The sequence below is a fragment of the Platichthys flesus genome, chromosome 22, assembly GCF_949316205.1.
Source record: "Platichthys flesus chromosome 22, fPlaFle2.1, whole genome shotgun sequence".
Lineage (NCBI taxonomy): Eukaryota > Metazoa > Chordata > Actinopteri > Pleuronectiformes > Pleuronectidae > Platichthys > Platichthys flesus.
This window is the reverse complement of record NC_084966.1, coordinates 7,820,275-7,961,248: the sequence shown is the minus strand read 5'-3', so window position 1 is coordinate 7,961,248 and position 140,974 is coordinate 7,820,275. Positions and strand designations below refer to the sequence as shown.

At 44.4% G+C, this 140,974-nt stretch overlaps 5 protein-coding genes and 18 non-coding genes across 28 annotated transcripts; 22 read left to right on the top strand and 1 right to left on the bottom strand.

Moving 5' to 3' along the window:
• Positions 1–45,466: 45,466 nt before the first annotated feature.
• Positions 45,467–47,838, top strand: LOC133933424 (uncharacterized). The gene is made up of 4 exons (XM_062380534.1): positions 45,467–45,763; positions 46,639–46,905; positions 46,988–47,140; positions 47,237–47,838. The coding sequence occupies exons 1-4, from the start codon at positions 45,493–45,495 to the stop codon at positions 47,395–47,397; spliced, it is 852 nt and encodes a 283-aa protein (XP_062236518.1). The 5' UTR covers positions 45,467–45,492; the 3' UTR covers positions 47,398–47,838.
• A 1,099-nt stretch (positions 47,839–48,937) lies between these two features.
• gart (phosphoribosylglycinamide formyltransferase) lies at positions 48,938–58,455 on the top strand. 3 transcript variants are annotated; one of them, XM_062380532.1, is made up of 23 exons: positions 48,938–49,070; positions 49,264–49,360; positions 50,873–51,022; positions 51,156–51,251; positions 51,543–51,717; positions 52,182–52,293; positions 52,866–52,934; positions 53,036–53,161; positions 53,282–53,369; positions 53,470–53,555; positions 53,639–53,807; positions 54,021–54,258; positions 54,615–54,709; positions 54,845–54,954; positions 55,425–55,623; positions 55,707–55,958; positions 56,040–56,192; positions 56,282–56,485; positions 56,939–57,097; positions 57,262–57,392; positions 57,481–57,622; positions 57,709–57,824; positions 57,902–58,455. In XM_062380532.1, the coding sequence occupies exons 3-23, from the start codon at positions 50,878–50,880 to the stop codon at positions 58,097–58,099; spliced, it is 3,063 nt and encodes a 1,020-aa protein (XP_062236516.1). In that variant the 5' UTR covers positions 48,938–49,070; positions 49,264–49,360; positions 50,873–50,877; the 3' UTR covers positions 58,100–58,455. The 3 variants fall into 3 exon arrangements, with proteins under 3 accessions (XP_062236516.1, XP_062236517.1, XP_062236515.1); XM_062380533.1 differs by having other exon boundaries at positions 49,250–49,360; positions 54,021–54,252; XM_062380531.1 differs by having other exon boundaries at positions 49,250–49,360.
• On the bottom strand, positions 58,239–59,927 carry n6amt1 (N-6 adenine-specific DNA methyltransferase 1). The gene is made up of 6 exons (XM_062380535.1): positions 59,508–59,927; positions 59,339–59,425; positions 59,168–59,258; positions 59,008–59,091; positions 58,775–58,916; positions 58,239–58,698 (listed from the first exon to the last, which is right to left on the bottom strand). The coding sequence occupies exons 1-6, from the start codon at positions 59,693–59,695 to the stop codon at positions 58,586–58,588; spliced, it is 705 nt and encodes a 234-aa protein (XP_062236519.1). The 5' UTR covers positions 59,696–59,927; the 3' UTR covers positions 58,239–58,585.
• Positions 59,928–63,011: 3,084 nt separating this feature from the next.
• On the top strand, positions 63,012–76,789 carry LOC133933785 (N-chimaerin-like). Of its 2 annotated transcripts, XM_062381006.1 has the most exons (15): positions 63,012–63,158; positions 63,513–63,632; positions 64,855–64,893; positions 65,019–65,074; positions 67,042–67,073; positions 67,239–67,352; positions 68,083–68,209; positions 68,614–68,775; positions 71,919–71,996; positions 72,556–72,640; positions 73,143–73,316; positions 73,844–73,921; positions 74,123–74,260; positions 74,387–74,492; positions 74,632–76,789. In XM_062381006.1, exons 2-15 carry the CDS (start codon positions 63,614–63,616, stop codon positions 74,801–74,803), a joined length of 1,380 nt encoding a protein of 459 aa, XP_062236990.1. In that variant the 5' UTR covers positions 63,012–63,158; positions 63,513–63,613; the 3' UTR covers positions 74,804–76,789. The 2 variants fall into 2 exon arrangements, with proteins under 2 accessions (XP_062236990.1, XP_062236991.1); XM_062381007.1 differs by lacking the exon at positions 63,012–63,158 and having other exon boundaries at positions 63,193–63,632.
• A 3,302-nt stretch (positions 76,790–80,091) lies between these two features.
• Positions 80,092–80,164, top strand: trnam-cau (transfer RNA methionine (anticodon CAU)). The gene has a single exon. It is a non-coding gene; the product is annotated as a tRNA-Met (tRNA).
• Positions 80,165–80,486: 322 nt separating this feature from the next.
• Positions 80,487–80,559, top strand: trnak-cuu (transfer RNA lysine (anticodon CUU)). The gene has a single exon. It is a non-coding gene; the product is annotated as a tRNA-Lys (tRNA).
• Positions 80,560–81,084: 525 nt separating this feature from the next.
• On the top strand, positions 81,085–81,155 carry trnag-gcc (transfer RNA glycine (anticodon GCC)). Its single transcript has one exon. It is a non-coding gene; the product is annotated as a tRNA-Gly (tRNA).
• A 1,260-nt stretch (positions 81,156–82,415) lies between these two features.
• trnak-cuu (transfer RNA lysine (anticodon CUU)) lies at positions 82,416–82,488 on the top strand. The gene has a single exon. It is a non-coding gene; the product is annotated as a tRNA-Lys (tRNA).
• Positions 82,489–83,046: 558 nt separating this feature from the next.
• trnad-guc (transfer RNA aspartic acid (anticodon GUC)) lies at positions 83,047–83,118 on the top strand. The gene has a single exon. It is a non-coding gene; the product is annotated as a tRNA-Asp (tRNA).
• Positions 83,119–83,463: 345 nt separating this feature from the next.
• trnag-gcc (transfer RNA glycine (anticodon GCC)) lies at positions 83,464–83,534 on the top strand. The gene has a single exon. It is a non-coding gene; the product is annotated as a tRNA-Gly (tRNA).
• A 1,304-nt stretch (positions 83,535–84,838) lies between these two features.
• Positions 84,839–84,909, top strand: trnag-gcc (transfer RNA glycine (anticodon GCC)). Its single transcript has one exon. It is a non-coding gene; the product is annotated as a tRNA-Gly (tRNA).
• A 1,844-nt stretch (positions 84,910–86,753) lies between these two features.
• trnag-gcc (transfer RNA glycine (anticodon GCC)) lies at positions 86,754–86,824 on the top strand. The gene has a single exon. It is a non-coding gene; the product is annotated as a tRNA-Gly (tRNA).
• A 398-nt stretch (positions 86,825–87,222) lies between these two features.
• Positions 87,223–87,293, top strand: trnag-gcc (transfer RNA glycine (anticodon GCC)). The gene has a single exon. It is a non-coding gene; the product is annotated as a tRNA-Gly (tRNA).
• A 396-nt stretch (positions 87,294–87,689) lies between these two features.
• trnag-gcc (transfer RNA glycine (anticodon GCC)) lies at positions 87,690–87,760 on the top strand. Its single transcript has one exon. It is a non-coding gene; the product is annotated as a tRNA-Gly (tRNA).
• Positions 87,761–88,281: 521 nt separating this feature from the next.
• On the top strand, positions 88,282–88,353 carry trnad-guc (transfer RNA aspartic acid (anticodon GUC)). The gene has a single exon. It is a non-coding gene; the product is annotated as a tRNA-Asp (tRNA).
• A 2,583-nt stretch (positions 88,354–90,936) lies between these two features.
• trnag-gcc (transfer RNA glycine (anticodon GCC)) lies at positions 90,937–91,007 on the top strand. Its single transcript has one exon. It is a non-coding gene; the product is annotated as a tRNA-Gly (tRNA).
• A 363-nt stretch (positions 91,008–91,370) lies between these two features.
• On the top strand, positions 91,371–91,442 carry trnad-guc (transfer RNA aspartic acid (anticodon GUC)). The gene has a single exon. It is a non-coding gene; the product is annotated as a tRNA-Asp (tRNA).
• A 383-nt stretch (positions 91,443–91,825) lies between these two features.
• Positions 91,826–91,897, top strand: trnad-guc (transfer RNA aspartic acid (anticodon GUC)). Its single transcript has one exon. It is a non-coding gene; the product is annotated as a tRNA-Asp (tRNA).
• Positions 91,898–95,997: 4,100 nt separating this feature from the next.
• On the top strand, positions 95,998–96,068 carry trnag-gcc (transfer RNA glycine (anticodon GCC)). Its single transcript has one exon. It is a non-coding gene; the product is annotated as a tRNA-Gly (tRNA).
• Positions 96,069–96,676: 608 nt separating this feature from the next.
• Positions 96,677–96,749, top strand: trnam-cau (transfer RNA methionine (anticodon CAU)). Its single transcript has one exon. It is a non-coding gene; the product is annotated as a tRNA-Met (tRNA).
• A 3,341-nt stretch (positions 96,750–100,090) lies between these two features.
• trnad-guc (transfer RNA aspartic acid (anticodon GUC)) lies at positions 100,091–100,162 on the top strand. Its single transcript has one exon. It is a non-coding gene; the product is annotated as a tRNA-Asp (tRNA).
• A 665-nt stretch (positions 100,163–100,827) lies between these two features.
• On the top strand, positions 100,828–100,900 carry trnam-cau (transfer RNA methionine (anticodon CAU)). Its single transcript has one exon. It is a non-coding gene; the product is annotated as a tRNA-Met (tRNA).
• Positions 100,901–104,767: 3,867 nt separating this feature from the next.
• Positions 104,768–125,938, top strand: zgc:65895 (uncharacterized protein LOC393546 homolog). 3 transcript variants are annotated; one of them, XM_062380775.1, is made up of 3 exons: positions 104,768–107,564; positions 122,378–122,429; positions 123,992–125,938. In XM_062380775.1, the coding sequence occupies exons 1-3, from the start codon at positions 105,526–105,528 to the stop codon at positions 124,253–124,255; spliced, it is 2,355 nt and encodes a 784-aa protein (XP_062236759.1). In that variant the 5' UTR covers positions 104,768–105,525; the 3' UTR covers positions 124,256–125,938. The 3 variants fall into 3 exon arrangements, with proteins under 3 accessions (XP_062236759.1, XP_062236761.1, XP_062236760.1); XM_062380777.1 differs by lacking the exon at positions 104,768–107,564 and adding an exon at positions 119,041–119,368; XM_062380776.1 differs by lacking the exon at positions 104,768–107,564 and adding an exon at positions 121,711–122,061.
• Positions 125,939–140,974: the final 15,036 nt, after the last annotated feature.

Below are 140,974 nucleotides of genomic sequence, written 5' to 3'. Positions count from 1 at the left end.
CACATCACTGGGTTTGCTTTTAAAAAAATGTATCGCTCGCATGATTCCCATGATTCCAGCGGGGCCCTCTTGCCACTGTTTTTCTCAGATCTGCTAATTGAGATTGCTGCAGATATGGACAATGTGGCGGGAGGGTAAGTGAGTTTATAAAGGCACTCCAACGCGCTCTGTGCTCACCGAGCTGCAGGAGGTCGCCGCCCTACGGAGTGAGTTCCTCTCCATTGTGAAGAAACCCTTTCACCTCGAGTACTTTGCTCAGACGCACAGTGTGAAGTTTTGAAATATGAACCGGCCTTTATTAATCTATAGATGGATTAGGCAAGTTAAACCTTACCCTTGTCGTCTGCAATTGAATAGCCTGATTTCTCCGGTGAGTAATCCTTCTGAATCACGGCCTGTAATTACAATAAACGCTAATTACTATTGCGGGGATCCCGCCATCAGATAATTGAATTGGGTCATGAGGTAAATAGAAATGTTCATGGTGTCATAAATAACCTGAGCATTTTGTGTCGCTACAACACTTTTGATCCCTTCAGAGATAATTGTCATGATGCGATATTTGATACTCAGCAGAGTCCATGTGCGGGTGAAGAGGGGATGGCTGGGTCTGCAGAAAATACGACTTTACCACAAGAGTGCTCTTCTGACGGCTGTTTCTTTTCTGTCCGTTTTTAAAGTAATATGTAAAAATATAAAAGTATTGCATAATTATATTATCCACCATAAGAGCATCGGGTCGGGAGATAGTGTTTCAAAAATGATTATATGCAATTTGGAGATAGCAAAGGTGTTATCTTGCCAATTAGGGCGTCAGATCCAAAAAGGTCTCAAAGCAGCTGACGAATGATTTGAAATTGATTCGGCGGCTTTGTATAACCACACATAGGAGCCATTAGACCATTTTGAAAATAACCACATTGGGACATTAAATAGCAGCCTAGGTAGCAGAACAATAACAAGGAATCCCCATAAGGCGGCTATCAGTAGTAGCATAAACCAAAGTGCAATTGCATACATGTCATAGTAGCATCTTATGGATAAGAACAGTAGCAACCTCTCTGGATTCATCACAGCTACGTTGAGGCTATTTAAATGCATGAGATAGATTAGTACCACTTATCGGCAATATGACCTTTTATTCTGCCAGATGTAGTTTAAGTTCCATAGATCGCACGACTTCCTCTTCTCTGTTCTATAGAAAGAGATCACATCATTGTCATAGTAAATGCGTCTGCACTTAGAAATGAATCCCTCTGTGAGTCTGAATGTGTGTTTGTGCCTAGAGTGGCTATTAAACGCCTTCTTTTACTCCTCTGAACATTACTTTTTATCGGTCAACTCCATAGAAAATCTATACGTCCAGCTGCTATTACAGACTGGGTTTTGACACAAGTGGGCTAAGTGCGTCCTCCGTGCACAGTCAAAACTCAAGTAGTGCTTCAGCCAACACAGGGGAATATAAAATGTTTACAAAAATGGATGTGTTTTGTGTAAATCAAGATGGGGTCAAAGTGATTTCCTCTTTTTAAGGTACGCACCGTTGCAAATTAGTGAAACAGCCAAAACAAAAGGAGCCGAATCCAGCCCCCTTCCTCCCCTGTGAAGATAAAAGACTAACATTACCATGTTCTCGGGTGCCGTTCTCCCGGGAGCTTGTTACTCACTCGCACCCTGGAAGATGGAGGTCAACAACCAGTTTTGGGAAGCGGAGCACCCTGCGGCGAGCTCGTTTCTTTTTGCCAAGGCTCCCCAACACGATTTCCTCTCTCGTCGCTCATATCTGTATAAACCAGCCTGCTCGGATAAACAAAACAAGTCTCACTGGGTAAAACAGATTCCCCATCACCAATCAGTTTGCAGCACTTTGCTGAGTCATTTGCATTAAGTTGGATGGCTAATTAATAGGATTTGACCAAACGGCACATAATAAGGCAGACGAGTGACCCATCATCTACACTGTATGAGTTCTGAGGTTGTGATGGTGAGTTCCAAGTGGAACTGAGGGAACGGAATTTTGAGGGAATAAAATTACAACATTGTATCTACTTGTATGTCTGTCATCCACGATACTCTAAAACTTTTGGAAACACTGCTTGTGTGGTACCGTGTGTGTGCATCAAAACTTAAGTTTGGCTGCATCAGTCATTTAGGAAGTAAAGTTAAGGCAGAGGTATATCTGGCTTAGTTTTCCATGTATTTTTTGCAGATTCTCATTAACAAGTCACCGAACAAAGCAGGTGGAGGCATTGTCGTCTTTCCTCTTGAAACCGTGTAACATCCAATATTTCGCAGGCAGCCGTCTGAGACACCGGTTGTTCTTCTGCCTCCACCTGCAGGCGCTTTTCTGCTGCCTGATACTTCTCAAACAGGATTATGGGACCCGGCTGTTGCCAGCATTAACCACAGGTGTCTCTCAACAAGCAGGGGCGTCATAAGATTCTGACTTTAAATGGCAGCTTACGGAATCTTTTTTTATTGCAGCGCCTCATTTCCTGTTTATGGGCTGAAGGATATTACCCGAGCAGCGATGGGAATGCAATGATTTCTCTCCGTCTGACTTGAGCTCCGCATGTGCATGAAGCTCTCTCCGCTCACAGTGGAGAGAATAGAGTTTATGGAATATATTGTCCTGTAGGAGGTTATGCTGAGAGTGCAGAACAGTTATTCACAGGAATTTATCTTAATATATGGATGTATATCATTGCTGTTGTAAATTTCATTTTATCAGCAAGTTAACATTTTTAAACGATCACAACTGAAAACCTTGTTAAAATTTAAATAGAACTCATTTTATTGCACTCTATTCTGACTGTCTACCTGTTGGTGATTTTACAGGTTTGTAATTCCAATTTGGAGGGTAAGACATGTTTTATCTTCTTATGTCGGATGTATTTAAAGATGGACTATGTATCTCCACTTTCTCCCACTGTAAAAAAAAAAGATGTTCCAGATATGGGTGCTGCCATCTTGTGATGTCATTTGGAGCCAGTCCGTGCAGTAGTGACTCTAAAGAGGAGCAGTGGGGTCAGGCTCTCAGCTGCCAATCATGTTTCGACCTGTTTTTATTGCATGATGTAGCTAATTGGAAGCGAGGAGACATTGTTTGTTTGTTCTGTTGTGGTCCTCATAAGATTGTGCTTTCTTTAACTGTTTGGCTGGAGATAACCAGGAGTACAGATGCAATTGGAGACCAAACTACTACATTTTGCTTGGTAAAGTTTGTGCTTTGCAGTACATGCTGTATGTATCACAAATACAGACATATGATACAAGTTGCCTAATTTCAACAAGCTCTTTACAGTTTTAACTCGAAATCAGTGCAGATAATTCAATGGTATTAAAACAACTCTTCACAAAATACAATAGATAGAATATTAAAAAACGGCTGTTTGGTGGCTGACAGTTTCTTTGCTTTGATAGTATGTGCTACAAGAGCAGTGAGGAGCAATTAAAAAATCTCCAACAATGACAGCCACCTACAGTTGTTCCTTTTGTGATGATAGAACAATTGTCCTGAGAGTGTGTGGTGACCCAGCCGAGCTTTGGAGAGTTTTCTGATGCATTACGCAGCAGTTAAATACCCTTTTTAATGCATTGAGGGAAAGTTCTGTACTTTATTGTGGAGGGCACTAGATTTTAAATAATTAACCTGTTAAGAGGCTCATGATATTAATGGAGCGGCCTCAAGATGCCGTCAAAGGTTAGCCTTGGTTGCCAGGTGACAGCGGCTCCTTAAAAAGATACAGCCGTGCTCGTTGATGAACAGACTAAAGGGCTTTTAAAGAGTTGCACTTCTCTTTTAAAGAGCCTCTCTTTCATCACTACCAGTCTGTACTTAATAGTGTACAGACTGGTTTCCCCCCGTCAGAAGTTTGGAATAACACAGCTCTAGCGGCTGGAAGCCTTTGCAGGATTCGGACGCATTGTTTGCGCCTACCGTTCTTTAAAGCAACGGGAAATGAATGGATTAGATGTGGCTAATGTAACTGTCAGCCTCATATTTCTCCTCCTGCACCCTCTACAGGTTTCATTAACACCCCCCACACCATATCACCACGGAGGCTGACGATACTTGCTGGGTCTGAACATTCATTAAGGCCGAATGCAAATGTTGCTTCTCTGAGAGATTGTCAGAACAGATGGTTACTATTCAGGGCCTTGGGAGAGGGAGCAGGCGACAGTGTTTATCTGCTTTGATAAATTACTCACTCAATAGAAATAATGTGATGCCTTGTAGTATAATTTTTTACTCTCCAGCTACGTATTTGCAGTTGCATCTCGATGAAAGAATGGAATGCAGTGGCTATAGCAACCCGAGCACACGTGTGACAGTTGGCTGACGTCGGATTTAACCTGGAGGAGCTTTCTCTAAAGAGCAAGCGGAGAGGGTAGAAGCCTGACGATCAGATCCTCATGAACACTGGATTCTGTCTGCCAACCTTCAAAAAAGGATGATTCAGTCAATAAAATCTGTTCAGATGGAATTGCCTCTGAAAAACATTCCCCCGCTGAAACAAATCATCTATTGACAAAATAAATTCGCGGAGCCTTTGAAGGCTTCTCTGTGAAATGCTCGCGGGATCGACTCGAGAGACCAAATTACGGGTTTTGCATCTCGGCATTCCTTGTAGATTCATTCGAAATAACTCGAGACTGCGCGAAAGTGTTTATTCTCAATATGTCAGACACACTAAGCTGATTGATTTCTGCGTCGGAGCGAGTGATGTTTAAGTCGTCAATAAAAAAGGGAGAAATCATTTGTACCACTTCCAGCCTTTTTCACTAAGTGCGTCTGTGTCGTGCATTTCAATGCGGACTCTCCATTATCTGCAAACGTGTATCATCAGTTTGCAAATGAGCCAATTAAACAACATGAAATACATGACGCCGTTGTACAAACAAATGCAGCGAAATCCTTCCCGTCGCTCTCTTTCCACTTCTCATTACGGCTCAGCAGGGATTTTTGTGGATTGGAAGCATTGCCCCATTTTGCGGTTCGCAGAAAACCCTGCGAACACGGCTAAAGGCAGCTACGCCTCCTCTTCCTCCAAGCATGTGTATGTATACGCAGTTTCCACTATATATATATTGCTTTTGTTCTTGTCGCCTTGGTGGGGATCTGGAGTGCGAGGCAGACCCAAGCCAGGGCTTAGCCTCTCTGTGTTCCATTACAGAAAATGGACGATCCTATTACATCGCCGGTAATCTCACCGGGGCCAGACAAGACGTAGGGGGATGTCCAGTCCACCCCTTCGTCTCCTCCGCCCGAGAGCACGAGCATTGCCCACTGACCTTCTGGAGTCCATTTCCCAACAGGAGATTCAATCCAGTAATTATTTCTTTGAGTCAAGGCGGTGCACGGCAAAGAGGCCGCGGTTGATATGATGGTGAGCGTTGGACATTCGCCTTCAATGTGATGAGCTGTGAATAAGGGATATGACACCGACAGAAAGGGGGGAAAAGAGAAAGTGCTGCAATTTCAATGAATACTTTCAGATCTTGGTTTTATATTAAAACATTAAACAAGCTTTCTTAACTTTCTATCCTTTTTGGGTTTGTGATCCCTCATTTAAAAAAAAGGAGTGTCCACTTTAGGCTTTTGGGGCCTTTTCAGATTGTTGTCAACAGTGACAGATTTCACCTCTAGACTTCTCAGATTGTTTCATTTAAAGAACTGCACCAGGTCAGAAGGGGACGAATTGTCTAATATTTCACAGCCGACACGAAGAGAAGAGCTGTGCCTCCCAGACGTTAGTGGAGGGCAGATCAAAATCATTGGTAAAATTGTTTATTTTTTTGTCGCAAAAACACGCGTGACATTCAGTTTTTCAGTTTCTGAAAAACTGAATATTCACACTTTTGTGTCACAACATTCAGGCATAACTCAGATATATCGAGTTCCAGCCTATAGTAAAGTATAAAAGTAAAACTACTCATTTTGCATAAAACTGACCCCCTGTGATTGACACTATTATTATGATTTAGTATAATCGTACATTTTTTATACGGAGTCATAACCATACGAGAAGTAAACCAAGTGTGGCTAGTCTTTCTAAACAGTTAGGTATAGTATAATCTAGTGCTTCCCCATCTTGGGGCTGGGCCGCTCGATAGGGTCAAGTGATAAAGCCAAGGAGAGATGATTACTTTTTCTTTTTTTTTGCTATATTGTGGAAAATGTGACTTATTTAGGCCTTGAGCAAATACTAAATATTGTGTTAACCTAAGGTTAATAGAAGTACAGGATTTGAGTAAATATACCTAGTTTTTTCCAACCACTGAGCTCAGGTGCTTCTTATTCCCTTGTCCTCTTGTCGGGGACATGTCTTTGCTTCGCTGCTCATTATTTCTCACTGCTTTTTTTTTCCGCGAATGGAAAACATGAACCAGTGTGTTGCGTTGCTATGACAACCAGCCACCACGAAGCCATAACCAGCAGCAGCGCCGGGTCTTTGTGAAGCATAATTGCATAACTTAAGTGTTCTCAATATTTTTATTTTGATGTTTTCTTTTCAAGCTTTATGTTTGGAAACATAATGAGAATAAGATTAGCTGGAAAACTGAAAAGCTTAACGCCCCCCCGACTCTCTGAATCTATCTCTGGCGGCCGAGTCCGTAGACCACTAGAAAACTGTATTAAGGTAGCTACAGTAGGAAAATATTCATATTTTTACATTGTTGCGTTTAACACTTCAATTTCTTATTGAAGTGTTAAGTGCCGTTATTCTCTCCTCTATATGCAGCAGGGTGCTATTCAAATGCTTGGATCGGCCTCCATACACTACCAGATGGCATGCTTAATTACATGTGAAACAGGAAAAATGAAATGTGAAGTTAATGATATCAACTCTGGCAGCTTCGGAATGTGAGCCGGTCGATGAGATTTGATAAATTCATATTGCTCTGAGTTGTAATTAATATATTGGTCCAAAAAAAGGTTGTGATTACACGCAGAAAAAATGAAAGTCTAATCAGATGCTGCGGCGTGTTTGCCACTTTGATGTGATCCTATTTATGAGTGCTCAGATTTTTGACGAATCATCCTCGTGGGCTGGAAAGAAAAGGCTTAAAAACAATCTTTAATCAAATATAATGGCTCTGGATGTTTCTCTTGAGGGAGCACAGTCTTATTTATCTATTTCAAACTCCACCGGCACCTATAGATTATAGATAGAAGATGCTTTGGTGTTGTGATTTAATTATTAGTGTTTTCATAATCATGCTAACGTAATCCGTATGCAAACTTGAAAGTCGCATTGGTGGTGTTTACTTCAGCGAGCCTCTCATCCTGCCTTTTATTACTTGTGCCTCAGTAATTCCTTATTGCCTTATCAGGCTGCCAGGCTCTGTTCATTCTGCCGGATTCTCTTCTGTAATTATTATCACATCTCATCCAGCAACATCTGTGTGTTGCACGTGGGGACTGGATTGTTTTGTTAGCAGTCGGCCTCGTCCGCCAGCCGCGTTGCTTTGGGATTACTCAGTGCATTTGCGTCTCGGGGGTTGCGGTATTAAATGACCTGATATCAAAGACAAAAATCAGCCGGCGAACGTAGATTTGAATCTGGCAATATAAATCCGACATGCAGCAAGGAAACTACGTCTCGGTGATTTTGTGATTGTTTCCTTTTGACTGCAAGAGGGAAAGGAACTCGTCCCTTCCTCGGTATCTCACATGTCATGCCAGTGTGCAGCACAGCTCCACTGGGAATCAATTAGAAAAAGTAGGGGAGAAGACTTTGATGCTAAACTAGGATGATTCTTTTCCGGATGTGAGGACTATTTCATCCTCTGTGGCGTTAACGTGGCATCAAAGGCTGCAGCTATTAGAACCTGCGAATTCCACCAACTGTTGAAGAGGAGGCACAGAAGTTTTTGGAAAAGATTCCCTGAGTACGAAACTGTTTGAATAATTCTTTAAATTTTGCCTCGGATCATGTTTGCTAATTTCTGCCGATTTGCGTTTCGCTGCCCGTCAATCGAAACCGAAACCTGGAAATGAACATCCCGCCTTCGATTTGCATTAAGTCCACTTACTTTTTCTCTGTGCTGTGATATTGCCTACAGTATATACCAGGTCTGCATTGAGGAGAAGTGACAGCTGCTGACAACACTCACTGTGAAATTGACAGCAACAGAAAACCTAACTGGCACACAGTGGTTTGGCCTCCCTCATGTAAGTCATATTATTAGCCAGTTCAATGGACTGGGTAATGACATGGTGGTCTATTACACTCATGTCTGTAAACAGAGCTGCGTGTTGCTGGTGCCAGGAATCTGCCCATCACAAGTTTGCCTTTATGACGGAAGTCGCCATGAAGGAGGAGAAGTGCGTTTCTAGACGTGACAGAAAAGCAAAACGCAGCTTTTCATAAAAACCTCCCACGCAAACGTCAGAGGACATGAATCAAAAACAAATATGTGAGTGCGTTTGTCACATCTGAAAGGCTGTCACTGCACTCTCTTGTTCACATTTGCATTTAGAGATACAGTGCTCCTACTGGGTCGATAGTTTCCATCATACATTTAGTTCTTTCTGTGTATTAGATGCCAAATAAAAAAATGTAATCCAGTTAATTGATTTAATGTTAATTGTGTACCATTGTGTGTATGATTGGTGCCAGTCAAAGTGTTGTACCAAATCATTTAAGACTAATGCACACAGAATATAAAAATAGCAATTAAAAATATACAACAGTACAGCCGGTGAAAACAAATGTAATAATATATGGGAAAACATGGGAAAAGATTACATAAAGCTCAATGACTAATTAAAATGATGGCTGTGCATTAATGGCCCTCAAAGTACTTAAACATTGGCTGTGAGTGTCACAATATAGTAATACAAAATTGAAATGGCATATCAGGGGGTACTGTTTATTTTTTAGCTATTTAAAGGACCAAAGTACTCCCAGATAACATAAAATCATTGTATGTATCATTGTCTCATAGTTTTTTAATTTAATTTAAACTGGTAAAACTACTGATAGGCTTGTATTGGATAATTCAAGCTGTTCATTTTATAATGCGTTTTCACTTTTACCTGCAATTTCTACTCGACGTTAACTGAACGATTTCGAAGGCAAGCTGCATTCATACCCTTGAACGAAAGGGCATGTTCACCCTTCTGTGCAACAAAAAAATTACTCTTTCAGGCAGATTTCCGACAAGCTCCCCCGAAGGATCACGATGCCCTGGAGCATTTCAGTGTAAATGCCTTTGTTAAGAATTTTCATGGCACTTTTGCCATGAAAAAAACTTTTGCTTCATCAGACAGTTCTTTGCAAGGGGGAAAAAAAGAGAGTAGCGTGCAGTAAGGTCCAGACTGGTTTCAAAGTCCTGAAAGTGCTTTGCATTGCAGCTGCATTCACCATCTGACTGACAGCACTGCCCATAAATTAACCACGTACGGATTTGTGTTATCTTTTACTATGTGTATGTTCCATACCGAGCGTTAGCCTCATGCAACATCCCATAAGTCAAATTAATAAGTTCTTAAACAGTCTTTCCAAAATGCTGACACCGCGTTCTGTCTCCCCAGCTGCTCTCAGTCCAAAGTGTGTTTTATTGTGGTTTGCCTGCCGTTTACAGTATGTAAGGCCATTTTAAAAACGGTATCCTTCAATATGGAGGTGATCTATCACCTCTGCCTCCATTTTTTAATCCCAGCTGACTGAAACATCTGTCAGGATGACTGAATGTCGATAGAGCGTTGCAGCAGGGAGAGGGGAAGAGGCAGGGGGGGGGTGCAGATGCAGGCGGGAGCGATGACTTTGAGACAACCACAATCTCATCTAGATATGATGAGTATCACTCAACAGCAAGCTTATGTGTGATAGTAGAAACTTCATTTAACACATAAATAGAAGCTCATTTTTCCACTTGATATACTCCCCCCCCCACCGGGATAAAATCATGGCTGCATGATTTAACGTCGAACCAACAGACCTCAGAGAGATGGTGGCTCTCTTTATCCGCTGATGTTGATGTGGTGTATGTGGGATCGACAGAGTGGTTATACTGGGAGATTTGTAACGTCTGCCAACAGCCCCCCTACTGTGTGTTTTGAAGGCAGCTGTACAAGAGACGCTCAAGAAAGTTTGCACCTCTAACAAACAAGATTATCAGGAATTCACGGAGCCTAATTAAAGAAGTAGAGACTGCGTTCAGTCCCACAGCTCAGTATGTAATCATGACACATAGACCTTATTCATTTTCACTTGATTGAAAAATGATTTCCGCTCTGTGGCTGTCGACTTAATCCGCTGCCCCCCCCCTCTGCCTCGGAGAACATGGCGATAGGTGTCGACGGTGCAACTTTTTCTTTGTCCAGTTCTACACAACCTGATTTTTCAGTGCAACTTTTTCTTTGTCCAGTTCTACACAACCTGATTTTTCACACATCTTTGAATGCAACTTAACTTGAGCTGTATGTCTATCCCTTCTGCTTTCCCAAAGTGGATTCTTGTCCGACCTTTTATTATTATGCCTCAGTGCTGGCGACACCTGGTGGCCCGGGGGCGTTATGTTTTTCGTGTTGTCCGATCGTCAGCCCCATGTTATTGAATGTGATGTTTCCAGAATTTCTTCAAATTTTCTCCACTTGGACTCGTACATTACCTGATAATTAGGCGATCAAAGGTCAGGGTCACTGTGGCGTCACAAAACATGTTGTGGCCTCTTGAACATGAAATATCAGGTCTGCCTTTAAGGACTGTCAAAGCATTTCGACCAGTTGTCACCTGAACTCAGATTAACTGTTTTGATTTCCACGATCAAAGGTCAAAGTTCACGGTGACTGCAAATGTGTCCAGAAGATATCCGATGTGAACTGCAAACCGCACTGGTTGGAGCAGGCATAGAAACACAGGGCAGTCATTGTAGTTAAGAATTGTATTTATAATGGGGCATGTAGTATTTTTATGAGGTGAAATATAACATAACACAATTAAATAATATGAAAAACTGAAAAGCTTGTAAACCGAATAACAAATGACCGTGAGCCTATTAGCATCATTGCAATGATAAATCACGGTTGTGACCGGGCTGTAAACCTCAGTTCCCCCCCCCCCCCCCCCCCCCCCCCGCTCCAACACAGACTGCGCCGCCCGCTTTTACATTTGTCACCACTTACATCTCGCACACCTGTGCCGTGTCTGACTCGTGCATCTCTCACACTGTAAATTCCTCTGGTCAAACCGCTCGGTGTAAATGTCACGAAACAAATTTGTCGGTGTGAAGAAACACTGTTAAAATTCCAATTACACTCCCCGACACCGCCGCAGCCGGCTCCATCTCCAGCTGCTCGCCTAATTGATTAATAGCTGTAATTGCTAATACATAATGGATAATAATGGTAAAATCATAATTCCTAATGAGAGGGCCTTCAGCAGGTTTCCCACTCGACTGTCAGAGCCTTGGATTTAACAGACGATGGATGCAAAGAACCTGTCGTGTCATTCAATGAGCAAAAATGACACTTTAAAAAGTGATTCTTATTAATCTTGCAAATAATCAATTGCATAAACCTCAGTTCAATAGATGGAAGTGACACAAATTTACAAGAGAATGCAGCACTGTTCGCGTGTTTATTAAAGCTTCTCCTCAAAGAAGAAAGGATAGAAAATCAATGTCATAAACATTTAACAGAAACTGCATGAACCCACATTCGCTGCACAAACGAGCCTCGCTGTCAATAACTTGTGGGAAAAAATAGAATCATTTATAAGGAGTACGCTTGGAGGGCAGTGTAGTCGTGGTCAAGGTTTGAAAAGACTGTGGCGTATTGAGGGTTAAAGTGTCAAGCAGAGATTCTGCAGTTTTGCTTTTAAGTCACCCTCCCTTAAAAGCCCCGGGGAACCGGAGCGGCAGTCTCATCCCGGCCTTATTAGGAAACCAAACAGACCGCTGCTCACTGCCCCGTGTACCTTCTAAAAGCTGTTGAAATCCCAATAAAGGTGAGAGGAAATGCCGCCTGGATGCTTAAGTGGCCGTCCTGCACAGCCACCTGCATCTATTCCTGTCGTCTGTGTCTTAATTAAGATACAGATGTCGGTTAATGAGAGCGGACGCCGCTAATGAGTGATGCTGAATCCAGCGGGTCACAGTTGGCTGTGCCACATGTGTTGCTTTTGATCATGCTGCCTAGTGTCTCCCTGCCTCTGGAATTACACAGGCATTATTCCGAGCCCAGGCTATTTACTTCATCATCATTTATTTATTCATTGTTTGTCTTGTTTCATTTTCCTCCCTGTGCTGTTTGTTTGTTAACTATAGAGTCACATTTCTGTCTGTTTGTGGCTTTAAATCACAGCTATTTTGCTATTTTTCAGATTTTAAGACCATTTAAAGTCATAATTTTTCCAACGACGACCTCTGCCGAAGAAGAGCAGCGGAGCAGCTTCGTATGACAGGATAGCAAAACTCATTTCACCTCTCACACACTACATTGCAATTGAACGACTTTTCCCTTTTTGAAGCTCAGCACAGCACTTCTGCTTCCCACTCTTTCCATCGCGTATAGCCTTTTTTTTTTTCATTTATTTTTTATGGAGAGCGGTAAAGTTGATGTCAGTATGACATTAAATTGCCTGTAAATATATGTGCGAATGCACGCAACCGATAACCCTGCAGAGTCTGAGGGGGATAAATGAGGAATTCATTTATGGGGCGGGGGCGGGGGGGCGTTGGAGAACAGGCCGTTAAGCCGCTCGTCTTTGCACACTTCCCTGGATTCAGCCTCACTGAACTAAACTGTGAGATGGCATCGTGATTCACATGGCATCCTCTGAATCGTGCACAAAACTCCCACTATGCTGGGGAGTTCTGGCTAATCCAAGACCTTCATAAAGCATGTGTTGGGCCTTAGCAACACATCTGTCATTCTGACGTCTGCTAGCATGGTCTGGACTGTCGGTTTCTAATCCATCTGTGCTCTGCAGAGACAGCCTGCTGCCAACTGGATCTTTGCTAAGCCTTTGGAGGAGCCGACTGAACAGCACATCCTGCCAACTTTTGGAAAGTTTTTATTTCTATCTTATCGTTCATTTGACCACTTACAGATTTTTTTCTCTCTCGCCGCTTCCTTTTTTTTTTTTTTTAACAGTTGCCTGGTTAAGTGAGTATGTTGACAAATGTTTTCTCTGATGAATCAGACGCTTGTGCTATTTGCTTTGATGTTGCTCGCAAATCAGGAGTCCATGGAACGAGGGTAACTTTAATCCTCAAGCACCACAGGCAAAATAAGGCCAATGGCTTTGATCTCCCTCATGCAAAAAAAAAAAATGTAATTTTCCACTGCAATGTCACTGTGCGGGTAATATTGGATTAAAAACTCCCTCTTTTCTTCCGCTGTCCACTCATGTGTGGCCGAAGGGTTGGATGAAGTCTGTCAGAGACGCTTCTGCAAACTGCACAATAGAGATAGAGGGTGAGAGAAAAAGAGGCAAGCGATTCTGACACATCTCCTCGAGTGCCACGGTGAGGCAATTCGGCACTGCAGGACGACATTTGCACATCAGCGTAAGAGCTCCATGGGCACCGTTTGTTGATGGAAAACCTGTTTGTGGTGTTTCACCTCTTGGTTGCATCAAGCCAAGTGCTGTTTGTTTATGGTTTCTATAATGTAAGGGCTAGCTAAAGATTAGTGTGTGCATGCGCCTAAGGGGGCAACCTCGCCTCGAGTTTGAGAGTGCTTCTTAAGGGCATTGCCTGGCGCTTTTCTCAAGGTACAAGAGGTCAGGGAGCTCATTCCCAATGTATTCCAATGAGAGAGCAGCGTCGATTATACAGCGGGGAAGTCACACAGCCACAGCAGTGTGAAGATCCGATAATGAGTCATCACCAGAAATTAACAGCCGTGGTGATGGGCCATCTAATAGCACATGATGGATCCGGTAATAGGTTTTCAACAAGTGTTCATATTGTCATAACCAGTTTCATTACCAAAAGTATCTCCGGCACTTCTAAACCTCAAAACGTGTCTCAAACCAGTCCCTTTTTGCAGAAGACTGAGTTTGAGGCTGATGGAGGGCAGAGGCCTTCATCCCTCCCAGATAATGAAATGACTTTGGGTAATAGGAAAGGTTTTGCTCATGAATTATCACCCAGACTCTGCTGTTACTGTGAGTTTTCCTTTTTAGCTTTATGTTTGTCAGCAGGATCGTGCAAAAACTGACTGAATTTCCAAGAACCTTAGTGGGAGGATGGGACATCAGCCAAGAAAGAAACCATAACCAAGTGCCACTTGCTGGAATTTAAGGGGTCTGTTTGGCCATGGCGAAGGTAATATCTCCTCTTTGTGCCATTCAAGTGTTTTTAACCTCTTTAGTGACACAAGTTTGTGCATCCTGCTTGTAATGACCTATTGATCTCGAACTGCAGAGCAACACAATTTAACACTTAAGTAACATGTGCAAAGCATGTAAGAACTACTTCATGGTCTTTTTGCTCTTTGCCTGTAATATCACAGTCTAGTGACCCCCCGCCCCCTCTAGAAATACTGCATTTGTCAAGAATCCTCTGGGTGAATGAAGGATTTCATTTCTTATTTGAATCATTTTCTTTAACATTGCTTTATAGTAGTAATTAATGGATCTTGATGTATACAAAATATAAAATCAGACTTATTTATGAGACTGAATACTAAGAGTATGTGTAATTTGGTGGTGCTTGATTGAATTTTAGGGGACTGTAAGGTATGTGCTCTACTTTGGGCCATTCTGTTATATTATTATTATTTTGGCGTCTTTCAGCTCACTATACTTTGGTTTTATAGATTTGTTGGTTTGCTACACTCCCTCTGCCCCATCGGCTTGTTTACAGAGGCAAATTCCATTATGTTTTCACCACACGTCCACTGTTTTGAATCCATTACGACACATCAACACTGTACTGGATCCCGCATTTAAAAAAGAAACATTTCAAATGTCCCTTTTCCTAGCGTATGTATTTGCCTTTGCATGCTTTTGATCATTTTCCCTCTGTCAACATATTTGCTTACACAGTTCCTCAAAGACTTGGAACCTTAGCGGCGGTTGGAGATATCTAAATGTGGCTTTTATCGTTATCTTACGTAAGGAAAAAGTGACAAGTCTTGATGCCAAAATCAGATGCTGGTATCAAACCATCAGAAAAGATGCACGGGATTTGACGGTCGCTCAGTGATTAGAGATCTACACAAGTCTGAGCTGCAGCAGATGGAGACCCAGCAGGAGACAGTGGCAGCAGAAGCACACATTTTAAGGCTTTATTTGGACATATTGTGTGGGTTGTTGAAATAATGCAATTTCAACATCATGTCGGAATGCCAAGCATATGGCTGTAAAAGTCTGTTATGGACCGTGGTGCTGCATCCGTCGGGCTTCGGAGATCTGCACGGAAAATGATAAAGATTGCAATTCAGAGAAGAGGAGAGCGAGAGGCTTAACCTCTGACCCGGTGCGGGGACAGAGAATGAGGTGTCTCTCTTCAGGGCGAGCGGCTTTCCTAGTCCGGGGCTGAGTAAGAGATTCTGGGCGAGACGTGGCGGCGGCGAGAGACGTAGAGGAAATTGGAGTGGCAGAGTTTGAGACGGCGAGGTGAGGGGTGTGACGGAGAGCGCAGCAGAGACCGAGATCAGGTCATATTTAATCACCGAGTGGACAGTGAAGAGGGGAGGACGCGTTGAAAGGCCGTCAGAGAGAGCGTGAAGGAGCATCATTCCAAAGCTCTTAACAGAGACTGTCACCGCTGGGACACCGCGCTGAGCTGTTCTCAAAAAAAGAACCTGAGGGAGGATGAACACAAACAGATGAATTATCTTGTACCTGTGTGTAATACCAGAGATGTCAAAAGATACCCTCAGACAACGATGTGTGTGTCTGTGTGTGTTTGCTGCTTTGAAATCTTAAATGCAAGATTCTTAATCATAAATATAGTGGATATTTTGTTCCATTAACCAGAATCCATATCCTTTTAGCAAAGTGTATGTTCAGCTTAATTCAAAGATTTGTGCTCTCAGATAACTGTAGATTACAGAAAATGTATTTTACAGTATAGACATACTATATGTATTTATTTCCTTAATTTAATTCCTACAGGGTGTGGAGTTCATGGTGAAATTGTAAAATCAAGCTTCAGTTACATTTCTTTATCATAAGGGGGTTAGATTAGAACATCTTAGGCATCATAAACAATTTATTGTTTTTACTCTCTAATATCAATATCTGCATCAGCCCCCAAAAATGATTGATTTATTCCGTGACTGAAGTATCAGAAGAGAACGAAATTCGAAACCGTACATCTAACAGCTAACGCTACAAGTTTTGTTATTGTTTGTCTGTGGACTTTTAAATCAAAGACCTAAAAAAGCTCAGGCCTCAAATGTTTCGCCGTCTGATTCGATAGCAACCAATCTCTCACCACAGTCCGGCAATCTTGAATGCTTCTGATCCCCTGCAACACCATATCTGCCCCCATCAATCACAGCGGATGGTTTGGTCCGGACCCCGCCTTTTTAAGATGGATGAATTCACTTTCATCCGATCCTCCGAGATATGGTACAATTTCTTCCCACGCGTAATGAAACGATCGATGAGGCACAGACACACACTTTATTCCTGACTCCTCGTGTGAACTGCAATCCCGTGCGTTGTGTATTTTTTTATGTGGGAGCTGTGACTTTATGTTTCGACTCGGCTGCCTTTCTTCTGCAGCGCAGCCGGATTGGCAAAGACGAGAGGCAATTTGTTGGCGAGCAGCAGGTGCCTGGGTTAATTGCCCACGGTGCTGGTTGGAGAGAGAGTGTCTTGCTGAGTGTGGAGTGCTTTCGGTACTGGCAAAGCTTGAGTCCGGATAAAAAACGGCTATAAGCATATTGTCATCTCCCACCTCGCCACCCTAATCAGTGCTGCTATGCACTCCCATTGTTCAACTCAACTGGCTCGCTTCCCAGAGGAATTCTCCCTTCCTCTCAATCCTTTTTTTCTCTTTCCCATTGCAACCCACCACCCACATTCTCATCCTCTTCCTTTCAATCCCTTTCATCTCCGAATTCACTTCCTTTCTCTATCTCTCTGTTCCAATTTCCGCTGAATCTCCCTCCCTCGTCTTCAGCATTGAATTCCCATTTCCCCGGATCCATCCTACCATCTTTTTCTCCGCATATTCCTCCTTCATCCGATCTTCCTGTCCCCAGTTATATCTCCCCCACTTTGCCCCAGCACTTTCCCTCTTTCTCTTCCCTCTTCCCTCTTCCCTCTTCCCTCTATCCTCTTTCTCTTCCCCCTTCTCCCTATCCTCTTTTTCCCTTTCTTTCTGCAGGAGCGGAATATTGAGGTAAACACACACAGAGCTCTGAGTGGTTCTTGAGCTGCTCTGAACGATCTGCAGGCCTCCCTCCATTGTCCCAGCAACTAGAGGAAGCGACTTGATTTCCAATAGGCTTATCCCACCAGTCCTCCCAGTGCCACGGCCATAAAACGATGGCGAGGGGTTTGATTATGTTGGCTGGACTGAGCATGCCCGGCTGTCATTGTCACGGCTCCACCGTGGTAATGGATCAAAGAGATGTGGGCGACGGTTGAGAGGCAGCGCTGTAATTGTGCATTTGAGACCACGTTGGCAAAAATAGAAGCCGAACTAAAAAGGGCCATAAAGCTAACGGAAGCGACACTGCCTCGCAAAATTTAATGAAATCAGATCAAAGTCTGAATGCTGATTATACACTGTTAATACGGGTAATGTGGAGGACTGTGCTCTTCCACCATGAAATGATGATGTGACCGAAGCATGAGGTGGAGAATATGGTAAACAGACAATGTCCTTTTCATAAAAACGGCAGCATTGGTTCTTCAAACCTTTAAACAACTCAGGTTTATGCCTTAGGACATATGTCTAGGTCGAGTGGAAGGAGTGCGTATACCACAAAGTCATCGCAGTCTAGTCTAGGACGTGACTACATTCACTTGACAGGGACATCAATAGGATGGAATAAATTTTGAGCCGATATACACCTTGTCCTTTCCCACATTGGCCTGATGTTGTCTTTTTCCATCAAGTCAAAGGGATTTTAATTCAGTGTGCAGATGCTGTACTTGCTTTTATCATCTTCAGTTAACATTAATCAAACTTAAAATACAGATTTGATCAACTCTAGAATGCCCTACTTGGACTATGATTTGTTTTTAATTGTTGTATCGTTCTTTTTGGACCTGTTATCTTGAACACAACATTTGCAACGACTAGGTACCTTGGGACAAAGTGCCCTCGTCTTGCATGATATAAGTTTTGAGCATGTTTCAGGACCATTTATATGACTATAGCAGTGTATGAATCACAGCTTTGGCTGCTGTGTAAATTAAGTTTATTTATACAGACTCCTGCTGCAGGTGCCAACCCGTTTGCTGCCAACCTGTTGGCAAGCATTTGAAATATTTCATAGAAATAGCCCATTTCCTTAAATCTTTGAATGTCCCTGTTTGTAACGGTGGTATTGAAGAAAGGCGGCATCATCATTAAAGAAACATTTAAAGAGAAAAACAACATCTTTGAAGTTATTTTTAAAGGTGCGTGAATGTGGAGGCAGGTGTATTTAGGTGACGGTTGGTTCGACATCGTCTAAATTGTTGTGGCTTTTAGCCAAAATTTTTGATTTCTCTAACCAGTAAACAACTTAAACTGTGCCTCCCACTCATTCTTTCCCTTCCTGTCTTTTCCCTCTCACCTCCTGCCACGTCGGTGTGTCGTCAAAAGACCAAGAAAGTTTGAAGCATGGTTATTTACAGCCTGACCATGTAATGTATTGGCTGTAAGTGTGCATGTACCTATGATGGGCACGCAGTACTCAGCAAGACAGGGAGACTGCAGCCTCACCTGTCACTTGGGCTCTCTTGAGCAAAGGAGAAATGCGTTTGTGCACTACCAAAGTTTCTGCGGGTTCGGTTTTGTATGGATTGTGTACTGGGCATATTAATCTGGGTACTAAATTTGCGCTTGCTGGTAAGCCGATTATTTATTCTCATGTTAACAAAGCCTTTGTTGTACACGTTACATGTCCCCTTGTTTTTCATCTGTGAACACTCCAGCTTTAAAGTCCAAACTGCACTTACAGTGGCATCTAGTGTTGAGGTTGCAAACTGCAGCGGACAGATGACTCCACCCCTTTTGGCCTTCAGGTAATGTCAAAACGGGAAAGGCCCTGTGTAGAGTCTAGTTTTGAATCTCTTCAATGGGCTCCTGTAGAAAATGGTGGTGAACTTGGTGGAGTATTAATATTTTTATTTCTGCAGAAGGTTTCTCCTAAATCCTTCACCTCAGATCCTCTAGCTCAAATTCCATAATGTATCAATAATCACCTGACTAACACTGTGATATTTAATTTATATGTTATGTGGTGAATCCAACCTATGTTGTTACTGCTGCACTATTGCATCACTCTTGTGCATTAGCTCAGATTCATCCTCTGTAATTCAAACAGACGAGCTTAGTATCTGTGGACACTCTGTGTTCTTGCCTGAATTTTAAACAAAGTTCTGTTGAGTTTCAATGAATTCCGAGTGTGCATCTGTAATGTTGCATTGACCAGGCGAGGTAGAGGAGGTGGGAGCCTGGGCATGGAAAGGTATGGCAAGCAGGTGTACTCTATATATAAATGTCAGATTGTATAAAATGAAAATGTATCTCATGGCTTGTCTAGACCGTGACATTTCTTTTCTCAGCAGACGTGTCTGTATCATTTTTTTTTTTTATTGAACACTTTGTCACTCTATTCCTCTGCTCAACCTTTCTCTTCAAAGTGTCATAAAAGGCACCCATCATGGCTGGCGATCAAAGAGCAACAACTAAAGAGCTCACTCTCTGCTGTGCCAGTGTCATTTTCATTTTCAACAACAAAACAACAGAGACCTTCAAAACTCCCGGCCATCCTTGATGAACACGTGCTAACTTCACACGCTCGACTCTGGAGAACGCAGCCTTGTGTCAGGTTTTTGCTTATAGTCTGGTGTTTTGATGCGTACATGTCACAACGTTGGCGTAGAACCGACTGATCCTGGAACAAGGATCACAGTCATTTATGAGCCCCTACTCAGTTTGATGGCAGGAATAAATTCCAGGCAGTCGTAAATAGCAGCTGAACAATGTTGTGGTTAATTGGTAAAATATATTTGCATTAGCTGTATAGGGCGGGGGGCCTTAAAGAGACAGGAGCTAAAATCCGGTCTTTCAGACAGAGACTGAACAGAGGAGCTGCAGCAATGGACAATATGAGGAAAGTGGTGCATTTTCGGAACATTGAAATGATGCACCTTAATAGCATGCATAATACATCATTTAAGATTCCAGTTTTTCCCTGGTTAGTCGTCCTGGTGTCCATCTAGAGCCGACTACATCTGTGGTCGGTGTTCAACAAAAAGATACAATTACTTTCAAGCTGGTAGAATTAGCAGATCAGTGTCTTAAAACAACTACAAATATTGACTCTGTTCTAAAACATCTACTTTTACAAGTTTAAAATAACCACATCTTGGACTCAATTTGCAGATATTAGGAAAAAGAAATCCTGCTGGTTTTGTAAAGGTCGATTTATAGAAGCTGGATTCAGGCATACATAATAAGCATGTCTAGAAATCGAAAATGTGTCGAATTTAGTCTTATTTGTAATTGATCGTCAAGAATAAGTATGGAGGTAGGAAAACTCATCCGGTGTGTTTACCGTGTATCCGCCGTGGTAATGCAGCACATTACTTATAGATCTCATGGTGTCAAGGCTGGCTGTCAGTGTCAGGGAGGATGTGGATTTTTGCGCCGGTGAACATGAATTGTCCATACAGCGAGGAGCCGGTCTGTCAGAGATGCATCAGAGAGGGGATTGTGTCTCTCTGATGGGGACACAGAGGATAGAGCCATGCTTGAAAGGTTGAGGTATTGAATTTTACTTCCTGACAGCTGAGTGACCTTTCGGCTCTCGAGGGGGGGGACGAGACATAGATGGATTTTGCAGTCGTCCGCCTCGCTCTCCGCTGCGCCTCCCACCGGGTTAAGAATTAATGCTCCCTTCCACCTCTCTGCTGAGCAAGGAGACTCGAGCTGAACCGCGGCGCCAGGCACCCGAGTGCAGTGAGGAGATACACGAGGAACCAAGCACCCTTACGAGTACAAGTGGTTGCTCTCTCGTGAACTTGAGCGGTCTAAGGAGAACGATGCTAATTAGCAGGAGATGTGAGCGAGTTCTCTAGCTCATTTGTATTGCAAGAGCCGAAGAGAGGATCCTGGCACCGCGGTGAACCTGGCAGCGTCTGGACAGTTCAAGAAGAGGGACAGCGCACCCACACAGTAGATTGCACCCTGTTCTCGTCGATGCCCTGTTTCCCTGTTCACACCTCGGAAGAACTGCTATTCATAAATATATTCAGCGTGACTGGGCCAAGTCCCATGATAATGCCCTGAATACCAATGAGACTCGTCCCGACTCTCAGGCTGCGAGGCTGCTCTCTTCTCTGGTGCCTCTGGGCAGAATTTACAATCCCACATCTCTTTTCAGTGGCTGTGAGGTGAAAGTTACAAATCACGGTTTCATCTGACGCCCCGGCTAAGTCTCCACAGGATCACCTGGTGTCTTTAGGAGATACGAGATAAGAATACACCTCAATGAGCGGACCTGCTTTATCTCTGGCTGTAACGCAGTTCATCCTTAAACCGACAAAATGAGCTCCGAGCAGCATTTTCTTTTCCCTTCAAAGTTCACTGACTCTCGGCTTTTCTAGTGCTGTCCTGCTCTGCTCCTGTGGAGTGGGCGAGGGCGATTTAGAGCTGCTTAGGCAGTGCAGTCACGTCCCGCTGGTCTTCCTGGCAAAGTGACCAAGCGCTGAGAATGATAGAGTTGAAATGACAGCAAGTGATTTCATTCTCCATCTATCTTTCAAGGCATCACACACAGCGGCCAGTGGCGTGGCGCCTGTCTATGCTCCATTACTCCATCCGGCCAATGAGCCATCTACATGAAGGGCCTCATTGATTCCTCCTTATGCATTCTTAGTGAAAATATACAGAGTCAGGGGGAAGTTAAATACTGATACATCAAGAGGCGGTTCACTGGACGAAGACAATAACCAGCTGCTGGGACGACAAAGCAGAAAACTGCAGCTCACGATGTGTCTGTACTTTTTCACGGGGGATTTAATTGGCAGATCAGTGGTAAAGATCCAGAGTCTTGCTCAGGGACACTCAAGCAGGAGGGATCCTCGCCAACACAAGGGGCTGAGCCCAGATCATCCAGCTGAAGGCAAAGTCTCAGCTCTCGCTGAGCCGCCACACTGCTGCAGTATTTACTATTCACAGTATTCAGACAATTCCCATAAATTCTTCATGAGCTTGTCAGAATATTGTTCTGAAAAATCACCTCTATATTTCATACCTTGTATGTGTTTGAAGATCTTGTCTCCCGCAGTGTCTGTTATGTATAAAATAGATTTCCACACTCGGATCTCAATTTAGGGAATAAAATAAAGGGAAGCTGCATAAATTCTTCTTGCACTGGAGTCACATTAATATCGTATTACGAGCAGCGGGACATCTTGTTGTCACAGCTTGGAAGCAAAGCAAGGCCACTGAAACGCCATTAAATATTTGTCCTGCTTTAAAATCAACTGCAGATGAAGAGCAACAGATGTTTTCACGAGTGCCATGCTGATATGCAAGTGGTGATCTTGTCTTTGTGGATCTGTTGAGTACCTGTTGACAATTAATTGCCCTGCTATTAAAATAAGAGACATCGTTTTCTCTAGTAAACCAGGAGGACTTGATTATTGTGTGGTCGCTGTTTCTCTCACTATTGAATGAGGAAATGCAAAAATATACAACATACCAAATAATTTTTAAAGCATCTCAAATATATTCTTTGCAAAAGAAGGATATACAAAAGCGGGTGGCACAAAAATAGCACCTCAGACTGAGATCTCGCCCTCGAAATAACCTACCATCTCCTCCGCGACCCATTCCTCCCCACAGCTCTGACGGCCACTTTACCCGCACCATGAAACATCCGATGAAAGGTTAAAAGGAGAGGGCAGCGAGATTGACGGCCTCGGCGGGGGGGGGGGGGGGGGGGGTAAAAAGGAGGAGGAAGTGGGAAAAAAACGCTTTTTTATTATGGTTGTGTGTGGGGTTCTGCGGTGGTCATCGGCCCGGAGGCAGCCTGCTGAGAGCCCTTGATTCCCACAGGTTCAGGGAGTCGGTGTCACGACCCCGTCTGTCTTCTGTCCTCCAGGGTTCAGGCTCAGGCGCGTTCGGTCACATCATATCATTCACTGCTTTTCTACCACCTGCGCTTCCCTGTCTGACACATGAACCAGGATTTTGATTTATTACGCAGCAGTCGGCTGTATCATTGTTGGACTATAGGTAACAGTCACGCCTAGAGATGAAGTCATGTACTACATCATTCAATCAATGATGTATGGCTAACAGCTCTTAAAGATTGAAGCCACAGTAAGGAGGACGTTTGTATATTTTATCATCCGTGCATTTGCTTTGTGCTGCTCACTGATCTATTCGGTTCTACAAAATGAATGAATCTAGATCAAAAGTGCATCATCAAAAGGCATACGTCAATATTAGCCGCACTGGAGTCTAAGAGTATCAAAGATTTATGTAGGTCTATTTAAACATAGACTAGCAGACTATTGCTATTAAAGAAACAAAAGTTGCATGCTCTATTTGTATCCATTTTCGATGTCAAATGTGATTTGAATTTGACACAATTTAAATGTTCAGTTGTCAAGTAAACTATGAAAAGTCAAAAACAAGATGGCAAAGCTTGTAAGTACAATAGATAACAATAAGGGTTAATAAATCCTCTACGGCCTCAAGTGGGAATTACAAGATGATAGTAAATGATGGTGTGAAAAGTCAAAGTCTAGTTTGTCAGCGACTCACTGCTGCTGTATCTAGCTGTAATTTTCCAACTAAGGTAAATTATATATTGTGTCGTCAACATTCCGTAGCTAATCTTTGTTGTTTTTCAAGTTGCATAGTCGCCCTTTAAATGCAGTGTACACCATGTTAGTGTTCCTGAGGCATTTAGGACCATTGACCGTCAATTTAAACTCTTGGCAACAACTTGAACTTGTTGTCAATTGATCTCTATCCATTTCTATTCATTCTATTATTCATTTTTTTATTTTTACTTTTCACAACCAAGTCAGTTGAGTTCTTAAGAACCTTCGCTTATTCTTTGGAAGCAGCACTTCACTTTACTCCAACTCAATACTAAGTTTGATTAAATCTCTTCAAACAGTATCAGCATTACAATCGTCTTGTCTTTTATCTTTTTGTGTTTAATGGTTGTGTTAGTATTTTCTTAAGTCTTCAAGAATGAAAAATCAAACGGAGACGGCTGTGAATCTTATGTAACTCCTTTCAAAAAGAATGACAAACACTGTTTGCTTGTGCCGGAGGTGAAACGCAATTTTTAAGAGAAAGCAGTTTATGTAAAAATCCCTTGATTTAATTTTTCTGACTGTTGTCTCACATGACAAATGGCGCTGTCTTTGTTTCTTTAACTCGCCTTTGTGACATTTTTTTTCCTCCCGAAAGCACTGAAATACCCGTAATTACATTTCCCCATCTGTCTCTGCACACAATCCCCAATACATCACCATCACACGATTCCATTAGCTCCCACTGTGTTAAATAAAGAGAGCGTGGAGGGGAAGTGGGGCGCATTCATAAACAAATAGAAGATGATGCCATTCCGTCGTTTGGAGGAAATGTTTGATGAGGTTAATCCTTTAAAGCCATTTGTCAGGAGATGTTTTGAAAGAGATGCTATCGTCCAAAGTAAAGAATGAGGGGCTGATCCCCCCCCCCCCACCACCACCGCACTCCTCTCCTCCTCCTCCGTCTGTGTCTCCATGCCCTTGGCTCCAGCGAAAATCCCCCACAAGATGTTTAAGCGAAAGGCGAAGACCGCATGGGAGGTAATTACGGCGGGCTTAAAGCACGGAAGTGTTCAAATGAGGAGGAAAGAATGAGTTGATTGAACGACAGTCAGTAATGACCAAATAGTTCCAGACACTAATGGGAATCTTTTGAGAAATCACCGTCAGGGTTTGTGAGCAGACACATTTAGTCACATGCAAGAGCACCATGCGCACAGTCAGCTCCCAGGTGGGTTAGACCTGAGAAGATGCCGCCATGTTTGTTTGCTCTCCGTGCAGGAATCCATATAAAACACACACTTGTTGAACAAGCTGAAATCCCAAAGCTTTCAGTAGAGGACAGTGACCTACCTTGTAGATTGACGTCATACTACTTGTTAATCAAATCCAAACGCAAACCATTCATCGAGTATTCGGGCCATTTTTATGAATTGGTGTTTTTGAGAAAAGGGTTGTAAAATCACAAGATTAAAGTTTTGATTTAATTAGAAAAAAATCCCATATCTTGAATCTCATTTCTTAAGAAGGTAAGAATCCCTTTCATGCAGATGTATCAACAATTGCCTTGTTGTCAAGTCAACCACTACTAAACCTTTCCTCCTCCACAAAAGAAGCAATTTCCGGCAAAGTCAAGATATTTGTGATTATTTATGAATATGTGCTGACGATGATTTTTTATTTTCTCATATATATATATATATGCACGCTCCACCTTCCTCATTTCAATGCAGGGTGGGTGCTATTCTCATAATATTGGAATTTTTTTATAAATCACAACTTAACAATTGGAATAATTAATATTTCTTAATATTAATTCATTTTTTCTTGCTTTTATTCTTGAATCCTCTTTTTTTCCACTTAAGCAACCCTTTAAAAAAAGCTTTATATTGTCCATCCATTCAGTTTGTCTCCTATGTTAAAGAAACATTTTGACACGAGAAAAAGCCAGAGAATGCTAATGACACTTTCATTGTTTTGTTGCATGTTAAATATAGACCTACAGAGTAGCTTACCAGAAAAAGAAAAGTGCTAACCTGACTGTCTAAAGTAAAGAACAAAAAAAAACACTCCTTCTCATTGTGCACTGCTGTAATGGACTTACCCTTAAATACCAGGTATAGGTACAAGGGTGTCACTTATGGATGAATAGGCCTCAATGCAGGCGCTAAGTGGGTTCAGTCAAGTAAAAGAAAAGATTCTCAGCAGGTATTTTGATTGACAGCAGAAATGAGAGTGTTACCTACAGCATCGAGAGACGAACGTAAGTGAGACTGAGCACGTTACCATTAAGACCTACTGTCACATGTCATAAAGTGACAGTAGGGCCCGTGTGTTCTACCCCAGCAGGTACAACAGAGCTGACAGACATGTGAAGGGGGTTTGAGGAGATTGCTGGATTCAACTAGATTCTGTATAAACATGGCTGGCGTGACGGCTCTTTAAGTGAAGTGTCTCGCGACTCGCACGCGATTGGTTGAGCATGTGCACTGGCGGCTCCTTGATTCTGCGGCTCCATCCCCTGATTGCAGATTGTGGCTCCATATGAAGTTGTCGATGCAAGACGGCCGCGTTTTTGTATTCGCACTGTATATTATTATAAACAGTCTATGGTCTATAGTCCACAGTGATATAAAAATAAACTACAATAAAAACTCTCCATTACTCCCTAATTACATATTAACATCCATGATGCCTTTTAACAAATCCATTCACACATATGCACCGCATTGAGCTCATAGCTGGATTTAGCCTCCCCCCGACCTTACACTGTGCGGCTCGTTCCATTCAGTCAGTCAAAATTTCCCCTCATGTCGAACACGGACAGAGCCGAAGAGTTCCTCTCTTGTTTTCGGGGCTCACTTCAATCAATAAATAAATCCTTGTCTTGTTTTTCTACGAGGGGGAAAAGTGTACACACAGTTTCGGTAGGCCTGGATGTCCCAGGGTGTGCACGGTAGATTCACCCTCGACAGGAAGAGCTGGAATGAATCCGCCTTTTAGATCATGTTAACAATATATAGTGAGAGGTGAGTGAACATGCAAAAAGGCCCCAGTGCTTAAACTGGCTGGTGCTTGAACATCAGAGCAGAATATTCTATGTTGATATTAACATAAACGTCTTAAGTTAAAATAAAGAGGTTGGAGTTGAGACATCTATAGCTTTCTGATCTCGATTGGTGATGTTTCTAAAGGAATAAAGCGTCTTCTGCTTTAGCCACATTTCCAGAGAAGAGGTAACGTGTAAGAAAATGTTAGATAAATGTTTCTTGCATTAAATTGAGGCCGTGAAGACTTTCTAAATTATGTGAGGGGTGAAAAAGTGTTAAAATACAACCGATCACACCTTCTCAGCCACCCACTGGCACAACTTGTAAGTTCCCTCTCAAGCACAGACAGTGAGTAAGGCCTTGAGATGGATAGTTGTTTTAATACAGTGTGCTTCAGACATGGAGGGATGGGGCACAAATTGGAGACAGATGTATAGTCGGAGCCAAAATCAATAATAGAGACTTTCATTTCGAAACAAGATGAGGAGCCGGGAGTTGATGTATAGACACGGAGCCGGTGTACGGATCTAGCCCCCTGCACGTTCTTTAGGGAGACAGGAAATCTGACCTGCCGCCGCCGCGTGACAAATGACTGACATGGCCAATGCGACATTAGCTCCGTATTGGTAATCAAATCGGAGCCGAGGGAGTAAACAAAAGATCCGGAGGAGACTAGCTCCACTTGTGTGCTGCGTTTCTGTACCCGTCAGGCCTGGAAGCACAAATTCACCTCCTCCTGTGCAGGATTCTTTTTATTTTGGAATACTTGAAAGAACGCTCTGCAAAAGAAACTCCTTAATCCAAGTACCTTTTACAATTTTCTTGGAAGAGCAGCACCTCCATGCACTGCCTTTTTAATTATGTGCGTTTCCGTGACTGAGCAGTGGAGTTGTTGCTCCAGCCTTTGAAAAGCGTTTGTATTTAATTATTTACCTTAATGACTTTACTGTATGCTTCTCAAAAGAGTTTTGGACGGCGGCTGCATCCATTACGGGAGTTAATCAAAAGCTTTTAAGTCATTTCATTATGTTTGTTCAGTTTGTTTTTTTAAAGCAAATGAAACAAGGTATCTAATGTAGCTTTAAAAACTCTGTGCTCCATTCAAAACAAATTAGGTTTAACAATTGACTGCTTCGTACACACACTGTTTTGCATGCACTTATTTTTAGTCACTTCAGACAAAAGCTAAATGAATGTAATGTGATGACTACACACAGATGCATTTCTCTATCCGTGCAGCAGTGCATATAGGTTCAAATCCTTTTCAGCTTTAACCTCGACTGTAGAGCTACTTTCTAGACTTTTTCTGAATGAAAAGTATAGAATGCCTCATTTATTTGATTTTAAATCCTTACTGTTGAGTCACATTTACATTTTAAATAACTAAATATAGAGTTGGTACAGATTGCACCGTTTAAATCATTACGCACACAAAAAAGTTTCAAACCAACATCAACAGTTTTTGACCTTTAACAACCACTCTTCTTATTTCATGTCTCACGCGGTGAGGCTTGAATGTTTACCAGCCTTCTGCAGCAAAGCAAAAAAACCACTTTACTGTAATTACAGTTACTTTGCCGCGGTTAGCCAAGTGCTGTCTGCGGCTCTTGAGTACCTACAATCATCGTAAAGAACATGGTAGAAAGTTGTTGCTTACTTTTATAATTTGACTGGATGGACATCTTTCTGAAACGCAGCTTTAGTAAATAAAAAAGAGCAGGAAAATAAAAAAGTTATAAGAAATCAGAAAAGTGACTAACTGCTGCAATTCTGCAAAAAAGATGAATATCATTAGGTCAAAACAACTCTTGATACTTATCTGTATTACTTCCAACTGAACCTGCTGGGAACTCAATAATTTACTGATACCGACTCATTATCTTTTCCTGAATTAGATTGTCGCCATTTTAGAAATTAACTTATTATATGTTAATACTGGTTTTAGGTGGATTCTTCTTTAACGGGGGGGGGGGGGGGGGAGTAATTTCTTCGACAAGGATCATGTGATTAAAATCCAAAGTTAGAAATGTAAGGTACCTGGGGCGAAGCGATAGCAAAGTAATTAAAGTATGGCAATTAAGCAGTTAGAATGACTGAGCTGTGTGAAGTAAATTGACCAAGCTACTTGTTTGCAGGATGTATGGAGCGTTTCAACAGACTTTGGGGGGGGGGGCCCAGGCAAAAGGACCCGGGGGAGGGGGCCCTACATTGTTCAAACCAATTCATATTTCTGTCGGTCCTGGTGTTGTGCTCATTGACGACTTTTTCCAGGCAGTTGGAGAATCTGTCGACCAATCACAATTCTCCAATCTTCAAACGTTCCTTTTAATATAGAAATGATATATGCAGGCATTTTTGAATTCTTTACCCTGTTGCAACACCCCTGTCTGTTAGTGTGCATTTGCCCCCCCCCCCCCCCCCCCCCCCCCCCCGCAGCCACTTAATACTATCGTTTAGACACCATGTCACTTCCATAATCCTCCCTCAGCCTCTGATCTCCGTTCAGCGCCCGGCGCCTCGATGCTTCTCTCCCTTTTCAATCGCACCCCCCGTAATAGAGTTCACTATCGCCCTCTCCCGATGGGGCAACTTTCTGCCTCCCAGCCAATCTCTTTAGCTGCATGTTTTCATACCGTCCCCGGATGCGAGTCACAGGTCAAGAATGAAACTGCGAGTACCACCCCACCACCTCCTTCTTCTCCTCCTCCCCCCCCCCCTCCGAGGCTGGCTATGAGACACCGGCGCCTCGCAGAGAGAGTGGGCTGCCCCCGTGTTGGATCGTCGGAGCGCTGCAGAGTCAACAACCTCTTCATGCCGGGGATGAATGATTTGGGGCATCCCAACTGAGATGCGTTTATCCGCGAATGCTTCACCACCACTGTAATGGAGTTGTTGTGCTATAAAAGAAGAACCTTTTCAAAACAAAATACACAAAGTTTCGTTATATTCACAGATATTAATTCCATCTATGGCTGACACAAAAAACATCCTTCCCATAAGAGATACTACCTGTGCTGTAAGGCTGTAAGGACAGACATAATCCAATGGGCTCTTGAAAAAGCATTTGTACCTTTTTTATCTAATTTTACCACAAATACCAAATTCATTCCCCCAAATGAACTGCAAAGATTAATCGAATGATCCCTAAACAAAATAATCAAATTTTGGGTACATATCTTTGGTTTTTGGACTGTTTGACAGAATAAAACAAGACCTTTAGCTTTTTCCAGTATTTACTATTGAATTGAAAAAATAACAGGCAATTTAATCTATAAAAATCATTAGTTTTCACCCTTAACTTTCTCCCTGTCTTAAGCAAACATGACATAAAGGCAAGGCAGTGGTTAATTTGTCTCTACCGTAGACTTTCATTGAAGCTCCCACTGCTCTGCACGCCGCTGTGTCTGCTTTTTAAGTCAGAAGTCGTAGAGGTTGTTAGAAGTCCTGGAGAAAATCAAACAGATATTAGTCGGTAGTATGAAAGTGTCACAGGCTGTCGTGTCGTCTTGGAAACTGCAGCTCGTGTCTGTCACGTTGATGTGCCTGGTGTTCTGTCGGAGCATCTCCTGATTGCAAAGCGTCTCCTGAGGAAGTCGAAGCAATCTCTGATTCACTGGTGAATCTGTTACCGTCACCTTGCAGAACAATCCCCCCATTTCCAAATCAAGCCGATCTGATTGGACCCTTTTCACAGGGGCGTGTCGGGTGTGAAAGCGGCAGAGCGGGCTGATTGAATAGACGTATTGTCGCTTTGCGGGGTTTGTTGATCATAACCATTGGCTGTGTTCGTTAATCAAACCCTGTCTGGTGACAGGCTGATGAAAAGAGGACTCATTGGTCGGATTGTAAGAACCTAGAAGAAAAACTCTACTGGGATAAATGGAGCTCGTATTTTACATTGTCCTCATTTAACACGTAGATCCGAACGTTGAAACCATCTTTACAGCAACAACTGTGGCACTTGTTAATAGGCACTTTAAGGAGTGCTGTTTCACTATGAAATGCAAATATAATCCCATCAGACTCCATATAAGGAACAATCCGTGTCCCATCAAGCAGCCATCCACCGATTCCCACTGCTGATTTCTGAGTTATATTATATATGATAATACAGCAGACATGTACTGTGAAGCCTGTTCTGCTCCGTCAAGGCTCTGTAGCCCTGTAGGTAGATATTAACACATCACTCTTTAAATCTAACCATAAAAGGAGGAATGCTTGTGTTTCTGCATTTAACTCTTGTCGCACCATTACCTCACACTGTAAAATGTTAAAATGTTAATAAAATATTATTGAACAAAAGTGATGTTAAAAAATAAATACATTTTCAATTTAGCCTTTTAGACAATGTGTCGAAATGTTTGAAAGGATTTGTCCACTCCATTCTCGAGAACACGATATCTTAACCCCTTTAGGGAATTTGAACTTCCCTCGGACTCGAGGATGAACGATTAGAATTTGGCGGCCAAAGGGTTTTTGTTCTTGTGATTGCAGCATCTCAGACACCTCGAGGATATTTCTCTGCCGGTCAAGGGTCAAGTTCACAGTGACCTTGCATGTTGTGACCTCAAGTGTGTCCATAGGGAATATCTTCAAATTCTGACCAGTTATCACTTACACTCAAAGATTTACTTTGTTCGATTTCAATGGTCAAAAGTCCTGCCCTCCTCATTTGCCTGGGGGAAAAAAGTGAATTAAGATTGTACTGGTTAGCGGAGGCGGACAACTGCAGTTTTTATATTCTCTCAATTTATATGAAAACTCACGAAGACAAAAAAAAACCTTCCCACAGAAATGTTCTCATTTCCTGCCGTATTTTTCTAACAAAAATTTTCACTATTATTAAGAGAAAAAGGCGTATAATCATTTCACAGAGGATAATGAGTCAATCGTGATTCGACAGCAGTTCTTGATCGAGATAAAAAATGCGTGTATAGTACAATTAAGTTATGAAGTCATTAGCTGGAACCGTATTGGCTTTAATGGAATTGCTTTGAATGAGCAAAGGCTCCCAGATTTCAATGAATTATTGTGTTGAACTGGAATCAGATGATTTAGCTTTGAGGGGAAATATTACTATGGTTTGTCCAGAAAAAGAGTCGCTTCGCTTTGGAACAAAACCCCCTCGAATGTCCCCCATGTGTTTCCTCACTTCAGTGCTCACAGCGAATAAGCCCCATTCTTCTCTCTCTCAGGAAGCCTCTCCACATATAAAGCACAGCACAGTCTCTTGGCAACTGGCACTTTATTCTATTCTATTAGCGGCTTCGGGATTAATAATAACGGTGTTTAATCTGAAGCATGGCCGACGTGTAGGGCCGGCTCCCACTGCGCTTCAACGCTGCAGTGCATTAAGGCCGCGAGCAGGCGGAGGATTCACCCGGGTCTCCGATGCAGCCTCATTTGACAGCGTGTCAAAAGAGAGGAAAAAACAACGAGGGAAGAGAAGGTTCTCGCTCAGACTCCAAATAAAACAATTTACACACAACTGGAGACCTTGACTCAAATCCTCCCGAGCTGGGAGTTAATTAAGAACGTGACCTCACACAAAGGGGATCATAAACAGTTTTTCTTCACATTGCTCTGCTCTGGTGCCGTTTCTCTCTCCGGCCGCCACTTTCCCTCTGCCCAAACACACACACACACACACACACACACACACACACACACTCCCTTCACAAGTCACAGAGGAGGCCGGCTGAGAAAATGGAATCACTGATCTCGCTCTGACAACTCGGCTAAGTAGCATACAGTAGCAACGATTGGACTCTTTAGGCTCCGGCTGCAGGGTTTCAATGTCCGGGCCCTGACTGATCGTTCACCTGTCATTATTGAGATACAGCCTCTAAATTTGCCTTTGGTTACAGGGAACATGCTTTCGAGTCTGTTGTCGCACTGGTTTTCCTTCCCGCTGGTTTCCCACTTTGAAGAAAATGAGTCGCCACAGCCGCCGCAGCATAAAAGTGGGTCAGTGGATACGACATTGACCGGCAGGAGAACTATTGGACTTTTCTCTTCCTGCATAATTCACACGGAGACTGATTATACTTTGTAAAAAAGCGGCTGACATTTGATGAATACCTCGAACAAACAAGTCGATTGAAGTGGATTCTTGTGCACGCAAGAGCGCTTTGGTGCGTCCTGCAGAGACCACGGGCTTTATCCTCCTTCTTTTTTTCTGGTACACACAAGTGTTGCGGTGAGGATATGCTGATGCTATTAAGTCCCAGTGAATAAATAAATTGAAGAATACACGGCCGTCAACTCTGAGGAGTGTTATTCAGATGTGTCACAGTATCCTGCCGGTTCTCATTTCTGCGCTTTAAATGTTTTTGCCTTTAAGATATGTAGCTGTCGGTTGGAGTGGCAGTGGGTGAGCGGGAGCCGGTTCATGAGTTGCTGAAGGACACTCGGAGAGGATAAATGGCTTTTGATGGAGCCACACTGGCTGTCGGCTGGTATAGAACCTGTGACCTTTCCGATAAGGGAAGGTGTCTATACTCACCAGGCCACCGGCCACCTCATTTCTTTTTTATAGACGAGAACCAAAGTCAAGAATAAGTGTGTGTGTGTGTGTGTGTGTGTGTGTTGCATTGGCAGTCTGTAAGTATGTCAAATGGAGGTGGTGCTGTGCTTCCTGTTTGTGCAGCATCCTTGCACAGATAGCAAGGGAAGATAATCATTACCAGCAGTGGAAAATAACTGATTCCAGTGATTGTCTTCACTTGAGTTGAGTGCTTGTGTCGTGCACTTGTATTTCTTACGCGTCTCTTTGATTCAGTGTTCTTAGTAGTGCTGTTGTGCAGCCGTAAGATCTGCTATTCAAATTCAGGTTCCTAATTTTGATTAGTGTTATTACTTGAAAAGCTTTTAAGGCTCTAATGTTTAAAAAACACATCAATTTCCTCAAACCTTCTTCCCGTGCCTTTATGACTTTAAAAGCCATCAAATGTGTGTTATTCAAATATGGGGGATGTGATGTTGTGTGACAATAAATATTGGCCTGCAAGGGGTTTCAGTACTTTGGACTTTTTATCTTTTAAGAACACCAATAATATAACACAATGGAAAAACTGAAAAAATTAGTTGTTTTATAATGAGGTTTATAGTTTAACCATCTCAATTACATTTCCTTGCCATTCCTAACGTGGCAATATATATTTTGTATTAATCTATTTACGTGCGGGATACATCAACTGATGTATTTTCTTTCTCTAGTTTCAATTGAAATGACTTCCACGTCCGGCCTGATGACAGAACTAAAGAAGAGAGAGTTGAGAAATGTCCGTAGGTGGGTTTTCCAGCAGACTCATCCCCCCCCCCCCCCCCCCCCCCCACCTGGTCCTGCTCCTCCGTAATGAGACACCTAGAGAGTAGAAAGGGACACAGCTGGGAGAGGGAGAGCCCCCAGCAATCTTCCACTGAGCCAAGGATCTCAGCAGCACCCTGAGAGGTTTCAGTCTTGTGATGCTCATTAAACCCTGAGAATGAAATGAGGTTAACAGCGCCGAGTGGTTCAGAAACCGCCATTAGCCATCGCTATGGCGTCATTTTTTGGGGGGTTTGTTCTTTGAGCCGTGGGTAGAGGAGACTCTGACGGGCAAAGTGATTGACAGCAGCAGATTTAAAAGATATACGGAGATGGTGAACGATCAAGTGGTGATTTTCCGTTTCCAACGTTTTTTTCATTCATTCTTTAATTTAAGAGTTTACCAGATAGTTGCTCTTGTGAGTGATAATGGTTCCACGCAATGAACTGTATTCAAACAATTGGATAAACCCTAACCACAAGGTCAATTTACTTTTTTGGGGCATTGAACTATATAAAAAGATCATGACTTTGCTCAATTGTCCATGTTCTTATCTGCTTTGTGGAGCTTCAGAATTAATTACTGACTTTGAAAACATCAGGTGCTCAAAGGCCAATTAGTGGCCGTTAAGGACCTTTCAGTCATGCCACATGATCATTGATTTTGCTCAGGTGTTCTTTTTCTCCGCCCTTTGAAAACTTCCTGGCTGCATAAGTGGAGCTTCAAAGATCGTGAAGAGCTGCTCTTGAGCCATTCAGTAGCTGCCCTGGAGCATTCGATCACATCATAGGATCTTCACTTATTGTTAAATCAATTTAGGATTTTCAACCTTTAAGTCAATGTGGACGAGAGGTCTTTTAAGTCCTCTGCACATTGGTAAAGCTGTATTTTTACTACAATCTTTGAATTCTTGGCAGTAAACTAATATCCTCAAAGTCACACTTTTTTTCTTTAAACAGGGAGCCAAAATATTATGAAGAAACTAAAGGAGCAGTCATGGTAAAACTGAGAAATAAAGACCCTCTAAAGGTTTTGCTTGTCAGTTTCCCAGAAACTGATTCTACTTGCAAATGAAGATGTATGGACTTGTGTTTTCTCCTCTACTGAATGTCCATGACATGTTTGCAGGGGTCGGGCATAACCCCCCAAAAGGAACACATTACATTTGAGCAGAAACGCGTGGATCTCTTCTTTAACTTGGCGAGAAAGGACATTTGTCTATTGGATTTCTGTCATTATGGCGAAAGAACAAGTACCCAAAGGTACAATGACAGTCTTAAGTCGTCAACCATACCCTATTAATGTCAAGTCAATCAAGGGGACAGGAAAATGAAGGACATGAATGGAGAGGCTTTTTTTCAAACTCAATATTAAGCCATTATAATTATCAGCTTTAACTAGCCAAACTTTAAGTGCATGTCAACTTGGCATTTTGTGCCTCTTTTCTAAAATAATGCAGAAAATGTATTGCGTGTTACGCTGCTTGGTAAATGCGTCACCTTGTATTTGAGTTTTTAATGTGCTTTTCATCCTCCTCTCTATAATTGTCTCCGTTAATCCAATCTACTCTCCATGGACAAGTCAGGGTTTTTATCTAAAATCCACATTCAAAGTGTCAGAGTACGTTTCACGCTTTATCTTTATGCTCTAATGCTTCTCTGTTATTTGTTTGGGTTTCTCAAAACATGACATTAAATGGGATTCCGCTCATCTGGGCGTGCCACTAACACTGCACAAATGTTTTCCACGGATCAGTATTTAGTCGCTGGTATGACTAGTTCTGTTAATTGACTTGTACGTGTGTTCTCATTTATATTTGTACTTATTTATGACAAAGTTTATGGTCAAACTGTAAAATATCACTTTTAAAAAAGTAATTTCATATGTCTTTACTCCCCATTCTCAGTATATGAATCAGTTGGGCCCAAATAGTTCATATTTGTGATATCAAAAAACATTTATGTGACAGATATTGCTCGTGGTGATTTCCACATGGAAGCTTCTACAGAGCCCGATATTTCCCTCACGAGCTGATGGAGGCCAAAACAGAACTTAAATGAGAGGAAATATTCAACCTTTATTCACGAGTGCTCGAAAACAAAACTCTAAAATGAATATAGCTCAATAGAAGTGCAAATAGGAAATTGTTTGCGCTGAGTCTGAGCTGTTTGTTGAGTCTTTGAACATGCTCCTGATCTTCTTTTTTTCTTTTTTTTTTTTTACAAGAGGAGAGCCCTCAAACAAATATGAGCCTCATTATGTTTAAAAGTAAAAGAAAGCAGGGTGTTAAAATAATTCCGGGCATAATGACTTGAGACCTGCCCCTCTTTAGGGAGGGCCGATTCATACCGGCAATAAAAACACTGGAACTGTGGATGAAGTTATTAAACATTAATTATGGATCCTGTCATCTTGGCGAAGGCGGAGGTGGTTTCGCCGGCTCAGGACAGAGTCGGTTTCATCCTGGAAAACGTTCAAGGGCCTCTCAGAAATCTTTCACAGACTGGAAGTAGCCCCTAAGCGGGACTTTGAGTACCACTGATCTACAGTACCATGTGTCAGTGAGACCATCTGAGCATGTAATTAACTGGAGGAGTTGGCGCCTCTCACTTGCGACGATGGCAAGAGTACAGAACTTTTCTCCGGTGCATGTTTGCATAGTGATAAGGAATACTTTATTGAAGGTGCGATGTGGCCTTTTTCCCCCTACAGAGGACCCAGAGGTAGTCTTTTTGCTAAAATCGGAATCACACATATAACGAATGCAGGGCAGCGCGTTGCCAGTGCTGCAGGCGAGGTTGGTTACGTTCCCTTCAGTGTCTGAACTCATCCAGGAACACATAAGTGAAATAGGGGTCATCCCACTTCTCTCTAGTCACACAAAGTTCCCACTGCGTGTGTGCGTGTGTGTGGTTGTGCGAGTGGGCATGTGAGAGCGGTGAAGGACGGCGAGTGAATGAAAATGCGAGGCTGCAAATCTCTTAGCAAATCCTTTGCCGTCTATTTATATATTCTTTTGAAAAAATCCTGGAGCTCCACTCTCTTCCACTTTCATGGTTGATATGGCCCAGAAGTGTAGCACCGATGCAATTCTGCTCTCTCGGCCGCTCTAACGCTATTTTTCAGACAACAACAATAGGTCAACAGCAGCAGCGCCACACGGGTTCGGCTCGGTGTCGCCCGTAGCGCCTGATTAAAGATGCTTCTTTGGAGAGAAACTACAAGGAGCCGTACAGTGATATTTGTTACCTGGATAATGCTGCGGGGGGGGCTCCCCTTGCAGTGAGCAAGAAATATGAGCGCCCAGGCCTCAGCCCTGTTGGCTCAGAGGAACATTTCCCTGCAGTCTCATGATCAGTTACCCAGCTTCCTCCTCCGAGGCGCGACTCTCCCCCCGCGACTGTTTGTCACGGTCGTGTAAAGTGTCGCCCGGCAGTAGATTCCGGCCGCGCTGAAATGCACGGCACACCGAGTTCGCCAGCTCAGGTAATATGAGCGCGTGCTTTGTTTTTTTCCTACGCGTCGACCCGCTCAGCTTCTTGGGTGTTTTCGACAACCTTAAGCCAACCCTGCCTGTCCACGGCGAACAATGGTAGCTTCTTCCATATCAGGTCATAGCATTTGCATAGAAATTGGTTCTAGATCTGGAGATGGGCCCTTGAAAACCCTCTCGCTCTCCTTCTTCCTCTGGCTCTCGCTCTCTCTCAATCACACACACACCCACACACACACAAGTGAACAGAGTGGAGTAGAGAGTGTGTGCTCCTTTTAAGGCCCAATCACTTCGGAACAATGAGCACTCCTCAAGGAAGAAAGAGCAGACGGAGTGATGAAACAGCTCTAAAGCGACGCTTCTAAAATCTCTTTTTAGAACATCAGTAATTCCCATGGCGAGTAAATAGAGGAGACTGACCGGGCAGAGAGGGGGGGAATCAGGAGACATCTGGCCTGAGTAGCAGCATCTTCAAAAACTCACTGACCTTAAATCAACCCACACAGGAATTTCTCCATATGTCATCCCACATCTGGATTATGCTTAAGCTGGTGCGGGCTGCTGGTTAACCGCATCTTTTGGCTCTTGTCTCCCAAGTCCACCCTCTGCCACTGACCTGATTGGCAAGCTCTCCCAGCCAAAGGCAGATAAAACAGGAGACTGATCCACCGTCCCCCATAAAAACCTTCCTCACACCGCCCTGAACTGTTACCACCTCTTCCCCGGATAGCGGCAAGGCATCTCGGATGAGCCGGGGGTTGAAGGGAAGCTGATAAATGTCAGAGGTTGATAGCTAAACTGCAGCCCCGAGCTGCGGGGGTCTGGAGGAACGGAGCGGGGGAAAGTGGCATTCTGTTGTGGAGACGCTCAGCAATCGTGACAGCTACCACAGCGGACATCACGGGGCTAACGCCAGGCTGCCTGATTCAGGTGTCTGAGCCTAAAGAGCACCTCTCAGTCACGTCTGACATATCGGTGTGTGAGGGGCCGTGTCAGGCCGGTAGCGGGGGGGCTGCGAGTCAAACAGATGGAAAGTTTTTCTGCTCGCTTTGTGAATGTCACATGTGTGATTCGGAGTGTCAGCGCTGACGTCTTTAGAAAAGAACGCGCCACCGTCTGTGTTGTGATATACGAGCAAGGAGCCGAAATTGTCCCGGTGTCAGAGAAACCTGACAAATGTCTCGCAGAGGGAGAAAATCAGCGGGGCTCGAGCAACTCCATGGAACATTATCTGCCAAGGACAGTTTGTTTTTGCGGCTGGGTGATGATGTATAGCGTTCCTCAGCCGGCGTGGACGTGCGTTCCTTGAGTCGTGAGCAGAGGCGGCAGCCGAATCCGATCCTGGTTTGACGTGATAATGAGCAATAATGTTTTTTCCAACATCACCCACACACGCGCTCAAAGAAGAGCTTCACATCGGACGTTATAAAACAGTAATAAAACACGTCGCAGCATCCAAAGTGAAAGACGCATTTCTGGAAGTTGTAGCTGAAAGTGATTGATTTATGATTAAAATAATTTATTCCCGTATGAGGCAATATAGAGGCTCGTAGATGCAGGATTTCTGAATATACTTCTGTGCTTGATCCGGACCTTTTTTTAGTCCGTACCAAAAACCCGGTTGTGAAAGGTGCCACCGATTCAAATTCAGTTTGGCCTTGAGAGGTGATCTGAACAATTTGCAGGAGCTTGAGACGTCAATAAACAACTTGGGGGATTGCTTGTGGTCGTCACCCCCGATGAGATAATGAACGAATGATAAGGACGTTCATTTTGCTGATGGTGATACGACATCAGGAAGTAACTGTGAACCAGTTAACACATTTTCTCTACTCAAACTGAAAGACTTTTTTTTTCTCTGCAAAAATATTTAGCGATACAATTGTAAACTGATTTCGACAATATGAAACCAAAAGTGACCAGATCAAATGGAAACAATGGAACAAACCCATGAATCTTGTTTGTACACCTCCCCGTTGGCTACATTAAATTGTATTATTGCGACGATACCATTCAAAACCGTTTTACCATTAAAGGACCATTTGTGCCATGTGGTATTCACTAGAGAGAATACGCCATTGATGGCTTTTTAAATAAAAAATTTAAAAAACTAGGTTTTAGTTTTTTACATCTGAGCTGTAGCATTGCATCTCGGGTTCCATTTATGTTTCACTCTGTAATTATAATTAGCGGCAGCAGACCGTGATATAACCCTGTAGGTGGCTTGGACACTTCCCGGAGTCCTAAAGCACAATACATGTTCAAAAAAAGACATAAACGCTGTTCTCGCTGAGACATAAATGGGTTGTGTGATTATGAATGCACTTAACCGTTGGAAGCGCTTGCCCAGCAGGGGATGGCGGACACTCGCTGGACAGGCTGGCGCTCTCCGCCTGTAATGGCCCACATAAAGGTGAGGTAACAGCAAGAAATGTTTGATAACCGGATGAAGTGAAGAAGTATAAATCTCCCAGACCTCACGGCTCTGCGAGGAACCCTTACATTTTACTGCATATGCAATAAGTGCCATGCATGTAGTGCATAAAATAAAGCAGGGCTCAGGTTGATTCTCATTCCAGCGCCGGAATAGAAATTGAACGGCGGCTCTTCTGGAAAAGAGCCAGGATGTTCACACTATTGACATTAGCAGTGTGGGCGTAGCAGGCAGTGGAGGGGACAGCCGAGTGTGTGCGCAGGTCCCTTCTGGCAGCGTTCAGCGTTTGTCTCCGTGACCCAGCGCTGCCTCCCTGACATACCCGCCGCCTCATTTCAATGCTAATGTGCTGTGATGGGTGTTTTCAAAAGCGTCGCCGCTGTTTATTATGATTCAGCTTACCTGAGAGGCGCCGGTTAATCCTGTCGATCCCTGCAGAGCTGCGGCGCACAGAGGTCATGGAGATAGTGTTTAAATAGACTCGGCTTCCCATATTATTCCAATGGGACGCCCACAGGCCTGCGCACATCTAACAGGGTTGTCTCCCCGTTTCCTGCCATGATGGTAAAGATCACAGGATTAACCAGGATGCTGTTTTACATAGAACACCTCCTCTTGATTGTCGTTTCCTCTTATGTTTTTTTTTTTTTACAAGAATGTTTATGACTTAACATCCACCGTGACCCGGAGGTTCGCTCGAAGACAGACAAATGAGATGTTTCTCGAGGAGAGGCGCCGTGCAATGGAGGGAAAAACAATCTCGAATGGCCTCCAGCTGTGCACTTCAACAGACGTAAAGATATTGGAAAACAGATCGGTATGTGCCGACAATGTTCGATGCATCCAGAGAATGACGACTGTAAAAAGTAAGAGCTTGGTTGGTGATTCAGAGGCGTCCGCCTCCGTTTCAGACCAAAGATCCACTGGAGGTGTCTCACAAGCAAAGTATCTGAAGCAGTCTGTTCCTCAGCAGCCGATATTTTCCTTTAGAAAAGGTCACTCCGACAAATTTCATTTTTTCCTCCATCAAATATCTTGTTTTATTCCCCTCAGAAAGCGTCGTAGCTGGAAAGCGGTGGGAACTCTTTCTGTCATGGTTGCTCATCTTTTATTTTGTATTTGTGTTAAACCTATGTTATTTGTCCCTCTACAGATGCTTTTACCTAGAGTGACTCACAACTGAGGGACAACATGAAAGCTTCGCTGCGGTACGAGAGCGTGAAGTAAGTACTAAGAGCTGAATGTGTTCAAAAAGAGGAGAATGCAAGGCATCATGGGTAAGGAGAGTGCACTGTTGTTGATGTGTTAGAGACTCAAGGATTCGAGGTTCCCGGACGCTCCTGCTGGACGTCCACCATCGGGAAACAGTTCCACAAGCCTCCGTTCTCGTAGATGGGTACAGATGTACTCGACTTTTAAGGAGTGGAGAGACGTTCTTATCTTCACTTCAGGGCTGAGGTGGGGGAACAACGTATCTGTTTTATTGAGAAAATATAAGAAAGAGGAGAACTAACACTTTTTCTAGCGAGGGACAGATTTCCTGCGTGTTCGTGAAGTCAGAGTCAATAACCACTGAAATGCCCCGTTAAATATTAATGCTGTGTCAATAGGTACAAGGTTCCGTACATTCACAAATGAATTTCATGCCTCAGAGACGTGGACAAATTGACCTGTTGAAAAAGGTATGGGAGCAGAGAGCCCCCCCCCCCCCCCCCCCCAAACACACCACCGTATCATGCTGCTTGTCTTTATTCCTCTATTTCTATTGTGATATTTTCTTGTCACGCCAACACAGCCTCGATCTCATTCGTGCAAAGAGCCGCTGATTCTTTCCTCCGCTCAGTTACCTTCAACTTATTTGCACATCTCCCTTTGCCTCAACACTCGTGTCCACAGTCTCCACATTAATCATTTCCCTCTCAGCAAACAGAGCGTCTGTTTTTTGAAACACAAAACATATTTGTTGACGGGTGTGATGACTAATCACCGAGCCTTTACAAAAAGAACACCGCGCTCCATCGCTTGCACTTCAGAAAAGGGGATGTTGAGGTGAAGGCTGCCTCTGAGACTCTGACGCAGCCTCCCTGACATGTGCAGACTCCCCCCCCTCCTCCTCCTCCTCCTCCTCCTCCTCCTCCTCGTTTGGCATGCTTCACGCAGGCCGCTGGATCGCGCCCGGAGAGCCCAGTCACTTCTAATCACTCTCCTCCTGCAGAACTTCCAGCAGCCGTCGCTCCACCGCAGCGGAGGAAGGGGGAGGTGAGATGAATACCAACCAGGATTGATGTTCCTGATCACGGATCAGTGCGGATAAGAGTTACTGTGGGGAGATCAAGGCCGAGCTTAGACTTTCTGAATTAAACCAAAACTCTTTAAATCTTTCATTCATTTGGTTCCTCTGTGGACTCTCGTGTCTCTTTTCGCACCTGCAGGTTTCATTGTGTAACGCCCTGACTTGCTTGGCCCTGTTCACATTATTAGGAACACCACATTAACACAGGGTGTATTCTACCTCTGCTCTCAACCACCCCTTGCCTGAATGTTCCGGATATTGTCCTGACCTCTCCTGCTGCATATGCATATGCTCCTTCTTATGCCAAAGGAAAACTCTGGATAGTCCGGATATCTTCTGGAGTTCATATCTGAAAATATCCTATTATAACATGCGGCAATCTCTGGCATTATAAGGCCAGAACCGGAGTCCAGATTCACCTCGGCAGACTTTGTTTTCCTGTCTTTTTACCGTCCAGTGTTTATGAGCTCGTGTTCACTCCAGCTACAGATTTCTGTTCTCGGCTGACAGCAGTGTAACCTGACTTCTTCTGTTGTAGCCCATCCGCCTCGAGCTTGGACGCGTCGTGCATCCTGAGAGGCTTTTCTGCTCAGGGCAGCTGTACGGACAAGTCTTTGTGTCAGCTCTAACCAGCCCTCCTCTGACCTCTTCTATCAACAAGGCGTTTCCAGCCACAGAGCCGCCGCTCACTGGATGTTTTTTGTCTTGTTTTTCTCGCCGTTCTGAGCAAAAACTAGAGCCTGTTTTGTGTGAATATCCCTGGAGATCAGCCATTTTTTTGGAAAACACTCAAACCAGCTCGTCTGGCAGCAGCAATCATATCCTGATCAAAGTCTCTGATATCACATCCCCCCCCCCCCCCCCCCCCCCCATTCTCATGTTTGATGTTTTACATTTCTGAAGATCTTGTCGCGTTCGGCTCCGCTGCCACATGATTGCCGAAGTGGACTGAACTGCTGGATGTCATTTGTGCCTCATGAAATCAAGTGTTGTTCCCAAGTGCCTGCTCTAAACTTCTGACCTCGTAAATGGAAACTGAAAATGGGGAAAGAGGACGAAAGCAGCATCCTGATTACAGCAACCCTGCTCCGACTTCTCCTGAGGAGCTGGTCTGCCTCCGGTGAAGAACAGAATCCGGGCTCCCTGCTCTCGCCAGTTTCAACGTCCACCTGTGATAACTGTGCAGGACACAAAGACACACTGCACCCCTCAGGCTGCCCCCCCCCCCCAGCATCAACCTCGGTGACACCACACTGTATCTGCTGTGTTGCCACATATGCTGCTCCTCTCACTGTGCTGTGCATTAGATGCAGCCACACTGACATCTCTTGGCTTGATGGGAAACTGGCAGTGTCAGTGTTGCTACATCGGAGTGCATCAGGGAGAAGAGCAGCATCTGTGGCGGTCTTTGGACTCCAAGCGTCTAAAAATAAGTGAAATGTAAAAGAAAAAATCTTTTCAACATGCCATTTATAATTTTTGGGAACAATTTGTGGTCATTTTAGTTAAAAAGAGACCAGTCGATTTCAAATTTTGTTACTAATCAGCTCTTTGATGACATTTATGAAATGTCATAATATTTCTAATAGGCATTTTTTAACTATAACCACAGTTATGCGGTGCTGGTCTCTGTTTCTTAGTAAGGAGGGGAGAGTTTGCTTCATATTGAAAGCACACAGTTGTCAATCTCTCTCTTGGACGACCTTCATATTTCCTAAAAGTCTATAAATATACCTTTTATAATTGATTTATTTTAAGGTAGAATCTGTCTTTTCAGGATATTCTGTCCATGCTCGTTGGTGTTTAAGGTCAAGTGGCACTCAGGGTCGTTTATTTGGTATTGATTTGTGTATTGGCCTAACGATTGTCGAAGTTTCTTCCCTGAGCTGTGTATCTGGTGTATCTGTAACACCCCGGGCCACCCGCCCGCCCTCCCTCCGCTGAGACGCTTTAGGTGCATTTTGTTCTGTGTCAAACTCGGCCTTGCACAAAAGCTCGACAAATCACACGTTGCTTGAAAGCGCTAAGACTCCTGATTGTATCTGTGCAGAGCGTTTAAGGATCCGTATCCCCGCGGCAGCTGTTGATGCAGTATCGGCTCGGGCTTCAGGATATGGCTCAAAAAGTGTTTTCCTTGACATTTTATATTGGAACGCAGAATATTGTACACATTTATGTTTGTGGCTCAATCTTTTATTCCGTCTTTTTGGATACCGTTGAAAGGAGGATGGGATTGTGAAGTTAATCTTTGTGAATTATCGCTTTATCGGCTCAAATGTGAAGCTGTCTGTCATGGTGTTAAACGTGTGGAGGGTTTTGCAATGTAGAAACTAAGGTAGAGCCTCTTGCATCCGTTCAGTATTTTTGTAGTTTTTGCATTTGTTTGTTTTTGCCTTAATAATGTGGATCAATCTGTGTGCATGACCTGTAGAATATGTACGCTGAATACCACACAACACAAATATACTTTATACCGCGAAGTACCTGTAGTTGTGAATGATGCACGTTGTGGTTCTGTCACCTCCAGTTGTGTGGCGCTTTTCTGCCTTCTGTCCTGGCTGGAGGCGGCCAGCAGGGGGCGCCAGTTGCCACTGCGTCTCCTTGTCCTACTCTCAAACAAATCCCCAGAAGATAGAACCACGTGTGGTGTACGCGTGCGCAGTGCATGTTATTGTTGCAGCCGGTTTCTGTTATGTAAGAAAACACACAAACACTGTTTATTCCTTTTGCTACAATCAAGGGATTAAGATGCATAGCCAGCAAGGTTATCAATCTCATTTATAATGAACTAAAGTGTGTTTAGACGGATATATACATTTTATTGTAAATCTATACTTTACTTCAGCAACATTATGTCCCTCTGGCTTAATTTTGCACATAGACTTAGTGCAACACGTGTTTTGAGATGCTCAGGAAACGGTGCATGTTTTAACTTGCTGTTGTGTTGAAGTGAAATCAATTCTAAAAGCCTGTTTTTCCAGGTGAGCCTCTCAGATGGAGTCAGTGTGTGAGCAGCTTCGTGGAGCTCATGATGATGGTGATGAGGAGGAGGGTGGTAGAGCCATGCTGTGGTCCCTCCAGGAGGCGCTGGAGAGGCAGACCCTGCAGATAGGAGCGTCGGCCTGCGGGGCCACGGCCGTGGTGGACGTGCTGAGGGCCCTCGGCGTGGACGTGGCCCCCGAGGAGGCCGATCGCTGTGTGCAGACTCGCCTGAGGAGGACCGAGTCACCGCTGCCCGACTACCTGCTGTCCCGGAGCGAAGCAGGTACATGTCCCGGATCATACACTGCTGCCAAAACTGCACCCGAGGGCCTCACTTACAAAAGATCATGTCCTCACCTGTGTGAGGTTAAACCTGCATGAACACGTTCAGCAAAGTGAGTTCAAAGGTATATATGGTGGCTCCATTGTTTTTTATTTGACTGAGAACCTCAAACTAAATTCAGAAGTAAATTGTGACGAGCAACAAAACGTCATGATGATTTCTCAATAACCCACATGTTCTCATCTGAAGCTCCAATTATATGTAAAGTCTTTATATAGAGCTGGGGAATTAGTTCATGTGCATGAATCACCCTTAAACATCTTGGTCCTGATGCAGTTAATTATCAAATCGCTTCATTTAGCAGGTAAGAACTTTATAATGCTGCTTTTATTGTTTTCACTACACTTGCAGATATTAAGCAATAAACACTTGTCTGGACCTCTAACTCCCTACAGGTTCTCCCGAGACGCATCAGGTAATAAATTATGAATACATAAAGGTTGACCCTGTACTGACGCATATTTTAACCGGGCTCCACGGGCAGATATATTTCAGGGTTCACAGATACCGGTTGGGACCTCAACCCGCAGCTGCCGAACGAGGCTGCGTCACCACTTGAACCCGTGGTCGCTGCTTCCTTCCTGCCACAGCCTGACAGCTGGTTGCACTGCCGAGCGGGCCGTTTCAGATACGACCCTCTCGAATGAGACAATGGGTTTATTTCCCCTCGGAGGAGAGAAGCTCTAATTAACTTTTCCAGCTCCACAGTTTCTTACACTTGACATTTGGGGTGTGTAACTCAAGCCCCTTTCCTGCACGTGGAAAAGAAGCATGTATATTCACTTATCATATTGAAGTCCTGTGTTTCCTTTCAGGTGCGACTCACGCTCAGCTTATCGCGGGAGCAGAGGAGGCCAGTAAAGGCGAGGTGATGGGTCGCTTCTTCCACCTTCACCCTCGCCGGCAGGTGAAGCTGATCCCGTGGCTCGCCCGCTGGATCCGAAGGGGCGCCGTCCCAGTGGCCACCATGAACCTGCAGCTGTCTGTGCCCGCGGGGGAGGAGGTGCCCGACGCCTGGCACCACCAGCTCATATTCGGGGTCGCGCCCAACGCCGTTTTCATGACGAATCCTTTAGATGTAGGTGAGTAACGGGAAGGAGGCAACTCTGGTCCCCCTGTCGTTGGTGCGGTCTCATCCATCCCGGTGTCACATCTTTCTTCCAGTAAGCGGGGACGAGGTGCACCAGCGACTCTGCAGTGAATCGGTGCTGCTGATTCGTCGAGAAGACGTCCTGCAGCGATTCAAGCCTGATTCCTGTATGTCAGGCTTCTCAGAGGGCCAGTCTGACCCGCGATGGAAAGACCTGGATGTTGAGGGTAAATCATTAATGAATGATTTCACTTTTGCGAAAATCATTTTTTGGGCTTGTACAAACATTCCCCTTATTTGTCTCCCTCTTTTCTTCCGATTAGGTCAGGTGAGTCAGATGGTCAGAGAAGAGGAGCAGGAGCGCCCCCTGTTGACGCACATCACGATCCCTGCAGCGTACAGCTCGGGAGTCACGCTCTTCACCCGGCGACAGTCTGCAGTCGGACAAGAACTCCTGAGCGCCCCCGAACTCCCTCTGTTGTGACTGCACCGGCACACGTGGACTCAAGACTTGAAACCGTAAAAGCTTTTTTAATGTGATATGAGAAATAAAACTGATACTGTGACATTTTGTGGAGCAGAAACTGACGAATAAGTAGTTTCACCGTCATCCATGTACATTTTCATCACTGTTATCTTTTTATTAAGGTGTAGAAACCTCTCGAGTTGCGTTAGGCAAAGTGTCCAGGATAAAAATCATTTATCTGATCTGTTTAGAAATCGCGTCCATCATTTCTCACAACAGCGATTCTGTGTAATTCAGAGTTGTTACTAAAATATCTAGTATCTGATTCACGTTGTTTATCTGCAGCTCACTGTGGTTGCCTCTTATCTCGGCCAAGACTCACTTCATGAAGATATTTTTAATCTCGGGGGCTTAAAAAAGCACAATGCTGAAAATAAAGCGATAAAGAGCCAAGCATCATCACTTGTTTTCTTTTTTTTTCTAGACTCATTCGAGAATCAGCTGCTATTAGACAAAGGTTAAAGGAATGAATAATCGGATTAGGATTAAACATGCTTGAATGTTGTCAGGACAAGGGATAATAAAAGCACCGGTGGAAAATAAGATTTACTCGAGCTTTGTAGTTAAGTGCAGTGTCGAGTTAACTGCACTTGACCTGAGTGTTCACATTTTATGCTCCAATAAATACTTTCAGATTGAAATATTGTAATATTTTACTCCACTTCAATTAATTTACTGCTATAGTTGCACTTTTTAGAATAAGATTAAAAACATCAGGAGCTTTCAAATAGACTAGCAAACGTACCTCTGTGTATTCCTACATATAGGATATATATATTTGCTCTTGACATGCTGTTGCGATACAATCATTTCCCAAATTGGGATCAATAAAGAACATTTATCTCTTATCTTATAAATAAGGAGAATAAAGTGTAGAGGTTATTTAGGAAATCAAAAGAACAAAAGGTTACATGGCTGTTATATAAAAATGAAACTTTATAAATAATAATGAGTAAGTATTTTTATTAGAGCCTGATCTAAATTAATTCTTGTTGGTGTCAGTACTGCATTGAGGGAGTGAAAGATTTTGATGCCGACACTTTTAAAACAGGTACCAATGACTCCAAAGATGTACTTCAAACAATCAAAACAATTTAAACATAGATGCATTGCATTTTTATTCTGTAAAATAAGTTTTCATAACAGCATCAACGTCACATTGCTGATAAATCTGTAGGGCTGACATTATTTACATTGTAGTTTTGATCAAATATCCGAGTAGCACCTCTGCAAATACCATCCTTATGTATTTATAAATTATTTAACACATTTCTATGGTGCTTAAAATGTCTGTTTACCATATGTAAATTTAATTTACACAAAGCAAATAAGTGGGCCCCTTTATTGCCTGCAAAACAAGATTGTTGTCTCTTTTTTTTTACATATAATTTAGAAGAAATTTGTAACATGTATATGAAAAATAGTTAGAACATGTTATTAACACGGATTTTAATTGGAGGAAAGTTACTTGATCATGTGTGTTTGTTTTCAGGAAAACGGGGGAAAGCTGCTTCTGAGGCAACACCCGATTGACTCCAACTCCCATGATCCTCTCTGTCAGTGCATCCAGAAGAGGAAGACGAAGAAGAAGAAGAATCTCCCCCAAAAAACCTCTACGGGGCAAAATAAAGGTGAGAAACCGAAAATCTACTTTGATCAGCAACTTATTTGATACTTATAACGACACTTTGCACTTGTTGCGTAACTTTGCGTTGCGATTCTCGAAGCGTTTACGTCGCACATCACTGAGATATTGAATCCACGTGGTGTGTGTGGCGTGTGTGTGTGCGTGTGTGTGTGTTTGACGTAGTGTGTGTCTGTCAGTCCCCAAGCTGCGAGCAGAGCACACACACTCCTGTCACTGTTATCCTGATCTGAGCTCCGGCTATTTCCTGCTTTCACGTACAGTCAACGCGCACAGGTGAGTGGCCATGTTCATGTGTTCGCTTGTTTCGGGTCGCACAGTGTTTTACAGTCACTTGATTTGCTTGCAGTGGAAACGCAGTGGTTTTAGTGGGAAATGATCTGGGGTAATGAAAGAGGCTGCATCAGGCATTAGACCCAGCCGGTCTGGTTCTATTGCAGAACAGTGCATGCAGGTTACAAGCACGTGCAGCCACATTATCAAACTTTCTTTTATGTAGATATCTTTCAGACAAATTGTAAGTTAACCACAGACAAGTCAGTTCAATCATCCATATGTTAGTTTCATCCTCAGTGCAGGGCAGTGATATGCAGCATGGTGGGAAAACATAATGTCAAAAGTACTTTAAAGTCATTTTAAAGACATTAATAATGACAAATTGTGCAACACTTTTGTATAAATGTGCAGTTTTCTCCCAGGGCTCCTTCAGACTCATGTGCTCTCTGACGCGTGAGTCACATGAGAGCCCGAGTGATTTCAATCAAAAGCGGTGATTGGGCTAATTGTGGATCGTGTGCGACCACTGTGCAACACTCTGCCCTTTGTGCTCTTATCTGATCCGTCCTCACAGGGAGCTATCAGACCCGTGTGACACTCGGAACCCTTTATTTCTTTTTCAACTTAAGAGTAAACCTCGCAGTTGCACAACCTTGGGAAATCAAGTCACAGGTTTCAGGTCAATGCAGATTGGGACGGTTTGAACTCTGACCCTGTTTGAGTTGCGGGGGGGGGCGGTTTAAAGCATGCACAGGAGTCACTGCGGATTCTTTTTTAAAACCACATTTAGGGGTAAAAATTAAGTCTGGGAAAGGCAGAACAGCACGTGAGCCTTATCCAAGTGATGGGATTACATTGATCCCCAACGTGTGTCATGAGGAACACTGTGAATTCACACTCTGTGCCGGTGCACATCATGTTTTACTTTTAAAATAAAAGAACCATTTTTTCATTTCTTGTGTTAAATCCTCTCCATATATAATCAATTATTAAATGACAAACATTGTCGCAGCCTGCAATAACCACGGCTTAATGAGAAAAGGCGTCCGCAAGTCACAAATGAAATATCGGCTTTGCAGAAAATTGATTTTAAGAGGCTCAGAGGAACCAAACTGCCGAGGCTCCGGCGGATGGTTTACTGTACCTCCACCTGATAATGGTTTTGTTTTTCCATGCAAATGAGCCGGCCGGGTTCAGCCCCTCAGTGCTCGGTGACCACGCCATTTAATTGTTGACTTGTGTTCTTGTTCCAGTTGATTGGATCCTTGTTAGTCGGGCGTTACAAGATAATATAAGACCCCGGGCCTCGGTAAAGGTCAGCGCTTCCCTCGCAGCTCGGCAAACTCCTTCTGTTATAGGTCAGGCCTTGCATGCAATTAAATGGCTGCTTTGCAAAAAAAACGCTTGGAGGCGGAGGAGAGGCGCCGGTCGCTCTGGAGGAAGTAACCGTGAAGGCGTGCTCGGTTTTAAGCCTAATGCCACGCGCCGGGGATCTCTTCATTTCTCACCCAGGTGCCATGGCGGAGCGGGTGCTGTTGGTTGGCAGCGGAGGACGGGAGCACGCGCTGGCCTGGAAGCTGGCCCAGTCGCCCCAGATCCAGCAGGTCCTGGTGGCCCCGGGGAACGCCGGCACCGCCAACTGTGGGAAGATCAGCAACTCTGGTAAAAAAAACAAACACTCGTAGAAAGCTTCTGCTCTTAATCCTGAAGCAGTGGTGGTAATAATTATAATGATAAAGAAAAAAAGTGCGAATGACCCGCAATCTCTTGCTTCCCGTTATTTCCCTCCATGCAGAGGTATCGGTGAGCAACCACTCCATCTTGGCTCAGTTCTGCAAGGATCATCATGTGGGGCTGGTGGTGGTCGGGCCTGAGGTGCCGCTGGCTGCAGGTAAGTGAGGTCCTTGGATATTAGCAGCCATGTTGATAAAAATTTCTCAGCCTTTCAAGAAGATAGAGAGATGAGGTAAAAACATTTGCTCACTTTTGGCTTTTATTTGAAAAAAACTATTGATAACCTATAAAGACGGCTAACTCACAGGGAACCCCTCCCGCTTCCTCGTCTTCAACCACGTCACTAACTGACCGAGCCTTGCTCCGCGGCAGAGCGGGAACATTGTCCGAGTCTGAATACATTTACACGTATCACATCGGGATTTAATCAGGCTAACGTCTCTTTCAGGTATCGTCGATGACCTGACGGCAGCCGGGGTGCCCTGTTTCGGCCCCTCTGGAAAAGCCGCTCAGTTGGAGGCGAGCAAGAGCTTCTCCAAGGCGTTCATGGAGCGACACGGCATCCCCACGGCCCGCTACGGCTCCTTCACCGACCCCCAGGCGGCCTGCAACTACATCCGCACGTCAGTACAGCAGACGAGTGTATCTAGAAGACATTTAAATAGACACGTGTCCTTTGTGTTAAATGCAAACTGTCAGACAGTTTTTTACTTCCTGCAGGAAGCTCATTTCGGAGCCATTGACCACAAGGGAAATTGTGATCTGATAGAAAATGAAATGTTGACCGACTTGTTTTACTCTCAAAGTTAATGATCTCAGAAGTGATGGCTGTTTTTTCGTAGCGCCCTTGAAGAAGAGACAGAAGAGACAGAGTTGTAACTTTTCACTGAAAGTCATCTCCTTGGTCATATAAACCATCTTGGGCAGAACAACAGCTGCCACGGTGTGCCCTGCAGATGCTCAACTGTCCACAGAAGACATTTGGGGGTTTTATATCGGCAATACAGCATCTGCTCCCGATGTGTTTCCCGTGGAAATGATTCCTTCTGCACGTTACTGAGCTGGTCTCGTGGTTTGCCGTCTCCAGAGCCGACTTTCCTGCGCTGGTGGTGAAGGCCAGCGGCCTGGCAGCCGGGAAGGGAGTCATCGTGGCCAGAGACCAGGAGGAGGCCTGTCAGGCTGTGATGGACATCATGAAGGTACCTGACCCCGACAGACAATATGTTGCTGAACCTCATACTGAAGGCTTAGAAATAATAATCTCATAAAGGCTTAATTTACGATGAGTTGGTGGCATATTCACATTTGACTGCTGCCTTTCGAACAGCCCTGCTTGAACAGTGATGAATAGAGTGGTCAGTGATTATTCCCTTGTATGTTTCTGTGCTTTTACTTTATTCAGAGTTGAGCTAGTTGGTAATGTACTTACTAATTGTGCCGCTAGTATTTTTTAAAATTTTTTTGACCTAGGCATCCGAGAATCTTAGGCAATTTTTCGACTAAGTAAAAGCACCTCTTTCGATTTGTTAATGCAAAAGTTGTGAACTTGGGCATGAAGTTTGTGTTGTGAAAAGCTCGGCACTCAACATCCAGCACACAAAAGATAAAGCGGAGAACTGTTTGAGAAGAGTTCATTGATGAAGTGGAATGATTCCGGAGCATTACCACAGGCCAACAGCACGACCCATACCAGACAGGCCGGTTTAGAGCAGACGCTCGTTTTATTGGAACAATGGATCACAGCAGCGTGTGAACGTTGTCTCTCTGACAGGACAAAGCCTTTGGAGCTGCAGGGGACACGGTGGTGGTGGAGGAGCTCCTGGAGGGAGAGGAAGTGTCTGTGAGTAAAAAAAAAAAAAACGATTAAACTGAAATTCACTACTTATTAACACCAGTTGGATCTGAAGGGGAATTTGACAGGAGGTTGCCCTGCTCCTCTAGTGTCTGTGTTTCAGCGACGGCTCCTCGGTGTCGCCGATGCCTCCAGCGCAGGATCACAAGCGGCTGCAGGACGGGGACCTGGGGCCAAACACCGGCGGCATGGGGGCCTACTGCCCCACCCCTCAGGTACGGTGCTGGCATTTTGACAGTGAGCGAGGTCGGACTCTGCCGCCAGATCTCTGTCCAAAACTAAACAGAACCAGAAAGAAGGTGATGCTAATGGGATGTGATCTGACTCCTGTGCAGGTGGGTCAGGAGCTGCTGCAGCAGATCAGAGAGACGGTCCTTCAGAGGACGGTGGACATGATGAAGGAGGAGGGAGCTCCTTACGTGGGTGAGTGCTCTGTCCCTGACCTGTGTTCTTGGCTTTGCAGCCGTGAGTTTCTAGTTTCAGGTGAATGACACACAGCGTCCATCTTGGATTGTGTTTCCAGGTGTGCTGTACGCGGGGCTGATGTTGACCAAGCAGGGCCCGAAGGTGCTCGAGTACAACTGTCGCTTCGGGGATCCTGAGTGTCAGGTACAAGTCGCCCCTAACCCATCGATGCACAAGAAACCCTATATTTTACTGCCAACTCATTATATATGTATTTTTTTTTTAAGGTGCTCATGCCCCTGCTGAAGAGCGACCTGTACGAAGTGATAATGAACACCATGAAAGGCACACTGGCTGCCAACCCCCCCGCGTGGCAGCAAGAGAGCTCTGCGGTCACAGTTGTCATGGCCAGCCCCGGTTACCCTGGCTCCTACAAGAAAGGAGTCGAGATCACAGGTTTGCACGACACTGCGGCAGCAAAGCCTGTGTGGGCTAAATGTCAGAGTATAGTGAGATATGACAAATATGACACTGTAGTAAGATGGCGTCAAAAAAGTGATAAACGCCACATTTATCAGTTTTTAGATGCATGGTGTCTGAAAACTGATAAACAAATAGAATATTAAAAAATAAATTCAACTATCATCTCTAATCGCTCTCGTCCTTTAGGCCTCTCCCAGGTTCAGGACAACGGGCTGCAGGTCTTCCACGCCGGCACCGCCCTGAAGGAAGGAGGCGTGGTCTCCAGCGGCGGGCGGGTCCTGACTGTCACGGCGGTCAGCTCCTCCCTGGAGGCGGCCTTGCGTTCCGCCAACCAGGGCGTGGCCGCCATCGGCTTCCCGGGGGCGGTTTACCGCCGCGACATCGGCCACCGGGCCATCGCTCACTTGAACCAATCCGGGTGTGTGTGAGTGCGGCGCACGCCAAAAATACACACTTCAACTGAAACATTCCCTTTTTTTATATTTTGTGTTTGTTATTCTCCATCTCCACACTGTAAATCCTCTAGAACCGATTGAATAATAAACATCAGTGTACATGCACTTGTGTCCTAGTTTTTATTTTTTAATCACCACATAAATAATTCTGTAAATTAGCTTCTATCCTTAATCATATTAATGTGTTTGCTATTCCCCACAACCAGAAATTCCCCTCTGATTTAAAAAAAAAAAAAAAAAAAAAGCTTTAAATCCTCTTCCAAGAGACCTATTTCAGATTTAGACCTGAATTCAGTGGGGATAATAAAAACTGTGTCTCTGACAGAGGTCTGACCTATAAGGAGAGCGGAGTGGACATCGCTGCCGGTAACAAGCTGGTGGAGCTGATCAAACCTCTGGCCAAAGCTACGTCTCGCTCTGGTAACTTCAGTGTCATGTTAAACAAAAAACACCTAACACTTACTGAAGATGTAAAAATCATTCATTACACATGGTACGATTCAGTTTGAATGTATGAGGCAGCGCAGTAACTGTGTAACTTGTGTTTGCCGTCAGGGTGTAATGCAGAACTGGGAGGCTTCGCTGGTCTCTTTGACCTGAAGGCTGCGGGGTTCGTGGACCCCATCCTGGTGTCTGGGACGGACGGCGTGGGCACCAAGCTCAAGGTGGGACAGGGGTTTGATGTCTCCACTGTCATTTCTCGATATGTGACTGTCGCCGGCTAAGACCTGGAACAAATGAGAATCTAATGAAAGTGCTGAAAAGCTCCGCTCGGTCCAAATTGGCTTTGGTAATTTCCACACGGGCTATAACGAGTAACCATTGAAAATAGGATCCAGATTTGGCTGCGTGGTAATGGAGCAGCGGGGGAGCCGAGCTTATCTGCAGACACATTCAAGGGCTTAGACTCTGGCTTCTTAAAAAAAAAAAAAAAGAACCTTGAAGAGAAATACAAATTCATTTAAAGTGTGAAAGATCCAGGATTATTTCATGGATGCTCGAAGCAGATTGAGCTCATTGTTGCCGAGCCCGGAGATTAAATTACAATCCTTAGTGGGTTGGATTTGTCGAGGTGTCAAAACTTAAAAAAAAAGTGGTGATTTTTAAAAAACGATTTTTTGTGGTTCTCCATCAGATTGCTCAGGCGTGCGGGCAGCATGGCGGCCTGGGTCAGGACCTGGTCGCCATGTGCGTGAACGATGTGCTCGCCCAGGGTGCCGAGCCGCTCTTCTTCCTTGACTACTTCTCCTGCGGCCGGCTGGACGTGGACGTGGCCGCCGCGGTGGTCGGCGGCGTGGCTAAGGCCTGCGAGATGGCGGGCTGCGCTTTGCTGGGTGAGACGAGTGACAGTGCAACGACTGAATGATGAATATTATCTATGCTTACGATGTCTGTTTGCAAAAATGTCCTTGTCCAGGGGGCGAGACGGCGGAGATGCCGGGCGTCTACGCTCCCGGCGAGTACGACCTGGCCGGGTTCTGCGTGGGAGCGGTGGAGCGCGGCGCCCTGCTGCCCAGGCTGGGGGACATCGCCGAGGGGGACATGCTGCTGGGAGTGGCGTCCTCCGGCGTCCACAGCAACGGTTTCAGCCTGGTCCGCAAAGTCCTGGAGCGGGCCCGCCTCGGCTACAGCTCCCCCGCCCCGTTCTGCCGCCCTGGGCAGACCGTCGGTACGTTTGCGTTTTCGTTTTCAACCCCAGATACAAACACTCGAGGCCCAACCCACCCCTGAACTGCTCTGTCGCCTCCAGGTGAGGTGCTGCTCACACCCACGAAGATCTACAGTCGCCTGCTGTTGCCCATCCTCCGCAGCGGCGCCGTGAAAGCCTACGCTCACATCACAGGGGGGGGGCTCCTGGAGAACATCCCTCGGGTGCTGCCCGAGGAGCTGGCCGTGGATTTAGGTACACGTCTCCTTTCAGTTCACTTCCCCTCAGGTCCCTCTCTGCTCCCCCATTAATATTCCCCTGTTGTCTCTCTGTGTGTGATTCAGACGCTTCTCAATGGAACATCCCCCCCGTGTTCTCCTGGCTGCACAGGGAGGGCGGCCTGAGCGGTGACGAGATGGGCCGCACCTTCAACTGCGGCCTGGGCGCCGTGCTGGTGGTCGCCCCGCTGGAGGCCCAGGGGGTCCTGCGGCAGCTGCAGGCCCACGAGGAGGCCTGGATCGTGGGCTCACTGGCTCACAAGCTGCCTGGTCAGCCACTGAAACCTGGAATTCAATACTATCTGCATGGTTGAAAAATGACTAGTTTACAGAGCAATTTAAATGAAATTCTCTCATAAAAAAAAAAAAAAAATGAAACTGAAGACACATTAAATTAATGTACACGTAATTAAGACACTGCATAAACTCGAAAAACCTTAAAAGTGAAGCATTGACATGAGTAAACGATATAATTGTTTTGTATTGTCTGTTAACTTTTAGATAAAGTGCAATTCAGCAAAATTACCTCCAATCGTTTCATAGATCCCAAATCATTTCGAAGAGCTCCAACTGTGTAGGTCCTACATTTGAGCAGCAGATGGCGCTGCACTCACTTCACCATTTACTTAGCTCCCAAAGACTTTTAAACTATGAATCCTCCAGGAATCATAAAAAGCAGACGTTGGTGAAAATGGACGTTTCGTTGTGTGTGTGTTGATGTAGGGGCAGAAGCTGTGGTGGTGCGTAACCTGAGCAACAGCCTGCTGAAGGCGGGGTCGGTCGCCGCCGGAGACTCCGGGGTCGAGCAGAATAATGGTTGTCACGGCAGCGACGGCACACCGCGCAAAAGGACGAGAGTGGCTGTTCTCATCTCTGGCACCGGTGAGTTCTTTATTCACTTGGCAGTAAGAGCTGCAGCTGGACTCTCATCTCTGAGTGAAAGGAATCAAAGGATTGGAGGAATGTGTGCTCTGGAGAGGGATTTAGTTCCCACTTGATATTTTCCTCACGATTTGTCTGAAAAAAAAATTTCCTCTGTGTCCCAGGCACCAACCTCCAGGCCCTGATCGAGCAGGCCAAGCGTCCGTCCAGCTCGGCAGAGATCGTGGTGGTCATCTCCAACAGGCCGGGCGTCCAGGGCCTGAAGAGGGCGTCGCTGGCCGGGATCCAGACACGAGTAACGCAGATATTCATGAGAATAATCAAAAACCAGGTTCAGCGACACGATGAGGATATTGAGTTTGTGTGTCTGACCTTAAAAACAGGTGGTGGACCACAAAATGTACGGGAGCCGGGCGGAGTTCGACGGCACCATCGACCGCGTGCTGGAGGAGTTCCGGGTGGAGCTGGTGTGTCTCGCTGGGTTCATGAGGATCCTCACGGGCAACTTTGTCAAGAAATGGAACGGTGTGAAGATGGCATCAGGTCGAAGGAGATTTTTTCTAGCATTTAATTCCGAAGCCGGGTTAAACAGCATTTTGTTTCTGTTGCAGGAAAACTGCTGAACATCCATCCATCCCTGCTGCCGTCATTCAAGGGCGTGAACGCCCAGAAGCAGGCGCTGCAGGCCGGGGTGCGGGTGACCGGCTGCACGGTTCACTTTGTGGCAGTAAGTGGAAACAATAACATCCCGAGAAGTCGTGTTCGTCTTTTGAATTCGATAAAACAGCTGTTTGTTCTCGACAGGAGGAGGTGGACGCGGGCGCCATCATCGCGCAGGAGGCCGTGCCCGTGCTGAGCTGCGACACCGAGGAGGCTCTGTGCGAGCGGATCCGGGAGGCCGAGCACCGCGCCTTCCCCGCCGCCCTGGAGCTGGTGGCCAGCGGCGCCGTCACCCTCGGCGAGGACGGCCACAGCGTGTGGAAGACGAGCGCCCAGAGTTAAAGACCCGACGTCAAACTCCACTTCGTCCATTCCTGTCATTGACTAACACAATTAAACAGCTTGCTTGTGTAAAACTAACACTTTATTGGACAAACAAGTGGGAAAGGAATAGAAAAGTTTACAGTATTAACTATTTTCCCCCCCCCTCTACTTCAAACTGTCCTTTGTTGAGATTTCAGTAGCATTTCAACTTCGAGTGTAAAGAAGCATCGTACTTGAAATGGAAATGACATTCCAATATCATCTTTTAAAAAATGTTACGATTGTAATAACGCCTGCACTGGAATCAGTTTGTACTGCTGTCGGTGTAATGAATTCTTGTCCGTCATTATTAAAGTGTCTGTTACAGTGTCAAATACAGATGTCAAGTCAGCATGTTTACAGCCGAGGCTCCTTCCACTCGGTCTGAATGTGGACGGTTGAATGGTCAAATCCCAGAGTCTCAATCCGTCCAGTGTCTTCTCTGACAGCTCAGGATCCCTCCTCTCACGTTTGTCTCCTGTGGAAGCGAAGCACTGACAGCCTCTCGTTTCCAGCTCTTGTGGACAAGCACGACTCTCCCTCCAAGCCCCGTGTCCCCAGGAGGCGGATGATGTCCTCTGTGGACAAAAGAGGGAGACGCGTCAAATCGGCTTAGTCGTAGTCAAAAATCGCTTCCGACGTTAAAACCCTCACCTGGCTCGTTCTCAGCGATGGTGATGAGGTAAAACAACCCTGTGGCGGACAGCAGCTCCGTCACCAGGGGGAGAAATCTGTCCGTCACTTCTCGTCCTCGCGTCCCACCCGCCCAGGCGGCCTCGATACCCCTGCTCCCCACCTGAGGAGGACACGGGAGAAAGCTTCCACTGTTAAAAAAAACGCTCCCCATCGTCCTCCTGTTGAGAAGCTGCTGGCCTGAGGAGCATCACCTCCTCTGATGGCGTCACCACGTAGGGAGGATTGAAGAGGAGGACGTCCACTTTGCCACTCAGCCGGGGAAGAAGACACTCCACCTGGAAGAGAGGGAGAACATTTCAATACGCGTTGTGGTTCATTTCAAATCTGCGCGTGTGCATGTGAAAGCCTCACCAGGTCTGTTATGACGGGTTGGAGTGAAACACTGTTGCAGGAGGCCGTCTTCTCTGTGCACTGCGCTGCTGCGGGATTCACATCAGTGCAACTGGGGGGGGCAAACACCGACGATCACACTGTGCCAATAATGCATGAGTGTATTTCACTGTAGATGGGATATTAGCTCACATGTGTACCGCTGAAGGTCCGACCACCGACGCCAGGAAGGCGGACACCGCTCCGGAGCCGCTGCCGACCTCCACACACACGGCCGGGCTGCAGACAGCGGAGAGACACGCACCCGGGGTGAGTGACGGGGCTCATTTCCGGTCGGGTTACAGCGGAACGTGAGTCTGACCTGATCGCCTGCAGCCGCCGCGCGTCTTTCTCCAGCGCGTCCATCAGAAGGAACGAGTCCTCCGCGGGCTCGTAGACATCCCGGAAGGGTCCCCGTCCGGCGTGGGAGTACACGGGAGTGTGGTAGCCGGCGCACATGTCTTCCATCCCGGCTGCAGCTTTGCTCGCGGTCCCGGGTCGCTCCACCATCCACTGCGTGAATAACTGCACGTAAATGTCAGCGGAGGTTCCGCACAGTGTTGTTGTTTAACGCTTACGCCCGTTTTGCGCACAAGACACCGCCAGAATTCTTCAAAAACGACGTAAGCTAACGTTGTGCTCGGCGCTTTCAGCTAACGTGTTGTCAATCCACTTCCTCATACGCACTACGTCACTATGACGTAGATTACCATCTTCTTCGCTGGTTTATTTAAGCAGTTGTTTCTATGTGGTTTATGAATAAAAATGTGTCTCCACAATAACTGTAATAATTAAAGTAGTGTTGGCAAAAAAGATTGTAGGTAAAATGTTTACAGTTCATATATAATGTTTATAATAGTCTTGTTAGGTTCAATAATATCTGCATGGTTGAAAAATAACTAGTTTACAGACAGAGCAAATTAAATGAAATTCTCTTTTTTTTTTTTTTTAATACAACTGAAGCAACATTAAATTAATGTGCACGTAATTAAGACCTAAGTCCTGGTGCATATGTCATTTTTGCTAAATTTCCAGAAAATTCCGGAAACTGTCCATGGGAAGTTAAGCTCGGGAATTTGGGGAATTTAAAGAATGCAAATTGAACGCTGAGCACTAAAAACATCATTCAATACTCTATTTTAAAGATGTATGAAATGCAGCACATGCTGCACGTTGAATTTTCAACCCTGCACTGTGCATTTCTCCATCACATGCACAGATCATTCCCAGCATCCTGCACACTACAGCAGGGCTATTGAGGCCTGCTGTGGTGTGCAGGACTAGTCAGGTAAGTTTTGATATTACTGGGGAAAATATATTAACATGCTGATTGAGGATTGTTCATCTGTTCATCTAGCCTATCAATTGTAAAATATTTTTACAGACGTTACCATTTCTTTGGCTAACTATATCTCTGGCATTGCATTAGTGTTTTTTTTACAAGCTTTTTTCTCATCTTATTCTACAGAACAATGCCACACAATCTCATGTGTTGAGACATTTCCATGTTAATGTAGAAGGAAAGGCTTTGTACATTTTCAAATACTGTGCAAAGACCTATGTTAAGAATGACACAAGATGGAGAAGCATATAGTCAAGTTTCCAAAGGGCTCAAATCAGCCTATGACAAAACAAAATGTTTATATTTATGTCTTTGTATGACAAGGTAAATACGGTAAGTATAAATTACCCACAACATTTCCAGTTTATTCCCGTATAAATCTCCAACTTTGAATATTCCCGTAATTTTGCAACCCTAATTGGGACGCAGCAGAAACTGTATAAACTCTAAAAACTTTAAAAGTGAAGTCTTGACATGAGTTAACAATATGATTGTGTTGTATTGTCTGTTAAATTAGTTGTAGTTTAGATAAAGTGCAATGCAGCAATTTTACCTCCAATCGATTGTTGTTCGATATTGTTGTTGTTTTTATATTGTTGTTTGTACAGTGCACAAACCACACCAAGGCAATTTCCTGTATGTGCAATATACATGGCAATAAAAAGAATTCTGATTCATAGATCACAAATCATTTCGAAGAGCTCCAACTGTGTAAGTCACACATTTGAGCAGCAGATGGCGCTGCACTCACTTCACCGTTTACTTAGCTCCCAAAGACTTGCCTTGTTGTCCGGCAGACACTTACCCGGGGAGGACTTTGAGTTATTGATAAGACAGGATACCGGTAGGACCAGGGCTGAAGAGATAAGGCTCACAGAGTGAACACGGAGTTCACCAAGACGGGAAACGGGCTGTTAGTTTCATGCATGCGCCCTGGCTAAAGGACAGCACCGTCTTCAAATGATCGTCTGCACGATATAGTAACGCTATTCTTCATTGTTTTGAGAGGTAGGAGAACAGACACTGGATTCATTTGAGATGATTTTTCAGTGCAGGAATAGCTGCAGATATTCATAGTTCATTTTATATTGTTTTTGTAGTATGTCGTTTATAAGAAGGAGGCATCAGGCAACTTAAAGCAGCTGAAGAATGAAAACACATATAACACAATGCATGTGTGTATTTCACATTTAAACAAAAACAAGCCCAAAACGATGTTTATTTGTTAAACTCTCATTATATGCCGTGTTAAATGTAGCAAATACTTCAGATAATAAGTTTTAATGTTGTAAATGCAGCCGTAATGTGAATATGCACATTTTTGTCACACTAGGGAGTTGCCATCAAATAGATTAATAAATGCATACAGCAGAAAAATGGATTGGAGTAGATATATTTGGAAATGTTCACTAGCTCCTGGAGAGTTCAGCCAAACTCCAAATGAAAGGCCTTGGGCTCAAATGCTGCATGTAGTTTAATATTAATGTCAGTGTCGATTATGGGCTGCTAAAGTCGAACGAGTAGTAATGAAACATGTCGATGTGTTCTCCAACACAATATACATGAACGTTTCAGATTTATATGCTTCTTAGTGAATTTATTCAAGATCCACTTGGTCAGTCCAAGCTGCCAATCATAATGTTAAACCCAGCTGTATCGCATCAAATAAAAAAATTTAACAAAAAATGAGCACTTGGGAATAAATCATACAATTCATCAATTCTTTCTAAACGTGTAATCTGACTTTTGGGTTTAGCCTGTGTGCCATCCTCTAACATGGAGGAGGTGGGTTTATGACCTTGACTGCAACTTAACCACCAGGAGGGAATTGGAGACATTTCGGCTTTACTTTTGGTGGAGCTGTCACGTCGTCCATCTTTATATACATTTAGTGGGTTAAAAAACCATTTCCACTGGTTTGACTGAGCATAAAATCTCTCACGCCTAAATTCCCAAATATGTAATACTATATTTAGAACTAGAAAAGTAAAAAAGACTTCTAACTAAATGGATGTAGTTCAGTAGAGGTTAACAGTATTTCATTCTGAGTAGAGATATCGCTCCCTAGTGCTGTCCATTGCGTTATTAGCACAACACTCTTCCGACTAAGCCAACGGAAGATTGTGTCCTGAAATATTTTAATTTATTCTTTTATATTAGACCAATAAGGGTGATTTTGATATTTAATCTAGCGACATAGTTTTTTTTTTCGTTAGCCACGAGTAAACACAATGTCAATGGACTGTATTCGACTAAATAAAACTTTTTTATATCAGGGCTGGGTGATAAAAGAATACAAATAATTACTGCATTATAAGTTTCATCAATATAACAACACTTTGATGTATATTGACATATTTCTTATCACAACCGTCACTCTGGGGCTAAAACCAGCCTTTCAATAAAAAATAAATAATAATGTGACTTTCAAACAACAAATCTATTTTTGTGTTACGGTGCTGTCCAAACAAAACGCGTTAACCTCATCATTGTTTATCGCGATAATTACCGACGTGCCTTTATGCTTATCTTTATTAAGTGCGTTGCCATAGCTACCCCGAGACAGAGCGAGGGCGAGACTGCTCACGTGACCCGGCAAGATGGCGACCACGGGGCAGAGCGGCTGTGAGAGTGAGTCCCCACGTCTTATTCTCATCTCCCCGTTACACGGACAAACCGCAGGCTCGTTTCAACCCCGCGTCGGTTCCTCGCGTGGCCGTGGGGAGCGTGCGTCCCCACGACACCCTTTCGTCTGCGTGTTTTTTTATTCCCGCGGGGATTTGTATTTGTTTTAAACGCCCGGTAACTGAAGTAGCGTCGCGCGGCTCCGCTAACGTTAGCTCGTGCCTGTGGTCATTTATTGTTTAAAAAAAGCGTTAGTCAGCTGTTTTTCTGCGCAGCCTCGTGCCCGCTGCCACCGCTGGATCAAACCACAACATCTGTTTATTCAGCGATATCCACATGTGTGTGTGTTTCTCTGTCTAGATCTCAACTGAGCAGGCTCCGGTGGTGTTTGTTTTTTGGATCTGCTGATTAATTGTTGTCCATCATCAGCATCATCGTCATCATCGCACCAGAGAATCAAGATGGCCCTGAATGTGTTTGGTAAGCATCAGCTCACCTGGTGACTCGCGTGTTCGTCCTTCCGATCAGCTCTCCTGTATTAGAATTCCTCCTGTTTACATGACAAGAGAACACAACGTGGATCCAGCATTTGAAAGTTCCGTTTCATGCAACTCTCTCAAATCTCTGCACTGGTTTACTTACTGGAAACTTTCCAATTGAAGGATTCCCATTACAAATCAAACAATCAGGTAATAAAATAGGATGCTTCTTATTATATTGAGCTTTTTTTGTTAGGGGTCATTAAAGAAGTAAGATTTCCTCAAAAAGCATTTACTGCTAAACCATTAAATCCCTTTATTTCCCCTTTATTCTGTATTTAACATCCATAGATGCATGTTGTGTTTCTATAGGGAGTGGGTTATGATTTATATTTTATTTCCTAAGTGTTATGCTGTGATTGTTGTCTCCTCGTGTGCAAACTGAGGCAAATTCCAAGCAGTCGAGGTGGGTGGCAATAAAGCATTGAATCTTTAGACAATGCTTCACTGATACCAAAATATTCATCAATATTAAACAAATAATGTCTCCCTCTGCCACATAGTGAGCAAGTTGTAATGCTCTGGGTACATTTAGCTGATAATCATTCTAATGTTACTGAACATTTTAAATAGAGAATGCCTACGTGTACTTGTATAATGTGGTGTAACTAGGATCTAACATCAGGTCTTCCATTCGTGATATTTACTGGGGTTGGTTAACTCAGCCCAGGTGAAAAAGTAGAGAATGTAAATGCTGTAAAAAGGGAAAAACATCCCATATTTACCGAAGTAGTAGCAGTAAAATTCAATAGTCTTTTGGGCTTAAAGCCGAAAATGCAGTGTAATGAGCTGTGTAATCATACGATTGAGATATTTATCAGTTCATTTACTGTTTATTTGGCTGAAGCTCCAAAATTATTCAAGAATTTATTTTTAAAAAGTAGCTTCTTCTTTTTCCATGGTTTTCTAACAGCTCTTCCGTCAAGCCAGTATTTGAGCAGGTTTGATAGAATGTGTAAAACAAATGGTTAAATAGCAGCTGTATATCATTGCATGCATTTAATATCGAAAGTAAAGAGATGAGTGAATACTGAACCCCTCCAATCAAATCAGCTCTGATCACCGTCACGTTTTCTCCACTTGGGGGCGCAGGAGCAGAGGCAATTGTGTTGGAATGAAGTTGCATCTGTTTAATCCATTGTTGTTCTTTTATCTGCTCTCAGATCATGACGAATACCGGCCACCAGTGTGGAAGTCTTACTGTAAGTTTCAGTGGAACTTTTTTGAGTTATTAGCCCGATTATAAACATTAACTTCCATTGTTATTTCCTTGTAAGTATCATGCGTTTGGGATATTCATGCCATCTTTCTGTGTTCCCTCCCTCAGTGTACCAGCTCCAGCAGGAGGCGCCGCACCCACGCAGACTCACCTGCACCTGTGAGGTAAGAGAACACACTCCCTCATTCCGGGTAGCCGAGTAGTATTGCACTGGTATTGTTTATTATTTTATAACTTTATTATTAGGTCAGATATCTGCTTAAAGAAGTGGCCTCCACCAGGTCGGGTTACTAAATGGTAAATGTCTTGTTGGCCACTCAGAGTTATTCCTTCTTACATACACGCATTCATACAGCACTTTTTCTGTCACACACCATCTACACACTGATGGGCAAATATGGGGGCTCGGTGTCTTGCTCACTGGCCCTTTGGCATTTGGACTGGAGGAGCCAGGAATCGAACCACCGAACTCTTAAGCCACAGCTGCCTAGTCTATCCTTAAATACAGATTGCCAAGCATCAAGTAAACATAATGGGTCCTTATCTAAAAAAAATGGATCGATCGATAGATAGACCTTCACATAGATTAATGAAATTCCAATCTCTGTGGATAAATACGATAACAACCTGAAAACGTAAGTAAAAAATACGGGTACGGATCAAATCCCAAGCAGACTGAACATTTATTGTGTGTCTCTGTGTATGTGTGTTGCTTGCTGTGTGAGTTAATGTGTGTTTCTGCCTCCCCTGAGACTATATTTGCTGATGTCGCCTTTTAGCAGGGGACTGATCATTTTTGCTGTAGTCCTGGAATCCGGGTCGAGCATCTGTTAAACCGTCCCTCTGGGGGGGGCAACCAATAGGGTTTAGAGATTGGGGGAATCTTGTGCGTCTTTTTTTGTGTGTGTATTAATCCCTAAAGACAGTCCTCTTAGGGCCTGGAGGGTGTGCGTGTGTGTGTGTGCGTGTGTGTGCGTGCGTGCGTGTGTGTGTGTGTGTGTGTACAGATGCTAAATGAACAGCTGTTGCGTTTCATGCCCCGGCCTGGTCAGGTAGTCGGTGCTGACCCAGTTAAAAAGCAGCAGACTGGCAGACAGACGGGAGTGTCAGTGCCCCTCAACCCCGCTCCCACCAGCCCCATGGTGTCTACTGGGAGTCCAGCCATATGTGAATTAATGCTGCACCAATAAGCACTTATCTGCGGCTGGTAGTTTGTAATTTGTGTCGTGTGGAGGTGAAGTCGTGGCTCTAATGAGTCCTTTAGCCGAGCGACCTGATGGTGCCGCTCCGTTACCAGAGCCACGCTCGCCGTTTCACCCCGGACCGATTCATGTCCTCATTCCGTACGAGATCCAGTTCGCAGTGGGAGCCTCAGAGTGCATTCTTCTCTCAAAGAGATATTTCCCTTTTGAGCTCGGCGGGATATCTGCTGAGTATTAGTGGCGTCTATTAGGCCTCAGTGGTTTTTGGGAGGTTTCCAGAGGTGCACATGCATGGGCGACGATTCAGGCACAGCATCCCTCCTCTCTGATCATAAACCAGCCGGACTGTCTTACATTTGTCTCTGACTTTCACCACCTTGACTTCATTTTGTCACGATTATTACTTGCTTAAAGTAAAGGCTGAAAAATGAGTGTGCAGAACTGGACCGCCCCCGTATTTCACACACAGCGCGTCCAAATTAAGATTCACCGCGGTTTGCCGGGTCTTTGTTGATTTATTGGCTCAGGAGAAATTTCGCCGAGAACAACTAGTCTCTGCGCCCACGCACTCACCAGCTGAGGACGCACGCTGGGCACCAAGCGAGGCTTACATGCGAGTGTTGAGAAGGTGCCACAGTCTAGGGGACATGTTCAGTAAGAACACACGCGTGTTCAGTCTGGGAGGCCGGGGCATTCCACATACTGCAGTGTTGTTATTTTTGGAATGCAAAGTAGTTTTACGGATGATCTGCCATTGCGTTAGGCTGTCATATTTTTGATTTTGTTTTTATGGCACTAAATACTTTAAACACCATGTAGAACAATACATTCTTACATATCCACTTGTCTATGACTTTTTCTCTTTACATATGAAGGTAAATGTGTTCTTATGAAGTTTTGCACATTGTTTATTCTTCTTCTCCCTGCAGGTGAACAACCGGCCTAAATACTACGGGAGAGAGTAAGTTCACTCTGTGTTAGTCGTTTGCATCAGTTGTCAGAGACAGTTCAGGCACTGATGAAGCCTTTTAACCAACACGCCACTTTTTTTGCCTTTTTTAATTCAACAACGTGTTTCCCACATGCAATTTAACAAATGTATTATTTGCCTCCTCTTTGCGTCCAGGTACCATGGGATGATCTCGAGAGAAGAGGCCGACCAGTCGCTGAGTCAGGCCGAAGGCAGCTACCTCATCAGAGAGAGTCAGAGACAGCCGGGCACATACACACTGGCTCTAAGGTGTGTTTGTGTTGGACTAGTTTAGAGAGACTGGGAACCCATGTAAGCTCAGTGGTGCCACATGTTTGTTTTAGGAGTCATTCAGTGTCTTACTCTGAGGCCCTTCACCCTGTTCCCTTGGCCTACTTACTTTACATCATTTCAAACCTCAGTTTAACTTGAATGGGAGCCCTCATTTCTCTCAGAGTAGGTGTCACACTTCTAAATGGGTGCCTGACTTCATTTGAATGTAGTTTTGGGTCAGTTTATTCTATTCATAGCCGTGTCACTCTTCCACCTGCGCGGGTTCCTCTCCCATTTCGATGCCTCCTCCAGCCCCGTGGTTATAATTACATTCCATAAATACTCCTTCATAAACTGGCGTCCCAGTCTGGGTTGGCAGAAAAGGAAAGGTTGTGGTTTTGGGTTAATGATCTAATGGTGCTGTTTAAGCTCGCGCTGGGTTTTCATTGTGATCCACGGAGGAGCAGATGATGCGGTGGCCCAGTTCAGGGTCGATCTGCCACAGAGTCTGAGCTGATTTTTTATATTTTAGTAAAATGCTGCAGTATTTCTTGTGTGACTGTAAAATATGATTCTAATTTAAATATGAGGTATAATACAAAAGCCCAAAGCATTCAGTCTTGTCGTGTTAATTATGTTTAATCAGAAAAGAATTGTTTAACGTTTGGGTCTAGGGATTGATGTTGCCTGTTTTTCACCAGTCTGTACTCCTTCCTCCCGACTCCAGGTTCGGGAACCAGACGAGAAACTTCCGTCTCTACCACGACGGGAAACACTTTGTCGGAGAGAAGAGGTTCGAGTCCATCCACGACCTGGTCACGGACGGCCTGATCACGCTCTACATTGAGACAAAGGTGTGCGCTTGTGTTTGCATTCACGTGTCCTTCCCTCACCTTCATCCTTACTAACAAACACACGGGCCACGTTCTACCTCAATAGCTAAAAATAACAGCATGGACCAGATGGACGCACGGATCAGGGCTGAAAAGTTGTAATTCTGCATTTAAAGCATTGTGCTTGCAGTTTGCCAGGTAAACGAAATCAGCTCGCTTCACTTACATTATAATCCATGCTCACCACTTGTTTTCTTAATTATATCGATCCCTGAAAGAAAAAAGGAAAAATAGAATAGTCCTTTTTTCCTGCACATTCTCTCCCATTAACTTCTTTTAAGACACAGAATCAGTAATGGTCCAAACCTGTGATTAGTAATATCTGTGTCGAAAAGCGTGTTCAAAGTTGCCCTCTCTTCTTCCAGGCAGCGGAGTACATCGCCAAGATGACCATCAACCCCATCTACGAACACGTGGGCTACACCACCCTGAACCAGGAGCCCACCCTGAAGAAACATCTGCCACTCAGCCCACAGGCCCCCGACGGGCCGGCTCCGGCCAAAGATGACTGCAATGCAGAGGAGAGGGTAAGGACAGGACACCTCTGAATGGACCGATCATCCTGCAAGTAGTTCTACCACTTTAAAGATTATAAATATATATATATTTTGGATAAGAAATAAGAGTTGTGTTCACACACTGTGTAATCCAGTCCTGGTATGAAACCAATGTCTGAAAATTGGCCTGAAATTAACCATTTGAAGAAAATATAGAATAATTCGTCAAGTTTCTTGCTACACTTTTTAGTTTAAAATTTTAAATCAACGAGAAATTAGTCAATCTTTAAAATGAGATCATACAAATGCAAACTAACAAGGAGAAGATGGATCCATCTGAATCCCAAGCAAGAAGATATAATGAAAATGTGTTTAAGTTTGTCACTGAGTTGAAGATGAGTTGACCCTGCATTAGTTAAAGTGACTTATCATAATGCAGAAAATGTCATTATACACGCTATCACAATATTTCCGGTTCTAAAAGTTTGGGTGAAGCTACGAGAAAGAAAGTTTCTGGATGCACAGAGCTGGGCTGGAGGGATGAGAGTTGAGGAACAGGGTGAAAGAAGGAACAGAACAGCGAGGAGGAGGAGGATGGATGCAGAGGAGCGATGGCCCCCAGCCAAGGGCTCTGCAGTAAAATTGCGTAACAGCAGTTTGCCTGCAGGAACCTGCTATCTCCCAAAAGCCTCGGACTGAGTACTCGTGAGCGTGGGTTTGTTGTTGGCTCGTTAGTTTCCTCTCCTCTGTGCATTTAGTTCCTATTCATTGACTTTTTCTGGGGGGTGGAGCTTTATCGCACAGGTTGAAAACAAAAGTGGCAAAAACAAAAGTGTGCCGATGTGAGGTTTCTGCACGACGCAGGAGCCGACTCTAATTATAAATCGCCGCGCTACGTTGAATGCAAATGTTCCGTTCTGCAGCTGCGTGTTTGCTCAGGCAGGTGCAAGAGGAACGAGGCAGAGGATGATGCAGGTCCTCCGGGAACGGTTACCAATTACAACAACAGGCTCAGGAGGAGGTGTTGTGTGCGACATGCAGTGCGTTTGTCCGCCACACCAGCTCCGAGCCTCCCCAGGCCTCGTATGACCTGCAGCGCATGACCACCAGTGCTGCACCTCATACATCACTGTCTGCACGCGTGTGTGTATAGCGGGGAGGGTCCTGTGTACGTGTGTGCTTTTCGTAATTGGGTTGGATTTGCAGACAAAGCAGTACGGCGGTGACATTGAGACCGGAGGTGGCTCTCTGCAGGGAAGTCATACATCCCGGAGATATACATATTTCATATGTTCACACGGCCGGTCGCCGTTTGTGGTGAGTTAAATGCGGCTTTATGGCCCCGCGGGGAAAACAAAGACATGGTCCCGCTGATGACCTTTTTAAAAATTCATTTTTAAGGCCTTGTTCTGGTGAGATTGATTTGAGTGGATGGTGGTGAGGAAATGGCAGGAATCTGGTTTCAACCCTGAATAAAGAGGAGATTTAAGGTGCCCGGATGATACCCTCCGTCCATTTCTTTCCTTTTCCATTTAAATTTCTACATCTGTCTGTAATGGAGGGGCTCTTTTGTCTGAAACCCACCACCTCTCAACCCTGCCATTTCCCTGCAATGAAAACATCATTAAATAACCATGACCAGTCATACATATTCACCGTGTTATGTATATGAGCTGAAGATTAGGGAATTTGAATCTGCCGTGGCTCCTTCGAAGGGATTTTGGCATCTGAAATTAAAATTTTCTTTGCTGATATCCTCTCAAGATGGCACAAAAACAATACTTTCATTAGTTGTGCGTGTCAAAGATCAAAACATCTCCCCCGCAGTAACAGGATTTAATTCCCTCCCACTGCTTGGTTGTTGACAGTCCAAATATCCCTTATACCAGAGCTGACTCAACCAGAAACCTGCATCATGCTTATTGAGCCCTCAACTGTTCTTATATAATGTCTCCACTATGATCCAAATGAATGGACATGGAGCAATGTAAGCATGTAGGATTGTGTATATTCTGTTGAGGATTTTTCAAGCATCATTGGACAGGTATTTGGGGGAAAGGGAAATATTAGAGGGTATTGCCGGGAGAATGGAGGGAAACAAAGAGGAACAAGAAGTGTGAAGAAATTAATTAAATAACAGCTTTTCCCTCCGTTCATACTCCCCCTTTCTCTTTCTCTCCCCGGACAATCAAGGGGGGCAGAATCGGTGGCGAACAACAAGAATCCCTGAATTCCGATTGGCTCCCCTCACTCTCAATGTAACCTGTTAAATTCGTCCGCCTCTGCTCCGTTGCTCAGCCTCCCCCCTCCTCTCCTTTGCTCTCGCCGCCTCTGTCCCTCCCTCCTCCACTTGTTCTGCCTGGTGAGTGTGTCTGTGTGTGTGTGTGTGTGTGTGTGTGTGTGTCTGTGTGTGTGGAGGAAAAGCGGATTAACGCACACACCGAGCCATGTGGGCTGAGGCGCTCACCTACACGAGACCGAGAGACGGCAGCGCTCATTCTGCCGCATCAGTCCTGTGTGATGGATTTTGCTTCCGGGGAGATTGGTCGATTTATATTGGCTGAACTTTCTCTGGGTATTTTTGGAGCAGGCAGATGTTTTATTAGACCGGCTGGCTTTTGTTTTTTGTTGTGAACTGGAATTGCAGCCCCGTCAGCTGCAGGGCTAATCTGATTGGCCGATCTTTGTGGTACTAAAACAGCAGGATAGGTCCTGGGTCTGCTGCGTTGGCTCCTTGGATGGGATGTTGTTGTGAAACGCAGTTTATTTCTAGTTTTAAAAGAATATTTCATTTTTTTTCATATTTCTTGGCTTTCTGATTATTTATAGTGTGGTTCCGATTTTGGTCTCTGAGGCAATTTTTGGATTTTAAATACAATTCCAAACCTTCACGTCCCACAATGCCGAGCCGCGAGTCGCACGTCATTAAGCGGGGTAAAAAGCAGTCACGCAGGCGAGCCGAGAAGGAAGCCACTCAGAAGGGCTCTTTGTTTACAGCCGCTCTCGGTTTAAATGTCAGCGCTGGTTCAATTCCCTCCCTGCCGGTCTCCGGGAGCCCGTCGGACCCAAGCACGGGCGCGGGGACCCATCTCAACCGGGTGCCAGCCCCCTCCAAACCCGCCTCCCCTGCTTCCACCTTCTGGCAACCAATCAGATCTTTTGCCCTTTCGCAGCTCACATCGCTGGTGCGGCGGGCGACCCTGAGGGAGAGCGACTTGGCGCCCAAGTACGAGAAGGTCCACAACTTCAAGGTGAGGGACTCCTTCGCTCTCTTAATCCTCTGCTCTGTGTGTGTGCGTCTATTTGTGTACACGTGTTAGTGTGTGTACTGAAAAATGCCAGAGTTGCTGATTCAGCACATGCGGTCTTATTCAAATTGACCTCAGAGAGCGCACCCACACACACACAAACACAAACACACACAAACACACACTACATTTACATTTCAAACCTCTGTTTAGTGCCTCGAACTCCCAGATTTCCATATTACATGCAGCCATTAGCAAAGAGCACAAAGGTCAGAGCCACAGTGTCCTGAGCTCAAGGGAAATGTGGATGTACCCACACTGACACACACACAAGAACCCCTGTGATGTGATGGAGGCCATTAGCATTTCATTATATAGAACCAATTAGCAATTAATGAGAAGATATTTCTTTATATTATTTTGCCATCCTTCCTTTGTCAGTGCCACTTATGGCTGCTGGGTCAAGTATTACCTTGACCGAGGCTTATATGAATATTTTCTCAATTCACTGTGTAACCTTTCCTGTTTAATTAACCTTTTCACCGTCTCTCTTTTATACCAGGTCCACACATTCAGGGGCCCCCACTGGTGCGAGTACTGTGCCAACTTCATGTGGGGTCTCATCGCTCAGGGAGTGAAGTGTGCAGGTAACCAACATGAACACACACACACACCATTGTATTCCACACTCACTTATCATTCAATCTCTGCTCCTATTTGTCGTGTTCCACAAGTCACACCTCCTCTCTCTCTCTCTCTCTCTCTCTCTCTCTCTCTCTCTCTCTCTCTCTCTCTCTCTCTCTCTCTCTCTCTCTCTCTCGAATCGTGACTCAAAAGTAGACAGTGGGCTAAAGTTAGTCACTGGTGCTGTTGACTCATCTGAAGCTCACAGATTTCAAAGGTTAAAAGATTCAGCTCAGTGCCAAAGAACAGAGTGGCAGTGTGAGTGTTACTGTGTGTGGGTGATGAACCGAGCCTCTGCAGCGCCTACATGAACTATGGAACTATTACCACCCAGGCTACTTACTGATATAATGTAAAATGACCTCCACTGTTCTGTAAACAGTTGAAAGCAGCATAACGGAGCCGGTCGGTCATTTTCTTCAGGGAGGTGATGTTAAACCCGTCTCTCGTCTTTCTCCCCGTCAGACTGCGGGTTGAATGTCCACAAGCAGTGCTCCAAAGTCGTGCCCAACGACTGTCAGCCGGACCTGCGGCACGTCAAGAAGGTGTACAGCTGCGACCTGACCACGCTGGTCAAGGCCCACAACGCCAAGAGACCCATGGTGGTGGATATGTGCATACAGGAGATCGAGGCCAGAGGTGAGAGCCCGTGCATGCGTACTGTTGGTGTGTGAGTCACTGTGTTTATATGAAAAATGGCTCATAAGTGTTGTTTGCCAACTGGCTGTATAGAAGATGTGTGTGTGTCCCAGTGGCGCTATGTGCACAAGCAGAATAAATGCTGCTGCAGATTTGATCGATTATGATTCAAGACCGGAGTGAAACTAATATGTGAAATCAATAGAGACAAACAACGTGAAGTGATTGAACTTCACTGGAGACCGGAGAGACGGCTGAACAAACACCCAACCCCCCTCCCCTCCCATCACTAAAAGCTGTTGAATATCATTGCCTTTCAATCTTTGTTACATTCCGCCCCTCATGCTCAGGAGTTCAAATATTCATATCTGAGAATAACCAGAGACTTCCGGCACATAAAGATTCTTAAATAATTAATCGTAAAGATTTTGGTCGATTAATAAAGCTCTAAATATTTAAAGAAATGATTCAGCCACACTTCAATTAAATTTCGATTAATATATCATATTAATCTCTTCTCTATTCAGGTCTGGAGTCAGAGGGGCTGTACAGAATATCAGGCTTCAGCGAGCTGATTGAAGATGTCAAGCTGGCCTTTGACAGAGGTGAGTGTCACCCCCTGTTGTTCCTTTTGCTTAAAATATGTGAAACGTCCACCGCTACCACTTTATCGTCAACACAATCCTCCAGAGATGCTTATTTCCCCTTGGACGACAACCTCGGAGTTTCCTTTTTCCACCGCAACCTCGGAGTTTCCTTTTTCCACCGCAAGTAACTCACCGGTTGTTTCCTGTTTTCCTCGACAGACGGAGAAAAGGCGGACATTTCCTCAAACACTTACGAGGACATCAACATCATCGCCGGAGCCCTCAAGCTCTACTTCAGAGAGCTGCCCATCCCCCTCATCACTTACGATGCTTACCCACACTTCATAGAAACAGCAAGTAAGGCTTCCTGCTCCCCTATGTATCCTCTATATGCATTTTGCCATTTTTAATCCAACATTAAAGTGTTCCCGTGAGACGTTGCCTTTTTCTCACTGTTGTATTCTATGTGTTTGCGTGTCACAGAGATTTCGGACCCAGAGAAACGGCTGGAGTCTCTCAACGAGGCCTTGAAGCTGCTGCCGCCTGCCCACTGCGAGTCCCTGCGATACCTCATGGGTCACCTCAAGAGGTCCGAACAAACTGGTTTCACTACCTCACATACCTCTGGCTGTTCAGTTGTGTTACACCCCTCGATCTGGATGTTTTCTAGTCGTTGTGGTCATTTGTTTCCCGCTTCACATACGTCCTCCCCCTCTCTCTCCATCCAGGGTGACCGAGTGCCAGAAGGAGAACCTCATGCCCAGCGAGAACCTGGGCATCGTCTTCGGCCCCACGCTCATGAGGGCCCCCGACCTGGACGCCATGACGGCGCTCAACGACATCCGATACCAGAGACTAGTGGTGGAAATGCTCATTACCAATGAAGACGTGCTGTTCTGAGAGGAAGGGAGGGAAAGGACAGAGAGAGCGGGACGATGCTCGAGCTGTTACGCGTCGTCAAAAGACAGAGGAAAAAAGTGACCTGCTGACCTTTGAGGTTAAAATGAAGGAGAAACGTCTGCGTGGATAAAAGGAGCAATGAAGGAGGAGGCTATTAGCAAAGAAGAAATAAAAATAAAGATGGAAGGATGCAGTGTTTCCCTTCATTTTTGATTCATAAACAAACTTGAAGCTTCCAAAAATTGCAACGCTATAACTGTACAAAAAGGACTTACTGGAACACTGAATGGGAAGGACAATCATTTCCCTCGTTAAGCTCATATCTTCTCTTCTTAAATGGATGCCTTGACGTTTTTTTTTTTTTTTTACCCTGCTTATTATAATTGTCTTGCTGTTCTGGGGGGGTGAAAGAAAATCAGCTTCATTCATAAGAAAACCTTGGGTTGGCATTGAAACCAAAGTGTTAGCCACGAGCGAACCAGAAGAAAGACAGCAGTCTGTGCTGTCAAGGTGTCTGTTCAGTCCTCGCTGAGCGTAGAAGAAGAAGCACTGACGTCAGGAGCGTAGGCAGCTGGATGAATGAAAGAATCACTCACTCATCATTCCCTCTCTATGGGGTTTAAGTGACTCGGACCTATTGTGTTTTGGATTTCCTTTCTCAAAGCTTTTTTGTTTGTCTTTCCAGCTCCTGCTTCCATTCACCGCTGTGTAATTATGCAGTAATCCTTCTCTAACATCGATTTTTATTTAAGTTGCTAAAATAGAAAATCAATGCCCACTTACCCCTTTTCTCATGTCACATTATAACCTTTTGTTTAAGACATTATTGCTGTGTTAAACACTCTGTGTTTGAGCTGTGAATCGAGTGATGGCATGTTTTTCCCACTATTTCCGAACAAATCCTGTGTCCTCCCTCCTCTCCGCCTGCCTGCTCTGCCTCTGATGGAGAATAACAACGCAGTCAATTTATAACAAGACGATCTGAGCCTCATGGCATATTTTCTTCCAGTTCGTAAACTAGAATCAACGCTAACTAACTAACAACGCTAACTATCTAACTCAACAACGACAACATTGCAGACACGGCATTAACCTGGCAGCTTGTTTTCATTTCATGTCTCATTTAAGACGGCTCTAGTTGTCGTACGTTAGCCCCGGTGACAGATCGTGAACAGAGGGACGCATCGTGCGTGACTTGAAATATGTGAAACGGTGCTTTACGTTGTTTTTTGCTTTCGTTGGTCGTTTTTGTTCATAAAGCAGTGTTGTACTGTAGCAGGGTTGGGCCAGGATATTTCCCTCTGTAAATCAGATGCCAACCAGAAGACAACAGGGTTAAGATCGGGTCCGTGGTCAAACATTGCATACGGAGAAGGTTCACTGAAATGTGTGGTCCCTGCTCTGATTTGTATAATCTGTAGGACGATGATGGAAATCGAATGTCTTATGACCGGAGTGTATTTGTTTTTTTCCTCTCTCTGTCTCTCTTTTATTGAAATTAGTGCCATTTGAAAGGGCGGAGGTGTAGATTGGCTGCCTTCTACACGGACCTCCACCTCAACTAACACGCTTCATTTATTTTAACCCCCATTTCTGTCGGGGGGGCACCGAACCTACTATTTCTGATTAGGACACATGTCTCAAAGCAAAGACGGAGTTATGGATGTAAAAATCAAGCGCGCCAGTGCAAGGTTGGGTGTTAAATAAGGTGGCAGGCAAGAGTTTAGAGTTCATTTTTTATTTTTTTATACTACTGTGTTGACTTTCTGTTGTTCATATGTTCCAGGGTGACCTAAAACCCTGTTGATTTAACGACGTACTAACTTCACACTAATCCGAGTACAGCTTGTGGGCCTTCAGTGAACTGTGACGCTTGCTTTTTTGGGGGAGGGCATCATGCATTTTTTTTTTTTATTGTCATTGCTGTAAAGGATTTTCTATATGGTTTATGCATGGTGAAATTAAATTATTAAATATGGCTTTCAATTCACAAATGACTGATTTTATCGCCTCCAGCCGGGAGGTTACCCTTTGCTTCTGACCCTTTGCTTGATTGCAAGTCTGTTTCCTTTATTGCTCAGACAATAATTTATGGATCTTGATGACAGATATTTGGTATATTGAGGGGACTGTTAATTATGCACAGATCCAATTTAAAATCCAGAATTAGTGACTTTAAATGTGGTTTCACAGGGGGGACTGCTGGGCCTGGGTAGAGGTTTGAGCTCTCCCCAGTATATGAATATTTCCTGCTTTATACACATGAGCGTATGTTTGAAACCTAGCTCATAACTTATATAGAAAAATATTTTCCTTCTTAAATGTATTGAAATGTTGCATTAGTACTCTAAATCCATGCCTTAATAGCCCTTAAAATTATGCAAAATCCATTTCACAGGTTGCATGTGTCATCAGTACAACCTGAGTGAGTTCTACTTGGCAAATTGTTCCACTTGAATCTTTTTTTTAAGGCACTTGAGGCAGTAAAACCAACTAAAGTTCCACAAGAAAGAAGCTATATTAGACTAAGATTGCAGCCAATAATAAATTCCATATGAATCAGAGATGTCATAGTTCATCTTGTGTCTGAAAATACTGAAAATACACAGAATGAAAGTGAATCTGTCTCAAAATATTGTCTGCTGATATAAACTACTGTGTTCCAGCCGGGAAACATAACGTGATGCAGCGTGTGTCGGTTTTACTAGAACGCACCAGCGTCTGTCCCACACCACGTGACCCCCACGAGCTGCCTCCATTGGCCAACGTTTAATTGCAGGTGCCTCTGGGTCTGGGTGGTGCGATCACGCAGGAGTGACGTGACCGTTACACGGCGGCGGCTGCTATCATTTCACTTCTAAAAGTTTAATATTGTCCAAGTTTGACGTCGAGAAGAAGCGAGCCTGGGATACACCGCTGACTGTGGCGATGAACGTCAGCCGCAGCATCTTCTAACCATGGCCATCTTCTGTGCCAATGGGCGAGTTAACATCAGGTTAACGTGACACACGTGACGTCCCCCTGCCAAAAGGTAAGTTAGCATCAGTTTAATGCCACAGCGTTTCACCAACATGTTGCCATTTTGTGCCGTGTCGTCTAAAAGCGAGTTAACCGAACCGACGTCACACGTTTTGCTGTAAGCTAACGAGCTAGTTTTCCTGTTGCTTTTCTACCATGTCGATGCGAGGGTGAGGGTGAACCCCATTTGTTTAAATTTGTAATCAAACGTTAAACGCGGAGCGATTGTTAAAATATAAGTTTAAACTCTTCTTGTTACGTAAATAAAATATTTTCACGTTACGATGGAAAGTGCGTTGATGAAACTTGAGGTCAGAATCGGAGGATTGAATCCGCAGATGCGACATTGGCCGCTTGGGCGAACGTTGCCACCATTTTTGAATTGGGCAAAAGTGACCCTGTTTCAATGACGAAACTTTTTATCAACCCCCTGTTATGTTTGAATACGCTGGGTGTACTGGTACAACAATGCATTACATATTACATCAGTAAATCATCGTATCTAAAGCCTATATGTGTATGAATATTTATGTGAGATATTATGTATTTTGTCGAATTTGTCCCAAATACCCACTAACATGGAGGAGGTGCGGTTAATGCTGCACCCAGTCACCAGGTGGCGTTCAAGACCCTTTAGGTACACGTTTGTCATCCGTCTTGATGGACAGTGTATAAGAGTGAGGCCATAATCACTGCTGCACTCAGGAATGTTCTAGACGTGAGAATATTTATTATGTTAATTTTTTTTAATTAATAACATTTGAAATGAATCTTAAGAAACAGTTTTCTATCATTTAAGAACAGATTGAGATATTGTTGAAGACAGACACTTGTAGACAACTTAAGACAAGGTATTAATGTAGAATAATTCACCGCAGCAGAATATCTACATGACAATGTGAATAGTATTTAAGCACAGCTGAAATAGTTTGGAATGTTATGAATGTCGCCCCTGAACGGACCGACCCCCTCCGAAGTGGTCTGGGAGTGGTCCAAGCAAGGAGGAGGCACTAGATCTGTACGGGCCAGCGTCCTCCTCTGGGCCTGGACGTGGCTCAAAGCAAGATCTCCTCAACAATGATTCTATAAGTGCATATTATATTAATGTGTGTGTGTGTGTGTGTGTGTGTGCAAGGGGAAGAGATTCCCTCCATGCTTGTCTCCTCGCAGAAAAGCAGGGCTCTCAGCTGGGGGACCGGGTGGTGGTGGCCCTTGCTCACCCCTCTGGTAACCCAGTCAGGCTTCGCACTTCACCATTGTAAAGATGCGTGTTGATTATTTTAATGGTCATTTTTTTATTACATATAATCATATTATAAGGTACACTATAATAATTATATGCAACGTTTTTGTGTACTTATTTGCAAACATTCACAAATATCTTAAATTGTCTATGGATGTTGCTCCTCAACGGACTGACCCCCTCCGAAGTGGTCTGGGAGTGGTCCAAGCAAGGATAAAGCAATAGATCTGTATGGGTCAGCGTCCTCCTCCGGGCCTGGGCGTGGCTCAAAGCAAGATCTCCCCCAAAATGCTATATATATATATATTGTGTGTGTGTGTGTGCGTGTGTGCAAGGGGGAGGGACTCCTGCCATGCCGGTCTCTGGCTGTTGTGCTGGCTGGGGTGGCCCTCGCTCGCTCTACCAGTCACCCGCTCTGGCATCACACCTCACCATTAAAGAGATATATGTTGATCATAATCATGGTCAATAATATATTACATATGAACAAAATTATAGGGTAAGCAATAATAGTTATATGGCATATAATATCGTTTTTGTTTAGTTATTTCTATGGTAATGTATATTGGAAAACACACCTCAATCTGGGTACACATACCAATGACTCCCCATCTGTCCAGTCTAGTGGCACGGTGAGGAGCTGTGGTTCCAGCATGGCAAAGTGTTTCTTCCTCTTTTAATAGAGGAAGAAAAAAAAGTAAAAAAAAAACACGTAACCAATAGATCCACAAAACTTTAAATTTTGTGGTCTGGGTGTGGTCCAAGCAAGGATTAGGCACTAGATCTGTATGGGCCAGCGTCCTCAGCTTGGCCTCAGCGTGGCTGAAAGCAAGATCCCCAGCAAAAATGAATAGATAAGTGTGTCTGCATTCCAAAACCCGCCTAGTGGACATTTCGGAGAAATGCAAGCAATGGAGTTTTTTCCCCCCAGTATTTCTTTTATTTGCACTCTGTGGTGAAATATTGTAGTTGCTGATAGTCAGGTTGTTGTACCTATATAAATGCAGCTTTTGGCCATGTGCTTCAGGCCTCGTTGGCGCAGTAGGCAGCGCGTCAGTCTCATAATCTGAAGGTCGTGAGTTCGAGCCTCACACGGGGCACGTTTTTTAATTCCCCCTTTGCATTATTTCAAGGTTAATGAAACAATTATGTTTTATTTCTAAGTGGTCTTTATGCTGCAATTCAGCAATATTGGTGATTGTTAATGTGTACTATCCTGGTGCCAGCAAAAGTACTAGTAAAGCAGAACCAGATTTATGCAGTACACCCTCAACCTGGCTAAGGTCTCCCTTAGTCTACCGTACTTTCGATATACTACCATAGGCGATGCATAGTTATTTGTTAAAAGCTGCAACGCAGTAAAACGTGCAGCATTCCTCTGCAGTATGAGTCATATACTCTTATTTTCCATAGGGATAAGCAGCCCGGCTAGCTCAGTCGGTAGAGCATGAGACTCTTAATCTCAGGGTCGTGGGTTCGAGCCCCACGTTGGGCGCACATCTTTTTTTCCTCTTATTGTGTGTGCTCCTTACACCAATCAGCACTTAAAATGAACTAGTTCAAGTTCAGAGGGTTAGTTAAGGTTATTTTTTGTTGGGATGATTTAGGGGCAGTAGTCCTGACTGTCAGCGTCACGTCTCGTGATGTACTGAGCACAATGAGCGAGCCGAGAGGAGAAGGAGGAAATAGAAACTCCAGCTCGGTACAAACCACCTGCAGCTTCTGCTCGTGACACCCCTAGTGTCTGTGTCACTCTGAGCGAGTGAATAGGGACGGAGCCCCGGGGCCTGTTTGTTTGTATGAACGGCGTTCATGCACAACACTGGCTGTTTGCTATAAGCCCGCTTAGCTAGCTACATTTAACGTATTGTATTTGATCTATGAGTGGTGTATAATGTCAATTATTTCACGAGGCATTGCAAATGAACCATGTAGAGAACCATGCACCCAAGGACTATGTCAAAACCCATTTCACGGGTTTTGGAATTTTTTCATCCAGGGTCATAGTTTGGACATGTAAGCATTGGTGGTTCAGTGGTAGAATTCTCGCCTGCCACGCGGGAGGCCCGGGTTCGATTCCCGGCCAATGCACATAACTTTTCTTTAGCTGCAAAACATAACTAAAATACTTTGTATATAAAGCCCCTTTTCCATTGGCCTAAAATCCACCAACTGCAACTGACATCTGGCTGTTTTCTAGATTCAACACACCCAAGGGAAATTAAAGTTAGCACAGGTCAGAGGAGGAGTGAAGAGGAGGTAGACTCCGACAGAGTTCTTTTAATGTGCGTCTGTCCTGAAGCAGAACTGTTAAAATATTAAGTTGTGGAAAAACGCTAAAACAATGAACATTGCAAAAAACATGACTTGTTAATATTCAGTCATCAATAGAGTCATCCACCTTGCTGCGTCAAAGTTCGGCAGTTGCCATGGGCCAACGTGCCCCCATCCCTCACCCCTCTCTATCCCTCTTTGTCTGTCTGCTTGTGTGCTTGTACTTTTTTATACTTACCGTATATGTTCACTCAGCCCAGCTGTTTATACAGAGAGTTTCCCTGTATTCTGGTTATATTCAATTTTTTAAATTGCTATAAAATAACATCATGGCTTTAAGGCTGTTCTTTTTTGTTGTATTAATTCCCGTGTTTGCATAGGCCTAATAGTGCGTGTCGAGGCTATGATCAACATTATATAACACATCCAGGTTCGGTGGGGGCTGCCAGTCTCTGGCACCGTTATTTTGGGTGTCGCGGGCTGAAAAGTTTGTGAACCCCTGCCTTAGAAGACCTCATAAACGTATGGTTATGATTTTTTTTACACCTCATTAATTAATCATGTCATTTTATTAATCTATATGCTAAAATGCCATCAGAATGCCTATATTATATTATATCAAAAACCTTTTCTCCCTCATTGTAGTTCTTCCTGTTTCCTACATTTATTCAGGAGATGAAAAATTATATAATTTAAGCATTTTTTAAGGCCTTACAGAGAAAGTGTTTGACGTGTAGCTGCAGACTCTGACTGCCCACAATGCTTCTACCCTCCAACACTCCCTGTGAATAAACCCCCCACCTTTGAAGTGCTGCTCCTCCACTGAAGTGATTAACGCCCTTCTGGAAGGGCCGTTCCAATTCGTAGGGGAAGTTTAAAACCACTACCCCTTTTGACTTCGTTTCAAGGGGCAAGATAACCATCGAAAACGAAGAAGGGTTAGGGCCAAGGGACGAAATTGGTTTGGGCCTAGGAACTGTGTCACAATAATTTCCCAAATTGGCCTTAATAAATTACATCTAGCTATCTATCTATCTATCTTTCAACAAAATCCATACCATTATTCTGGTGCTCACAGCCCGGCTAGCTCAGTCGGTAGAGCATGAGACTCTTAATCTCAGGGTCGTGGGTTCGAGCCCCACGTTGGGCGCTTGCATCTTTTTCCTCATTGTGCACCTTTCTATGTTCTAAATTAATCCATGACAAAATATTTTAGGCATTTTGCTCGGACGCCATGCCTTAATGAAGTATCTCAAGGTTGTTATCAGCTAAGTAGTGTTGTGCACAACATCAGGAGAGTATGCCCCCTTCTCACTCAGAATATGGCGCAGGATCTGGTCCAGGCCCTGGTCATCTCACACCTGGACTATTGTATGTCCCTTCTGGCAGGTCTACCTTCTCCTGCAATCCGACCTCTGCATCTCATCCAGAATGCAGCAGCTCATCCAGAATGCAGCAGCTTGACTGGTCTTTAACCACCTTTAATTCACTCACACTACTCGCTCTTCTGCTCCCTTCACTTGCTACCGGTGGCTGCCCGCATATGATTCAAAACAATAGTACTTGCATAAATACACACTCATTCGACTATACCTAGAATAAAGTCCCTCATCCTCACCTGCTGGGATCAGCAACCGACAATGTCTTATTGCGCATTGATGTGCCTTTACTGTTAAAAAATTATTTGTCATAAAGCTCTGACATCACGTCCTCGTTAGTATAGTGGTGAGTATCCCCGCCTGTCACGCGGGAGACCGGGGTTCAATTCCCCGACGGGGAGTGCACACATTTTGCTCTTGTGAGTTATATGTTCCATTTTTGGGCTAGTGAGTGAACATTTGCTAGCATTACGTAACACAAGGCAAAAACAACATGGGAAACAGTAAGTAAACAGTGGAGGTGGCACCAACTTTCAGCCATCTTCAATGCAGTTCCAAGTTTTCTCACTATAAAGCACCAGTAATCTATATATCTATCAAAAGTGTGTGAGTATTAAAATTTGGTGCTCAAACCTCAAGGGCACTCAGACTTCTCAAGATTCTCATGATTTGCCTCGTGATCGCTGCACGCAAGATTTAAACCGGCCTGGCCAAATTGAAAAAAAGGAACTAATACTGGCATGTGAGCATTGGTGGTTCAGTGGTAGAATTCTCGCCTGCCACGCGGGAGGCCCGGGTTCGATTCCCGGCCAATGCAACTACCTTTTGCACTTTCTCCACTGTAGTCCCATTTAGAGAGAGGAGGGCGTGTTCTTCTACCTGTCTCTTCTTCAAGTCCAGGGATTCCCAAAGTGGAACCCCCCCCCGTGTCGTGAGATGCGGTACATGAAACCATTTTCATGTAACAAAGTTTTATTGTATAAATATATACATAAATAAGAGTTGAAACTAGAATAAAACCATGCAATAAAAACATTCATCAGTTTTTTCCTTTTTCTTTGTTGACCCATGAGGAACACGTCAACTCAATATCAGTCTGGCTCTTGCGGGGAAATGTGCTGAGCCACCTGTATGGGCTGCGGGACGAGGTCAGCATATTTCTGATCGAGCATGGAACCCAGCTCGCTCATTATCTCACTCACCCTGTCTGGTTAACAAGGCTGGCGGACTAGTGCGAAAATACTTTCTCAGCCCTGACATACATTAAGAATAAATAAAGAGCGCAGCTAAACGTGAAGAATGATCTCTGAGTCGCTGTCTCCAAAATAAAGCTGAGAATGGATATCCTCTGTTCCATGCATATTGCCCACCTATCTCATTAGTGAGTTTAAGAAATTAAAGTCATGTTTAGGCTAAAATAAATAACCAAAACGTTTTTGCACATCAGGTGTCTGCTGCTCGTCATGCGCACAGACATCACCTGGGTACTTTTTTATACTTACAGTATATGCTCACTCAGCCCTACTGTTTATACAGGGAGTTTCCCTGTATTCTGGTTGTAGTCTATAGCTTAAATTGATATAAAATAATATCATGGCTGTAAGGTTGTTGTTCTTTTGTGTTGTATTAATGTCTGTGTTTACAAACGCCTAATAGTGCGTGTGCGTGGCTGAGCGCAACATTATATTACATCCAGGGTCGTGGGGGGGCGCCAGTCTCTGGCACCATTATTTTGAGGGTCTCGGGTTGAAATGTTAAGGACCCCGTGCTCTAGTCTGCGATCAGCTCTTCTGTTTTGCTGTCGTTGAGATGGATGTTGTTGTCCTGGCACCAAGCTGTCCGGGCCACGACCTCTCTGCAGTCCGTCTCATTGTCGCCGGTGATCAGGCCTTTGACAGTCATGTCACTAGAACATGTTATGATGGTGTTTGAGCTGTTGGTGGCCATGGCACGTAGTCTTGTGTGAACAGGGAGGACAGGAGAGGACGGGTATGTGTTTGGTTTATTGGGGTTTGGCACATGTATGACTGTCGTACTTTAAATGCAGGTGGATACTACTGCTTAGCTTAGTCAAAGGTCAAGGTCAACCTGTCGTCTCAAAATAGTTGACTAATCATGTGAGCATTGGTGGTTCAGTGGTAGAATTCTCGCCTGCCACGCGGGAGGCCCGGGTTCGATTCCCGGCCAATGCAACTCGTTTTTGGATCAAGCACAGCTGGTCAGAGCAGGATTTTAGGAGCCTATTCTGCCAGGACTTGATCTACCTGATCTCTTTTCTTACTCGGTTTGTTGTGTGGGACAATTTCAAGTAGGTCATGTGGTGGATGGCCTGTAGAAGTTGCATGGAATACTGGAATCCTGGAAAGCCATTTCATTTGATTTTCTCCTTAGAGGAAGGCAGCAGCAGAACTGAGACGTGATCTGATTTTCCAAATTGAGGGTGAGGGAGGGCCTTACATGCATCCTGGAAAGGGGTGTAGACATGATTGAGTGTGTTCTCACTAGGGATGGGCACACATTAAATTGTCTTAATCGATCGTCGGAGGAATTAATGACAAATTTTCGATTAATCATTAATATTTTTATATTCAAAAATTCACTATTTATAGGCTATATTAAAATGAAGTGTAAATAAAAAAAAACAAGCGTGTTTCCTCATTGAGATCTTTATTATAAGATGAACAAAATATGCGCTGCTGTAGTCTTAAGCAGCGGAGCCGACAGCTAGAAGCCGGTGCAAGTAAACACAACTGACCCTCGTTTTTTTGTTTTTTCTCCAAAATAAAATAATAATAGTTTAAAAAAAAATAATGTGAAACTATGACTTAACCACACATATATAAAACCTTGGTCTGACAGGTTTTGCCAAATGTAACTCAAAACTATCAAACAAGGCACCGAGTCGAGAAAGCTTCATAAGAATAACGAGTAACTTACATACAACTTCAGAACCAGCCTACTGGTTTTTGTTGAGAAAGATGAGCGTGTTAATATGCTCTGGGGTTAGACGCGAACGCAGCCGGGTGACCGTCAGTCCAGCCGCCGGAAAAACCCGCTGACGTCGCCGTGATACACAGGTAGCTACGTCCTAACTTGACTAGCCTGGGTAACCTTATTCCATTCACTTTCCACCAGTCTGTAGGGGTGCAATCCAGGGGTGGGGGAGCTTCCCTCAGAAAGTTATGAAGTTCTGCTTCGATGCCAGAATCACATTGAGTGGTATAGTGCTCCCCAAGGAGTTGTGTCATAGTAGAGACCTGGGACTGGGAGGCCGCGGCTCCGGTGTTTGCGCTCCCCTCGTCCGTGTCAGACAACGCAGACTCCTCGTCTCCCCCAGCTTCTGGGATAGCTTCGCAGTGTTGGCACTAAACCAAGTCATTTTTTAACTCAAAACGGTCCCACGCTACACTTCGCCGTGACCTCTTCATGTTTACTTTGGAAACGGAAATACATGGTAACTCGCAGGTAACTGAGTAGGCCTGTGGCGTTTTTTCCCCCTGTGGTCAAATGTGTAATTAGCAAATTTATCGATGAAAAAATTATTTCATCGACGATATTCTTAATGATCAATTAATCGATCATCGATTAATTATGCCCATCCATAGTTCTCACTATGCGTAGGACAGCTGATGTGTTAATAGGGTCTTGGCAAGACTTTCCTCAGCTAGGCCAACTTAATCTAAAGCTAGAGTTGAGGTTCATGGAAAGTAGTCTGGCATAGGCATGATGGTTTTCAAGATGAGACAGAGTCAGGAGGGTGGATATGGCGTTTGTGGACCAGTTGGTTCTTAAAACAAACTGTAAGGAGCCCAGATCTGTGGGGAGGCGGGCCTTGAATTGTGATGCCTAACCAGTTGCTCGAAACACTTCATGGCTTTTCGGAGTGAGAGCCACAGGAAGGAAGTCATTCAAGCAGACGGGGTCAGGTTTGTTATGCACAGACTGTTGTACTCTTAATGCACGTGGGTACTAATGCTTAGCTGAGCCAAAGGTCAAGGTCCATCTGACCTCTCAAAACAGGAAAATAGTCATGTGCGCATTGGTGGTTCAGTGGTAGAATTCTCGCCTGCCACGCGGGAGGCCCGGGTTCGATTCCCGGCCAATGCAACTAGCTTTTGGATCACGCACATCTGGTCAGCGGAGAATTTGAGAAGGCTATGCCGTCAGGACCATCCGCCTTGAATCTTTTTTTTATGCACAGGGATGACTGTCATGCCCTTAATGCAGTTGAGTACTATCCTTTGCTTAGTCAAAGGTCAATTTCAATTGCTAATCTGAAGACAAGTTATCAGTTAGGAGCCCATATCCGTGGGGAGGCGGGCCTTGAATTGTGATGCCTAAACAGTTGCTTAAAACACTTCATGGCTTTCATGTCATTCAAGCAGACGGGGTCAGGTTTGTTATGCACAGACTGTTGTACTCTTAATGCACGTGGGTACTAATGCTTAGCTGAGCCAAAGGTCAAGGTCCATCTGACCTCTCAAAACAGGAAAATAGTCATGTGAGCATTGGTGGTTCAGTGGTAGAATTCTCGCCTGCCACGCGGGAGGCCCGGGTTCGATTCCCGGCCAATGCAACTAGCTTTTGGATCACGCACAGCTGGTCAGCGCAGAATTTGAGAAGCCTATGCCGTCAGGACCATCCGCCTTGAATCTTTCTTATGCACAGGGATGACTGTCATACCCTTAATGCAGTTGGGTACTATCCTTTGCTTAGTCAAAGGTCAATTTCAATTGCTACTCTGAGGACAAGGTATCAGTTATGAGCCCAGATCTGTGGGGAGGCGGGCCTTGAATTGTGATGCATAAACAGTTGCTTGAAACACTTCATGGCTTTCATGTCATTCAAGCAGACGGGGTCAGGTTTGTTATGCACAGACTGTTGTACTCTTAATGCACGTGGGTACTAATGCTTAGCTAAGCCAAAGGTCAAGGTCCATCTGACCTCTCAAAACAGGAAATTAGTCATGTGGGCATTGGTGGTTCAGTGGTAGAATTCTCGCCTGCCACGCGGGAGGCCCGGGTTCGATTCCCGGCCAATGCAGTAAGTTTTTGCACTTCATCCAGTATAGTCCCGTTTAGAGAGAGGAGGGCGTGTTCTTCTTCTTGTCTCTTCCTGTAGTCACGATCTGCTCTTTTGTTTTGCTGACGTTGAGATGGAGGTTGTTGTCCTTGCACCAAGATGTCAGGGCTCTGACCTCTCTGCAGGCTTCAAGTATATTTTCACATACGGTAAATTCACTAGGTGTGGTTGGTGCATAGGACATAAAACACACCCTTACAAGAAAAAAAAGTATCAACCGTTAAATTGGCAAAAAAGCAAAATATAAAAAAAGACCAATGTAGGTAGCTGGTAATCAGTTCTGAAAGTCATGTCATTAGCACATGTTTTTATGGTCCTCCCAAAGTTCTTCTCCCAGAGTTGACTCAAAACAGATCCACTCCCAGAAAAAGATGGACATCCCCCATACTCACCTACATTGGATGTCAACTGACCATGACATATTGGACATTGTTGTCCAAGTTCATTTAGAATCTCATTTGTCATAGAAAGGTGACATCACCTCCTCGTTAGTATAGTGGTGAGTATCCCCGCCTGTCACGCGGGAGACCGGGGTTCAATTCCCCGACGGGGAGTGCAAAATGTTTTTGGGATGGGATATTTTAACTTAAATCCAAATGTTTGAAGCAGGGATGACACAATATGAAGTTCCGGTGCCGGGATTATTCAGATTATAGAAGGGAAAAGACACACAACAAGTAATATACAGCTAATAAATAGCCAATAATATAGCTAATGAACAAAAATATGTATTATTATCGACTCTATACAATTAGTTGTTGTAATGAAACATTTGGCCATTTAAAAATAATTTATGTAAACTATTGTATTTAGTTGCCTTATTGTGGAATGTCGGTCGGTGACTTTGTGTTTCCTGTCATAAGCAGTGTATCTGTTCGGGACTTTTATGATCAGAGCAGAAGCTGCAGGTGGTTTGTACCGAGCTGGAGTTTCTGTTTCCTCCTTCTCCTCTCGGCCCGCTCGTTGTGCTCAGTACAACACGAGACGTGACGCTCACAGTCAGGACTACTGACACCTAAATCATCCCAATAAAAAATAACCTTAACTAACCCTCTGAACTTGAACTAGTTCATTTTAAGTGTGAACTGGCTCAACGCTGCAAACAGCTACTGGACAGCAGTCAGCATTGAGAGGCAGAAGTAGTAGGGCTGGATCATTACACTCCTGTGACCAATCCTGCATGAGACTGCGGTTAGGCCCGCCTTTCTCATTAGCATAAGGCCACTGCAAATGAAAAGGAAATGTATCAGGGAATAAATAAATGTGCAAATATATTCAAGACATTTATTTTGACTCAGAGATCACGCGGGAGACCGGGGTTCAATTCCCCGACGGGGAGTCAATGCCTTTTTTTCCAATGGTTTGGTGTGTTTAAATACCTGTCTCAAACTCTAGAATGAACCAGACATAAATGATTCAAGAGTTTATTGTCATAAGCACAATAGTATGGAGGACCATACATGACTTAAGTAAAAATAAATAAATAAATGTATAAATAAATACAGAAATAAATAAATAAATAAAAAAGGAAATAAATAAATAAATAAATATGTTAATACCAAAAGAAATGTCTTAAAGGGGACATATTATGCCCATTTCACCACAGTTGATATGGTTCCTTGGGGTCTTAATGAAATGTCTGTAACATTTTTTGGTAAAAATACCACAAGGATAATTTAAAACAGCACCTTTTTACTCTGTCTAAAACAGCCCTCCTCAGATTGACCCGTTTTGAGGGCCCCGCACCCCTCTCACCCCGCCCCCATCTTACCCCACCCCCTTTTACCCCTCCCCCCTCTCATGGAGGTGTAGGATATAACGTTTTTACCTCCATTAATTAGCCTGTTTGAATGTGTTCTCACTACAGAATGCATTCAACATCTATAGGGCAGATTATTGGCCTTTATTTCTAAATGGAATAGAGCAGTAAGTTATTTTTTTTTTATGCATGAGATATCAGTCATTTCTGCAATAAAATTATGACTGAGGAATAAAATACATAAATTACTCTTCCCTCTGTATTACTTTGCTACACACACAGCGTGTGTGTGTAGCTCAGTTGACCAATCCTGCTCGAGACTGAGGTTAGGCCCGCCTTTCTCATTAGCATAAGGACACTGAAAATGAAAATTAAATATATCACAGAATAAATAAAAGTTGGAATAAAAGTGGAAATAAATAAATAAACGTGGAAATAAGTTTAAGACATTGATTCATTTAATTCTGCATTTATTTCCACATTTATTTCCACATTTATTCCAACTTTTATTTTTCGATTTCAGTGTCCTTATGCTAATGAGAAAGGTGGCTCTAACCTCATTCTCGAGCAGGATTGGTCAACTGAGCTATACACACACACACACAGCCCCTGCGCTGCGCCACACTCTCGCTCAGAGACACAGGCAGTGACTGAGACTTGAGCTCTTCACCGTGAAAGAGCCAGTTAGTGACTTTGTAGAACAGTGGAACACAGAGTTTCTCTGGTCACATCTGCTCAGAGATCAGCGGCTTCATGATCAGAGCAGAAGCTGCAGGTGGTTTGTACCGAGCTGGAGTTCTGTTTCCTCCTTCTCCTCTCGGCTCGCTCATTGTGCTCAGTAGAACACGAGACGTGACGCTTACAGTCAGGACTACTGACACCTAAATCATCCCAATAAAAAAAAAACTTAACCAACCCTCTGAACTTGAACTAGTTCATTTTAAGCGTGAACTGGCTCAGCGCTGAACAATCTCATAGCATATGAATACAGAAATATATAAATAAATATGGAAATATATATTTAAGATATTTATTTATACATTTCTGTATTTGTTTCCTTATTTATTTATGCATTTGTTTATTTGTTTATTAATTAATTTATACTTAAGTCATGTATGTTCTTCCACAGAGAACCGGCGTACGCACGTTTCAGGCTCTGTTTTGTGCTTATGCAACGGTTATAATGAGACCTCAGAGCTGTGGGGGAGCTTGAGACACTGCAGCCTTCCTCTGCGCCATCGTCAACCAACAGAATAAAGCTAGTGAAAATGATATGTAAGATAAATTGTGGACCCACATTTGATTGAATTTAGCCTTGTGAACACAGGCTTGAAATAAGTCCTTCAATTGGAGAAAAGGAAAAGGATGTATCAAGTGAGCATTGGTGGTTCAGTGGTAGAATTCTCGCCTGCCACGCGGGAGGCCCGGGTTCGATTCCCGGCCAATGCAACTAACTTTTACTTTTTTTTGATAAACATGCATTTTTGTGCAATAGGATCAGTTAAGATTATCCTTTTTTGTCCCACAGTGCGGAAATAAAGACATTCCTGTCAGCATTCGAGGCAAGGAAGAGGGTCTTAGGAGGGCTTAAGGATAGTAAGGTGGGGGAGGGGCAGTCGCCTGATCAAGGAAATTTCTTTTGTTTACGTTTGTTCCAGAGATGTAAAAAACAATAAAAACACCAAACATCCAAGGCTACTGGAACTAGAGTACAGAAATTCAACGCACATAACATGAATTTCATGCCTCAAACAGTTCTTTTATAGTTCCTGAACGAATAAATTTGGTATGGTCGGGGGTCTGTATATCTCCTCCTCGTTAGTATAGTGGTGAGTATCCCCGCCTGTCACGCGGGAGACCGGGGTTCAATTCCCCGACGGGGAGTGTACAACATTTTTGGATTAATGTTTATAATACATCTATGTATTATGTATTTGCAGTATAACACATTCAGGTCGTCAGCCAGCCAGTTGACAGTTCTCTTCAGCGTGGAGGGGTTTGTTCTATCTAGCTAGTAATGTCCTGCAGGCGCAGGGAAGTTGGTTGAAAACCTGTTTCACAATTTGTTCACTCTAGTTTCTCTTTGCTACTTTGACCTCCTCTAGCAGTGTGTTGCAGGCCTGGTTTTACAGGATCCTGTCCAATCTCCTGTAGTCCACCTCCTGACAAAGATCTGAGTTGTGCTGTGAACCAGGGATTGGTTGTATGTGCCTGTTTCTGTCAGCAAACTTCATTTATAAAAGCATTTACCAAGAGCTAGAAACATCTCCTCGTTAGTATAGTGGTGAGTATCCCCGCCTGTCACGCGGGAGACCGGGGTTCAATTCCCCGACGGGGAGAAGGTACTTTTTTTCAGTTGGTCATTTTTAAGCCATAAACATGTCTTTGAAGTGCAAAATTCATAGTATGGCATTTTCATACATACAGTCCTTAACTACAAAATGTTAACCTTGCCACCTGCTGCAAATACCGTGCTTTAACCATAAAAAATAAATACACAGTGTGTCTGATGGCAGTTGGATAAGAATGTTCCTTAGTCTGGATGTCCTGCATTTCACACTTCTAATAATGGAATTTTAGAAGTGTGAAATTTTAATGTTTAGCAGGCAATTGACAAGTGACTAGGGGGCAGCTGAACAGATGGATGAGTGCTTATGTAGAGCTGGTTGTCGCCGGATTTAGACCGCTAATTAAGGCTGAGGATGGGTGAAGTACTAAACAATGGAGCAGGCTCTGCTATGGACTCTGTAGCGTTAGATGTCCTGCAGAGAGGGTAGAGATGTCCTGCTGATCCTCTCAGCGGTCTTTACCAAACTCTGCAGGTGCTTTCAGTCCATTGCAGTGGTGCTTCCATACCACACGGTGATGCAGCCTGTCAAGATGATCTCAATCATGCAGCTGTAGAAGTTGCTGAGCATCTTTAGGGACATGCCGAATTTCCACAGCCTCCCCAGGAATTACAGCCGCTGTTGTGCTTTCTTGACCAGCTTGGGGGGGTTAGTGTCCAGGCGAGTTCATCACTGATGTTGTCTCGCAGAAATTTGAAGCTGCTCACTCTCCACCTCAAGCCCACGGATGAACAGTGAGTTCTCCTCTCCTTTCTTATGTGCACAATTATTTCCTTGCACTTGTCCGTGTTGAGGGTGAGTTTGTTCTCTTCACACCATGTCACCAGACTTGCCACCTCGCGCCTATATGGTGTGTCTCCACGCCCGCCAGTCAGGCAAGTGCACAGATAGACCCCTAGTGTTGCTCAAGCACTGGCCCTTTTGCCCTGGATGAGAAAAGTGCCCCTTCTGCTGGAGCCCAATTTTATCTACATTCATCAATATTTAGGGAATACAAATTACTCTCTCTGTCATAAATTCCCCCCAAATGTGTTTTGCCAAGCAGCTGCAGCCACTTCTTCTCTGACCAGCAGCATCAAACAAACAGGTAATGATGTTTTTTTTGCGCAATCCTCTGACGTTGTTTGCTGATAAATCAACCACAACATTAGCGCTGCTGAAAACATTACGTCGCAACTGGTCCGACGTTTCCTAAAAAATAAACAAACAAAAAACTCAAGAAATCCGTGATTTCAAAGCCTTGTCCAGCTGTTTACTGACCTTTGTTATGTTTAATGAAGAGTGAGAGAGGGAGCTAGATACAGGCAGACAGACAGACAGATAGACAGACAGGTAGACAGGTAGACAGGCAGGCAGGCAGCCATAGAACTTAAAGGCAGTTTTACTGTTCTACAAATTAGACAAGTTCACTAGTTGTCAATTATTTTTGAAGTGAAAAGTAGGTCTTAAGTTGAGCTACATGACAGTCTGGTGAGGTAAATAGATAGATAGATAGATACCTTTATTAATCCCGAGGGAAATTCAGATCATCCAGTAGCTTGTACACTTTAACACATCACTGACATATATACATAAATCACATACGGAGAGCATATATACAGATACAGGTATGGAATGCAATAATGTGATTGTGTCAGTGTCCAGTATCAACGTGATTTTGTGCTGCTGGAGTGGATAGTACAACAAAATATAAACTGTATTTATATTATAAAAACAGCAGAAATATATATATATATATAAATATATAGGAATATCAATCAATCAATCAAATTTTGCCTGTATAGCCCATATTCACAAGTTACAATTCTTCTAATGGGCTACAACAGGCTTGACACCCTCTGTCCTTAACCCTCAACAAGAGTAAGGAAAAACTACGAAAAAACCCTTTAACAGGGTAAAAATACAGAGAAACCTCAGAGAGAGCCACATGTGAGGGATCCCTCTCCCAGAACGGACAGAAGTGCAATAGGTATCACGAATATGGTCGACTTCTGTGTGGAGTTATGAAGCCGAATAGTCCTGGGGACAAAGGACCTCCTCAGCCTTTCCGATGAGCATGACAATGACAGGAGTCTGCCACTGAAAACGCTCCTGTGACCTATGAGAGTTTTGTGAAGTGGGTGGTGCTCATTGTCCAAGATAGACCGCAACCTACTCAGGGTCCTGCTCTCTGCCACTGTTTTTTAGGCAGTCCAGTTCAGAGCCAACGACAGCTCCCGCCTTCCTCACCAGCCTATCCAGTCGCCCTGCATCCCTCTTCTTTATACTGCCTCCCCAGCACACAACAGCATAAAACAGGACGCTGGCAACAACAGACTGGTAGAACATGCGCAGGAGTTTGTTGCAGCTGTTGAACTACCTCAACCTCCTCAGGAAGTAGAGCCGGCTCTGACCCTTCTTGTAGATTGCGTCCACATTTGCTGACCAGTCCAGTTTATTGTCCCTATGGTCTCCTAAATATTTGAAGGTATTGATCACCTCCACACTGACCCCCTCGATAGAGACGGGGAGCAGAGGAGGCTGAGACCTCCTAAAGTCTACCACCATCTCCTTGGTCTTAGTGGTGTTCAGCTGCAGGTTGTTAAGTGTACACCACTGCACAAAGTTATCCACCTGGCTTCTGTACTCCCCCTCCTGGCCATCTCTGATACATCCCACAATAGCAGAGCATTATGCGTTCTTCACATTAGCATATATCAGGTCGATTGTCCTGTTCTTCCTGGTGGGACAAGACACAAACAGGTGAAAAGCAGGCAAAGTTGAATCAAGAGTTACATGATTGAACTCCCCCGAAATTATAATGAAGGCCTCTGGATGTTTAGTATGTAGCCCAGAAATAACAGAATAAATTTTGTCACAGGAGATATCGGCCGTAGCTTTTGGAGGGATGTAAACACACATGACAATGGCGTGGGAGAATTCCCTGGGCATGTAATACGGACAGAGGCTAACAGCTAACACTTCGATGTCCGGACAACAGACAACAGTCACTTTTACAGTCACATGCCCAGGGTTACACCACCTAGTGTTAACATACAATACAAGCCCCCCTCCTTTTCGTTAGCAACTTAGCTTAAGGTCTCTGTCCACTCTCACAGTAGTGAAGCCAGGTAGCTCCACGTTGGTGTCCGGGATGTTGCTGGTTAGCCAGGTCTCCGTGAGGCACAGCAAGCTGCACTCTCTGTACAGCTTCACGTTCAGCACCAACGCTGCCAGTTCGTCTGTTTTGTTGGCCAGCGAGTTTACATTTCCCATCACACACGAAGGAATAGCCGGTTTGAACCTCCACCGCTTCTGCAGGCGCCTCGCCTTCACCAATGTGCCAGCTCTGCATCCCCGGTAGCGCCTCACCAGCTCCTCCGGTATGGGGTGAATTGCACCGGCATGATTCACTCTCCGCAGCGCCAGCAGCTGATCCCTCGTGTAAACCAAGTCCTGACTCACCTATTGCGGTCGATCCGTATGTGTATCCATAGGATATAAAGAGAGACAACAGAGCTACGTAGATAGGCGGCCACTCGCGTCTGCGCCATTTGATGACGTATTTTATTAGTGTAATGCTGATTATGCTTCAACTCTGTCAGGAAACAGAAAAACTAAAATGTGTGTGTACTGTGTTGTCAGCTTTAAAGAGATTATGTGAGTCACTCTTGATTATTATGCACAACATTATTTTATCTCATTTACAAAATTTGCAGCATAATGCCAAGAATAGAGAGACTCCAAAAGCAGAAGGACAGGAAACTCCAGCAAGCAGCTCAGGGTAGCAGCTCTCTTTTATCTTGTATAAGGCCATCAACTAGTAAAACCCTACCTGGTCCAGAGCAGCCATTATTTATTTATAATTATAAAATGTCTGTGCACGTGCCTGCCGCCAGTAATAAATCCAATGACTGTGGTGTCTTCAGGAAATTGCAGGATGACGTTGTCCTTGTGAGAGTAGACACAGTCGTATCTGAACAGTGTGTAGAGCATTGTGTCTCTGATTACAACAACATGAGAGTTCTGTCCACTCTGATCTGAAGCATTACAGACATGTATTGTAAAAAGTCCCAGTTCGTGAAAATCGGAGGAAAAAAAGGCAAGAATATGCATTGGTGGTTCAGTGGTAGAATTCTCGCCTGCCACGCGGGAGGCCCGGGTTCGATTCCCGGCCAATGCAACTTTCCCTTTTCTGGTACAAAACATAATTTTACAGGCTTCTGATATATATCTCCTTTTCCATTGGTATGAAAAAACAATGCCCTCTTACCTCTGGACATTGTCTGTAACAATAACTGACACAATCTGCAATCTACACCTGAATTTAAGGACTGCGCAGTAGACATGGGGTTTGATCGTCTCTGGCCTTTGATCTACTGTCTGGTCTCTGCACCCTAGATGTTGACGCTGCACTTTTCTTTATAGCGGATGAACTTCTGGGCGTTGGCACATAAATAGACTTATATACTTCTGTTTTTATTCTTATACTCTTATACTATACACTTCTGAAGATTTATTCTTTGTACTGTGTAATATTCAACGCTGTCAAAACAGTGAAGTGAGAGTTTTTGTCACGTAGAACAAAGTTGGCAAACGCAGCACAGATCATAGGTCCTAATAAATTGAGTGCAGGTCACTAAGAGAGATTAGGGAGGACATGTGGCAGGGCAACAAAATGATATGGTATAAGTATACTGAGCAGACAATGTATGACCGCCCCAAACCTAAAACAGTGGCGGTGGTAATTCTGCAGTGAATGAACAATTCGGAAACAGGTGCATTTCTAAGGCCTCGTTGGCGCAGTAGGCAGCGCGTCAGTCTCATAATCTGAAGGTCGTGAGTTCGAGCCTCACACGGGGCATGTGTTTTACACATACTGTTTACGTAGATGTATTTATCATCACTACTCAGGGCGTCTTGGAAGAGGTTGGTAAGAATCAGTAGGAAGTGACAATGTGGAATTATAGATTGCCAATGATGATTAGCACTCCTCAGCTCATATCCTTTCTGCTTAAACCCCTCTTTGGGAATAAAATTGAATCATGCTGAAGAGATGTTAAAAATAGACAGTCAAAAAAAGACATCAGTACATATTGTGTAAGTGCACCAGAGTTCTACTGTGGTTAAGCTTATTATACAGTGTTACTGCTGCAGGATGGAACGACCTTCGATACCTCTCTTTCAGACACTACTGGTGTCCACAATTATTAGGCAAGTGCGTATTTTGACCATCTCATAATTTGTAAGCATATTTTCCAACTCCAAGCTGTATAAACTTGAATGCCTATTGGATTTAAGCATATCAGGTGATGTGTATTTGTGTAATGAGGGAGGGTGTGGCTTAAGGAGATCAACACCCTGTATCAAGGTGTGCATCATTATTAAGCAGCTTCTTTTCCTGGAGCAAAATGGAGCAAAAAAGAGATTTAACTGATCCTGAAAAGTACAATATTGTAAAAAGTATTTCAGAGGGATGCAACACTCTTGAAATTGCTTAGATATTGGGGCGTGATCACAGAACCATCAAACGTTTTGTTGCAAGAAACGTGTTGACAAAAAAAATAAGAATCAAACGTGAAGCTACCAGGAACCCATTATCCTCCAGTGCTGTCAGATTCAAGAACTGCAACCTACATGGAGTGCCCAGAAGTACAAGGTGTTCACTGCTCAGAGACATGGCCAAGGTAAGGAAGGCTGAAACCCAACCACCGCTTAACAAGTCACATAAGTGGAAAGAATTATCTGAAGACAGATTTTTCAAAGGTTTTATGGACTGATGAGATGAGAGTGGGTACTGGTATGGGCTGGTATTATTAGGGTTGCAAAATTCCGGGAATATTCAAAGTTGGAAACTTTCAATGGGAATTAACTGGAGTAAACTGGAATGTTGTGGGTAATTTATACTAACTGTATTTATCTTGTCATATAAAGACATAAATATAAACATTTTGTTTTGTGATAGGCTGATTTGTGCCTTGAATAAACTTTGGGCACTTGACTATATGCTTCTGCGTCTTTGTGGAATTCTTAACATAGGTCTTTGCACAGTATTTGCAATTGTACACAGCCTTTCCTTCTACATTGGCTGGGGTGACATGTCTCAACACATGAGAAAGTGCACGTGGCATTGTTATGTAGAATAAGATGAGAAAAAAGCTTGTAAAAAACACTAATGCAAAGCCAGAGATACAAATAGTTTTATATTTTACAATTGATGGATGAATGAATAGAAATAGGCTAGATGAACAGATGAACTATCCTCAATCAGCATGCTTATATATTTCCCCCAGTAATATCATCGAAACTTACCTGACTCATCCTGTACACTACAGCAGGAATGAGGGAATTATCTGTGCATGTGATGGAGAAATGCACAGTGAAACTGTGAAATAAGTTTAAGACATTGATTTATTTAACTCTGCATTTATTTCCACATTTATTTATTTATTTCCACATTTATTCCAACTTTTATTTTTTGATTTCAGTGTCCTTATGCTAATGAGAAAGGCGGGCCTAACCTCAGTCTCGAGCAGGATTGGTCAACTGAGCTACACACACACACACAGCCCCTGCGCTCCGCCAGACAATCGCTCAGAGACACGGGCAGTGACTGAGACTTGAGCTCTTCACCGTGAAACAGCCAGTTAGTGACTCTGTGGAACAGTGGAAACAGTGAAAACACAGAGCTTCTCTGGTCACATCTGCTCAGAGATCAGCGGCTTCATGATCAGAGCACAGGCTGCAGGTGGTTTGTAACGAGCTGGAGTTTCTGTTTCCTCCTCCTCCTCTCGGCTCGCTCCTTGTGCTCATTACAACACGAGACGTGACGCTCACAGTCAAGACTACTGACACCTAAATCATCCCAATAAAAAAATAACCTTAACTAACCCTCTGAACTTGAACTAGTTCATTTTAAGTGTGAACTGGCTCAACGCTGCAAACTGCTACTGGACACCAGCATTGAAAGGCAGAAGTAGTAGGGCTGGAGCATTACACTCCTGTGACCAATCCTGCATGAGACTGCGGTTAGGCCCGCCTTTCTCATTAGCATAAGGACACTGCAAATGAAAAGGAAATGTATCAGGGAATAAATAAATGTGCAAATATATTTAAGACATTTATTTCGACATTTCTCTTGGTATTAACATATTTATTTATTTATTTCTGTATTTATTTATTTATTTCCATTTTTATTTATTCATTTATTTATTTCTGTATTTATTTATACATTTATTTATTTATTTATTTTTACTTAAGTCATGTATGGTCCTCCATAGTGCTGCATTCAATACATCTTTAAAATGGAGATTTGAATGATGTTTTTATTGCTCAGCGTTTAATTTGCGTAGTTTGTTTCTCTTCTCCAAAATTCCAGAGCTTAATTTCCCATGGAAAGTTTCTGGGAAATTTCCGGAAATTTTCCGCCCCTTTGCAACCCCTAGGTATTATTAAAGATGAGCTAGTTGGACCTTTTGGAGTTTAAGATGGACTCAAAATCTGAGAGCGCCGTTGTTGTTCAATATTAAAATGCATCCTCAAAAAAACAACTTGCCTAATAATTGTGCACACAGTGTAAGCGTGGGTCAGTGTGTCATTGAAGGAGCTGCCAATTGCTGTGATAGTTTCCTCCAGGGGGTGTCCATCAGAGATGACACCATCATCCTCCTCTGTCCCACCACCTCCACTAATTCAAGGGTTATCCCAGGTATCCCACTGCTGCTGCCCCACCTTAATATTCAAAAGAAGATGGCCAATGCCACAACAGAATCATAAAAGGTCTTCAGGAGCGCCTCCTGCCCTCCAAAGACCTCAGCCTTCTGAGCAGATACAGTTGGCTCTGGCCCTATTTATCCGTCCAGTACCATATATTGTTCAGATGAACACCCAGGTACTTATAAGAAGTCACTATCTCGAAGTTCACATGTGTTGGGGAGAAGTGGTTGAGCTTGCGGAAATCTACCACCAGTTTTTTAGATCTGGAGGCAGTCCTGTCCGCACCAGTCTACAAAGACCTGAGGCAGGCCAGCTGAAGACCCCCTTATGTCATATTAAATAAGTACACATAAATTATTGGCTATTGATACAGGTTCAATGCAAATTATACCCTGAATGTCATGTTTCTACCTCAGTAACTGAGTATGACAAATGCACATAGTTGTTTTTCCTCACATATATAGTCTTTAGTCTTGTGCGAGTGACAGCTCCTCGTTAGTATAGTGGTGAGTATCCCCGCCTGTCACGCGGGAGACCGGGGTTCAATTCCCCGACGGGGAGAGCAAACTTTTTTTTCTCTGGTAGTCTTTGTAGTTTACTAATTTTGTTGAACAATATATTCTCCCAGAAAATATTGTGATAAATGATATAATTGTGTTACTTTCAAAACATTTTTATACTACTTATATACTGCCATGCTGTTTTTGACATATGTGTTCCACCGACAGACAATTATTAAATGATAAGATTGATTACATATTCGTTGTTGTTCACACAATGTCCTAAATGTAACATCCATCCGAGGATATGGGCTATAAATGGCCCACATTCTGTATGTAAATTGTAAACAAACACACACAGTTCTGGGGCTGGCCCTGCCCCCACTCACTCATACAGGTAAAACGGACTGTGAAGCAGAGATCAGAGAAGAGAGCTTGTTAACGTGAACTAGGCAGTTAGCGTCAGAACGGTGGAAACAAAAAGTTTGAAGAAAGGGTTTCCACCACAGACTGCCAATGCTAAACGATTAGTGTTGCTGTTTCACTAATACTGACCTACACGTTACACTTAAACGACAGACACAAAAACTGATCACAAGTTAGACTGAAACATTACAGATGTTTACTGTGGCTTTGATCGATTCACTTGACAGTATATAAGACTACATTTATTTGTAAAGGAAAGATATTCTCCATTTTTTTTACAATATTTTTGACATATGTTGTGCCTCGTTGGCGCAGTAGGCAGCGCGTCAGTCTCATAATCTGAAGGTCGTGAGTTCGAGCCTCACACGGGGCATGTGTTTTACACACAGTTTATGTATATGTATTTATATGTCTACACCAGAGGGAAAGTAATTATCTTACTGCTTTTTCGATAAAATTGCAGTGTTTTCCATAAGTTGAATAGGCGACCTGTCTCTGAAGTTCAGCCATTTAATTTGTTAGGCTCAAATAGTGGCCGTGCTTTAATTGGGTTGCTATGCCAGGGCTTGTATACTGTGTGCAGAATTGTGTGGAAATCCGTAAGTTTTCACGTACACTTTAATGCTTGATTTCTAGGGCTGTAACGATTCATCCAATAAATCGATTAATCGATTTATATTCCTGCGATCCAACTGAATCGATCTGTGCTCAGCAAATCGGCATTCCGGACGACATATACCACTGCAGTCATCGGTACGCACCGGCAGCCACGCGAAACTCAGAACAACAACAAAACACAGCATGCCGGATGGCGGAGGAGACGGCGAGCAAGAAATTTACAAGCCAACTTATCGATCCAGTGTGTGGAAACATTTTGGCTTTTGCGTACACGGAGGTGTTCTAAATAAGTCGCTGTTGTAGACTATGGAGAAACCAAATAAAAAAACACAGAAACATGACGAATCTTTCCAGCCATCTACTAAGGCGCCATGGGATTAAACAAAACGCTGACAGTCCAGGCACCTCCAGCAGCATTACCGCTGCAGCAGCAGAAGGTAACTCCAGCTCTGCAGAAACCTCAGGCCTGAAAATGCCATGAAGTGGTGGAGATCACAGAAGAAAGAGCTACCACTACTTTCAACACTTGCTAAACGGTATTTAGTACTGCTGGGGATATAGTAAATGCACAGAGAAGTGTTCTGCGACCAGATCATGTGGATCTGGTCGCAGAACACTTCTCTGTGCGTTTTGAAAAAAATCTGTAGAGTCATTGAAGAGTAGTTGGTTACACCTGATCTTTTGTTAAATATTAGTGCACTGCTGTTAGTTTATTCAAATCAGATCAGTAGCAGGTTCAACCACTGCTCATTTAACCTGAAGAGTAGTTGGTTACACCTGATATTTTGTTAAATATTAGTGCACTGCTGTTTGTTTATTAAAATCAGAGTAGTAGCAGGTTCAACCACTGCTCATTTAACCTGAAAATAAGTTTGTTGCACATTTTTATTGTACTCTATGTTGAAAACCTCTGCAACAGCAGAAGTAGCAGGTAAACCCACTGTTAATTCAACCTGAAGAATGTTGGTGGCACTTTATTTTTGGTATTACTATTGTACTCTTTTTATGTTGAAAACAAGAGCAGAAGTAGCAGGTGGTTGCACTTAATTTAATGTTTACATTGAAAATGGTTGCACTTGATTCAAATAAAACGTTACTACATTTGCCATTAATTGTTGTTTGCTTGTTTATAATATCCATAATTAATTTAAACCTGATTTCCTTACAAGAAACAACAGGGATCTCAGAAACTTTGCCTGCACTGTCCAGTAAAGTTACTGAATCGATTTCAAGTCACTGAATTGAATCGTTCTAAATTAACCAAGATCGTCCTTGAATCGAATTGGCAACCATGAATCGTGATTCGAATCGAATCGTTGTTAAAATGAATCGTTACACCCCTATTGATTTCCAATGAGTACTTTTCAGCAATCCAAAACTAAAAAGTTAAAACCGGGCAAAACACATTGCGTATTATGGGAGACAAAAGTGAAGAAAAAATGTCTCTTTCAACTCAAGCCTACGGGGTTTGAGACTCGCTTCCGGGTGGACTGTCGGCTTAAGAGGTTGGAAGTCAGTGTTTCTCCACTTTCATTACTGTGGGTCTTAAATGTCATATTTCTGTTTCCATAATAAGGCTTCTGTTGATGTGTAGGTGGTAGGTGCTGCTAAGAGAAAGAGTTCGGAATGTCCCAACTGAGACATGAACCAGATGATCGTATTTTGGCTGCAGTCATAATTTTCTGTACAATGTCAGTACTGTTTTCTGCGAAGGGCAAATGGTTGAATGATTTTCTCATGTGTTACAGCAATCCAGATCCACAGAGGTAATGAAGCAGTGATGAGATGTAAATCTGTGACCCGAAGACAAGAAACCCTTGTGGGCGGGGCTACAGCCAAGAAGCACCAGGATATGGAAAAATATCCACCTTTGTTCTGCCCCTTCACAGGAGGAGGCCGAGGGACTTTCAGTGACCTCTTTGGACAGAGAGCCCAAGTGCAATGCGGAGCAAAACACACAATCCTAATTCTGTGTAAAAGTTCTGTTTAAACTAATGAAAGCATACTTGATTAAATGTACATCATATTTTGTGTTGGGTATAATAGAAAATGGCAATGACACAATGACTGTTAGAGATGTGTTATTTTATGCATTTTGTTACCCCCTTCCAAGGAGGCTATGATTTTGTCAGTGCTTGTTGGTCTGTTTCTTTGGCAGCATAACTCAAAAATACTGGATAGAGGAGTGTATGGTTAAGAGAAAACAAAGATTACATTTTGGTGTGGATCCAGAGTAGGTTACGGATCGAGGAATGTTCTTTCTTTCTTTCGTTCTCAATTGTCAAAACCCCACAAAAACATTGTGTTTATAATTGTTCTCCCTATTTATAAAAGTCCTGTGACTACATTAATTGGGGTCGATGCACTGTAACTGTCCCGCGTCCATGCAAGAGAAACACTGTTGACACAGAGACGGTCCACGAGCAGTGTTGAGGTTGAACGTTTACAGAAAGCATGGCTGAATACATCCCTCTGTTTACTTTCTGTCGTTTCAACATTACGCAACCTTTGGAATCAGACTTCAGAGTGGAACTTTCCTGTAACTCGCCCTCCCCTACAGACGCATGTGATGGGTTTATGAATAGCTATGAAGCTGACATGTCAGAAGTGCTCCGGCAGGCGTGTCTCAACTCTCTCCACATCGACTTCACCTTTCGCTCTGACAGCACATGCCTGCTATATATTACGTTTAACATGCCAGAAGGCAGGTACAAAAGAAAATGACAGGCAGATCAAACCCTAAGGGGTTCCGGCTGTGTGAGATCTATATGAGGGGTTTGTTTAGCAATTAGTATTGAGCCTCTAGCCTGTTCCTACATGAGGTGGTTCTACTTAATATTGTGTGTCAAAATGTTATTTGTATAGAGGGAATAATAATACTTTTCTATGATTTATGTTGTGATTTGTGTTGAGCGGCCGTGTACAGTAGCACTCGCCCAAACAGTGGAGACCAAGGAGAGAAAATAAACAACCCAGCGCCTCATGCTGCCTTCAGTTACTCAGTAAAAATTGTAAAATGGACATTCTCACTCGTGACATGTACTTTGTGAAAAAGTTGATTGTGTCACATATATATTATTTGATCATAGATATTATAGGCTTTTCTATTATATTAAGCAATTCACTGTGTATTGAATTACTTTGTTGTGTATTATTTTACTTGGCGAGTATGTACAGTTCTTAGCACATTGTGTTTATGTTTCTTACATTCCATTTCGTGTCATTTTTATTCCTCGTATCTGTTTTATTGCCACTTCGCTTTGTGAGAAATGTCCTTGACATGCTGCTGTAACACAATAATAATCAGTAAATATCCATAAATCTGTAATATGCTTTTCTTTAATGTTCAAAGTGAGAGAAGACAAAAACGTTACTGAACACCGGGGAAATCCATATGTTGCATGAGTCAGAAGGAGGTCGACCCGAGAATAATAGACCAAAAATGCTGAGTATGTAAATATATAATCAAATCATGACAATTATATATGTATACATAAAAGATATTTGCATGATCCGGCCGTCCACGACTACGCGGATCAGACAAATTCCGATTGGACAGTGAACGCCGCACCGGGCCGGAGGAGCAGGCCGCCTGGCGCATGAGCAGCGGGAGTGTTTGCATTCCTCCCTCCCTCCCCGGAGCCTGACAGCCCGTTAGCTGCTGCTGCTGCTCACCGGCAATGAGACAGCAAACACGGAGTCGCTGACACGACCCGAGATGGACTTAGCGAGCCCTTTCCCCCGCTGCACAGACGGACACTACCCGCGCACGGCTGCCCGCTAACCGGAGGGGACGCGTATCCATCCATCGCCAGGTTCGTCTTGGTTTTCGTGGAGACTCGACGTCCCAGGGAGAGGAATGGATGCCGCTTTTCCTGCGACATTCACCGGCCAGGGACGAGGACCACTCGCGTGCACGTCAACGAGTCGGGGACTCCGCCGATTTCTGTGCGCTTGATTGTTAACGTGAACATCCAGGAGACCGAGACCGCGATCCGTGGTAAAACAAAACGACACAGCAAGTTCAAGAGGAGCGTGGCCAATCGCTACTGGCAACCCAACACGAATTTAAGCTAACCCAAGGCTAGCTAGAATCCACCATTCTTTGTTTGTTTAATTTGAGTTATCCAATACGGTCTGGAGTTGGATGGATACTTGGGTTAAGAAGAAGGTGACCGCCCACACGTGATTCTGCCCTCAGCGGGTTTAGCTTGATTTTTAAAGGACATAAATCATCCGACTTCTCTAGGCTCGGTATGGCTCGGTAGTATCGCGGTACTGCAGCTGACCCAGCTAGCTAGCATCTGTTAGCTGGTAGGTAGCGCCAACAGCCGCCTGCCACTTCTTCTTTGGCTTTTACTAACTCCTCCACGGCTAAAGATGCAACACCAGGACTTTCCTGGAGACCCGCCCGCGGCCGGGAGCCGGAAAGCGGCCTTCCACTACAGGAGGGGGAGCAGCGGCGCGACTGCCCCCTCCGCCGCCGCCGGCAGCGGGGTCAACGCGGTGGACGATAACCCGACCCAGACTGGATCCTCCTCCCCGGGACTTCACCACCAGCCCCCGTCCCAAGTTTCCGGCGCTCAGGTGAAGAAGAAGAGTGGCTTCCAAATCACAAGTGTCACCTCGGCTCAGATCAACGTGAGCGGCAACAACAGTCTGGCAGATGACACCGAGAGCTACGATGATATGGACGAGTCGCACACCGAAGACCTCTCCTCCTCCGACATGCTCGACGTGTCCGTGTCCAGGGCCACGGATACAGGTGTGCCGGAGAGAAGCTCCTCCGATGAGACATTGAACAGTCTCCATGGGGTCGACACACCCGGGCTTGCTTCGCCCAACGAACCCCTTCACCCTCATTCCATCCCCCAGGGGTCTCAGCAGCAAACCTCTATCGTAAATGGGACCATGCATCATCAATATTATCCCCAGCAACACGGCCAGTCCCACCATCATCACTCTGACAGCCTGGGAGGAGGCGAGCTCCCAGCACTTCCTATTGCTCCTTTGGCTAGCTCCAGCCCATCCATGGCCTCCAAAGCTGGGCCTAGTATGTCCCAGAGGACACAGGGGCTGGATAACACAAAACCTGCAAGTGGGACAAGTCAACCATTAACCCCTATTGTTGGTGGGGCGGCCACTGATGCACATCTACTGGGCAGTGTAAACACATCTAATGTGACTGTTGCTACTCCCTCTGGGTCTGCAGGTTTTGACAACACTAGTGCAAGTGGGCAAGTTGCTTCTGCAGGAGGAGGAACCGGTCCGCCTGCTGCTGTCCCGAACACTCACAGCCAGCACGCCCAAACCCAGACAGCTACTGGCTCTCGTTTTAGGGTGGTCAAGCTGGACACTAACTCTGAGCCCTTCCGCAAGGGAAGATGGACATGCACCGAGTATTATGAAAAGGAGGTTCCTCCTCCAGCTATGTCTGAGGCTCCAAAAGTTGCAGAGTTGGCCGCAGATACCGAAGCAGCCACAGCTGGGATTAGTCCAGGTGTCCCCTCTGTGCAGCCACCTCACACACTGCAGCCCTATCAGCAGCCGAGCCTGGACTTCACTAGTCCTCAAGCCATGCAGAGCCCGCCACAGGGACTGGCCCAGACTACACCTCTGACCTATGTTTCACCCCAAGAGGTCATGGGTGGAGCTCACATTCCTAAACCCGTGGCACCTGTCACTCTCCCTACAGCAACATCACAACTAAGTGGAGGTCAGCATCTGCCTGTAATACCCCAGCAGTTGCCCTATGCTTTGGACCCCAACCAGGCTCAAACCCAGGGAGGTTACCCAGCACCTCAGCTCCATGCAGGGGTCGGGACCCAAGGAAGCGTCCGTCAGCCAGACTTCATCCAGCCCACCGCTCCCTTCCAGACTCAGGTCCAGCCTCCTCTGCCACATGGAACAGGAATCCCCATAACACCAGTTCAAGGCGTCCCTGCACAGCCAGCGGTCAGCATTACTCAGCAGGTGCCCCACCAAGGTCAGGTAGCCCCAGCTCCGGGATCTTATGCTACAGGACAGCCGCAGAACCTCCCATCTCAGCCCCTACCTCACCAACAGCCCCGATCCACTGCCCCATTCGCGCACACTCACGGGACCCACTACATGCCTCTGACCGCGCTGCAAGCTGACCTCCAGCCAATTCTCACCCCAGGCACGACCCTCACCCATGTCCCCGGAGGAGGGAGCTCCATAAGAACCTCCCACCTGGAGGACGCCCAGAGGATTCTGCTCCAGCACCAAGGCCTGCTGGGTCTCCCCAGGTTGGCGGTGGCAGCGGGTGACCGGGGCTTAGAGGCCAGCGGTGCTGCCGGAACGCTGGCCCACATGGGGATGTCGGCGGAGGCCAGTGCATTGATGGTCGCTGCTGCTGCGGGCCTCAGGGGTCAGCATGCTGAAGGAGAGGAGGACAGGTGAGGACGGACATCACTGCTGCCAAAGCTGTTTATTCTAATGCAAGCTGTTTCTCTGATGTAATTGAAATGACTGTTCTTTTTATTGTAGTTCAAGCTGCAGCTGAAATACATAATTTGTTCACATGTTGACTATAAAAGTGAAATGCACGTGTGTTTGCACCATCACACCACTGAAGCAGCCACACGTGATTTACCAGCTCAACCATTCTCGCTACCACAGTATCCATAGCTCTGCATGTAACTGCGTCCTGCCACTGGGTTTCTGTCAGTCAGATCTACATGTGCTTGATCCCCTGTCCCCTGAGGACGATCTGTCAGCCTCCAGGAGACAGCGGGAGACAAACGGCTCACTCGACATTGCCTTTGCATGAATATCAGTGACTGGAATGGCAGCAGTGGAGCCGCTGAGTCACAGAGGGTGACTGGTGACTCAGCAGATACACGGCTCTGGTCAACCCCCCTACCATTTCATATCTACCTCCTTTATCTAAGGACTGTTTTGTCAGGAGGGCTTCATTTTCTCCGTTGTACAGCCTCATGCTACCCCTCCTCTCGCCTTCTTTCATAACTCTACCCCTTTTCCTCTTCGCCCCTTAGGTTTATTCTTTTATCAGAGACTTGATCTGTTGGGTTTTTTTCCGCTCCAAAGGACGTGCAGAAAGGTTTATTTATGTGTGCAATTACTCAGTCCTATGCTCCCGTTTGATTTGCTGCTCAAAAGTGGTTGCTGCAGCTGCAGGTAGATTTAAATAAACATAAGGTTGGTGTGGGAAAAAATCCTCCTATATCCAACTGTGCTGTGATGAAGGGGTCGTGGTCGGCAGTTGAACTCCAGCTGCAGCGGTGCGGAGCAGGGTTGTGGCAGCTTGTGTTACTACAGCACTGTTCTTGTTAGGCAGGATATTCACGTTGTGAGCACAACAATGATGAGAGCAGGGTATCATGGGAGTTCAACTGGGCATGGTCAGCCTCACCCAAGAACCCAGAGCTAAAAATATACAACATCCTCTTGGATTGGGTTCAAATGCAAAACTGTTGAAACAGTGAAGCACCTTGCTGTGCATGAGAGCAAGTTGTGATTCTCTTATCATCACAATAAGTTGTTAATGAGTGTCTCGAGAGACAGGGTTCGATAACAGCTGGCTTTGTGTTGATGTGGTCTGAGTCATACGTGGCTGCAGACAGAGCCAGGCCCTATTCTGTGGGGAGGCTTTCGTGGCAGCCCATCATTGCTACATGTGTGTTTTGTGTGTGTGTGTGTGTGTGTGTTCTGCACGGCATCTCCTTGCCTTCTTTCTGTAAGAGCGTTTCTGTTAATCCGACCGTTTTCTCCCCGTGAATCGGCCTCTGTCCTGCGGCTGCAATCGTCTTAGCCTTCGTGTGTTTGTGTGTGTGTCTGCTTTGTTTATATTCATGGTCACGTCATGCTGCGCTCCGGCTCTGCGCTTCTGTTACTGTTTTCTTTCAGTCTCGTATTGTGTGTTTCTCCCTTTGTCACCCTCCATTTCTCCGTGGCGCCTCGACCCTTTTCTTCCAGGGAATAGTCTTCTCTTCTCTTTGCACCCTTAAATCATTTCCTCCTAAGCTTATCAGGCCGAGTCACATGCAGCTTTTTCCTCAAACCATCAGGCATGTGCACCCGCATTTGCTGATGACTGAAAAGAGCACTGTCTATGAATAAGTCAACAGCCGGGTTGTCCGGTAACAACACCTCTATCAATATTGACAGTTAAGCAATCCGCTGCAGAAGGACTGGTTTCTCTTCTTTTGAAACCAAACGAAACATCAGTTATAAACCAGGGTGATTAATTCACACAGTATTTGTCTTGTGTCTATATTAACTTTACTGGGATATTAGAGAGGAAACAGAAGTTGACATCAGATCATTTTGGAGATTTTATTTATTTAGCATTTAGTCAAAATAGTAGCTGATTTTTGCTCTTATGATTTGTTTAGTTGACTTATTAGTGTGGATCATGTGGATTATAACACATTTATGCAGGTCTTAATTACATTTTACCTTTTTCATTGCTACCAGATTAAAAAACATGGAAGATGCATAGTTTATGACTCAGAGTGTTCAAGTTGTTGCTCAATGATCCAGATAGTAGGATGGTATTTTATAAAAAAAACGACAATTTAATTAATGTGGAACTGATAACTACAGTCTGTGCTGTGGGAAAGACTATACAGACCTACTTCTCTGCCTTCATATTTGTTGTACTTGACATAGGTCTTAAATTGAACCTGTTGAAACCGGCAGAAACCCTGAATAAGAGGCCATGGGATGATTATTCAAAGTATTTCAAAGCTTCTTGATGCAGATGTCGGGACGATGAAAACCCTCATTCATGTGTGCACTTTGTGAAGCCCTGACGTGAGGGTGTGTCCGTCGTGTTTGTGTGTTTTCACCTGCTCGCTGTCAGTTTCTATGTGTCAGTGAGAGTACTCCCGGGCAGCGCTGTCATCGGGTCCTCCCCAGGTGGAATTTCAGCCCGCAGGCCTGTGCCAGTAGAAGTAGACATTATGATCGTTATGTGCAGTCGGAGAAAAAACCTCTCACAAAACACATAAACACTCTCATAAATGTGTCATACCTGCCATATGTAAATGTTCTGAGATCCAACTTCAAGAGAAATACGAATTTGCTCAAAGGCTGCAGAGAATTAATTTGCTGTTCGTAGCTTTACAAACAACAGCAGGCAAAGCAACACAGTAAAGCCTGCAGAGCAAATACTGACACGAGAACAGTGAGCGTCTTTCTTCCAGTGCAGCAATGAGCTTTACCCGGAATTATACCTTATGAATTCCTGGGTCCATGAATGTGTTTAGCACTCTGGTTTAAGACATTGTTCGCCCTCTCAAAATATTTTTCTGTGCTGAATTGTTGAGTTGTCACAATCCACTTCAGAAGCAAGAACATGTCAAAGACATGTCAGGTGTCATAGTACAGTACTGCTGTATTATATATGGCCGTTAATACGTATGACCTCATCCTTTGGAACCATTGAAGTTACAGATGCACGGTAGAGATAGTTTGCCCATAAAACTTTCAAACGCAGCTTCTTGACAGCTTTACACGAGCAGCTAATTTTGAGTTTCTGTATGTCGCTGGAGTATTTAATTAAACCCGACCAGCTGTCTTTGCAGTAAACCAAGCAGTCACAAGATTACAGGTTGAAGGCAAAGTTAAGGGATAACGATAAATCAATTAATGAATCATGACTTTCTTTTTGAAAACCACCCAGCAGAATCGGATGTAACAGGGACGACTCCGTTTGTTTTAGAGAAGGAGCTCAGTCGGAACTTAACTTGCAATACGTAAAGCTTATCTGTGTTTGAAAGCTCTGATTATATTATAACCCTCTATCCTCGGTCTCTCTCATCAGTAGATGATCAGGCGCAGATCAGAGCTCCCTTTACGTTGGTTTCTCTCGGCTGCAAGATAAGAGTATTTACAGCACCTACTGCAAATTTAGTTTACTGCTTTACTTGTCATATCAAGGCACTTTGAGCTCGGGCTGGACTACTAGATGGAAACAATGTAGAAATATCTTTTAATATGGATAATGATCAAGAGAAATATCACATTATTATTTCTTTCATAATTTCTGCTCCTCAGTGATGGTTGTGGTTAGGTCTGACTCAAAGATCTTACCCTGTTGAACCCTTTAAGGGTTTGTGTGAGATTGAAAGCTGCTTTAATCCAGTGCCTTCACTCACTTCACTCTGTCGATCATAAATTGTCTTTTGTGGTGATAAGCTGCCTGTCAGGCACTGTCGTCTCACCCGCTCTACCTTGTGATATATGTGTGTGTTGTTGTTACTGACAAGCCTGTTTTTAAAAGGCTCGCCATCCAAAATGCAGTCACCTGCGGCTAAAACGAACACGGACCAGTGCTCTGAGTGTCTGTCAAAGGGAGACACCCTGCGATGTGATTTGAAGAAAATCCTCTTTTAAAGGTTATAGATATGAGATTGTCAACATTGATTTTTCTATGCAAAGAGAGGAAATGAATCAACACTCCCGTTGTGTGTTTTGTAAGTTGAGCTCCTCTTTGTCCCGGGTGCACGTTAGTGTTAATGCTAATATTTGACTAAATGCTTAGATTGTGGGTAATACCTCATAAATGACCTCTAACTCTGTTGATGATATGAACGTTTAAAACTCAACTGGTGAGTCATACCAAACATTTGTGAACCATTGCTCATGTGAACACACCCTAAGATAAGTGTCAGATGCTTTATACCCACGGAAATGATTGAGCACAACAAAGATGAGAATAAACCGCTGCGTCAGTTAAAAGTTTAAGACATAATCTCCAGTGGATTATGTTGCATGTTAAATTTCTTTTTTTTTAAATGAATTTAGGGGGGAAATAAAGGTTTTAAGAGGTTGTGCATGGGGAGTTACACTTCAACTTTATCTTGTATATCACATAACAAACATTTTTCCCTTGCTTACTCATGTGACAGGTGAACGAAGCCTTGCTCCACTTGTCCGTTATCCCCCATTTCATTTTGAATCTCAGTATATGATGCCTCGGTTATTAAGGTTCTCTCAGTCTGTTCACACCATTTGAACGCCCAGAACTGAACTTGTAATGTGATTCAAGCAAAGCAGGTATTTGTAATATGGCTTCTTTATTTCCGTTTGACAGATCCTGACATTAGAAGTCAGACGGCAGCTTTGTGAAACAACATGTTGCGTCTTATTTCCTGGGCGGCATCTCCTGCCTGTCAGCAGCCATTAATCACAGCATAAGGTTCTCAGGGTTATTACTGTGGTAATGAGACGTGACATTAAATCATTCCCCAGCAGAGCCATTAACTTCACTGTCTTTCCCTCCTTTCATGTTGTTGATTGCTGTTTCACCACAAGGTGGCAGTCTTGGCTCATGAATCCCATGAACCAGGTCATCAGTGGTTTATATAATGTTCGCGTGCTTTGAGAATCACTGACCTAAAATGTGCCTTGCAGCCGAGTGGAAATGTCCTTCCTGCACGCGATTAATAAGCCACGTATTTCATATCTGCAGCTCTGTGTAGAAACCTACTTACTGGCGGCAGAAGACCAAAATCATATCATATCTCATTTGGCAGTTTGATAAATTAGTCAGATTATTACACCGGAAACCTCATTCTGGATTATTTACTGTATCATAGAAAGGAATTAATTTGTGTCAGACCTACAGGGTGTCCTTAAATGTTTGACATTGAATATTTAGACCTTAGAAAGTCGTAAATGTTCAAAATATTACGTATTAGTCTTATATATAGGAGGTATGTCAATGTTAAAGTAACATTCATTTTATGATACTTCAGTCGTGCTTTTAAATACGTTATTGCGATAGCGATGTGTCTCAAGGGTTATTATCAACTAGAATACTTCAACACGTCAATAATGGGTCTTAAATTTCATTGATTATTGTTTTAAATTTCTTTAAGTGAGTGATTTTGGATATAAGGTGTCATGTATGACTAAGATAAAGCCTTTGATTATCTATTTGAGCAGCTGGAACCCACATATTTGGAATTTAGCTTCAAAGAAATTATGAAATCGTTTGTCAATCATCAAAATAATAATAATAATAATTGCTTACTTGTTACACCTGTAGACTCAACTTATACCATCATTATGAGGCTGGTTGTGTTTTTGTTTTTTTAACTTCACTATCTTTGGAGACACAACACAAGTTGAGGGGGTGCACGTTGATTTGGACGGGTGTCACGTTTGTCTGCCTTGTGCCGAGCTGCAGGTTCTTGGAGGGAAGTCGCAGGCCCTAGAGGATGTGCTATGTGTTTGGGCATGTCTCTGTCAGTTTGCTCACGGGTCGTTTATGAGTTCATCTGTGCGGGTGGTTTACGACGTGTGTGATGTGTGTTTTTAATTATACAGAACTGCTTCTCTCCCCTGAAGGGAAAACCACCGGTAAAGAGGAGGCGAGGTTCGGTTTCTGCTTTCAACTGATTGTGGCTCGACCGCTCCTCCGGACGAATCTGCTGTTTATTTCTAACTCTCTGTCAATCAACATCTTTTGATTGAGTCCTCCCAGTAGATGTCCTCCCAGTCCCTGCCAGCACTCACACCCCACGACAGCAAAACAAATGTGACGATTTTTCACATCCTATAATTGACCCCCACCCCGTGCAGCTTTTGTTCACATGCAGCAGCAGGTGTCTTTAAGTCTCCAACTTCACTCACAATAGGGATATTTCATGGTGGACATTTTGACATGAGAAGCACAAGTTGTGACTGAGTTCCATTTAACTTTATTACTTCAGTTTCGGGGGCCTCCTGGTATTTTGCATGCGTGCTGGTCATATCTGACTAAGACACCTGATCTGAACGGAGCCATTGTTCATGTTATCAGTGACACTGTGTGCTTTTCCTATACACTTTATATTTGAATTACTTTCAGTGTCATTTCGTTTCGTTATTTCAACATAAAAAGTCTTTCTTTTAACCAGATAAAACCCGGAATGTAGAAATATTTATTTTATTGATGAATGTATCTGAAACCTTTCTTGAAGACCTGCCTATGAATGCAGTATCCTGAAAAAAAGGTTTTCACTAAGCTACTTGTGCTTCTTCAGTTCCACCAAAGTCTGTGGAAGTTTTGCCTTAAAGTAAACATCAGGGAGAACATGCACCAGAACAAATGAGTGACCTGTGTCTGCATGACGGTCCCAACGTGGCCCGACAACAGTAGAAAACATCAAGCTAGACCTAGCCTCTGTCATCTCCAGGCGTTTATGGTGCCAGATGGAGATTAGAGTAACGTGAGGCTTTGTTGAATGTTTCGCTTTCTCCACGTGAAGGTCAGAGGTCAGGTTCAGCGGTAGGACACCGAGCAGTCAGGGGTGGTGTCCCCCTCAACGACACAGAAGCTGTTTTCAGACATGACCTGTGGGTCAAACTCTGTCGGATCAGTCACGGAGTTTACCTGCAGTTTGCCTTTCACATATTTTTACAGACTTTCTTGTAGGAGGCCAGGCGGAGAAAGTCCGGAGAAACGGCAGTGCCTCTTTCTCGGACATTGGCGTCCACACATGCACCTGCTCCAGAGAAAATACAGCTTCCAGTGCTGCTATACAGTACTGGTTGTACCTGGACAAAAACTGGTCCACTGATCATTTTCTTAACTAATTGCAGATTTGCAGATAGTATTTCTCAGTGAATCCCTTATTATCATAACTCTAACTCTTGTTCATCTGTCCATAATATTGACCAGATACCCATCCTAGAAGTTCTTTCCCAGTTCCTTCATTCTGATTTGACTCACACGCAGTAACATGACTACTCTCCTACCCGTCAAAGACTAATATTTATCCTCCCCGACGGCGACTCTTCTCGTAAAAGAAATAATAATAATTCTGCGTAAAGCCTTTTTTCTGAACGTTTAGTGTCATGGTCGTGACCCCTCCGACTGTTCGAAGCACACTCGGGCTGCGGCTTCACGCGGCGACCCGGGTGAGTTTCTAACAGTCGGCAGGGAGCCTAAAGCAACATTTCTCAACCGCTGCTGTTAAAGAACCGACAGTATTTCACTGTGCAGGTCCATGTGACTGGGGGGGGGCTGTATCGTTACTCCCTGTGATGTTATCTGTAGTCACCGTGTCATGAGGTTGTATAATGTTTATTTTACAGCTTGGATTTAAGCTCGGGGAGGGAGTTGTTGGATTTTATGTGTGTCAATTGCCCACAAAGAGCCAGAAGTTATTTGAGTGAGCATACAAAGCTCCTGCAACTCCAAACACACGTACGGAGATGTTCTTTGCCAGTTTGTGAGTCATCCAGTCACACGCTGAAGCAGGAGGAGATGAGATATCTGTGTTTATTTTAGTCAAATTTCCTTTTTAATCTCTTCTGTTGGTGCCAAATTCCGAACCCGAGCATGCTGTCGCCCCGATCTCGATCCCCACGAAACTGTGGCTGCATACGTGCTAGAGCTGAAACGACAATATGATAATCAGTTGTCACAAAATTTTAATTGGCAACTATGTCAGTCACGGATTCATTGTTTTTTGAAGTCAGATTTGGATGATTATGGCTAAACATTCCCCAAATTTAGCTTCTATGTGGGACAGGAAACAATTTCTTTACTTCAGCTTTCAGAAATAGGGAGAGGCATTTTTATCTTTTCATTTAGAATATCTCCTGCACATGAACTGATGCAGACAAACGCTCTGAACTGCAGCATTGTTAATAAGCTTGACAGCATCTCCTCTCTATTTACATCATCATTTAGGTGTTTTTAAATGTATCGCACAATCCTCCCGTGCGTTCCGTCTAAAAAGTGTCCACCCCTCACCAGGGACAGGGAATGCGCGAGACCTTTGAAAGTTAATACCTCATCCATCAGAAGAATAAGGCCTGTCTGCACTGTTGCTCACCCAGCCAGAGACGTTGGATCTCAGTCCTTCCTCTCTTGCTCTTTCAGGGCCCATATGGTAAAGAGGTTGGTTATGTAAGTCGTTGCGTGCGCGGCAGAGACTGATGCACTAACGCCGCATGGAACCGCTGCCCTGGAGCTCTGTGATGCCATGAGAGCTGTTTGAATTGGGGGGGTGATCCTGTATCTGGTTTCGTCTGTTTAGGCAAAGTTCCAGGGAGATCGTCTCCAGTTACAAAACAAGCAGAAGGGAATTATTTTTTATTGCCACCTTGGTGCACTCTTAAATTATACCTTGAATACGCAGGAATGATTGCATGCTGCAGGTCCACATTCAATTATACTATCCAGCAAATCTTATTTGTATTTTCCTCCCAGTGCTCCCCATTCTCATGTTTTTGTTTTTCTAAATTTAGAAAGGGGAAAAGACATCTTCCTGTTCTCACTGGGGTGTTTGTGCCGCAGCGTGGATCTCGCTGTATGCTTGGCTTCTCCGCTGTGTAAATGCCGGCGTTAAAAGCCTCTCAAACCGGATCCTGCCAGTCTGCCTCCCCAGCCTCACACACGGGCACGCACTTGCACGCATACTGATGGATACAGGGAGACACAAAGAGAATGCACGGACACGCAGAGACACACGCAAGCTCTCGTCTCGAGGGATAGAAACCAATAGAAGCAGGAGCACTATATACAAGTGACTGCTTTTCTGACGTTCTATTTTGTCTCAAACCCGTCTGATTACAACCAGTTGTGTTGTGACTTTTTATGGCTGCAGTTTACATCCCTCCCTAGTATTTTCACACGATTTGCAGTTGTTTAGCGGGGCTGGTTCTCTTTCAGGACCTCACACTGCCGCCCGGCTCTGCTTTTCGCTCAGACCGCACAATAAAGTGAGACGGAAACATTACTTGCACTCAGCTTGACGCTTTTGTGAGAGCGAGCAGGGGATGAAAGGGAGGTAAAAGAGCAGGAGGAGGGATGGAGACCGTAGCTGCACAGCAAGCCCATGGGAAGGCATTGAGGTTTCTGTCGGTACTATTGGTTGTTTTTTCACTTTTCCAGAACATCTAGCCTCTTGAGCTCGTAGATACACCACTTCATACCTTGATTTAGCTCTCACAGTTTGTTTGGTATGGTTTGAAAACAATGGCAGGTTTTCCTGTGCAGCGTTTGTAACATACAAACCAAAAATCCAAACAGTGCAGAATTGAGCAGCTCTTTGACCTAGTTCCAAAAAGCTAGGTGCCTGAAACCAGCAGGAGCTCTTCTTAATGATAGGTACCACTTCTCTGAAATATAGCTCACGCCTTGTTCTGCTATGGAAAGCATCATATTTTTAACTGCATGGGCAATGCAAGCACCATCTGTTCGTTTGTGTTTTGCCTCCACATCCACATCGTGGACTTATATAATCTCCACAGGGTGTGGGGAAGACGTACACACCACCACCACCACTTTCTTTCCTGTGTAGATGTGTTTATGACCTTTTTTTATGAAGGTAGAGGATGAAGTCATTGGTATAAAATAGAGTTGAATAGAAAGAGTGTTGTGATTGTGAAGTGGTTGCACATCGTGTACACAGAGTTAAAGGCTTTTTAAGGAAGGGATTTAGGTTTATTTTATACATTGTTTTAAACTGTTGGACAGGAACCTCAACTACGTAAGATCGGTTGATTTGGTTTTCAAAGCCGTAATTCATCGCTAGTTTTCCTTCACGCACGTTTCTCATCACACCCTTCCAACTTCTTCAACGTGCAGTAAGCTTCGTGTAAATATACATGATGTGAGTTTGGTCATAAATGGGTCAGCCTTTTGTCACACAAACAAGCTTTGGATGGACGAGGATACATAATGAATGAGTGAATCCCATCTGGGCTATCTGTGATGCAGTGACGTCAAGGTCCCTGGCCATTGGCCGAGCCGGGTCGGCTGCGTCACTCGCGAATGGCTGCGAGCAAACTGTCTCCACATCAGCGAGCACTTCTTTTTCCAACCAGTTTCGACTCTTTGTTCTAAGGGAGCATGCGCACACTGCCCCCCCCCCGCCCCCACACCACCCCACCCCAGACCTTGCGAGTACACAATGTACAGAAATACTGAGCGACGAGTTGCGGCTTAAAGCGAGAAGCTTGTTTGTCACATAAATCGCTCGGCGCCTCGCTGCTCTCGTCTCAGGCTGTAGATTGTTTCTTGGATTAGTGGCACATAGTTGAGGGAAGAGAAGAAGTCGTGACCTTCGACTAATGAGGTTAATATTTCTCTGCATGCGTTGACCTGAAAACCCACCAAAAAAACTCGCCATGTGTTCCCCTTGCCGCCATTTTGTCCACCACAAGTACCCTTTAAGCAGGCTTGCCTCTCCCTCTTGTTGTCAACATCTTAAAATACAGTGTCGTTACACGTTTTTGGTTTATTTTTCTTATTTGTGTTGCTCACCATCAGCTCTTTGAGCCGCCGTCTAGCTAGCCATCTTGTTTTGCCTTTTGTTTCGCCCGTGTTAACGACTGTGTGCACGGCTGCGTTGGAGCCGCCATGGAGGTGCATGTGAGGCGTGCTCCACTGAAGACCCATACCGTGTGTGTGTGTGTCCAGTGAGCATCCACTGATGTGCAGTGACAGGGCCGTCTGAAGGCATGCCTTCGACAACATGCACATCCTCCTGGAGATAACTGGTCGTGTGAGGAAACGTGATGTGGGATGCAGGAGGTGGATGTTTGGTTGGATGTTCAGGCAATTTAAACGCATGTGCACCTTTTCACAATAAAGTGAAACGAGGAGATGTAGAGGAGGTTAGCACTCCTGTGTCCATCACCGTCACTGAGAGGGTGTTGCAGGAAATGGATGTAGGAGGGGCTTATCGGCAGGCCTAGAGCGTGCTGACGGTGTGTGGTCAAAAGTAGCTCATCCTATTGGGTGGATCACGCTAATCTCTGCTGACAGTTTACATAACAACAGAAGGGGAGGTGACCTATGCAGTGACATCACTACCTATCCTCCTATCGCCCGTCGCCAATGCGCCCGATCGTCTGAGAGCGTATCTGAGCGTTTCAGGCTTAGCAAGGGGGCAATCGGGAGGACTTAACACTCTAAGGCGCGCTCCCGCTGTACGCACACGCACTCCCATGCCTGTCGCCCCACACACAGCTCCATCCTGGTCTCCATTGTTGGTCAGGCTCCCCTATGTGAAGCTCCCAAGGCGGACGGGAGCAAGGGGTTGGGGCCAAAGGGCGCAGGTCAGGAGGACGGAGGAGGTGCGCTGGTTACCGTTGTGTTTGCTTTGGGGTGCTTTTCGGTGGGGTGGGCATCAATGAGAGAGAAGGGGCTGGCCGGGGCAGGAGGAGCGCAGGGCAGGGACACCACGGCCCTGAAGCTGCTCTTCTGGGACCTGGAGAAGCATTTGAAGAGGTAACGATAACTGTAGTGTTGTCATGTTGTCAGGGGGGGTGGAGTTGGTGTGGCGCTGGCCGGGGCTACTCCAAAGTGGCTTTTGTTTTGCTGTATCCGTGTGACAGTGGCGGTTGTTGTCGTGTCGTCGCCGCCGGCCGGTTAAGTGTCTTTACACCTACAGCGAGGTCAAACTGCACGGGAAAGCGGTTGTGTGCCTCTGCCTGCTGCAAGGCTCCAAGGCTCATCCCACCAGCCGGTTTAAACTCCCGCTCAGCTGTCCAGGGATGTTCTGGGACATGATGTTCTTGCTTCTGTACATGCCTAATGCTACACCCGACGCTGTGTGTGAATGAATGTGAAAGTGTGGTGGGCTACTTCTCATTCAGATTGAGACAGAGTCAGAAAAGTGATCTTGTTTGCTTTCAGTTTACACCCCCCCCCCCCCCCCCCGATATCAACTGCCTGATAAACATCATGTTCTAGTTCCTCAATTGATCCAGTCTGCCCATATTTACTTTCCTTTGCTCAGAAAGCAGGCCACAAATATACGTCATTCTCCAAGACCCACTTTACAAACTGTCAGACCTGCAAACACACTTCCCTACTGTGGACAATCTGTACGGTTTTTATTTTTAAACCAATGCCATATTTTTCTACCTTTTTGCTCCAACACTTTTTGCACAAGCATACGTGAATAATGCCTCTACAATACCGAAAATTAACAATATGATGGTAAAATCACTCAATCCCACCGTTTCCCTGTCCTGTGACAGCACAGCTAAAGTCAGTGACAGAGCTGGAGCTCCTGAAATACAAACACATGAGCAGCTTGAGGGGCTTTTCTCTTTGTCCCCTCAGCTCTCCAAAGTCCAACGCAGACGCACAGTCGGTCCAGTTCCTGCTGGTTGCAGCCAGAGACAGATGTAACACAGCTACAGTGTTTTAGAGCAGGACAGTCAGACATCGCCCCACTGCAGCTCCAAGTTTGAGACTGCTGATAAAGCTCTTATTGTGTGTGTCTGTGTGTCTGTTTGTGTGTGTGTGTGCATGTGTGTGGTCAGATGTCTACAAAGAAAACCACACCCTGCCTGTTGCAGGCGCAGCTCAACAGTTTTTTTGTGTCAGTCTCTGTTCATCTTGACCTCATGTGTTTCACACTTCCTTTTTTCTTTGTGTGCTGCTGCTCCCATGGTTACCATAGCGACCCCATCAGTCCACACTGACACATCTCAGACCGAATCACATCAGAGTTCATAAATCGATGAATAATTAAAGACAAATATTGATCGGATCAGCCGCTCCAAGTCATTTTCACCAAAAGAATCAAATCGGCCTTTTTGTACTTTTAGCTGCCCTTATAAAGGTTTCAATTGCATGTGTGCCATAAATAGATAACATCTCAGGTTGTGTGTAATCACAAGACTCCACAATTGTTTAAATTGTGGCTGCACCTAAATTTGTGTTTAGGATATTCTACGTGAGTCTTTATTTGCGAGGATAAACCCCTTGAGAGGAACCATGTAGTTTCTAAGACAAATTAAGTGTGAAAATCTTGTTTGGACATATTGATGTGGCTGCGAAGGTAGATCTTACTCGATTCATCAGTCGATTGATCCCTCAAACCACTGAGTCATTATCAGTATTGTAGTTTCTGTCAGTCTAAACACAGCAAACCAGAGACTGTGTAATGACGCCTTGTGATGAACAGAGAATAGAGGGGTGGTCCTGTTCTTCTGTAAAGCACAGTGTGTTCCCACTTCAGCCAAACTGATCTGAACTCAGCCTCCGGCGTTTTCGCGATCTGACACCCTCCTCCTATTGACCCTCCGGGGGTTATTTACCTTCCGGGTTGACGGCTAGCCGGTGCTGAGGTCAGCTCCTCCGCTCTGGTCAGGCAATTGATCATGTTCTCTGAAATGACATAATGCCTGTGTCAGTCCGTTTGGCATCCTGTGTTGCTTTTTAGAGATGGGCTTCAGCCAATAGGGGGAGACATTGCTTCACATGACAGCTTGTTATTGCTGAGGAAAGTTTTGCCATCACCTACACTCCACATTTCCCCCTGAACAACACATTTTAATCCCCAAACATGTGATCAAAGTGAAACGTGATTTGTTATTTCCTTTTTACTTCCTGCCTGCGCGTCGCTTTCCGTGCATTAGATTGTGTATTTCAGTCGGAAGCGGGCTTTTATAGAAATCGTTGCAGCAGGTAGAAGCGATGCTGCATGAATTATCCCCATCGGGCGCCTCTCCTCCAATCGGCGCCGCCGCAGCGCCGGTTTATGCCACGCATTATGCTAATGAGCTCCACCTCTCGGCCAATCAGGCGGTCGCTGGCGCTATTTTCCCCCCGCAGGGATCGGCCAGGGAGGGGAGCCGCTGTGTGCGGAGCCGCAGCACCGCCGCCTTCAGCCGCCTTCACTCTTTGTGTCCCCCGTCCTCCGGCTGCAAGCTCCGCGGTCGCTCCGGTTGAGCAGAGCCAGCAGCAGCCTGCCCCCCGACTCACGAGAATGCGCAGTTTTTCTACTTTTATACCGCCGGGCTCCCTCTCTGTGCCGCCGACCCGGGTTTTAATGGACGGGGTGGCATGAATCCCCAGTGTTACACGGTGGCGATGGACCTTGGCGTTTGTCAACTGAGGAATTTCTCGATTTCGTTTCTGTCCTCGGTGCTGGGGAAGGAGAGAGCGTCCGTCCGGCTCGACAATAGGTAAATGCTCGAGTCGGGAGGAGGCTTTGTTGCTCCCTGGATTCCAAATGGAGCATGTCATTGATTCTCCACCAGCAGGAAAAAAACAAAAAAAAAACCTGCAGCCTCCATCAGCTTGTCTTTGTTGCAGACAGTAATCCTGATGCTTTATTTTAGTGACACGATAGAGCTCACATCTCTGCGACTGGCAGTTTGCCCTTGATGGAGACATTTCCATCACACACTCACACTGCAGTGCTCATCTGATGTCACACTGAAATCATAAAAAAAACCCCGTTTATTTATATATTTATTTTCCCTTCTTCTTGTCCTTCAGCTCTTCGGGTGCAAGTGTGGTGGCAATCGACAACAAGATCGAACAAGCAATGGTAAGAGGCTGTTTTTCATTGTGTCTGTGTGTATATATTTAGAAGCCCGATCCCATTCTGTACATGTTTGTGCCAGTGTTATGTAACCCCGTGCACTGACTCCTACATCTTACCCAACCTGCTTTCAACATAAAGCGCCTGTCGTTGTTTGACAATAGGAATGCGTGTTTTGATTGTGAAGGTACTAAATACATGGAGCATAAAGCAGCTCTTGATCAATGAATGAATGAATGAATGGAGGCATGATGGTGCTCTTCTGTGTCCTGTACGTCTTTTAAAAAAAAGCAAAAAGAGAGGGGGGGGGGGGCCAAGACGCGTTGACAAAAACAAGTATGTTTTCCCGCACATACGTGTGCACCTGCTGGTATGCACAGAGGCAACAGGAGCTTCCTGCTCTGTCACGGTTTGGACCGATGACCTCCGGCTTGTTGGCAACTTGATGCGGGCCAGGCTAAGGTTCACACGCCATCCCTCACTCCCTCCTCCTCCTCCTCCTCCTCTCTCTCTCTCTCTCTCTCTCTCTCTCTCTCTCTCTCTCTCTCTCTCTCTCTCCCTCTCATAAGCATGTATCCTCCCTTGCCCTGTCTCCCTCCCCCTGTCCCGTGTTGCTAGGCAAGCAGCAGCCTCCCCTTGGCTCGGTATAAATAACTCGGCCTTCCATTGGCTCCTCCCACCCCGATGCAGGAACAATTTGTTCCCGGGACATGGGAGAGGGAGGAGGAGTGAGGAAGGAGGGGCGGGCCTGCTGAGGGAGGGGAGGGTGGGATTATTAAAAGCAAATCCCGCTTTCTGCAGCAGCCGCCCGGCAAAACACAACATCGTCACCGTCGTCACGAAGCCCTCTCGCATTTTCAAACCATATTTCTGAGGAGGTTTCATCCTCAAGAGCGTTCAATGATGATGATGCTGGTTCGACCTTTGCACTCTGCTGTCACACATTTATCTGTACCAGAGTGTTTTCAAGCCCTCCAGTCAACGTGGTTAATGTTTGTGCACTGGTCTCTAGATTTATAAACTGAGTAAATAAAGAAATTAGGATGATTTAGGAAGTTGTGAATCAAAAGTGATTACCTCTGCAACTAATAATCCATATGATTGAATAATTTGAATACCTTGTCCAATCAACAGCTCAAAACGCAGAATACCCAGAAAAATATGCTAATAAACATTAGAAAAAGAGCAAATTGTCACTTTTAAGAAACTGGAACAGGCCGATGTTTCAGCATCCTTGCTTGAAAAGTCCAACTCCAGACAAATTCTATTTAATATTTAACATTGAAGAAGTAGAAAGATTTGTTATTTTCCTTCAAATTATCAATTGTCCAATATTTTCAGATTATTAACATGACTGAGTGTTGTGGTGACTAAAGAAAAAGTTGAAAAAGCCTATTTTAGCGTGTGTTGGTTGTGTTGTGTAACAAGGAAACTGGTTTGAACCAGAAATGTAGTTTGAACAAGATGTTTTCTTTCCTCTCAGGGGAAACGTAGAAGTAGGAATCTGATAAATTATTTAGCTAACCATCTCACGCTCTTTGTCCCCCCCCCCTTCCCTTGGTTCTCAGGACTTGGTGAAGAGCCACCTCATGTATGCCGTGCGCGAGGAGGTGGAGGTGCTGAAGGAGCAGATCAAGGAGCTGATTGAGCGCAACACTCAACTGGAGCAGGAGAATAACCTGCTCAAGAACCTGGCCAGCCCCGAGCAGATGGCCCAGTTCCAGGCGCAGGTCCAGAACGACGGCTCCCCCACCGGCGGCGCTCAGCCCCCAGTCCCGGTCCCGGTCGGAACCGCACAAGTCCTCCCCTCCGCACAGAACTCGTCCGCGTAGCTCAGAACCTGCACACTGAAGAGCTCCCGAAGGGATGACAGATAGAGGGGACGGGAGGAAGAAGATGAGGAGGAGGAGGAGGAGGAAGATGGAGTCTTGCCATACTGTGAACTGACTCTAGCATCAGGACCGACTATGCCACCGTCTCAAGGACACTTCACCTTAACCTGGACGACGAAAACCAACCTTCCTTTGTTGCACATCTTTATTTAACTGAAAGACTCTGGAAGTTGCACCGGCTCCTGTTTTTATGTTTCTGCTTCGTCTCTGAATTTCGCTTCAGACAATCGTCATGCTGGTCGTCGCGGTGATGTCGAGGAGGACGGAGCTGACAGGAACCGACAGTTGTCTCGGGGCCACTGGAGGAAGGAGGAGCTATAGCGCATGGCCTCAGCCAATCAGTGGGAGCACGTCAAATTCCGTTCTTGTATGATTCCCCAAACCCCCGGTGTAAAGCGTGCCATCGCTCGCCCCACCTCAACACAACGCTGTTCATCTGCACACAATTTTTTACTCACCAGCTTCCTGTTTTATTTTCTCCTTCTCCCCCCCCCTTCTCCCGTTTGCACATTTTTCGGGCGATGCTGACAGGGGATGAAGATTTGTGCGTCCCATCTGGAATGGGGAGTCAAATAATGGCGCCGTGAATTTCTCCGGGTCTCAGCCCTCCCAGCATCTGAACACGACGAGAAGACGTTATTTTTCTGGGTTGAGTGGGAGGGGGTCGGTTATTCCGAGAGAGAAAAAAGATATTACCTGCGTCTCATTGTTCACTTGGAGAACTCTGTGTTCTTTCTGAGGTTCACGTCCCCGTCCCCACCCTAGAGCTCCTGCCCCTTCTCGGACGGAGCATTAAACATTTATGCAGGGAATCCTTGTATTTTCAGGGTGGGCTGTGAATGGATGAGAATATGTTTTTGTCTTGTTTATCTTTCTTTCTTTCTTTTTGCTCTTATCGGTGTAATAAGTGTCTGTAAAAATAAATAACAGCGAGGCGAATAATTAGGACGTGACTGTTGCTTGGTAGTGAACTCTGTATATATATGACAAATGTCCAATTAAACTCTGCCAAGTGCCTGGATTCTAACCATAGATACATATATAAAAGGTTTTTTAGTTGTCTTATTCATATATTTGTATATACATTTATAGATATATATATATATATATCTCTCTATATATATATATCTATGGTTTTGCCAGGTTTTGAAACTACCTGTGATGTCATTACTCAGGTAGGGACCAGAAGAGGATTATTTACCTCCGCACTATAAGATGCTGTCTCTCCTGAAGTGACACACGGCCTCAAACTGTACGTGACCTCTCCTCTGCCGTCGCTTCAAACTCCCTCGCTCAAATGATCAGGACTGTTTGACCGTTTGTGTGGACACATGTAGTTGTTTTTTAATGAACTATTCTTTTCTGTTGTTTTTTTTTCTGTTTTTCTTTCATGTCTTTTGTACAGCCGAGTGTTTTAAGTTGCTCCTAGTGCAACTGGAGCGCCGAACACAATAGTGAGACACTTGACAACACAAAAAAAGAAATGAGAGGGAGAGGAATTGGAAATGCCTAGCAGAATTGTCTATGTATTTGCGCATGTTCCTCAGCCCATCACAAATGTGACGTAAAAATTTGCACTAGACAGTTGCACCTCAAATAAAAATGAAAACTAAAGAGCAAAAAGCTGGATTGTTTGTTTTTCTTTCTTCACGTTGCTTCAGGGTAACTCCTCCGAGGAGGTAATGCTCTCAACTGCGTTTGTGTGTTTGTTAGCAGGATTACGCAAAAAACAACTGGACGGATTTCAACGAAACTCGCGGTATGGGGTTGAGGAAGAAGCAATTATAATTCAGGATTGCATCAGGTACGTTTTTTCCAATGTCTTTAACATTGTGAGCATTTATTTACATTTCAAATGATGGATCTTGATCTTTGAAAAAATCTTGCATTAGTGTTTGGTATAGATCCACTTCATATGTGGACTGTTGTGTGTCCTTGGTGTTTGTATGTACATCATTCCTGATGAACGTATCTGTATCAGAGTATTTCTCTAGAAACGTGCAGGTAACAGCTAAATGTCAGTCAAATATGAAATGGTTTTAAGTCTTTTCGTCCTTGAACCCCATAAAGTGTGAATTTCAATCATCCAAACCAGCTCCACAATATAAAAGCAAACACAGCTGGTGTTCACGTGTTCTAGTAAATTACCAGCCGCCCAGTTGACCCAGACTTCCCATTTACCATAGTGTCCTCCTCTCCTGACCTCATTACTTATGCGGCAAGGGGTGGGCCTCCATGGAAGTGTTTTTCTATGAGAGCCCTTCTCATTGGCTCTAGTAGAACGAGCCCCCTACAGCCGTCTCATGCTGGCTCCGCCCACTCCTCCCTCACGTGGACCCGCATGCGGTCCGACAGGAGCGCGCACCAGTACAGAGCGACGTCATGTGAGGAGACTGGAGCTGCAGCTGAACGTGACTATACACCACTTACATCTCTGCTAAACCATTTCACTATGGAATATATCAAATGATATTTTTAACATGAACGGTCAATAAAAGGTGCTATTTATATTTTCCATTAAAAATGTACTAATTAACAGCTATCTTACTCTTAAAATAGAACAGTAATAAATATAATTTGCACAACAACTCGTGTAAAAATGTGCTTCAAATGTGAAGCACAAGGTAATTCTTACGCAAAACCATATATGTCATTGTGTAATATACTTATACATATAAATACATGTTAATCTCTAGTTTGTCATGGATTATTGTCTATAAATCGCTTTGTAATCTCCCAACGGCCACAAATGCTACGCTATGTGATATATGTATATGCAGACCCAGAGTGTACGTTTACAATAAGAGAAACTAATTGATTGAATTGATTGAAAGGTCAGGAGGATACGTTTTGGGCAGTTTTTTAAATGTGTTGATGGAGGATGCGTTTCTAACGTATAGCGGGGGTTGGTTCCAAATCCTGGGTTAAAAGTCGCTAAAAGTCTCAAAAATGGCCGTAAAGTAGAATCAATGTCTTTCTACAGCAGCACAGACTCACAAGATTCTGTCTCTACTCTTCGATTTACCCGAGATTTATTCGATTCCCTTCCCGTGACTGTTGTTAGGAGATGTGGCAGAAAGCTCCTTGTGTCCAAAGGTCAATGAAGCTTCAGACGTAGAGACGAGCTCAGCGACTCGACGTTTGATTTCAAGGTCAAATTCTACACTCAAGGTTCGGCGAGTGGCTCTGATCGTCCCGTGATAATTTGAGCATCTTTTTCTCGGTGACACTTTTCCTCTGTCAAATTGTTTTATAGTTTAGGTGCAAAAATCTTGTGCAAATTCTTCTAAATCATTGTATTTCATCAGATGTTTACATGTATACCTATTTAGAGGAGCCTGCCCCCCCCCCCCCCCCCGCCCAGTCGGTTTGATCCCACTTGCTGACCTCAGAAAGAGAGAGAGGCCGGACTGGAGGGATCAGACGGCGTGTGGAGAGACAGCTACTGCTCTCGTGTCCAGATGGCACTTTCGCAAATCCCATTTCATTGACAAAAGGTGTTTTCTTCAAGCCCACCGCTCCGGGTACAGGATGTTCTCCGAGGCCGAGGGATCACACGCGGATTAACCTCGTCTATTTGTGCTGCCGGGCGTGTTTGGGGGCACATATCTTATATCATATCGAACATATCTAGTCAATATTTACATTGTGTGGCACCATTAACTGCATATGATGGCATATTTATGCACCCTATCTCTACACTGGAGTATTTTTATAGTAAACACAGCATTCTTTCATGGATTTTTTATTTCTGTAAAAGTTCAATTTAAGTTTTTATTCAAAAAGTATACTAAATACTGCATGCTTACACGTATTACCTCTACTTCTGATCGACTCAGGCAAACAAAGACCTTTCTGCCCGAGAACCCCCCCGTTCGTGGACCCCCCTCCGCTCTGTTGATGTCGTCCTCACCGCCGAGAAAGCAGGTGTCCTGCTGGTTAAACCCCTTACGTCCAGACAGTCAGTAAGTAAAGCTCCACCTCCTGGGGGACCCCCTGAGGTGCTGGGGGGGGGGGGGGGGGATTAGCCCGTGTCAGAAATACACTTTGTGTTTGCACACGCACTGAAAGAAAACCTGTTAACGGCACTCTCATCGAGACCAGATCCCTGATATCAATCAAACCACGGGGCCGCAACTTCAAAAAGACCTTTGCATCGAGATCATGTCTCCCATTTGAACTGGGATTGTAGAGACAAACATTGGAGACAGCGGTTTGCCCTAAATTTAATTATCGGCGCTAACTTTCAGCTCAAGTCAGCTGCCACCACCGGCCTCTGCTCCCATCTGAACATCCAATTACACACAAACCACAGACGAGTGGTGAGTCATTTGATGCACCTTGTGATGCCAACGGGAGGAGAAGGCTTGGAAATGTGTGTGTGTGTGTGTGTGTGTGTGTGTGTGTGGACATTCCGGAAATTACCAGCTCTACTACGCCGGCCTCGGTTAATTGGATGTCCAGCTGATTGAATGAAGAGACTCTATGTGGGTCAGGTCTGTTTGTGTTGGAGGCGGCTCGAGGGAGACGCGAGCACGTGGCAGTACTTAAATAGACACACGAGAAAAAAAGAGCCGCGCCGAACACGAGAGCTCCTTCACTAGCACTAGTGTCTTCTTGAAAGGGTTACAAATGTTGTCTTGTCTTCGATGGCTGGTGCATTCCAGGAGTGGACTTGTGACGTAAAGGCTTCACGCTAAGTGCTTATCAGAGAAGTTGTTGTTTTTTGGAGACACGGACAATTTAACTTCATCCGGTTGTGAAAGCGAGAGCCTCGTGTCATTCAGACAAGGGCGGCTTGTACGTTCATGTTCCTGACGGCTTCCTTCAGACAAGCCATAGTACTGCCGGCACGGCGGTAAAGTGGTAAACACTTGTCACCTCAAGACGATTCTGACTCAGACTGTTGATATAAAAGGTGCGCCCACAGACTGTAAACAAAGATGGAGGACATGACAGCACCCCAAAAGTAAAGACAAAGTGTGGTACCCTGGTGGACAGCTTAGACCTAGCCTTGATTGGTTTAGCCCAGAACAAAACAATGTCATCCCCGCAAAATGTTAGTGTTCTTATCAAGCAGTAGTAACCCCGCCTCTTGCTCAATGAAACTGGGATTGGCTCCGGCCCTACGTGACCTTTCAAAAGTATAAGTGGTTCAAATAATTAATGGATGGAGCCACGATAGATGAACACGTACATTATCTTGACTGCATATCAGACGTCCATGTTGAAAGTCACACGGAGATGTTACGAGATCGGACTTGAACGCGACCGTGGTGATTCAGACGAGAACATATCAGCCGTAGCAGAAATAGGCTTTAGTCTAACACTGTCTCACCATGGGGGCACCGAGATCCCGGGTTCCACTTGATTACTCTTAGTCACAGGGAAATATTTGGCTCATGTTGACATTCCTCTTCTTCCATGTGTGAATTATTTCTCAAAGTGATGGAGGAACGTGCCTGTAAAAACCTAACATGAGACGGGACTTTGTGATTGTTCTCTTCTGCAGCAGGTCTGCACTTCGGTGTGTGTCTGTCCTCATCTGTCCTCTGCCCCAAAGTCACATTTCCGAGAGGCACGTGTCGCGCCCTCTCGCCGAGAACCGTCGGAAAACTGCGACAACAAACCCCAGACCGAAGCACAAAGAGGGAGGCACAGAGCCCGTTAGCCCAACTGTGCAGAGAAGGGGATTATGGGGGATTACGGCCCTCTCTTGCCCTCCACTTTTTCCTCCCCAAAGCACCTTCCCTCGGTAGACAAAACCGGAAAAGTTCTCATCCTAAAATCTCCATCGCCTGTGATTCTAGATCCAGCCAATGACTTGCATGTATGCGTAATCATTTCTTTCTCCTCTGCGCTCTGTGTGACAAAGTTTGTTGTTATTTCAGTCTGGTTTGACTGGTTCCCTGCGTTAGTGTTTATTTTTGCAGTGTCGCTGTGAAAAAGCAGGAGCATTCCTGGTGAACATTAAGGCCTCTGCTGCATGGTGCATTATGAAAACAAAACCATAACCGCATCTAAGTGCACTTGAGGAGGCAAAACGGGGAGAGGGGACCGATTTTAGCATCAATCCCTCAATTCCCCTTCTCGATTTGGGGATATCATTTATCGCTGTCAAATCTGCACAAGAGAGAAAGTAGAGCAGTATCTGTAAGACACTTGGAATCTTCTTGGGTGCACTTCACTTCAGGTCTGTGTTTGTTTTGGCTGACGTGCCGGGAGTTTGCGTCTGCGTGTCAATGTGTGTGCGTCTTTGTTCCGTGCAGCCAGACAGCCATTACACTTCCCACTGTTGAGCTGACACAGCAGGAGAGACAACAACAGGCCCGACAACACCGCGTTCACTTAAAGAGCTTTCCTCTTAATCAGGTTGTTTATGGGCCAGACTGCTCCTCTTTATTAGAAGGACGCTTGAAGGACTTAATTTTTTAAGAGCCATACAGGGAAGTGTGTCTGGTGAGAAGGTGTTTAGTTTGTCCCACAGTAAGAGCGTAAAATTATATACAGTCTAAAATGGTTTTAAACAAATAGGCCTCAACATCTTAGTTGTGTCAGGACCAAATACACCCAAAACCAAGCCCTTCATTACCCCGGGAAAAGTTCAACTTAAAATATGAATCTGCGCACCTGTAGTCTTTACTTTCATCTCATGATCAAACACACGAGCAGGTTGTCCTCCATTTTGGAAAGGTTTAAGGGAATATGTATATTTAATTTGTCCTGAATGTTTCTGTCCTAATAGCAAAATCATGAGACGGGGATGAAACACACATTGTGTTTTTTGTCGGTGGGGCTAGGAGGAGCTTAGTTTGATTCTGGAAAAGTCCCAGCCAAAATCTGTACTTTTGTAAATGTCTCATAATCGACCACTGTTACTGCTGTTTATTGCACACATGCTGTGTGGGAATGAAAAGCTTTACAGAGGCAGGCGAGGCTCAGCAAACAGACACTCGTCACGCTGCAGCATCAATAGGAATTGATTTCCATCCCTCCACAGACTGACATCGACTGTTTCATGAAGTCATGTGAAAGACAGTCTGTTCCCGAGCTGACGATGTGCTGATCAGCAGCAATCAGAGGACACACAGGGCTGTCACAATGCCAGCATCAAACACGTCCTTCCTCTGGCCTCGCACGGACACCTCCACACAGCTCGACTGTTCAGAAGGAGAAAGGAGAAGTGGCGACCTTGCGAAACGGCAAATCTCAAAGATAGCTGGAACGCTCGGCGAAGCAGGCGTCTGCGATGCTTCTCGTCTGCCCCGACCATCAAAGTGACTACAGGTTGTTTTCCTAAATGCAAATTCACCACAGCGGGTGTGTTTGAGCAGGTGTGCACCAAATGGCCGACCAAGCCCGAGGCCTCTGCAAGTAGCCAGGGAGTAGATGGAAGCCGGCCCGGAAAGCGGAGGGTTTAAATAGATCCGCGAGGCTTCATCTGGCCGACATCTGCCCTTCTGTACTGACCTGTTTGCAGGAAAGTGCAAATCTCACTTCTTGTTTGTGGAGATGGAGGGTGGGCGTGCTCGGTGTGCAGATAATTAGACACAGCAAAGTTAAACAAACCCTGACTTTCCCGAAAAAGCATATTTGCTCTGAGGTCGTCTTTGCTCTCGGGTGCATCCACAGACGCAACAGAGCGTACTTTGCATCTCGAGGAGTAAATTTGAGTTTAAACCTCCCGCAGCTCAGCAGAGATGTGAACACATCGGGTCTAAACTCTCTCTCTTGGCGGCCGTCTTTCATTTTCAAAGCATCTGAAAGTCTATTTGTAGGCTTCCTCCATGTCCTTGAACCCTGATGTCTGGTACATGGTGTGTTCAACCCCAACGCGTGCAAAATGTACAAAGAACCGCAGTCTGAGGTCAGCTTCTAACACTGCAGTGTTTCCTGTTTGCTTCCTATTTTTGAGACAGGAAGAGAAATCGGCTGCCTTCGCTTTCTTCCACGTGTCGTCCTTCACTTGTCACCTCGCCGTCCTTCCCACTTCTCTGATCTTTTTTCCAGGGCGGACATGCAATTTCTTCTATTTGGCAGGCAGCTACCAAATCTACTGAAATAGACTGAGCTTTCTTCTGACTATCTAGATAAGACAGTCGTCCTAAACGTTTTTTTCCCCCTGCAGTCCAGGGATGATGTCTGAATGAGGCATTTCTGTTGATCCACTGCTGCATCACTGCGGCACCTGGCACACGAGATGCCGGAGTCGCACTCGCATGTGACTGAATTGAGACTATTTACTTATTCATGCCTGCATTTCGGGCATGTTGCACAGAACCTCGGCTTCTTCTGAGACACTGGAAAACATGTGACCTGCAGCTGGACACAACTCACTGTCGGCTGAGACCGATTTACCCTCGTCAGCTGATGAACAGCGAGCACAGGAAAAACAGTGATTGACATGATATTACATTATGTCATGTTAAACAAATTAAAAATTTCCCCCCTTTATGGCTCACTCTCAAATACCAGTGCCCTAAATGTGCCTGATCTTTCTCTATAATAATAATTCCTGGATCCGTGCCATCATTTAACGGGTTTGTTCTCGGCTCAGGTCCCATCTTTACAACTGGTTTTGCAAAGAACAATTTTTTTTACGTAATCCTCCTGACAAACAAAGGGAAAGGGGGGGGGGAAACACAACCTCCATGAATCCGTGATAATATCTCATTTAGCAGCGCGAGTCTATCATCCAACACTTTCAAATATAAATCAGCTTTTTAAGGTGACCCTTCAAACCTTACTCGACCTGTACAGAATATATGTTTTAGTCGTGTGTGCAGTATTATGTATTCACGACGTCACAATATTCTTTTCATCAAAAAACCACAGCAGAGGTAAAAAAAAAACTTAGACAAAGAGACAGTTTTTGAGTTACACCACATTAGATCGTAACGATATAATAGATAGTCCTGTACGCTGAGTTGATATTTAGGTCAATCCCACTGAGGACAACACGGTGGGGTTGACCCACCCCCCCTCGCTCTCTTTAGCTGGGGGGTGGGTGGGGGGGGGTGTTGAGGCTTTGAGGAGAACATGGTGTTCCAGCGCAGCCTCAGCATACAGGGTACAGAGCACATATGCACACACACACATATGCATGCGTGAGAATGTGTCTGGCTATAGGTCGGATGCACAGAGTACATTGTGTCCACATGAGACATCCTGCTGTGGGACAATTGTACCGGTGTAATAAACTGTGAGATTTAAGATTGTAAAATACAGATGAATAATTCTTAGTCCACTTTGACAGGGGAGATGTAGCTGTTTCATATTACCTCGACTGAGGAGGGTATGATAACATGTATTGTTCGTATGTAAGCAGGATAACGCCAAAAAAATAAAGGATTTCCATCAAATTTGGTGGAAGGATGGGACACGAGGCAAGACAGAACCCAGTACAGTTTTGTGTGGGTTTGGACAAAGGGACAGGTTTAACTTTGGCCCAGAGGGTAATTAATGAATAAATCCAATATATTTAGGGAAATTATATTTATGACTGTGTGGAATTTCCATGTGGCTTGATTGAATTGAAAGGGACAGTTTGTCCTTGGAAGAGGTTTGCACTGTACTGCGTGTGCCATTGTAGTTTTAAACACAAACATAATTGTTGACTGTGTGTATTTCAAATACATTATATGACATATTTTCAATGTAGTGGGTCAAATTTAATGAAGTGTTTCCATCATGTTGAGTTAGTGTGAATAATTATATAAATTGTGGGTTTAGTGTTTATATTTATAGATACCTTTAACATAATTTAATTAAATGACTCAAGAGGAAGAAGAAAAAGCTTCATGATTTTATCTTTATAATAGCAATAAATTATATAAAATGATACCTCCTGTTCTTTATCACTATTACATTTCATTCTGCACATAGTTAGATCAGTAGTTTCCCATCACTCCCGTCATTCCCATCATTCACAAACACACACACACAGGTGTTCACAGTCTTTTGTCTGAGAGTCCAGACTATAGTTCACGTCTCTTCAAGTCTCAGTTCTCAGACACAGATCTTGTTTCTCACAACCAAAACGTGGGAATCCGAGATGAGTCCAACTCACATAAAACAGGCTGTTATATGAAGAAAACCTCCGACCACAGGGGAAGCTTTATGAGGCGGCACACAAACGTGTATCACCTGCACTCACGATGCATAATCGCGTGGGCAGAAGGTGTGAAAACACTGAAGATCTCAAGTGCCTAGAACAGCAAGCCCGCTGTGTTTTCATCTTTTCAACCGCTCACCGTAGTCTAATGCGTGGTTTTTGTTGTCATTTGTCATTTTAAAACCACAAAGTGTTTAGGCTGACGTGACATAGCTGCTGTCAAGACTCACAAAGAGGCCCCGGGTAGGAAGCCGGCGACGGGACAGCAGAGCTTGTCATGCAACATGTTTTGAATAGTTCTCTTTTAAAGAGGCTCTCAGTGGGAGCCAAGTGATTGACACCAAGCAAAGCCCGGTGTAATGAGCGTGCTGGTCTGAAACGTGTCGGGCACACTGACACAATGGCAAAGACAAATTTAGGTGTATATTTTTGTCTTCTACAGGCAAATGAAAGAAGCTGAGTGGTTTGATGGGGCCTGCAGCCGCCCAGACCACAGCAGCATGACAAAAGGCAAATATTGACATCTAAACACACACACACACACACACTCATCTGAGAGGTAAACATGCAGTGTCTTCATAAGCAGGGGTGGGAAAGTGCTGCTGGGCGTGTTTGCATGTGTTTACTTCAGTGTGGAGCCTGTTTTTTTGTGCAGCCACACATCTAGTCCATGCATGTACTTTGTTCCCGTTTTCGTAGCCTGGAGCGTGAGTGTCGTAAAAAAGTCTGACACGAACATTTAACCGACATATCCAGCACATGAAAGGAGAAAAGTTTTGACATCATCGACAAGTTACTTTCACATCTAAATACCGAAGGAGAAATCTGACTAAAATATATTGATATTCACTATTCACTGACATTAATGATCACAGACAGCAAGTCAAGATGGGCGACGTGTTTCTACTTCTTCCCGCTGTATAAAAATGAAGCCAATTCACGGGTGTAAGTACTTTTCAGTCGCTAGTTGTCTCTCGTTCAAATCATTATCAAAAGACCTAATTTGATGACATTGTGAGGCGGCGTGGGATGTTGGGAGTCTTCACGGCCAGTGCCAATGGAAGTTTACCTGATTCAATGTGTTCAATTTGCATTCCATTGACTGGCTAACTGGCTAGCGGTGTGTTTTTCCTTCGTCGTATGCCATTTGCCTCGGATGTTATATCAGAGACGGACGAAGTGGTCGACCAAACGTCCCTTTATTTGGAATAAATTTGGGGATTTCTCTGAGTTATAGAACATTATTGGAAACATTTTGGTTAAAGTAAGCACCCAAGGCAACATAATATATAACACAAAGAAGTAGTGTTTACATATTTTAATGAAGAACTGCCACATATCCTCTCTTTAATGACGTCTTTGACGTTTAAGACTGACTGATTTATCTGTAAATGTAGTTTTCTGTGCATTTTTCATAACATGGCTGAGCCTAACCCAAGAAGAAATTGCATAAGGCTTTCTTTTCTTTTTTTCGTTCTCTGTCACATACATTGAAGAAAACGAGAAGAACAGAACTGGGCGAATAAAAGGGCGGATGTTTTTCATGTTTTCAGAGGCGACCTTCGATGCCCTGTGAAAAGAAAAATCTGTGCAGAGTGGTAAAACTGCAGCTGTGGTTTCTCTTGAATGTGCGAGGGGAAATAAATAGGGAACAGTATGTGCAGTACCGCATGTGCTTTTTCATGCCTATATGGGAGAGAGGGGGGGGGGGAGAGAGAAGGTCCCTGAATTTGAGTTCCGTCCCTCCACAGTTTCCCTCTGAATTTCATTCATAATTTACTGCCCCTACTGTTGTGTCTGCAATTAGGATACAGGGAGGAAACCAGCCAAGGCATTACCCCCCCTGCTATTCTTCCTGCTAGCACGAACACTTGTTATCAAAACGTCATGGACGACCAGGGTCTCCCTGCCGCCGTTTCTCGCTGCCCTACTTTACTGTCTTGTGCTGCAGTTTCAAGGGAGGCCTCAACTTTGCCGGCACAACCATCTCACATCCTGAACACTGTTTATTTACCAGACTATTTATAAGCAGCGGGCTTAAGGTGCGAGGGAACAAGACACGGCGTCTCACTTGCATTTGCAATCAAAACACAAACCAGGGGTATTCATTGAGAAAAATACACAAGATCCAACCGCTTTTAAATCTGGATCAATAATCTTCATCAGATTAAAACACAAGAGCTTAAGCTGTGGAAATGTCCTGATCAGAGGTTAAATTGTAGGTTTTTTGTTGATATTTTACACATTAATCATATAAACCGTCCACCTGAGACTTATCTGTTCACTTCAATGTAGGGAGGACAAGTGTAATTCTTAATGAATGTGATTGATGCAAACATCACAAACGACACATGTGATCTGAGATGGAAATGTAATGACGCCAGCTCCATCAATAAAATGTTATCAATGCACGAGTAACAATAATAAATAATAATCTTATAATTTAGACAACAAAACCTACAAATGTTTAGTATGCAGCATTTTGAAAGTTTGAACAAATTTTGGGAATCACATCACTTGACTGCACATGCTTTTAAATGATCTTGCCTTGATTGCTTGAATACACTTTACTCAGATTGTACTTTCTATTAATTAATGACCACATGGACCAGTGCTCGCCTCCCTCCACATGCTCCCTAGCAAATGATGTATTGATTTTCAAATGTTATCACTCACTTTAAAAGCCTCACATGGCCTTGCACCCAAAAGACCTTTCAGACTTATTGACCTGGTAAATACCCTCTTGACCTCTAAGATCTTTGACTGGAGCCCTGCTGGTCTTGCTTTGTAACAGCCCCCACATTATGCAATTTGTTCCCCATTGTACTTGGACTAGCTAAGTCTCTTGATTCTTTCAAATCCATTCTCAAAACGTTTCTTACTATGAAAGCTTATACAAACGATTGGCTCCTATTTACCCCGACTAATCCTATTTATTTATATAATTCTATCTATTGTAGTGTTCTTTTTTCTCTGCCTGCGTTCCGTTGTTTTACTCTTGTTGTTTCTTCCTTGTAAAACAATTTGTTAACATCATTGAGAAAAGTCCAACATAAATCAAGTTTATTATTCTTATTGTAGATTGTGCTTCTGCTACCTGTACTTAAGTAAACTGCCGGTACACCGTGTCCGTCCCGTGATTAGTGCCGGAGGATTTAAGATGCTGAGCAGCATTTACAAGAATGACTCACAGCCTGGTGGGTGGGTGTGCAGCTGACTGTGCACACCTCCAGATGTACATTTGGACTGTACATGCAGTGGGAGCAGATTATCTGGCTCTTACACAATATTGTGTAGTCTATATGTGTTTATGTCTGCATGTGCAACTTTGGACTTGTGACTCATTTGAGTACGAATAAGTCACTATATGCACTATTACTATGTGGAACATGTGCATCCTGCCCACATGTACTATATTAACATCCATCCTATCACACATTATCTAATCTGTCTTGAGCACCAGGACATTAAAGTATATGTCTTTGTTTACTTTGCTTAGGTACATGTCTGGGTGAGGCTCGGCTCTCGGCGTGTTTGTGGGATAAAGGTTTTCTTTATTGCATCTATTTCTGTCCCGGCCTACTTCCTGGAGTCAGGTGAGACCGTTTAGCGGTGTGTAGTGGGAGTCATCTGTGGGCCACTCTGTGCCTGTTCAAATCACAAACATTCCTCAAGCTAACGACCAGCCCCACCCTGACATAGCTCCGAGCACCTCGACTTGGTTTCTGTGTGCGGACGATGCCAAGAGACAAAGGGCACAGCTCTCGGGCTCGGGAAAGGAGGAACGTAAAAACAAACGCCCTGGTGACTCACCCACTGGACCTGGTCTAATTTGAAAGAATGAATTGTATATGACTAATCATCCGCGGACGAGTTGATGTGAGCAGAGAAAAGAAAAAGGAATATAGGTCAGGAGGTTTAAAAGTCAGCAGGTTTTAACGGTAAACTGGAGATCTGTTTAGTCTAACGCGGACCAGCAGGAGCAATTTGAGGCGTCGCAGCGGTTTCCCATAGCCACAGTTTCAGAGTGATATCCCCTCCTTACTTCTTTTTCATTTTGTCAACCACACACAAACCAGAGGCCGCTCTCGTGAATCAGGATTGCTCCTCTGTGAGACGGAGCCGTCTGTATAACTTTACCGAGACGGCAATTACTTGAACAAACAACAAAAGGTAAACACACTGTCTGAGTCCGAGTGGACTACAAGCTGTTTCCTCAGAGCTCGTGCAGCACTAAATCTCTTAAAAGTCACATTGGAGCGATATCAGAATGGAGGTCTCTCTGGGAATTGATCTCTATAACTGAGAAAAACTAAATGCTGTATCCTCTCCCGACTCCTACGACGTGGTGAGGAGGGAGGATGATCATCCGAGGGCGTGTTTCAACGCTCGTTCCCACCTTTACCTCAGGTGTGGACAGGGAGCTGCTGATGTCACAGAACAAGAATGTGGTCACAGCAAAAACAGCCGATCAGCTGATTGTCCACACACAGTGCCACCCGATACTCAACAGCTGCTGGGTGGGAGTCAGGCCCAAGGCTGGGATCAGGACCTGTACCAGGGGTGTGGTCGATGGTTTCAGGGTAGTGAAGAGCAGAGAACCAGTGAAACTGAAAGAGTGTAGTCATGTTTGATACTCTGATGCACACACTGATCTATTGTTGCTGTTGCAGATCCTTACTTGGGGGAAATGTCAGTAGCAAAGCCAGAATGCTTGGACTTGGTCTACAAGTGTAAAATTGTGTTTCGATAGAAACAGGTGAATATCTTAAAGCATTTCAATTTGGATCTTATATCTACAGTCTGGGTTGTCTTTTTTTCTGGGATTTTACAAAATATATTTTATTGTGAACTGTGCACGCAGATGAGTTACATTACTTCAAAACGACACCATGTGTTCACCGGCAGAGTGTTATCTTAACTCGAGTCTGGGCTTGAATTCGGGGAAACACACGATTCACAGGAGTCAGCGATAAAGTCCCAGCATGCACCTGCACACACTTGCACGTGCACAGATATGAAGACATTGATTATGCAGCAGAGTTAAAAAAAAAAAAAACTCCAACCTAGACATGACCTGTAACCTCTGGAATTCCACCAATGCAAACACACATTCACACACACTCGCACACAACAAGCAAGACACACTCACGGTGCATCGCTTGCTTTTTATGTAACACCTCTACTACTTTGTTTTTGCAGCGCTGGTTTCTCTGCCAAACTCTAACTACACCTCAACCTACAGTGGTAAGCGCTCAGGAATTCATTACACACAACCCAACACAACCCAACACTCGAGGCACACACGTAACGTTTTCTCACACACTTGAGAGTCAGCTGTCTCCTCGGCCTCCACATTCGTACACGCGGGCAGCCCGCCAGAGCAAAGTGAAAACGGTTGTAAAGGTGCCAGAGAGACGCACATAATCACCCACGACATGCTAACAATGCCGGTAACTGCAAACAATGAAATTCCCGTGAATCATAAGCTGTCCAGAATCCATCCCATGGCTGAAGGTAGACATTTTGTTACCTAATGACTGTGCTGCAGTAATCCGTGTTTGTTTTTAGTCTTAATGTTGCCTTTTGATCAATTTTAGCTGGACACACACTCTCTCCTCACCTGCCGCCACTTTCTCTACGGATGAAATGAATAAGCGGCTCATTGGGTCCCCCGAGGACGACAGAAAGTAAATGAGTTTAGCCGTTCTCCATCGAGGTGAAAGCTCGCCAAGCCTGCTTTATTGGCAGAGGCATTTATTAAAAAAACGCCAGCACAAGGTACAGAGAACCCAGGGGGAGAAACTCTCCCCCTAGGTTCTCTGTTTCAACAGCCAAGTGTATTTTGAAATGACGACTGATGCCAAAACGGAGTCGATTATTGTGTCGCAGCCAAACAAATGAAACCGGCATGTGGTAACAGGCTGTTGGATGAATTCCCCAATCTGCTCGGCTTAATTAGCTGGAGTGGGAGGATATTTGTGGCATTTATCTGAAGCCTTTCCTTTAAAGGAACAAACTGTGGAAACCCCTTGTTAAGTAAGTGAAACACAGAACGCCTGATAACGCATATTTCATGGTCGAAACCATTCATACACACTGGGTTACGTTTTCACAACGTACCCACTTTGGCTCCTGGAATGTTATTGTTGTTATGAGGATAAAAAAGAGCTGTTTATTCTAAAAGGTGACACTGTTGGGAGTGGCACCGTGGGTGTGATCATGCAGGCACATGTCATATACAAATATGCAATAGAAATTCAGTCTTTGACATTGGAGAATATTGTTGTGTATATATATTGTGGACTCTCCTTTCTACGAGGATGTTTTCATGCTAATTGAAATGGTTGCGCGTTTTTAAAAGGCCGAGCACAACAGCTCTGGGGCTTGGCAGCGTCAGCGGGGACAGAGCACAGAGCTGTGAGGCTGACAACAGAAAATAAGGTCATTCAGATCGAGCTGCGCTGCAGGGAAACACACATCCACACTGGCTGGATATTCTCCAATTGCACACCTTTAAGAAAATACCCCACCTATTAACAGTT

What these genes read in the sequence shown, in the direction of transcription:
- n6amt1 (XM_062380535.1), bottom strand. Translation starts at nt 59,695, where the DNA reads ATGGTGGAGCGACCCGGGACCGCGAGCAAAGCTGCAGCCGGGATGGAA. An exon ending in GGACCTTCAGCGGTACACAT is followed by an intron (nt 59,259 to 59,338) that starts GTGAGCTAATAT and finishes TGCCCCCCCCAG; the next exon opens with TTGCACTGATGTGAATCCCG. An exon ending in AACCCGTCATAACAGACCTG is followed by an intron (nt 59,092 to 59,167) that starts GTGAGGCTTTCA and finishes CCTCTCTTCCAG; the next exon opens with GTGGAGTGTCTTCTTCCCCG.
- LOC133933424 (XM_062380534.1), top strand. Translation starts at nt 45,493, where the DNA reads ATGGAGTCAGTGTGTGAGCAGCTTCGTGGAGCTCATGATGATGGTGAT. An exon ending in GACGAATCCTTTAGATGTAG is followed by an intron (nt 46,906 to 46,987) that starts GTGAGTAACGGG and finishes TCTTTCTTCCAG; the next exon opens with TAAGCGGGGACGAGGTGCAC. An exon ending in GAAAGACCTGGATGTTGAGG is followed by an intron (nt 47,141 to 47,236) that starts GTAAATCATTAA and finishes TCTTCCGATTAG; the next exon opens with GTCAGGTGAGTCAGATGGTC.
- zgc:65895 (XM_062380775.1), top strand. Translation starts at nt 105,526, where the DNA reads ATGCAACACCAGGACTTTCCTGGAGACCCGCCCGCGGCCGGGAGCCGG. An exon ending in GCTGAAGGAGAGGAGGACAG is followed by an intron (nt 107,565 to 122,377) that starts GTGAGGACGGAC and finishes CTTGTCCTTCAG; the next exon opens with CTCTTCGGGTGCAAGTGTGG. An exon ending in ACAAGATCGAACAAGCAATG is followed by an intron (nt 122,430 to 123,991) that starts GTAAGAGGCTGT and finishes CTTGGTTCTCAG; the next exon opens with GACTTGGTGAAGAGCCACCT.
- LOC133933785 (XM_062381006.1), top strand. An exon ending in ACACTTCATAGAAACAGCAA is followed by an intron (nt 74,261 to 74,386) that starts GTAAGGCTTCCT and finishes TGCGTGTCACAG; the next exon opens with AGATTTCGGACCCAGAGAAA. An exon ending in CTCATGGGTCACCTCAAGAG is followed by an intron (nt 74,493 to 74,631) that starts GTCCGAACAAAC and finishes CTCTCCATCCAG; the next exon opens with GGTGACCGAGTGCCAGAAGG.
- gart (XM_062380532.1), top strand. Translation starts at nt 50,878, where the DNA reads ATGGCGGAGCGGGTGCTGTTGGTTGGCAGCGGAGGACGGGAGCACGCG. An exon ending in TTGAACCAATCCGGGTGTGT is followed by an intron (nt 54,259 to 54,614) that starts GTGAGTGCGGCG and finishes TGTCTCTGACAG; the next exon opens with AGGTCTGACCTATAAGGAGA. An exon ending in GGAGCTGGCCGTGGATTTAG is followed by an intron (nt 56,193 to 56,281) that starts GTACACGTCTCC and finishes TGTGTGATTCAG; the next exon opens with ACGCTTCTCAATGGAACATC.